At 40.0% G+C, this 144,179-nt stretch overlaps 1 protein-coding gene across 2 annotated transcripts; it reads right to left on the minus strand.

The window, feature by feature from the left end:
• Positions 1-5,729: 5,729 nt before the first annotated feature.
• SEPTIN7 (septin 7) lies at positions 5,730-120,758 on the minus strand. 2 transcript variants are annotated; one of them, XM_054019279.1, is made up of 14 exons: positions 120,743-120,757; positions 116,648-116,750; positions 61,452-61,558; positions 46,027-46,127; positions 44,977-45,111; positions 39,021-39,138; positions 37,233-37,325; positions 31,643-31,739; positions 27,311-27,362; positions 20,287-20,412; positions 14,394-14,414; positions 11,151-11,286; positions 7,511-7,650; positions 5,730-6,944 (listed from the first exon to the last, which is right to left on the minus strand). In XM_054019279.1, the coding sequence occupies exons 2-14, from the start codon at positions 116,655-116,657 to the stop codon at positions 6,905-6,907; spliced, it is 1,176 nt and encodes a 391-aa protein (XP_053875254.1). In that variant the 5' UTR covers positions 116,658-116,750; positions 120,743-120,757; the 3' UTR covers positions 5,730-6,904. The 2 variants fall into 2 exon arrangements, with proteins under 2 accessions (XP_053875254.1, XP_053875255.1); XM_054019280.1 differs by lacking the exon at positions 14,394-14,414 and having other exon boundaries at positions 120,743-120,758.
• Positions 120,759-144,179: the final 23,421 nt, after the last annotated feature.

Here is a 144,179-nt window from a genome sequence, read left to right on the forward strand (position 1 = left end):
CACAGAGCGTGTCAAACACTGGCATATAATCCACACTTCTAAAAAGAACATTTTAATCTGCAACTATTTAAAGCAATAAGAGAAGATGCCAAAAGCAACATTTGAATATTTCATTAGAGGACTGGCGGTGCTGTGTTAGGAGAAAAACAGTAAGAGGCAACATTTCAGAAGCGCTCAACAAGGCTTCATACACACGGGGACCAAAAAAACCCCACCCATGGCTGGCCTTGGGGAGCTGACTCAGGCTTGCGAGACTAGTAAGGCATTTGATACGGTCTTGCATGATATTCTTATCGATAAACTAGGCAAATACAAATTAGATGGGGCTACTATAAGGTGGGTGCATAACTGACTGGATAACCGTACTCAGAGAGTTGTTATTAATGGTTCCCAATCCTGCTGGAAAGGTGTAATGAGTGGGGTACCGCAGGGGTCTGTTTTGGGACCGGCTCTGTTCAATATCTTCATCAACGACTTAGATATTGGCATAGAAAGTACGCTTATTAAGTTTGCGGATGATACCAAACTGGGAGGGATTGCAACTACTTTGGAGGACAGGGTCATAATTCAAAATGATCTGGACAAATTGGAGAAATGGTCTGAGTTCAACAGGATGAAGTTTAACAAAGACAAATGCAAAGTGCTCCACTTAGGAAGGAAAAATCAGTTTCACACATACAGAATGGGAAGAGACTGTCTAGGAAGGAGTACGGCAGAAAGGGATCTAGGGGTTATAGTGGACCACAAGCTAAATATGAGTCAACAGTGTGATGCTGTTGCAAAAAAAGCAAACATGATTCTGGGATGCATTAACAGGTGTGTTGTGAGCAAGACACGAGAAGTCATTCTTCCGCTCTACTCTGCTCTGGTTAGGCCTCAGCTGGAGTATTGTGTCCAGTTCTGGGCGCCGCATTTTAAAAAAGATGTGGAGAAATTGGAAAGGGTCCAAAGAAGAGCAACAAGAATGATTAAAGGTCTTGAGAACATGACCTATGAAGGAAGGCTGAAAGAACTGGGTTTGTTTAGTTTGGAAAAGAGAAGACTGAGAGGGGACATGATAGCAGTTTTCAGGTATCTAAAAGGGTGTCATAAGGAGGAGGGAGAGAACTTGTTCACCTTAGCCTCTAAGGATAGAACCAGAAACAATGGGTTTAAACTGCAGCAAGGGAGGTCTAGGTTGGACATTAGGAAAAAGTTCCTAACTGTCAGGGTGGTTAAACACTGGAACAAATTGCCTAGGGAGGTTGTGGAATCTCCATCTCTGGAGATATTTAAGAGTAGGTTAGATAAATGTCTATCAGGGATGGTCTAGACAGTATTTGGTCCTGCCATGCGGGCAGGGGACTGGACTCGATGACCTCTCGAGGTCCCTTCCAGTCCTATAATCTATGAATCCTATAATCTATGACTTGGCTCTGGGGCTGAAAAAGTGATGTAGCTGTTTGGGCTCAGGTGGAGCCCAAATTCTGGGGCCCTGAGCCCCAACACCTACACAGCAATTTTTAGCTCCACAGTCTGAGCCCAGTGACCCCGAGTCACCTGACCCCAGCCCACTGTGGCTTTGCAGCAGGTCTTTTATCCCTGTGTAGACGGACCCTAAGAGTTTAGTATGTTTGCGAGGAGCCTGAGAGATCGTACGCAGGTAGTCTTCACAGTTGCTCCTGGGACAGGGGAGTGCCCTTATTTGGACACCCACCCGTGGCTACTACAGCCCTTGATGGCTTATGAGAGGGATGGACCATGTGTTGTGAGTTGGGAATATGGAAATTAAAAAATTGGTGGTGGTTGGTTGCCCTGGTTCTGTACTGTTTTCCCCTCAGTTGAAGCAAGATACCTCAGGATTGGGCTGGAAATGTCATCCTTTGGCTTAAAAGCCTTCAGCTGAGACCTAACTAATATGCAAAATAGTTTCAAGCCATTTACAATGAAATTCATAGATTCTCCCCTGTTCCAACGGAAGACAGACTAATTTGCCATGGGAGAATGCTTTTCAAGAAACTCCTCTTGGCAAAAATAATTTTAGGATGAATATGCAGTGACCCAAGGAAAAAGATGGATGACTCGTTACCTAGGACAAGAAAAATAAGAGTACCAAATAAAAAAAACCAACAACCCACCCCCAACCCTAGGAGAATGCAGCCTAAGCATGGTTAACATTCATTTACTGTCAGGTGACCCAGTTTAGTAGGCTTCTTATATGGGTAAGTAAGTATGGCAGCTCCTCCAAACTGTTATTACCTTCAGATGAGTCCAAGTAGATTCTTCTTGAAAAAACAGAAGTAGCTAATTCGGGGGGGGGGGGGGGGCAAACTTTTTGGTCCAAGGGCCACATCGGGGAATAGAAATTGTATGGCAGGCCATGAATGCTGACAAAATTGGGGTTGGTCTGCAGGAGAGGGATCAGGGCTGGAGTGTGGGAAGGGGTGCAGGCTCTGGGGTGGGGCTGGGGATGAGATTTGGGGTGCAGGAGGGTGCTCTGGGTTTGGAGAGCAGGAGGAGATCAGAGCTGGAGTGGGGAGAGGCTCAAGGGGTGCAGGCTCCAAGTGGCACTTACCTCAGGCAGCTCCTGGAAGCAGTGACATGTCCCTTCTTCAGCTCCTACACAGAGGCGCGGCCAGGCGGCTTTGCATGCTGCCCCGTCTGCAGGTACTGCCCCTGCAGCTCTGATTGGATTGCATAGGAGCTGGAGTGGGGCCATGCTGCAGCTTCCAGGAGCTGGGTGGTCTGTCCCCCGACCCAGCGCCCCAGCCAGAGAAGGGCCGAGCCACGTGGTATGGCTTGTGGGCCAGATTTGGCCCGCAGGCTGTAGTTTGCCTACCATTGAGCTAATCAGATTGACACCATCTAGTGGTATGTTATAGGAAAGCCGTGATGCTGATAAAAAAAGGGAAATAACTGTCTAGTTAAGACCACAATATAGAGGAAATGTGGTATTCAGCCTGTGATGCAAGAAGATTTACTGTGATATTTCCAGAGATGAAAATGGGCCAGTACGGCATACCGTTAAGAAGTGGCCATCGGTACAGGCCCTATAGACAGCCGATGTTCCTACCCCTTTCGCCCCTGCCAGGGCCACTGAGGTAAGGGGAGGGGCTAAAAGGGGCAGCTGCCCTGGGCCCCGGCGATTTAAACAGGCCTCGGGATTCCAGCTACCACCACTGCTACTGCAGCAGTGGCCGGAGCCCCGGGCTCTTTAATTTCACCGCTGCAGCCCCGGGCAGCGCGGGCTGGTAGAAGGGTTAGCTGGGAGAGGCTGATGCCCAGCCCCGCCCCTTCTGGAACCCAGAGCCTGGCTTAATTTATCAGTTGAAGGTTTTGGAGAGAACCACAAATTTGTAATCTAGTTATTCCCAGATACAGACCTAGGAAGTTTTTCTAATTAAATTAATTTTATCCAGTTGTATTTAAAGTGTTAACTAACAGTATAGGCCATGTCATATACTGCAATAAAAATTGCAGCAATATATATAAACATCTACCAGCCCTTACAACACAATTCCCCCCCACCTCCCAATTTGATAGATTTATTTAGCTGGATGTTGAGTAAGATTCCCAGACTTAACAGTTTAGGAGAAGGCTGGTTGTAAGTTCAAATTTAAATTTTAAACCAAACGATTTTATAAGTTAAAAAAATTAAAATAAACAATCCGAATAAAAAACAGTTTTTAAAAGCTGTTTTACAATGAAAACAGGTAGCCAAACACTTTAGCCACTGATGGGATCTGCTGACTTCTTATAAAGAATGGGGAAAATATGAAAATCTATTCAGAATTCCTCAATAATACATTATATTGTTTGAGTAAGTGTGGCAAAAGTTAATGGCATGCCAATCAATAAAGCAAGATGCATGTCTAGTGCCACAGCCAAATTATGGTATATCTGTGATCCAAAAAACCTGCTTTGATTTTAAACAAGTTTTCTTGTTCTGAAGTTATTAGTAAATAAAATGGACAGTTTTAATATAAACTAAATAATTCAAAATATTACAATGTATTTAAAGAAAAGCCATTTCTAGTGCTAGATATTGAAGAAATGTGCTCCAGGTAGGCAAACAAGAATATCAGCATCTAGTGTACTAGACTAGAATCTCCAACTTTTGGTCAAACCATACCTCATTTTGGGAAAGTTGCAGGACAAATTTACACACACACACACACACACACACACACACACACACACGTATTAACTCAACATAGTTTTGGAAAGATAGCAATTAAAACTGGTTGAAACTTTTCCATTGGAACAATTTTCTTTTGGAAAATGCTGATTTGACAGATTGAAGAACTTTGTTTCATCTTTATAACGTAGTCAACACAAAACACTTCAATATGATTGTTTTATTATTTCCTAAATGATTTTTTCCCCACACATTTCATTTTTACGGGCAAGGATTTTCCTTCTGATTTGGGACAAAAGGAAATGTTCAAATGTTGGAATTGCCCAGCATTTGACTAGCTTTAAGAGCAACATTGCTACAGAACAACAGTTAAAAGGTGTTGCTAGTCCTCTATAAATCAGATTATTCAATTTTTTTGGCAACACACACGAGGCTCATGTTCTACAAAGTGTGTTTGGGGGGAACAATTGGGACCGCATGAAGAAGCTTTACATGTATTACAATACAAAGGGTCTTGCAATTCAGATTGCTTAAAGGAAAGCTACACCCATTTTGCAGAGATCAGGATTTTGAACGTTAACATTGCAAGAAGTCATGTGTTATGTTCAAAGTGAATGATAAAAATAACTCAAATTCAGATTATTCTTGAGCCTTGTTCTGGGTGTGGCTATCTAAGTGAGTGCCATCGACACCAACAAAAGGGGAATCCTGTGCAAAAACAAACTGGAACAGAAGGCAAAATGACTACCGGATAATACAAGTGACCTTTGTGCAAGCAACTAACATATTTAATAAATTTTTATTTATCCATTAAATCAATACAATAAACTGGAAATTGGTTTACCAGTCTCATTGCTGGCTACACGTGTTCATTTTCAGTAAAATGCATGGAAGCCAAATTGGAGCAAAAGGTCAGTTGTAATTAAACCATTTGCAAATACATTTCAGTGTGTATATCATGAGTTTTCTAATCATTCCGGTTAAGAGGAATGCAGTCGTCAGAATGCCACCTGAAAAAATATTAATAGGAAGGCTCTACAGCTAACAATGGAAAAATTCTTATCACAAATCAGGACTATAATCATTTCAAAGTAACACGTCTGGTTAAGCAAAGTGTCTTTAGGATTCTCTTCCCCCATTAAAGAAGTCCCTTCAGGTAACTATTGTTTCCTGCAATGTAGAACAAATTGGGAAGTATGCTGCCATTTCTATTTTCTGAAAAATGTCAACATGAATCTCAGTTCTTTTGCCTCTATAATGGCAACTAAAGCTTAGTACATTCTCCTGTGTAAGGTTCAAGCATTTTACAAGCTACATGCCACCTTCCCAGCTACCAAGTTCAGTTCAGTTTGACTCGCTTACATTTTTGATAAGCAGTGGAAAAATTCCAGAGGCTACAGCCATCCCCTAGTGCCATTGATAACCATGAATACTTAAAACTTCTGGATGGAGTAATGGAGACTCACCCAGGGAAAATATCAGAAAAGGTGTCTGAACACCTTACTATTTTGGACAATACAAAAAAAAAATGCATGAAAAGTTGATGCCCTCTTCTGGATAAGAAGTTTTTAGTTTGAAGTTTCAGGGCACAATTAATCATGTATAGTACTCAGCCACTTAAACATGTTTTATTAGGTCAATAACCCACAGATTGAATACACTTGTCCACCCCTTAACTGGGAACTTGACATAGACAGACTAAATGCAAAGTTAATCTTTATATCTAAGCGTGGTTACATTGAAATATTTCCCATAGTGAATACTTTGCTATGCAATTCCTTGAAAGCGTATCACACATCAGCAGGTTACATCACAACATTGTTTATTATGTGACTTTTTACAATACAAACAAAAATACAGAAATGCAGTATATGAATACAGCTAAATGCAAAATGGTGACTTTTCCAAGAGGCCATGATTCCCATTTCTAGTAAAATAAAGAAAGACTGCACACAGGTAGAAACAGGTTGGTAGTTAACTCCACAATTTTGCCTAAAAATGACCTATAAATGCATTTTCCTGCTACTTACCATAAAATGTAAAAAGGGAGTTAAAGGAAAGATTTACTCACTGGTTCCTACCATATGAAAGAAGCTATATTCTATTTAGCAGGGCCAATATATGAAAAAATATCTAAATTAAATGTTATTACAAAAATGAAGCAGTAATGAAATTTTTCTGGCTAAAGAAGTTACTAAATGAGGATAGCATATATTTAAAGAATCCAAAACAAAGAAGGGTTGTTATAAAAAGCTTTTAGGTGCACTGTAAGCCTATAAGTTTGTTTTTCCATGTGTATTTTTAAACAATGGAAGTGTCAAAAATAGGGTCAATTGTGTTAGACTAAATTACATTATTGTATATGCTGCACTGAATGGAATTCTTGTATTATAATAGAGAAGCATAGTTTGTATCATATTATGGCAATTTATCCTCACTGAAAACCTTCCAGAGTCCTTGTATTTTGGAATATCCTGTAAACAAAAAAAACCCACCAGAACATGATTGTACAACAGTAAAATGTTTTCTTTTGTGTTAAAATGACATCTGTTTTAAAAAGGAAAAAAAGGAAAAAGTACTTAGAGCTGTTATTTTTCCAAGTACACAACATCCTAGACAATTCAAGGCATCTCAATCTCCATCAAAATTAACAAAAAATTTGTCATGCTGTTAAATCCATTGTTATGGATACAACTGGTGCAAAATTGGTCAAACGGATCCAACGAACACTGATGTCCAGGCTGGCATATTGGCAACTAATACATAACTGGTGGTCAATAGATGTATTTAAAAGATCTTCCCTTTCTTCTTGTTCTTTTCCAAAGTTCTAAGAAAATAAAACATTTTAAAATAAAATTTTATGGATAACAAAATTCAGCACATTATGTATATATTTTCAAAATATGCAATTTTCAGCTGTCCTAGTTTAGACACAGGAAGGAATTTTCCTTGGCATACTATGCACACAGCACTGGCATAGCAATATTTTTGCCATTACACTCCTACTTCCAGGAGATGGAAGATCTGATGCTTTCAGTCAGATGTTTGAGTTCCCAGCCCTCAAATAAAAGCCGAAGAAAAGTAAGTAAGAAAAGTAAGCCTTCAAATTCTAATAAAGTTTTCCTACAGTGATGAATGGTACCTGTTGAGGTTAGTTTTATTTAGCAAGTACTGAACATGTGTGCCTGCTATAGAAGTTAGGGTTCTCCCTGTTTCCAAAATATGCTCAGATATACGAAAGAGCAGTGTGACATTTTGAATGGGCCAAGCAAAAATTTTGATTGTCAAGCTGTGTAGAGATGTATTAAGATGATCAAATTTTCTTTTAATAATAATTATTACAGAACATGTGGAACATTAGAAACAAACAACTTTAGCAAAAATCCTACGTACCTGGAAGAATTCTGTTGTTCCAAAATACGCTGTTGAGTTTCCCAGTTCACTTTCTCATCCTCAAACTGGCGGCGCTTTTCCTCTAATTCTTTATGCTGCGCCTCCAAGTTCTTTTTCATTTGTTCATGGCGTCGTTGGAGCTAAGAAATTGAGGCAAAGTACATAGTCAAAAACTGCACAATCACTGCAACATTAGGAACAAGGTTAGGAGTTGTATTGTACAGTATGCCACATCACCTACGGTAACTAAGTGAGGACCCTGGTTAGAGACCAAAACTGTTGATTCCACTCTTTACCACTTCTAACCTATCTTCTTCACCATCTTCCCTCCAAACTTCTTGAGCATGCGGACTATACCTCCTGCCTTTATAATCTATAATGCTCTAATGCCTCAAAGCCACAATCCCATTATACAATCATAAAAGTGATGGTCCCTGGCCCAGAGAGTTTACAATCCAAGCAGAAGACTAGAAACAAACAGCTGGAGACAGACAGGGGGAGCACAAAGCCACAAGATGATTAGAACAGTATAAACACTGATCATAGCCAACCAGCCACCTAGCCAATCACAATCAATAGAAGAGTCTCTTCAGTTTCATGCTAGATCTACTGCTTTTGAAGCAGACCACCTGTTCTAGAATGTCTCTCTGGGGGTGGAGAGAGCATAGGGTCAAGGTGTTAAAAATCTCTCTCTACTAGCTGCTAAGTGGTGTTTAAAAACATGTTAAAATAGGTTAGCTAACATGTTTTAAAACACCACCTTTCTCCCTAGTCTAGATAGGGCCTAAATGACTGACATCCTCTGGACATGTCACTGGCAATAGCTGTTCATCTTCCCCTTCCCTCCACTCCCCTCTCGATTAAAAAGTCCACCATACTCCCCCTCATGGTGCCAGCATAACCCCATACCGCAGACTGAGCCTACACCAAAAACAGGGGTTTCTCCATCACGGTAGGAACTCCACCTCCTCCAGTAACATTGGCTATGTCAACAAACATTTTTTCATTCACCTACCTGCATTTACACTGGGGACTAGGTTGGCAAAGCTATGGGTCTCAGGGGTGAGGATTTTTCACACCCCTGAGTGCTGTAGCTATGTCAACCTAAATTATAAGTAGACCAGGCCTGACTCCCTTCACTGGCTTCCTCTCCCCTTTGATATCAGATACAAGCTTTTAATTCTTACTTTCAAAGCTGTGCACAACCCAATCTATATTTACATTGCTGGTCTTATTTTCTCCTACCCTTCACCTGTCTGTGCTCCTCTCAAGCCTCCTTCCCAAATGCCCCTTGTATTGTCTCTTGCTCTTGCCTTCACACTTGATTTCAGTTCAGAACTCCTTCCTCTACTTGTTTGCCAATCTCTCAGCATTCAATCTCACTGAAAACAGAGGTGTTTCAGAACTTCATTTAAATAAAGCATTGCAGCCTTGATCTTTAACCTATATTATATCCCACATACAACACTTGGACAAAGTTGTGGTTGCTAATATACTATCAACAGAGCCATCTAGAGTGTACACACCTCTCACAACTCAGTCTGAAAGTTAAGGTATCTTTGCTGACAGAATGTAAAAGCATATCTAAATACTTTACATGAATTCTTCCCAAACTGAAGTAAAAGTTAAGGTTAAGGCTGTGTTTTGAGTATGCCTATTAGGAATTATAGTGTTTGTTGTGGGTAGCTGTATGTAAAATGGAGGCCAGGAACATCTGGATATTATGGTATAGGTAGTAAGATGCAAATTGTGGTTGGTTTAGATATCAATACTGATGTAACTGGTGATTTTCTTGATTCTGTGTGACTGCACTGACAAGCAACCATATAACTTCAACAACCATAACTATGTTAAAAATGTTTTTTTGGGGGGAGGGGGGAGGAGAAATTTCCAGGACTATTAGGAAAAGTTAAAATGCAGCTGTCATATAACAATATATGCTCTGATAAGGCCTTTGAAAGTCCACCATAGTAAAGCAGCCAATCTCTGCAGGGCTCTCTCCTGAAGACTTTGTGATCTGTAGGTGGGTCTGTGCTTTTATCCATGTTGAAAGTGTACTAATGTGTGCAAAGGTTAACATGAATAAATAATACACCCCTTGTCACTCTTATGTTTGTCTCCTTTCACGTAGCCCATGTTCTCTGTAACTCTCCAACCTCTTCCACACACATATCCAGTACAGTTTTCTTCATGCTCCAGGTCTTCTACATCTCTTCCCTCCATGACCTGTGTCCTGAAAGAGGTTTTCGTGCACCAGGCCCATAGTACACTCATCCTAAAGTACTCAGACATACTCCCTGAACTCAATTCAAATCTCCCGGTCTATACCCCCTCTGCTGTCTTTGAACTTGTACAACTTAATTTTGTACATGTTTACAAGTTCAACAGGGAGCAGAAAGCATACAATGGGGAAGGCAGTAAGGGTTGAGAGAGGTTATGGAAGCAGACTTTAGTGGACTGGATATGTAATAGAAGAGAGTTTGGGTAGTGGGGGAGGACAACCGGGCTGGATAGTGAAAAGTAGCAGGGTATCACTGTCCACTTCTCTCCCATTGTTCTGCCTGCCTCCTTGGCTCCTCAAAGAGCGGCTGGCAGGGGTTCTGTAAGTGCTATTACTCCAAGCTTCCTGTAGGCCTGCTAAGATTTTTTTAATTTGCAGGTATGGTTGTTGCACCAGGCTTCTTTGGAGAAGCTGCCTCCTAGCAGAGCTACAAAATCCACTTGTTTGATTTGTTTTACAAATGTGCCCATAGGTCCCAATCAGGATCAGAACCCCACTGTGTTAAGAACTGTTAAACATGTAATGGCCCAGGTCTGCACTACAAAGTTTTGCCAGCGTAGCTATGTCAGTAAGCTGTGTGGTTAAAAAAAAAAAGAAATCATGCCCCTGACAGATAGCTTGTCGGCCAAAACATCTCTATAGACGCAGCTTATATTGGCAAAACAGTCATTATGCCAGTATATGCGGTGTCTTCAGAAGGTGGATTTGCTGGTTTAGCTATATTGGCAAAGCCGTTGTATGACAGACTAGCCCAGTCTCTGCTCTGAAGAGTTTACAATCTAAAACAATTGATGTACAAAGGGACATGAGAGGTGAGTGAGTCAAATTATAGAATTTTTATATAGATTTTCAATTTTAAAAAGTCACAAAAGTTGAAACGGTTGCAAGCAATACCTGTCTACTCCTTAAACTAACCATCATGAACTGGTTGATTTGTTACAGGCATTATGGCAGAGTAGTCAAAGGATTTCAAGAAAGGCCTTTATTATTGATAAAAGATTCATATTATATAGTGCATAAATTAGCTGAAGTCCACAGTAACGTTTTAGGGCACCAAAGACAGACATGACACTACAGGAGAGATTTTTAGTATGCTATGATTATGGAAGTGAAACGAGGGGATGTTTAAATGTCAAAGTTATCTTGAAAATACATGCTTGCCTCCTTTATTTAAATAGTGTAACTTGGGTAATTATTAGTGAATTTCATTTAAATTCTAATTTAAGGTTATATTCTTAACTATGGAGTCATGAGGGAACCTCCAAAACATGTGTATGTTACAGTGTCTTTGAGGAAAGGATTCTCTCCCCATTGTCAGCACTGAGCACGTTATTGTCATTTAATACACATTTTGGTTACCTCAGCTTCAGAGTCCTTCAGTTTCTGAACTTTTTCTTTGACCTTCATTTCAAAGACCTGCTCCATTTCCATCTCCATTTTTTTCATTTTGGCCACATGCTCTCTCCTCTCTTCTTCCATCTGTGCCAGAGGGCTCCTGCCATAAACCCAGAGCAGGTTAACCAATAAGGAAGTGATCTTTTTTGCAATACAAGATGACATTGAAAGGTAAGGCAAACAAAAAACAAGACATTAAATGGAACGATGAGTCTGCATGTGCCTCCATCTTAAGTTAAAAGTTCATAATTTCAGAAGACTGCATATGTTCAATCAAACCAATGTTAAACTATGAAAAGAGACATATGATTTATTTCATAGTTTAAACATCTTACATTTTTTATATTTAAATTTAGGTTAAATATAATGCAATCATATGTTGAGAATTCTTTACTTACTACCTTTAATAGAACCGCTAGGCCAGTGGTTCTAAACCTGTGGCCCGAGGGCTGCTTCTGGCCCAATCAGCACAGAGCTGCGGCCCATGTGACATCTTCAGGGCAAAAGAGGTAGTATTGGATGCGACCCACAGTGGTAAATAGGTTGAGAACCACTGCGTTAGGGGAAAGTCAAATCAGGAAAAATTCAGTAACGAAAACTCAAAAATAAAAGTGGCATCTTCCTAGTGATCTTCCAACGCTACAGCCCCTCCAATCACCAAAATACTTGTGCACACAAAAATGAAAAGATAGCCTTAAACTAGAACAGAGCAAGAGAAAAAGAAAGTGTTGCAGGTAGAGAAACTGATTTTTAAATCTTAATTTCTAAGGGAATTATCAAATAAATGTAAGTTCATAATTTCAGCGTTGTGTTAAATACAGTCTTTTCCTGTGCTTGATTCTTTTGAACGCACAGCAATTTTGAGAGGTTTTGAGCAGTTGGACTTCAGATTTATTTGTGGAAGTGTTATTAGCATGGAATATTTTGCTTTGTAAAATGTTCCTAATTCAAATACATGTTTTTAATTTTTTTCCAGACACTTTCAGGCAACTGATTTACTAATCTTGCTACTCAGTTTAAAATAGCATTTTAGAAATGTTATAGTCTTCTATGTTCTGTAAAATCCAGCATAGACTCATTATATATTTCACTCTTTCTGGCTAATGGTTAGATAATGTATACACTCAGCCCCTTGTAAGAGTAATTTTTTTGGTACTCAAACATTAAGAACAGCCGGAACAAATTAATTTCAGCCTGAACATGTATGTTTTTCAAAAACATTTGAAAAAATGAGCTCTAACTAGCATATGAATGTAATAATATAATATAATATATATATATATATATATATATATATATATATATATATATATATATATACACACACACACACACACACACACACACACACACACACACACACATCTGTTTGCGTTATCACTCTCTTGGATATTTACATACACACACAAAACAAAAATGATAAATGAGCAGGGAATGTTTATCCATCTAAGATGGTCCGACCTTCATCTAAGAAAGCAAACAGTATTTGGAGTTGCTAGGTGTGATTACATCAAAAATAAAGTATTTGCTTTTTGTGCTTGAATGTGTTTTATGCTTTCAGAATTCTCCTAAAAGTATCTGAGGTAGAGTAAAGCATTTCTAATATGCAGTGCGCCCCTTTCATTCAAAACTTGCAACTCATTCTTTTAGGAGAGGGAAATAGGATTCAAAATGTGTAGTCAGTGCAATGGAGGGTGTGTCAAACATGTATGAATTGTTTTGACTATTCATAGCTCATTTTTTACGTATAACTCAGCTATTATTGCCACTAATGAAGTGAAAATGAAATGTATCCTATGAAATCAAGGCCAACTGAACAGTTTTTAAATTCCAGCATTTTCAAATATGTGCTTCAGAAGGTGACAATTTTAGGTATTTTTGAGATGTATCTGAACTGATTTGCAAAATTTAGAGCAGCAGACCAAATGTTAGCAGCATACTAGATTTCAAATGGAAACTGATCCTACTCCAAATTCAGGATTTACTTTTACTGTACAAAGGTTGATTGTTAGCATCTGTACCTTTTGTTGATGAAAATAGCATATAATGGAGTGCTGTTTGATTACAAACCCAGTACCATAATACATAAAACCAATTCATGAGAGGAGCGTGCAACATCAGTTGTAATGTTTTAGTGAATTTGAGTAGTAGTGTTTTTGTGTAAACAAACACATTGTCAAAACATTACAAAATTTAACTTCCTGAAGATATTAACATACCTTTCTTTGAGAGACATTTAAAGTTTTAAAGTTTCTATTCTATGTAAAGAACCATGGACCTAGGGGCCTCAGTCCTACTGCCACTGAAGTCACTGCCAAGACCCCCATTGACTTCAAATGGGAACAGAACTGGCTCCCTAATGACACCAGAACCTAAGAATTGGGTAGGTATGTCTTCCAAGCCATATTTTCAAGAAAATTGTTCAGATTTCCCCCAAAATGTCAAGTCTTAGCCTCCCTGGAGAGTTCAGTAAGCTAGCAGGCCAATATCCACTGTGGAGTTCTTTATGAGTGGATCAGTACACAGTTCTCATTCTGATAAGCAATATCTAGAGAAATCAATGGGGTTTAAGCACAAAGGAAAAGGGAAGTTCAATAAAGCATCAGGAACACTCCCACCCTACCCATAAAAAATAATATACATGTGTAATATTAACTCTAAGGTTTAGAGAAAGCTTATGTTATTCTATGTATACACAAAGTGGAACCTCTGCAAGCCATTGTATGATAAAGCCATAGTCAAATGAATTTGACTAAACTAACAAGTTTGCCAGTTTAACCCCTCCTTAAACAGCTGGAAATTTAGAGATGTGGAATTTTCATTACTTAAATTCTCAGTAAGCACTAATATAACTAGTACTCCAGAACTAATGAGAGACTGCAGAGCCAATCTGGGTGAATTACATAATTTACATACATCTTCAACCACTATAGTGCTCTTCCAGTCTTTGTTATTCTCATGCAATTTGACCGAAATCTTTCAAAAGAAAGATGGAGTGTTCTATGAAGAATATTTGCCACTGAAGATATTTATAACTTTTAATCTAAAATGTTAGAGCAGTTTTAGAACAAAAAGCACTAAAGTAAAAACAGATGCAGAAGCTGAATAACAGGAAAACTTAAATTTTGTAACACTTAACATTAAAGGTCTTATGTGTTTAAAGAGCTTTTGTCTGAAGTCTTTGGAAAAATTTAAATTACCACTTACATGCCTTCAACTGTGTCAAATCTAAAAAACAAAAAATACAGAGGCTTAGCATGCTTAAATAAAACCACAAAAACTAAAAAGCAGGAATTAAAAAAGCAAATTCATTATAGATTCCTAAAGCTAATTAAAATTTGTTTTTTCCCCCAAAAGCAGATTTTCCACAGTAAAATGAAAGATTGTTAGTTAAAGCTGGTTATGTTTATTTCAAAATTCAGTTAATTAATCACTACACCATGTAAATATTAATGCAGATTTGATGTGCAGAGATATTTCAAAGACAGTTTACCTACAGTGGTGTGACTAAAGTACGCATGCTTTTGAAGTGATTTTACATATTTTAGTGACATTAACTTAACTACTTGCTCTAAGTAAGCTTTCTGAAACCAAAGTAATCCATCTCTAGGCTTATTTGCCTTATAAAATTTGTCACCTAATGAAGGTCATTATATTAAAAGTGAATGATGGATGTTATATTTAAAGAGAAAGACTGTTCAGGGGCTATAGAAACAGCACTTAACTTTACTAGCCAGCAGAGGTCTCACAGGAGGCTATACTCAACAGCACTAAAAAGCATACAATGTAATTAAGTTTACATGGAGTATGGTATCTTAATTTGAGCTTGTTGTGTTAGTATCTCACTGACAATAGTAAAATCAGAAGAAAAGATCAGGTTTCAGCCTTCAGGAACTGGTATTTTTACATTAAATAATTTGCAACACAGTATGAAGCCATTCATACTATTAGGACTGCTCCCTAGAATTTCCTGTTCTGTCTATAGGAAGCGTAGAATCTTGGGTTTGTGGCAAGGTTATAAACATCTTAGGAACACAGTCAAAAGGAGTTAGAAGCAGTCTATGCTAAGAAGCAGTTAAAGGATCTACACATTGCGTATTTTGTTACTCTGTGTGACAGTTTATTGAACATATCTGTAGCCAGATAAGGCTTATCTTTATGTCATTTATACAAATATATACCTTTTGATAATAAAAACATGGTTTATTTTTAATCTCACTGAAAATGTCTATTTCACATGAAAAAGTGAATATACGACTTCTCAAATTAAGCAGTTTTGATTTCAAGTGCCAATTTTTGTATATGCCACACAGTGCACGTGTACAATTACACTTATTTGCATAGTGTGAAGAGACAAGTTATCCATATACCTGAAGGTTACCCTTTGACATAATATTTTTTAGAGATGGGATGATGTTGAAAATGTGAAGGAATCAGACACTAAACCTAAAATACAAAAAGGCTACGTAATCATGGAAAAAACATGCTTTGGATTTCTCTTAAGCTAATGTGTTATTTGTAGAACAGCTGATTATAATATCTGCAAAGCAAGGGAGGAATTCAAGGCAGTCATTACAAGGCCAGAAAAATTGTTTTGTTTTGGTGCATTTGGACAATACAGAATATATCTTGTAGCACATATTACTAATTCTGTTTTCATAGTCAATCACTGAGGTTTGTTCAAAGACATGAGCTAACATTTACTCAAGGAACAGAGCTGCAAAGGCTAATATGTTTACATTACCACCACCAGGAGCAGAGTGAGTGAGTGAGTGATACTTTCTCACAAGGAACTGCGTAGCCACAATAAACTCAACATTTAATACAAAATATTACAAAATACAGCTTTCAAATATGACCCATAAGTACTTTTGATAGAGAGAGTGCTCCATTGAGGTCAGTAAATCTCTGATTAATCACTAGCAAGGTGAATGCAAGGTTTCTGAAGTTTTATGAATGGGCTCACCCACTTCACATGCTCCCCTAACAGCCACAAAAATTCTGAAATAAGTTAGAACCACAAACTATCTGCCAGAGGTGTCAGACACTTTGCAGAAAGAAGGGACTGCTTTTGTCTATCACAGCACAAGAAAAATGGCTCAAGCATTGCCTCAGATGGTTTTGTCTGTGTCAGCCCCAGAAATCACATCAGCCACAGAGAGTAGAGGTTTCTTAGTGAGAGCAAAAATAAGCCTAAGACTCCAGAGGGGAGGCACAAATGAAGTGTATTTGTTTTCTTTTCCTTCTTTCTATGAAAGAATACACATGGCAGCCAGATGTGGCTACAGAGATCATCTTCCTATATGTTGCTCTAAATCTGGCAGGAATCAAAACTGGAAAAGCACAGTAAGGCAGCTCTGGAGTGGGAGAATGTGGGTGGTGACCAGTTATTCTGCCTGTTAGAATGAGCAAGGAATCCAATGTCTGCACTGTCAGAGTCAAACAGGAGTTATGCTGTAAAACCCAAGTAGCTCCAGAAAGTTATCGTCTGCATTAAACAGCTGTGTTACATTAATTACATTCTTTTCAAATCAATCCCTTGGAATGTATGGTTACTGTTCTAACCTACAAACTAATTTATACATCTTCTACTCTTACTGATAACTGTACATAATTCTAAAAGTGCCCCAAAATAAAGGAAAATACTCTATTAAAACTGTTATTGAAGTGTACTGTTTCATGAAAACTACATAATTTGACTCCATTCTCTTTGCTCTTTTCCTTTAATAAAGAGTTATTGGATACAAATATAGACCCTTAAAGATGGTCAGTGTTTCAATTTGTGACAATACTTATAAAACAGATGCTGTGGCTCAAAAATTCTTATGGATGAAGCAACTGTTTGGTGAGAACAGTGACAGCCCATTTTTAATTAATATAAAAATCTGAAATGTTTCTATTTTTCAAAAAAGGGCAAGGTAAGAATTTACAATAGGAGCAAACAATCTGAAGCAAAGTAGTGGTGTGTGTGTACTTATAAGATACTGGAGAGGTAGAAGGCAAAATGACAGTAAGCAAACCCAGTTTTCTCTATTTGAAAACGAGGCAGGAATCTGAGTGAGACTAAAAATTAATAAGGAAGGAACTGGGATGCTGAAAGGTTATGGGCCTCTGGTCTAGGATCTGAAGTTCTTTCAAAATCTGCAAGAAAATCTTTTTGCTTCTCTGCAAGGACTAAATCAGGTATTTGTAGATAACAGTAGCTCCACGATGAATGAAACGGAGGGCTCAAGCTGCCAACTAGCATGTAAATTTACTCTTTCTTTACCTCAGCTACACAGTAATGAAGTGCTATGATTCTTAATAGGATCCTAAACTGACTAGATTTGCCACAGAGAAAAAAGTGTTCAGAAGGGCATCTTTGACTTCATTAAATACATCCAGCTCAAAAGGCCAAACCAGGGACTGTAGTAAAGTGACTGGGGTGGTTTTGGAGGCAGGAGGTAAAATAATGAGCCATGCTTCTGAAAGAGAAGCCCACATCAGTACTAATCCAGACACTTATGAGAACTAAAAGCATAGGCAACACCTGCTCTGAATAGAAAGGTCTTAGTGATAAATAAGGCTACGTTTTAGTCATGGGTATTTTTTAGTAGAAGTCATGGACAGGTCATGGGCAGTAAACAAAAATTCACAGCCAGTGACCAGCCCATGACTTGTACTATATACCCCTGACTAAAACTTGGGTGCTATGGAAGGGCGGGGGCACCTGGGACCCCTGCTGCTACTGGGGGTGAGGGGGCGGCTGGCAGGCTCCTTACCTGGCTTTCTGTGGCTCCCAGAAGCAGCTGGCATGTCCCCCCGAGGTAAGTGCTGCCCAGAGCCCTAACCCCATCCCATACTCCCAACACCCTGCCTCAGCCCCCTCCCACACTCAAACTCCTGCTGCTGCTGGGGGAAGGGAGGCGGGGCATGGTGGCCTGAGACTGCCCTAGTAGTGGCAGGTGCCACTGGCCCAGGGGCTGCCCGCGGGCCAGCTGCACCTGCCACTGCAGAAGTTACAGAGGTCCCGGAAAGTCACGGAATCCGCAACAGACTTGCAGCCTTAGTGATAAATGATAAGTGCAGCAAATGTAACATTGGTTTTGGAACCTCTGAATACTGCACACAGAATCTGTAGCAAGCAGCACACAAAAAAGTTTTCAATATTAAGAACAAAGAATACAATTGTATATTGCATTTTAAGGATTTACAGTGTTCAGACTACATAACACATGGAGAGAGTTTGGGTTTGGGGACACAGACAAGTAGAAATCTGCTGACGAGGGACAAAATTGAAGTAAGGGTAAAGGTGTGAGATCAACAAAAAGTAAAACTTTGGAAGTCAAAGCACATGCAGTGTTTTCCCCTTACTTGACCCTTATTGTAAAAGCAATGGTATTAACTCCAAAATTACATCACAAAGTAAGTGTGATCAGTTTCTTTTGTTTTTGTTGCAACTTTACATGTCTTGAAGATTCCGAGTTTACATGACATCCACAATTTAATGAGCTTTATAAAACCCATGGAGAAGGCAGAACTTATCAGTCCAGGATACTATTACCACTTCAAAAAGAAAGCACCCTCAAGTTTTTTACACTTAACTGTATTCTTTTCTCCTCTCACCCCTACATGCCCAATTCAAACATCAAATTAAACTTTTACATTTCTCCCTTCCTCCCCAGTTCTCTTCATAATCACTCTACCCCATGAAGTATTTTCTCAATAAAATTACCAAAGAGTTGATCTGAGGGACGAGAAGGGGTATTATCGCACTCTTGCCCTCTCAATCAACCATGCTATGCTATTGTTGGCAACGCAGAGAAACTTTAAAAATAAATTTTAAATCTCTCTGTGAGCACTCAAGAGCCTCAAAGGATGTGGAGCAGGATGTTGTGCAAGGTGAGAAACTCTGTCATGTGTGTAACAACGTGACTAGTCAAAGAACAGATGCTGTTCTACTTTGGACTTCTCTTCACTCCAAAATTTGACTGTGTTTGAACTTGGTTGTGAAAAGCTGATTTAGTGACATGATTCTATTATGTGGCAGTCAGCGTAGCAGGGGGCACATGTTTAGCATCGTGCCAGCTAACTCATTCCTTCAGAACCATATTCAAACAGTAAAAAAATTTTTGTGTGGACAAGCCCTTAGTGTGAAATAGCCATCAGACTGAGATCTGCCCCTGCAAGAGATCAGGGATACCCCTCGCTGAAAAACAGCTGTACAATTGTGAGGCAGTCACTGTATAGGACCCCTACACTCTGATACTATATTAGAATGATATTCTATATTAGAATGATATTCTCAGTCAAAGAAGTATAGCATTCATGACTAACTTGCCTCAAGAATAATTAAAAAAAAACTTGAAATAATTTGACACTAGCTCCCTTAGACACACATTATATCTTCACTATTACATAGATGAATATACAAAATTTTAAAATGTGTACTGATATCTAACAATTCTTGAAAATAGCTAACTTATTTGTTATATAAACAGAATAGGAAGAATAAATAGAATTTATATTTTATGTTTCCATAATTTAAAATTAACTAGAATGGCATGCAAAGTACTACCATGAAAGGGACCAAAGTTTTTAGTTCTTTGTTCCTGCACCAGTTGGGGTTGAACTACTGCACTAGCAGCTTCCCTCTCACAAAGATATGGAGATGGAAAAACTGCTATGTGTTACTAACAAGTTTTATATCATGAGAGGCTTTGAAAAATACTAAGCAGAATCCACTGAAGATGGGGAAGAGAATGTGTGATTTTATTCTTAGTTATTAAGCACAAAGGTAAGGTGAATCCACTCTTCCTCAAAAACAAAGTATTGAGGACCAACATCAAGAAAAAGCACAGAAGCCAAACACAATTTGTGCCCAGAAATAGAAACCTCGATGTCCAAAAACTCTCAAATGATGAATATGCTTTAAAGATTCACAATGAACATTAAACTTCTTGCTTGTTTACACACAGCAGTTGTATAGGTTAGGTCGACTAAATAATTTTAGTGCTCTATTGTGTTTAGATGAGGCCTTCATAACTTGAGGTAACTGACTGAAATTAAGGAGAAAATATAGAATGGTGACCTCAAATATTGTTACAAACTTAACACTTACTTAGTTAGCTGCCCTTTGTTTTTGTTGTTGTCAACTCCATTGTACGTAACAGCTGCCAGTTTTCTGCTCCTGTAGTTCTCATAGTGTACGTTGTTAGTGACATCCTTCAGGTCCTGCATGTGAGTTCTGTCAACAGAAGTACAGGCTATCAGCAGAGTTCATTCTTCATTAATATCAAACAAGATCTGAAAATCAGATTAGAGGACCTTCATTTTGCAGACTTAATAATCTAATCAAATTTATTCTGTCCTATCGAAACAATGAGGATTTGAGAACCAATTTTTTTTCTTTTAAATATTCTTGTTCATGGGAGCACCAATATATAAGTCTACTGTTAAATTCTACATAACTAACTAATTTAAAGTGCTAATCAGTAAGGACAACAGAAAATGGCAAGAGGGGTCTCCTTTTTTATGAGGCCTCATACTACTTTTCTATTACAAGCATTTATGCCTTCATTTCAAACTTAAAAAAATGATGGTAGGGTCACAGAAAGGGCAGCATATTTTGCACAGAATAGCATTTCAAAATTGAGAGCTTACTCACCTTATAAAGTTACTGGAGTCCTTCGAAATGTGTCACCTGATGGGTGCTCCAGTTCCGGTTTGCCTGTGCCTTTGAATATAGATTTTTGGTAGCAGTGTCCATTTGGCCTGCACATTCTTCGTGCCCTGCACTGAGGCTAAAGTCCCACAACAGAGACTCCGAAGCAGAGGGGAAGGATGATGCGTAGTGGAGCACCAACAGAGACACACATCTCAAAGAACTCCAGTTACTGCACAAGGTGAGTAACCTCTCCTTCTTCGAGTAGTGTCCCTGTGGGTGCTCCACTTCAGATGACTCCCAAGCAGTACCCCACAAAGGGGGCAGGAGGTTCGGCGCTGAGTCCAACACAGAAGAGAGAACTACACTACCCATAGCACATCTGATTTCGTGGCAGGCACCAAGGCATAATTATCATTAGAAAAGGTAGGCACTGAGGATCACTGCTCTACAGATGTCTGCAACTGATAATATCCCTAAACCAAGCTACAGGAGTAGAAAGTACTCTAGTGCAGTGGCTCTCAACCTTGCCAGACTACTGTACCCCTTTCAGGAGTCTGATTTGTCTTGCATACCCCCAACTTACACCTCACTTAAAAAATACTTGCTTACAAAATCAGACACAAATACAAAAAAGTATCACAGCACACTATTACTGAAAAACTGCTTACTTTCTCATTTTTACCATATAATTATAAAATAAATCAATTGGAATATAAATATTGTACTTACATTTTAGTATATAGTATATAGAGCAGTATAAACAAGTCATTGCCTGTATGAAATTTCACTAGTGCTTTTTATGTAGCCTGATGTAAATAAAACTAGGCAAATATCTAGATGAGCAGATATACTCTCTGGAAGACCTCTGTGTACCCCCTGGGGTACGCGTACCCTGGTTGAGAGCCACTGCTCTAGTGGAACATGCTATCGTGCTGAAGCAGAGTTAATTCATAACAGATCTTAAAACAGCCAGAGATCCACATTGATAACCTCGGTTTCAAAATAACCGAACTCTTGTTTCTGTCCACAATGGATACAAATAGTCTAGGAGAGCTTCTAAAAGGTTTGGTCCTATCCAAGTTAAAGGCTAATACTTTCCTGACATCCAGGGTATGGAACATGGCTTCTTGAGTAGTTGAATGTAATTTTGGGAAAAAACAGGAGATGAATGGTTTGATTAATATAGAAGTCTGAGGACACCTTAGGTAAAGATCTGGGATGAGCCCACTCCATTGTAAATGAAGAGGGGGTCCACCAATAAAGCCCCCATTTCTCTAACCCTTGGGACAGAAGTTATAGCTTCCAAGAAGGCTGTCTTCATTAACAGAACTAACAAAGAGGTAGCTAATGACTCAAAGGGATGCTTCATAAGGCAATTAAGGCCTAGGTTCAGTTCCCAGCTAGGAGAAGATTCCCTGATTTGTGGGTAGAGATTCAACAAGGAAACTTGCTGTGGCTGAGTGAGCTATGAGTGAAAAACTCCCTATATGCTATTATTGCTGCAAAGTGTACCCACATGGAGCTCACAGAAAGACTCAATGTTTTCAATTCCAACAGGTAATCCAAACTGAGAGAACAAATAGGTGAAATCGGAAGACTGCTACACGAACGAATACAGCTTCCATATCTAAAGGTAAGTATTTCTTGTAGATTCTTTTCTACTGTTTAATAAAATGTGTTGTACTGCTGATGAACAGGATACCTCTATTCCTGAGAACCATCGAGGTACCATGCTTGGAGCCTCAGAATCTGCAGGCTGGGGTGAAGTGTTTGACCAGCATCTTGAGTCAGGAGATGACACAGAAGGCAAGAGGCAAGTCTGATTAGGTAGGGGCACCAAACTTGTCTTGGCCACATTGGCAAAGGTCCTCGCCCGATCTTGCTGAGAACCTTTAACAATAGCAGTGTTGCTGGATACACATAGAGGAGGCCCTTCTTCCATGAAATGAGAAAGCATCTCCTAGGGACTGGGGATTGAGACACCCTCTGGAACAATACAAGATGCATTTTGTGTTGCCTGCTGTGGCAAACAGATCTACCTACACGAATCCCCAGACTAGGAATATCACATGGAGGACTTGGGAGTTTAGTTCTTATTCATGAGAGAGAGAGAAATATCTTCTGAGGTCATCTGCCATAGTGTTCTGAATACCTGGAACCTATGAAACTTAGATGACTATCTGGTTGGCTATATGCACCAATTCCAGAGTTTTAAACACTTCAGCACAGAAAGATGGGGAACATGCTCCTCTTTGACGGTTGATGTAATGCATGCATGCCATGTTGTCTGTCATTATCTTTATTGACTAGCAGTAGAAAGTGTAAGCAAACATATTTGACTGATCAATTCCAGAAGACCGATATAAAAAAAAGACACTTGTAGAGACCCTTCGTCCTGAACCTTGTGAGGACAGAGATGTGCCCACTCAAAAAGTGAACCGTCTGATGTTATGACTGTGGTAGAGCAATTCTGGAAAAATGTAACACCACCACATGTTTTGGTTGCGTCTTTCCAAAAGTTGGGGAACAGACAGTAATGTGCCTAGACTGTGCTTTCTTGGTTTGTAAACCTTTTGCAGCCATCCTTTTAGACCTCTGAGATGTAGTTTGGCGTATTGCATTACAAAGACACAAGCTGACAGCGGGATCCCGGGGCACCTTCCCCAGAGCACCCACAGCCACCCGCCCAAGTTTTAGTCACAGGTATTTTTAGTAAAAGTCATGGACAGGTCACAGGCCGTGAATTTCTGTTTACTGCCCGTGACCTGTCCATGACTTTTACTAAAAATACCCATGACTAAAACATAGCCTTATTGATTATAAATCACAGAAACCTCTTCTGTGAATGATGAATAGCAATATGGGAAGCATGTGTCTTGTAGGCTGAGAGTTGCAAACCAAACTTCTAAATCTAATGAGGAAATTATAGCTGCAAGGATCACCATCCTGAATTTCTACTGTTTTAAATATCTGTTAATAGACCAGAGGTCTAAAAATTGGTCTCTATTCTTCTTGTGAATCAGGAAGTACTTGGAATAGAATTCTATTGCTCCTATGTGTAGAAGTGAGCCAACCTCTTGTGCCAGCAATTAATTGTGAGAAGTGTCCCTGAAAAAGGACAGGGAGGAGGAATAAGTGGGAGGGATAGATATGAAATGGATAGTGTAATCAGATATCATGGCTTTCAAAACCTACTCATCCGATGTTGTGCTCTCCCAGATCATCTAAAAGTAGAAGAAGTGACATCTAAAAGGAGTGAGGGGGGTAGTATGTTGCACCTGTAAAACCCTTGTCGACTGGGTGGTTGAGACTCTTGACCTACCCTTCAAAACTGTTGTTTGGGGGATGCTGATGGTTGGGAAGACATAGCTGTAATTCAAGACGGTTTCTTTTTAGAGGACCTTGGCCTCTTGGACCAGGGCTTAAATGGGCTACAGTAAGCTGAATACAGGGCTGGGCATGCTTTTTGTGCCATCTGAGACTTACTAAATCTCCTCTTATTTACAGTATAAATCCCTAAGGATCACAGTGTGGTTCGAGTCTTAATGCGTGAAGAGGTGCATCTGTCAAGTCTGCAAAGAGCTTGCAAGCATCAAAGGGAAGGTCTTCAACGGTGCTTTCAACTTCTCTTAGGAAGCCAGATAAATGCAGCCAGGATGTTCTCCAGTTTTGCAGTGATATCTATCATGCTGCTGTATTTGCGGCATCCAAGGAGGCCTAGAGAAACGTTTTTGCCGGAAGTTGCCTCTCTTGTATAACCACTTTAAATTGGTCACAATATTCCTCTGGTTGGTGGTCAAAGGACTTACATTTGTCATAGTTCAGATAATCTTATTTGGCCATGGGCACCTGATGGTTTGCTATTTGAAATTGAAGAGTAAGATTTCAAAAAGATGATGCTTCTTATGGTCCTTACTGTTTGGGGTGGTCTTTGAGGTCTACCCTCTTCATTAATGGCCTCCTCCACCACCAGGGAACTCGGAACTGGGTGAGAAAAACAGAAACTCTGATTCTCTGGCAGGGATGTAATACTTTCTATCCACCTTCTTGCATGTAAGTAGTGTGGTTGCTGGGGATTGCTAAACAGTCTTAGTGGGCTCCATAAGAGCTTCATTGTCTGGAACAGCAACCTTCATCAGTGTCAAAAGTGTGTAATACGTCTAGGAGTTTATGATGGGATTCCTGAACTTCCTCTAAGGCAGGAGTGGGGAACCTTTTTTCTATCAGGGGCTATTGACCCACAGAAAAAAAAATCAGTCAGAGGCCACACACAGCCCCATGGGGGAGTGTGGAGGCTCAGGGCTTCCCCCCCCGCAGTGGGGCAAGCCAGTGCTCGCAGCTCTGGCTGTGGGGGTGGGGGCTTAGGGCTTCCCCTAGGTTCTGGGGTGGGGCCAGAAATAAGGGGTTCAGGGTGCAGGAGGGGGCTCCGGGCTGGGGCAGAAGGTTGGGGATCCAGCTGCAGGTGCGGGCTCTAGGGTGGGGCTGGGGATGAGGGGTTTGGGGTGCAGAAGGGGGCTCCGGACTGGGGATGAGGGGTTTGGGGTGAAGAAGGGGGCTAAGGGCTTGGGCAGGGGATTGGGGTGTGGGACGGGGGGGGTTCCAGCTGGGGCTATGGGCTCTAGGGTGGGGATGGGGATGAGGGGGTTCGGGGGCAGGAGGAGGTTTGGGACGTGGGCTCTGGCCGGGCAGCACTTATACCTCAGGCAGCTCCTGGTTGGCAGTGCAGTGGGGATAAGGCAGGCTCCCTGCCTGCCTGCCCTAGCTCCGCGCTGCTCTGCTACTGGAAGCAGCCGGCATGTCTGTCCCCTAGACGGAGGGGCCAGGCGGCTCTGCATGGTACACGCTGCCTGCAGGTGCCAGCTCTGCAGCTCCCATTGGCCACGGTTCCCGGCCAATGGGAGCTGTGGAGCCGGCACCGGGGGGCAGCACCCAAAGCTTCCCTGATCGCCCCTCCGCCTAGGGGCCACAGAGACAGGCAGCTGAGAAGGAACTTAGCCACACAATCCCATATAGCCTCTCTGGGGAGCACGGGGCACACGTGCGGGCCAAACAGATACTTCTATCAAAAATCTCCAATCAAAGGCACTGGCACACCTGAAGTGGAGCACCCACAGGAACACTACTCCAAGAACTGCAGCATTCCAAACATTAATGTTATAAGTTTTACAAAAATAATATATTTTGTAGGTGAACTTGTAAATGAAGAGGACCCATACGAAATATAGCTCTATAGTCTTGTAATAATGCTACATTAGATCCATCTAAACATTTGTCAGGCAACATGTTAGAGTTCCAAGCACAAATTTCACTTGAGTTTCCACATTTCAGGCTTAGAAGTAGTACTTGTCTCTCCAAGATAAAGGTCAAGCATCAACTATCCACAATATCCATTCAGCAGCTCAAAGAAAATCCTCTGGAGTGAAGCTCAACTGCCAAACAGCCATTGTTATAAGAGATTGGGAAATAAATCTAAAATTGCCCATGATAAAAAAGGCAGAGAGACTCAATCACCTTTTAACATAGGGAATACATCAAATCCAACTGTCAGGAGGAGAAAAAAAAGATATACTTTTTTAAATTATTCCTTGTCATATTGCATGACTAAAGGTTTTACTTTGGAACACAGGACTAATATGTTAAAAAGCAATCAGTTTATTCCATAAGTTCTCTCTGCCGTAAGACAGTATAGAAGTGTTAAGCAATTCTCAAAACTCTTCTTCAAGTCTAACTTACTATGGTTCAAAGTCTGCCCTCACATACATCCACAATTTCTAGTAACTTGAACAGGAGTTGCATATTTTGAGTCACATGTGACAAAACTTAGACATTGTACTTTAATTGGAAAAAAACTGAAAAGCAATAGAAAAGTTCGCTTTTAATCCAAATTTTCCTTATTGCCATTCTTTCCCCACCGTTTTGTTACAGTTTAGCAAACTTTTAAAAAGTTGAAAGGTATTATGTACTAAGAGGGCTTCTATTTTGTCCCTCTGCATTTCTATTTTCATTTCCTGCATATTTCACTGCCACTGATGTTGGGATTGAAACAAGGTTATTGGTCCAGCAAGTTCTAATCCACACTATTTAATGTCAGGAGCACTAGCAGCTCAATCTTGACCTATTCAGATATTTAAGGGACAGACAAAACTTCCATTGCCAATTAGAGAGGAAAAAATATATTCTGGAGGCTATGTCAGATAGCTGCATTTCATTGATTGTGATTGATGAACAAGTCATGACGCGTTATGAGACTATTATTCTTGTATGATGAAGCAAGAGGTCTTGGAATTATAAAGTAAATATTCTGCATTTTTACTTAAGGTAGAAAGCAGATCAATATTCAACATTTGCACAGGAGTGAAAGATGTCCTTAAAAAAGAATATACAATATAAGGAGATAGAGAACATAAGTTTCCTTCTCTTATATTCAACTGAAATCCTTTCACAATAGGTGTGCAATGTTCCACATAAAACTACTTACCTTATCAACATGTTCCTTAGAATTGTGAAGTCACAGTGTTCACCATTTTCAACTGCGGGGAAGAAGGTAAAATGTATGTTAAGACAGTGTAACCAAAACTTATGCCATACATGAGGTAGAGGGAGATATTGAGATTGAATATATTTGAGCATTAATGTTTTCCTATGTATAAATCTCCCATTTCCCTACAATTTCCCATATTTCTTTTCCAGAGAGAATTTTACATTTTTCATTCCAGATTACGTCAAAAAGCTTGACACATCACTCAACCTACCACTGAAATGCAGTAGCTGTTGGACGGTACGTAACATTTCAGAAGTTTGGGGCCGAAAGTGAAGAACAATTTGCAAATGAAACAGGTGAATTTAAAGTGACACCAACTTTAAAAAAATTGTGTTAATTTTTTCATCTATATTGTTACAAATAGCACCTAAGATTACTATAACTGAAAGATGAGAGAGTTCTAAATGTCAATGTGTACTTAATGAAAGTAACTAAATAATGGCTGTTTAATGTACAACTTCCTCTACATGGCGAAGTCTCAGTGCAATAGAGAGAAAAATATTTAAGATATATCATAAGAAAATGTGATTGTAAAATAAATTGGTAGGGGAATTCAGGGGCAAGTGTAGTACTTTAAATTACACTTAAAAAAATTGATTAGATTTCAAGTTGACAGTGCCTCTATGCAAGTAGAAAGCAATTATCCCAACTGCATTTAATCATGATTCTGGAACAGACATCCATATATAGGTTTGCAAAGAGCCACTGAACCCTGTTACTATCTGAGACAAATTCCATATAGGATATGTTACAAATTTTGGATTGCCATATTACCACATAAAAATACAAAATCAATTTTACAAGTGAAGTGACATCAAATTTGATACCAGGTAAGTTCTGCCAATTTAACAGATACAACAGTAAATTTTTCGAAGTTATAATGTCTGAACTTCATAGTACTGGAAGCAGACACAAACCACACTTTTATGCATCACCTTTAAAATATTTACATACGAGTAAAGGTATTTAAACAATCCAGGAACTTTAAGACTATATGTTGACTTCGCCAGAGAGCAAGGGTAAGAAAAATCAGCACATAACTGACTAAACTCATTTTCCTAGTCCCCAGTGTCCTGATTTGCCAACTTCTTCCCCAAATAAGGCTCCCACACACCAAGCCACGTGCCATCATACCCACCATGTGACCTCTGAGAGCAAAGTCTATCAGGATCAGGAAAATCCTGTTTTTAAAACGTTGCATGTATTATGTATATTTACTTCAGAAAGACCAAATCTATCTTTAATTACACCCAATCAAAAGTTCTTAAATTAAAAAGGAACTGTGTAATCTGACAAAGAATCCTACAGTAAAAGAAAAAAGTAGTACAATATACTGACAGCAAATCCCCTTTCAAAAACTTGCCAGTTTACTAAAATCCCAAATATACCAATGCACTCTTGATTTCCAATGAGAAATTAAATCAAAGCACACAAATATCTACTGAATTTCATGCTAGAATTGATGATTCTATCTTAATTGCTAATTTACACAGAGTTTGAAAATCATGAGCCTGTTAACTATGTATAGACATTTATATAGATGAACACTAACCCACAAGATGTAGGTCATTACATCACTTCAAGTGTATGAGACTGATAAGTGACTAAAATGGAAATTACATGTAGTTCTTTGCTTGTGAATCTGAAGTGTGGCTTTATTTACAGAATCCAATATCTGGTGAGTTTGTGTTTATAGATGGAATGGCAATGTAAACCATTGGAGAATTCCAAGAGGACTGGAATTCCAGCAGATCTACATAATGACCTGAGTGTAGGGTGACCAGATGTCCTGATTTTATAGGGACAGTCCCGATTTTGGGGTCTTTTCCTTATATAGGTTCCTATTACCCCCACCCCTTGTCCCGAGTTTTCACATTTGCTGTCTGGTCACCCTACCTCAGTGTCCGCTGTTAATGGTCCCAGAATCCTTAGCAAACACTGGATCAGATCAGAGTTGTTGCTCACTCCCCTGCCTCCCCCCCTCCCCCCACACACACTTGGATCTGCACATTTAATGGATTCAGGTTAATTCTACACTTGCACTGTGGTCAGACCAACTGAGCAGACAATATCAAAAACCATGACCATAAACATAACTTTACTGAGAGCAGTTCACTGCAAAAGAATATTCTGCAAAATTGCAACCCAATGATGATCTTTGTAAGACATCAAGTTCCTCATTTTATCTTTATTTAGTAAGTATTTAAATATTCAGTGGCTGAGCAAATCGAGGCCATGCACTCAACCCAATGTATTTGCTTATAGATCAAAGAACCATGAAAGACTCTGAATGATTTCTCCACCAGACAAAGAAAAGTAGTAAGAATAATAGGAGGAATGGGCGAAGAATGGGAGACAATGCTATGGGGAAGGGGACACAGGAGACAGAGCCCCTGGAATATGGGGAGACAAAGACTCTGGCATATGGGAAAGGGGATCACAGAGTCTTGGCATTAGAGGGTGCTAACATGGAGCTTGTGGAGGGGAATGGAGGAATGCAAGGAGCCCCTGGTGTGTGCTATCTGAGCTCAGCCTATAGAAGCAATAAGGCTTGTGACCCTCTAATACAATTTCATGCAACATCTATACTCAGCAGTTATTTTACTCCAAATAATTTTAATTCCTACTTTGACATTCCATTTATATAACTTGTGAAATCATACTCGCAGTAAAATATTATTTCTCTGATCATTCTATCAATAGGTGGTATATTCTCATGAGATAGATCAAGGAAACATGTCTCAAATGAGAGTTATAAAAGTTTGTTTTTAAAGTAAAGAACGGTGGCACCATTTAGTATTTCAAATGTCTAAGCCAAGAGCATTAACATCCCCCCCCAAAATGTTCTACTGCAGCTGGTTTATACTCTATACCAAAACCCATTTCCTGTCAGACATGCACTTCAAAGAACTACAGCACTTCCTCTAACGTATACGTACATAGTGTGCTGTTTTGTTTAGTACTGCATTAACTTGGTTCACAGTTAAGCCGCTTTAAAAAAAATTGGCTTCATAAAGTGTCTGGATAAGACAATTATTGTGGTAAATACAATGTAAAACAATCTATGGTGGTGACTCCAACGTATGTTGCAGCTGGGTGCATACATATGCAAACCAAAGATACAATAAAACTTCCACTTTCAGAGTAGCTGCTGTGTTAGTCTGTATCCGCAAAAAGAACAGGAGTATTTGTGGCACCTTAGAGAGTAACAAATTTATTTGAGCATAAGCTTTCGTGGGCTACAGCCCACTTCATCGGATGCATGTGATCCGATGAAGTGGGCTGTAGCCCATGAAAGCTTATGCTCAAATAAATTTGTTACTCTCTAAGGTGCCACAAATACTCCTGTTCTTTTTTTTAATAAAACTTCCCTTCGCAAAGGCAGCAGTTGAAGCCTTTGTGTTTGGGTTTTCATATACCACATTTATCATGCATGCAAAGAGGTAATGAATGGTATGCAGCAGGCAAATAATATTAAATAACAACAGTTCTCATAAAAAACAGCTATCTTCAAATCTATACTAAAGCAACAAACTACATATATTTCCACTTACAACAGTTACAAAAAGCAAATATCAAACTTTAATTAGACTTTACATGGGTTGTTAAATGAAAATGCATCTTTGGACTTAATGTAGATAAAAACTTTCGGCATGTTCAACTTTAAGGTCAACAGCTTTAGGGAAAACAACAATTTGTTATAGTCTAGTGAAAATAAGATAATCTGCCAGGAATTTTAAATTGTATTTATTCTAGCCTAGATGATCAAACAAACACCCCTAATGTGAAAGCCCCTGGAAACAAGAGACTAGGAAACTGATAGTTTATGTAATAAACCATATGGACATTTCTGCAACACTGAAGTGGAAATATTATGAACACTAGTAAACAGCTGAACATCAAGCATAATCTTGTTTATGTAATGAAGTATGAACTGAAATTAAAGTAAAATACTGCAGTTTAATTACAGTTCACTGGACTATACCTCCATGGGTCTTGAACAGATGATTCACAAGCAAAAACTTAAGTATATCTTTTATAAAACATTTAACTTTGGCAAGACTGCATTTGTTCTGAGGCTGGAAAAAGATGCTTTACACAAACGGTAGCACTGTTTAACAAAATCTGCTGGTTTTATTAAGTTTTCAGGTACAAATACTTTAAAGTAGGTTAAAGTGTTTGAAGCAAAGACTGCAGTTTCTTTATATCTCAAGTATGCACTTATATTACAATTAATAAAAAAGCGACAAATGCTGCAGAAATGTTTACCTTCCGCAACACCCCAAGGATATTGCCTTCCTCTGACTCTCTTGCCATTGACTTCAATGATGGTATTACTACCTACCACAGCAAGAGGTAAACGGTCCTAAAAGATACAAAAAAGTATGATTTTTCAATACCAATGTGTCTTCTGCCTAAAGATAGTGAAATAAAGCATAAGTATAAACTTGATACAAAACAAGGTGGAGTTTTATTATTCTGTAATCCAGATCACCAAAAGTTCAGGGAAGCTTGTACTATTACTGATATGTACCAGTTACAGGAGATTTATCCAACTCTGAAATTCTCTGTATTCTGATTGGTCTGTAAATCAGATAGTGATTTTATAGATCATATAGCATGCAACCCCATGTACTGATTAACAAGGGTTGTCAGCCAGTCTGAGTACAGGGTTTTGATCACTGGTGATTTCTCAACCTTTACGGTGATTATGTAATTCACTGGTCTTAATGGCTACTATAATGTTTGCTTTGACTGAATCTTGTACTCATGACTTTCGAATTGATTGTGATCAAAAATGGCTGCCTTGGCTGATGCAGAACTCAAATTTACATAAAAGAAAAGCTGTCAATTAGTTGAAAGCAATATTTTACAAAGTTAACCCCATCTCTCTCCTACCTCTATTCTGCTTTTCAGTGTATAGGCTAGCAAGGCTCATCACCAGATCAATTCCTATATCTATTTGCGTTTATCCTGGGAGAATCCTAGGTCTTCCCCATTCCAATTCTTTTCAATACACAATGCAAACAAAAATATTACATCTTTTCTAGGAAGAAGAACCTTGTTAAACCATTGGGAATAAAAAGAAATATAGCTGGGGAAATGGACTGAGGGAAACAAAATATGATGGAATGCAGTATGAGAGAAGGACCAAGGGTTTTTCAATTGTTTAAAAGTTTGAGCTTTTTGCACTTTGAGGGCCCTTTTTGGTTTTCTGCTGCTTTTCTCCTCAATTGCAGTTTTAGAATACCAATCACTAGAGGGTGCTTCTATTTAACTCTGTAATAAGCATACCATGTGCTGTTGCACACCTATGCTTTGGGCCTCCAAGTTTATTCCTTATTTAAAAACAAAAACCCCTACCAATTATTCTACAGAACTGGTTCAAAACACAAGAGTGTTACTGAAGTGTTCTTGACCACTGATTAATATTTTTAAATAAGGGATTTAACACAGGATATTGTTACTACATTCAACAGGAAATGGTTTTAAATAAATTATTTGTATTATGGCAGCACTCAGGAACCCCAAACAAGGTTCAAGGACCCCCTATGCTACACACAATACAGACAAGATAGAATATAGCCATTGTTCCAGAGTTCACAAATGGACATCAAACAAGTAGATGAAACAAACAATGGAGATAGATTGGAAGGATAAGGAGGTAATAAACTCTCATAAAAGAGTTAATTAAATGTATATTGACTATAGTTTTTATTCTAAAATTTACTTTTAAGTAGGGTTGTTAATCGCTGTTAACTCATGTGATTAACTCAAAAAAATTAATCGCGATTAAAAAAATTACTCACAATGAATCAGTTTTAATCACACTGTTAAAGAATAGAATACCAATTGAAATTTATTAAATATTTTGAATGTTTTTCTACATTTTCAAATATATTGATTTCAATTACACCACAGAATACAAAGTGTACAGTGCTCACTTTATATTATTTTTATTAAAATATTTGCACTGTAAAAATTAAACAGTATTTTTCAATTCACCCCATAAAAATATTATAATGCAATCTCTTTATTGTGAAAGGGCAAATGCAGATTTTTGTTACATAACTGCACTTAAAAACAAAACGTAAAACTTTAGAGCCTACACATCCACTTAGTCCTGCTTCTTGTTCAGCCAATCGCTAAGACAAACAAGTTTGTTTACATTTCCATGCTGATGATGCTTGTTAAAAAAAATAATGCATTAATTACATTTGTGACTGAACTCTTTGGGGGTATGTCTCCTGCTCTGTGTTTTACCAGCATTCTGCCACATATTTCATGTTATAGCAGTCTTTGATGATGACCCAGCATGTTGTTCGTTTCAAGAACACTTTCACTGCAGATTAGAAATCTCACATTGGTACCTTCTTTGCATTTTGTCAAAAGATAGCTACAGCACTTCACCCAAGGTTTAAGAATCAGAAGTGCCTTCCAAAATCTGAGAGAGATGAGGTGTGGAGCATGCTTTCAGAAGTCTTAAAAGAGCAACAGTCCTATGTGGAAACTATAGAACCCGAACCACCAAAATAGAAAAATCAACCTTCTGCTGGTGGCATCTGACTCGGACGAAGAAAATGAACATGCGTCAGTCTGCACCACTTTGTATCATGAGCAGGGACGCATGTCCTCTGGAATGGTGGTTGAAGCATGAAGGGCATACGAATCTTTAGCGCATTTGGCATGTCAATTTCTTGCGACACCGGCTACGACAGTGCCATGAGAATGCCTGTTACTTTCAGGTGACATTGTAAACAAGAAGCGGGTAGCATTGTCTCCTGCACATGTAAACTAACTTGTTTGAGCGATTGGCTGAACAAGAAGTAGGACTGAGTGGACATGTAGGCTCTAGAGTTTTACATTGTTTTGTTTTTGAATGCAGTTATTTTTGTGCATAATTCTAAATTTGTAAGTTCAACTTTCATTATAAAGAGATTGCACTACAGTACTTGTATTAAGTCAACTGAAAAATACTATTTTTACAGTGCAATATTTATAATAAAAAATAAAGTGAGCACTGTACACTTTGTATTCTGTGTTGAAATTGAAATCAATATATTTGAAAATGTGGAAAACATCCAAAAAATTTTAAATAGAATATCATTATAGTTTAAAAGCACAATTTTTTTTAAAATCACTTGACAGCCCTACTTTTAAACGAAGATTTAGATTATTCAAAAGCTCATTAAAACGATCTCCAAAAAAGGTAATTAATTCCAACAAAATTGCCATCTGCAGGCTTGAATGAAGTTTCTAGTGTGGTCTAATTGGGGAGGGGGGGAAATGGGATGGGGCCTGAGTTTAGTGGCCTGCTAAGCAAGGATAAGAGCTTCCTAACAAGGCTCCAGCCAGATCATCCTTCGATCCCTACTACCTTTAGCATCCCTTGACAAGGGGGTGGGGCTAATTTAGGGAGAACTGGCGTCTAAAAAGCCAGCTCGCAAGCAGAGGAGCTAGCAAACAGGAGCAGCACACAGGGGAGTTCAGTGAGAGAGTGTTCTCCAGGTGAAGGAGGAGTGATTATGTGACACTTGGGATGAGTTCATTGTGTGCTTGCTTGCCATATGCCCACTTGATTGAAGTTTATAGTTTGGTCTGTGTGCTGAGCCTAGGCTGAGAGCTTCCTAAGAAGTTTCCAGGCTGCCATTCTTTTATACTTAGAATCCCTTGACAAGGGGGCAGGGCTTAATCAGGGAAAATGGGGGTTTAAAAAGCCAGCTTGTAATTGACCAGATGAGCTAGTGAACAGGGGACTTTTGTGAGAGAGTTTAGAGAGGGAGTGCGAGACCAGAGACACCTAATAAATATTCTCTAACTTAGGCCAATAACTAGCCCATGCAAAAAAATTTACACACAGAGAACAAAAAAACACTGCATGATTAAAAATAATGCAGGCAGAAGTCGAGTAATTGAGTCGGGGGCTATCCAGTATATTGCACTGAATGCAGCATGTATGTTTACCTGCCTTCTGGGCAGGTGGCATGTTTGTGCATTTGGTGCAAGCAACTCATGGCCCTCAGAAGCAGAGTATAGGCTCTTGAAACCAGAGTGACTGAACTGAAGGCACAGAGAGACAAAGTGGTACACAGACGAGAATTTCCGGGACACAGTAGAACAGTCCCATCCCAGACTGACAGCCTTTATGCTGTTGAGGAGGATGAAAGTCTTGAGGAAGGAGAACATCAAGTGGAGCGAAATGATCCCATAGTTGGAACCCTTCTTCCAGATGATGTCATGGCATCCTCTTACACTGAGGATACGTGTCCAGGGGAGGGGGACCCCCGTTATTAGGAAGAGACAGGCAATAGTAATGGGGGATTTGATTATTATAAAGATAGTTGGGTTTATGATGACCAGGAGAAGTGCATGGTGAATTGCCTGATGAGTGTGAAGATTATAGATCTTGAGACATTTAGATACACTTATGTGCAGTGCTGGGGAGGAGCTGGTGGTCATGGTACATGTAGGTACCAATGACATAGGGTAGACAGGGAAATTTAAACTACCACTTATGTCAGCAAAATTTATGTGGCTCAGAGGTGTGAATATTCCACTGCTCTGAGCAACATAAATTATGCTGGCATAAGCACTAATGTGCACAGCACTAGGTCAGTGGGAGAGCTGCTCCTGCAGACAGAGCTACTGTCACTCACTGAGGGTGGATTAATTATGTTGACAGGAGGGCTCTCTCCTGTCAGCACAGAGCAGCTACACAAGAAATCTTACAGCAGTGCAGCTGCATCAGTACAGCTGTGACACTGTAAGCTCTCTAGTGTAGACATAGCCTTAGGCTGCTAGACGAGTTATTAAAATCCAGGACTTCCTTGGCAGAAGTCTCTGAAACGCTTTCAGATCTACACACAGTCATTTAGACAGGCTGAACTGCAAGGTCTCAATGAGCAGATGAGATTATGGTGTGCAGAGGAGAGATTTAGGTTTATTAGGACCTGGGGAACCTTTTGCGAAAGGAGGAGCCTACATAGGAAAGATAGGCTACACCTAAACCACCACAGAATCAGATTGCTGGCATGTAAAATGTAAGAGGTCACAGAGGCGTTTTTAAACTAAGGGCAGGGGGAAAGATCACAGGTGCAGAGGAGCACACATTTCAGACAGACACATCCCGTAGTGGAGGATTTATTAAAGGGGATACTCTATATTCTAATAAAGAGGAGAGGATATAACTTGGTAAATACAGGTAGGAACTGAAGAGAAGCAGTCAAACAAAGAAGTCCCATTCCATCCCATCACATAAAGGCAGAAAACTAAATACTGACAAATTTATAAATGCTATGGTTGAAGTCTAAATACTAAGATGAGTGAACTTGAGTGCCTGGTATTAAATGAGAATATTGATGTAACAGCCAACACAGAAACTTGGTGCAATGATGACAACCAATGGGACACAGTAATATCGGGCTACAAAATATACAGGAATGGCAGAGTAGGTTGGGAAGTGGCAATATATGTGAAAGTCAGCAGAGTAAATATCTTAATTGAATCAAACAGTATCACAGAATTTCTATGGATAGAAATTCCATGATTGAATAAGAAGAGTATAGTAGTAGGAATATACTACCAGTCACTATACTGGTGACTGTGAAATGCACAGGGAAATTAGAGAGGCTACAAAAACAGAAAACTTAACAATAATGGTGACTTTCGACTATCCCCATGTTGTCTGAGAACATGTTGGCTCAGGATGGGATGCAGAGATAAAATTCCTAGACACCATTAAATGACAGCTTCTTGGAGCAGCTAGTCTTGGAGCCCTCAAAAAGGCTAAGATCTTCCCTCTCCCCTATGATGAAAGGAAATTATCTATTGGTTAACAGTATGTTGCAAAATGATCTACCTTTATCTTTTTAACCAGCTTATTTTCTTCTTCATCATCTGTTTCTGGAAATTCGTATATTTTAATTTTGTGCTCTTGGATTTCTTTCATAATCTAAAAGTGAAAACATTACGTTATTAACAGTCAAACAATCAGTAAAATTATTACTGAAGCATGCATTATTTACTTGCTGTCACCTGGTCATTCTACTCCCTCCATTTGGCATTGGGGAATTCTCTGCTTTTTATACTGACTTTTGCAATGAAGTTAATGCCTCAGATGATTGCTAGTGTATTTGAAAGATAGGTGAAATATACTCAGAAAATCCACCAATAATCTAATTTTTGGAAACTTGTCTGAAATTTAACCGTGGAATTTTCCATTTATTGCACATAATCTAAATAACCTGTTCTTTCAATAAACCTTTCTTCACAAAAGTTTGAATGATTTTCAAGCATAGTTAAATAATACAAGTTCCTACTGTAGTTACTGTTGTCACTCCTACTTCTGTTCACCTCCAGCTCAGCTGAATTGGCACTGCTTGAAGCAGTGTCACCTGCCTGTCCCTCTCAGCAGAATTTGTGACAGGTGGACTGACTCCAGTGGGAAGCACAGAACAAAAATGAAAATGTTAGTGAAAATTTAAGAGCAGCTGAGTTTCTTAAAAATTAAGACTCTCACTGTCCTAATTTCTAAATTACCTATTTGAAAGTTATTTTTAATAAATCTGATTTCAGTTGTCCAGAATTTTGGAATAGGAAAGCGCTATATCATTTAAAAACAGACACTGCTGTGGCTAGAGGATGTAGTGTTTTGTATATAATTTTGCAGCTTGACAGAGGTTTCTAGTATGCAACTCTAGCGCAAGGTTTTATTTTCAAGAGACTGATTTAGGAAAAATTGAAGAATGGCAACAAAAAATACAACATATTAAACAAGCTGCATACTTATTAACAATAAACAACAACATTCTGCCACCTTCCTCCTATCTTTGTACATGAAGTTCTACATGATAGAAATATCTCGAAATGGAATTCATGTCCGCTTCCCCATGGAGAGCGGGAATGGCATTCCGTTTATAATCCCAAACCCAATTTTTTACCATGCGGTCTACCTATTTTATTAAAATTGTCTTTTCAGAAGCTGGATCCTCTAGAAACTTGCACTAGAAACCGTACAAAAAAAATGAATTTGCCTCTTCACTTTCCCACTCCCCTCAAAAGAACAAATTATGCCACTGCGATGATTCACTCTGTAGCCACCGAGATGAATCTTAAGCCTATTCTACAAATCTAATACACGAGAACAATTTTGCAGCCACACCTATATTACAACAATATCATTATCTTTAAAATTTAAATCCTGGAGTTCTGATAAGCAGCTTCAGATTAAGTGTCACATAGAACGTCCTTTAGCTAGCTACTTGCTCCTCTTTATTCTTGATGGTTTCATGCACTTAATTTGTTAACATTTCCATATAACCAATGAGACTGGTAAAACAGGCATTATTTCACACTTTGTTCTATAACTATCTCAACTCTGAAAGCTCCCTTTCATGCTTTCACTGTTAAAGACACAAATTCAGTACACATATTTCACTCATCAAGAATCCCACAGCACTTTTAATATTTCTCCCCCAAGGATAAGATCGTTCCACCAATATATTCAAAACTAGTGATATGTGTTACTCAGTTTTGCAGCTTTGAGGTTTAATCTTAACTGTATGAAAAATTAAAATTAATTAATTGCATGGAAACCAAAGCACTAAATCAGGATATGTTGTAAATATATATTAATCTTTCAACTCACCTGTTTTTTAAATTGTTGGCATTCCTCAGGTGTAAGTGTGTCTGCTTTGGCAATAAGTGGAATGATATTGACTTTTTCATGCAGGCGCTTCATAAACTCAATATCCAAAGGCTTAAGTCTGAAAAACAGCATTAGGGTCTTGTAATTTAATTCTTTAAGCACTGAACATTAGATCCCCTAAAAAATATGCTCTGTTTTCAACAGCATTTATCAAACTTAAGAACATAAGAACAGCTGTACTGGGTCAGACTTAAGGTCCAGCTAGCCCAGTATCCTGTCTTCCAACAGTGGCCAATGCCAGGTGCTGCAGAGGGAATGAACAGAACAGGTGATCATCAAATGATCCATCCCCCATTCTTTTGGGAACTCCCCTCCTTGAGGAAAATGCAATCAATTATATCCACTTCAACTCTCATGTCATGTTTAAGGCTAACCTCTTTAAATGTACAGCTCATATACACCTGACAGGCAGTCCTGCCTGCACTTTGGAAATGCTGACTTACTGGAAGTAAAATGGATGAGTGCACTTGTTACTGCAGAAGTCTCTAACAGTAGCAATAGCATATTGTTCACTTTAATGATTTGATGCTTGAAAGTAAGTTCTGGAGACAAGGTGGTGGAATACCACTGCACATTCATATAAATGAGTAATGTGGGCTATAAGTTTCTTGATAATGCTACAGAAGAGTGATTAACTGGAGCATAAACTCCAGGTCTCTCAGTTTTAAAGTGTTGAAAATTATTTTGTAAAGAATAAAATTGAAGTTATTTCTTCTGACAGACTGAGAAGCCACAGCACTAAATAAAAAGCAAGCTTCTTGACATAGCACTACCAAAGATCTTCACATGTGACCTTCAGAAATATCTTTGTTTATCCAAGCCTGGGCCCCTCAAATAGGGAGACCACCAACTAGGATTATGTAATGTGGACCAGTATCGACCAGGATGATATCAAATTCATTTTCATTTGTTTCTCCATGCCTGATGGTAAGATCACTATCGAGATTACAATCATAGAAAGATGATCTTGTTTGTGATGGAGATGTGAACCATGTCTGAAGTGTCCTGTCTAGCATTTCTGTCTGTTCAGGGTAAAGCAGTTCAGTTGTACGAAAGCTCCAAGTTTTTCCCCAGAGCCCTAAAAATTGGCAGTCTCCCTACACTTTATTCTCATGCATTCTTTCCTATTTTAATTATGGCATGAATTTATTAATACCACCCACTATTCTTTAAACCAAGAGACCTAAATACTCTGAAACTTCTTAAATGTTGCCTACCATCGGGATGCACAATTAGATAATTTGTTGGATAGTCCTAAACCTTCCATCAATCCTGTGAAACAACCCAACGTTCCCAATACAGTTTGTTGTGAAAGCACTTAAGAAGTGTTTTGAACCACCATAATGTGAGAAAAATTCAGATGCAGCTGACCCGTGAAGCAGCTAACCTTGTTAAGCACACTTTTTCAACTTCCTAACCCTGAGATTATGATTCTCCATGCAGTAAATCAGCCTTTGTGGTTGCTACATCTCAAAAAAGATATATTGGAATTGGGAAAGGTTCAGAAAAAGCAACAAAAATGATTAGGGGTATGGAACAGCTTCCATATTAGGAGAGATTAATAAGTCTAGGACTTTTCAGCTTGGAAAAGAGATGATTAAGGGGGGATATGATAGAGGTCTATAAAATCACGACGGGTGTGGATAAAGTAAATAAGGAACTGTTATTTATTCCTTCTCATATCACAAGAACTAGGAGTCACCAAATGAAATTAATAGGCAACAGGTTTAAAACAAACAAAGGGAAGTATTTCTTCACACAATGCGCAGTCAACCTGTGGAACTCTTTGCCAGAGAATGTTGTGAAGGCCAAGCCCATAAAAGGGTTCAAAAAAGAACTAGATAAATTCATGAAGGATAGGTTCATCAACGGCTATTAGCCAGGATGGGCAGGGATGGTGTCCCTAGCCTCTGTTTGCTAGAAGCTAAGAATGGGCGACGGGATAGATCACTTGATGATTACCTGTTCATTCCCTCTGGTGTTGGCCACTGTCAGAAGACAGGATATTGAGCTAGATGGACCTTTGGTCCGACCCAGTATGGCCGTTCTTATGTTATGTTTGATATGACCTATCAAGAACATGGTCTGAAAAGAAAGCCAATTTCTTATCTCTATACAGATGCCCCCTGACTTATGCAATCACACTGTTCCGGAAAGCCTTGCGTAACTCGAATTTTGTGTAAGTTGGAAACGTATACCCATATGTTATGCAAAAATTTCCGCAACTCCAAAATCCTATTTCTGGTTTATGGAATTTTTTCCGTAAATGCGAAAAATTTGCGTAAGTCAGGTCTTGCATAACCTGGGGAGGTCTGTACAAATAAACTTCATGGTGCAGCAGTTTCTCATGGACCTGACCTCCATTCAAACCTTGTCAAAACCACCCCTATAGTCTAAAGCAGTGGTTCCCAAACTTTTCAGGGTCACGCCCTCCCTCCCCCCCCCTTGTCCGACCCTCTGCCACCGAAGCTGGAGTCAAGGGCAGGGGACATGGCTGTCCTGGAGGATAGGTGGAAGAACATGGAGAGGGTTAAGGGAGGAGAGGCTGGGGCCAGAGCTGGGGTCGGGTCTGGAGCCAGGGGCAGGAACAGAACTGTGGCCAGGGGCTGGGAGTGGGGGCAGAGCCTCAACCGGGCCACAATCAGGGGCCGGGTTCAGAGCTGGGGCCACGGCCAGAGCAGAAAGGGGCTGGGTTGTGCTCCCTCCCTGCCCCCCACGGGGGCTAGCCCAGGCCCCACCACCCCACCGAAATGTTCCTCCACACTGCCCATAGTTTGGGGACCTCTGGTGTAAGGGCTAAATTTGATAAGAGAGCAACGGAAGTGAATCTATCTCCCTTTCCCCAAGAGATACCTAGCAGTGCTGTCAACCCCCTTTAGGCTAAAGAAAAATAGCTCAAATTCAGAGTCTGCTCTCTTGTCTGCCAATAATGACAACACTAGGCCACCTGAATAGTTCTCTCCTCTTATTTATTTGGAACAGAGTACAAATTGCAAGGTTAAATTAAAATGTACTCTACAGTTACAATGTTTCCCAATTTAAACTGAAACTGACCTACATTTAATTCAATACTCTGAAAAGAACCAAGAACTTTGAGTGTCAAATGTCAACAGTACAGTGGCACATTCTTCACCTAAATGATTGTTCGATAAAGTAGAATACCAATTTGGGTATCAATAGGGAATAAAGTTTGTTACTTTCATTTATTTCTTACATTCTGTGCTTGATATTCTAATATTTTAAATGTAAGATGTATCTGACAAATACAGAGGTGAGGCATTATGACAAAACACCTAGACCTCCAAGACTAATACACTAAGATTGTATCATGGAAACATGCTACTCTGATTTATAATATGTACAGATATGACTTCAATAAAAAGCTACATTATAAAAAAACTTTATACTGGGATTAGATCAAGCCATTGTCAACAGATTTGACTTTGTTTATATTTATACTAACCTCTCATTTAAAATTTCTCCCCCACACTTGAATTTAGTACAGGACTGTTCGGGACAGATTATCAGAACTGGAAAATTAGTGTTATACACTGAATGGATACTACATTAGCAAGGGCAACACAAGCTTCCACTTCCACCAAAATAACCCAATCCTGGTCTAGAGGACAAACCCTAGGGCTCAGAATTCTGTTCAGCTTCCATGCTGATTAAGTTATCTGAAGGGCCAAGACAATTAACAAGACTGGCAATTGCATGAAGAGTCCACCGTGAGTGGATTTATTCAGTTTATTTCATTTAAGCAGCTGGGAAACTGGATTCAAATCAGTAAAAGGCTGTGTACATTTCAACTCATCTTGTACTTTTAAAATCTATGAGAAATAGAAATTGTTTGTTCCCATGGACAAATACTGGAATCTCATTTGGCTGGCAAAGGCTAAAAATTTTTAAAATACTACATGCACCTGAATTTCTTTAAATAATATTTATAAGGATTTAAAGATGTAATCCAATAAACTCTCGTGGAAAGGTACTTAGCACTAGCTACTGTATATGTGGAATTAAGTGTTAGCTTTTCAACTATAGTTAAAAAAATCAAAACTTCCATTAAGCATCAAAAACAATGCATATTAGTTTGTTAAGAAAAAATCTATTTGGCGATGTGAGCCCATTTTAGCATGTCCAGGCCAAAAGCTTCAAAAATTAACACAAAACTGAGGGGAAAATATACTGAAGCAGAGAGGTATTTCACGATGTCATCGGCTGTTGTAAACAGAAATACTGGAGCTAACAGCCTCAAATAAAAAGGGAGTGGATAATTCCAGGGAGTTTTCCATGAGAGATCCAATCCTGGAACTCAATCCCAATTCTGGGTGACTACTACACCCCAGTTTGTTAATCTACTGCGCATGCCATCGGGTTCACTTAATTTCTCAAGCTTTTGTTGAGGGTGTGCATTGTCTTCAGGTGAAAGGAGCTTGCTGTCCCTGTGTTTATTTTTCAGCAGTTGGGGCAGTCTTTCTGGATTTAATGTGATTATTTTTCATGTACATACAAGTGCTAACATTTCAATTCAATTTTTATTTAATGAAAATACTTAAGAATTTTAAAACCAAGAGAGCAAAGAAAAGATACCTGCTCTACACATATTTTTACCCATTGTAAATGGAGTTTTGTTTTATTCAGAATAGACAGACAGATTTGTTTCACTTGACAATGACAATTATATAGGCCACAGTGAGCCCAGGAAACAAGATCAGACCATGTAACACCACAAAAAAACAGGTAGGAAGTGAGTAATATTCTTTACAGACAAAGCAATATCCTTAAAATAAATAAAAAAAGGGGAAAAATGGTAAATAGGCCTCAGTCACATTATATTCCCTGAGTACACTTAAGTCTTCTTGATTCAGTTGGTATTTTGGGGCAGTGTCACATTCTGGGGTGCAATCCAGACCAGTGAGGGGCTGTGTCACTCCCTGCCCCGTAACCATGGGTACCTCGCAATGCTTTGCTATTGGAGCTTCCAATCTAAGCTACTCACAACCAGCCTGCCAGTATGCAGGTCACACCCTGAGTATCTGTGTGCTAGACAGCACTGGTTCAGAAGCTCTGATCCCAGCAGCCTATCTACAGCTCTACCCTGGCTTCCACCAGCCTTGGTTTACTACTTTGCAGGGTGACCCTTGCTTTCCATTTCTAGTTTAAAGTACAAATGTAACAAGCAGAGAAAGTCACTCACAAATTAATCAAAGTTGTAATACCACAATAAATTGTGGTACATCTCCAATTTCAGATTAACATGGCCCAAGATCAAGTACTTCAAAAGTGCAATTTTCTCTCTCCCCCAGTAGAGAGAAGTCTGACCAACTTAAAAGTGAGATGGAGTGGATGAAAGTTTGCATAATAGTGAAATCTGTGAATTAAAGTAGATCATCAGTATCAGGAGTTTTCAACTCACTGAACAAAAGCCATGCTGAGTCCCAGTATGAATTTATGGCAAATATGAACCACTTGAATATATAGGTACATTTCCCCTCCCTTTTGAGTTATCATTTGAGTTCAAAGAAAGTTGAAAATTTGTTGGATGAGTTCTGGGAGCATCTTTTACAGTTAAAATTTTTAATAAATTGTGTGATAATTAATACAGAAATGGCATTAGGGGAATGAAAAACATACAAATATTCACAAAATGGGATAAACTGAATTTTTTTCTTGGTAACTAATCTTATTTCTTGGTATTCTGATTTATTACAAGTCTGGTTTGTTAGTGTTTGACAAGCCAAATTAAATTACCCCATGAAATTAAACAGCCTGCAGTCTATAAATTGAATAATCCTGACTTGGAATTTTGCATATTTTAGGAATGCCAAAGTTTGAAAGTGCATTTGAGATAGAATTGGGGGGGAAAGGCACATTAAAATATTAAGATACTAACCCATGTCCTGAAGGAGCAATGAAGTATAAACAACACTGCACCCTATTATCTGGCATCTGACGTCGATTCACACGAGATTCTGCATTCAGGTAGTCTTCAAACTTACTATCAATGTAGTCAATAACAGGCTGCCAACTACAGAGTGTACATAAATAAAAACCTGTAAGACCAGTTATACATATCGCATATGCATTAAACATCAATTTCTGAGATACACATACTGTTTATCTGTTTTCAGCAAAGTTAGTGGATGTACAGTATTGCTAGCGTACCTAGTTTAAAAATACTGAGCTATTTAAATGTAGGAGGAAAGATGGTCAAATTATATTCTAAACCACTTCAAAATAACAGAACTCTACTTTTAACTTGAATGTTAGCCAATGCATTCCTAAATCCTAGAAAACTTAGATTAACTTATAGTCAACAGAATTTCAAACTGTAATGACGTGCATTGCAAGTAAATATAAATTGTTAGTTCAATATAAACTAAAATATTCTAAGGAGTGCACAAAGTAAAAGGGAAAGAATAAAGGATTAAATATTTTAAAGGACCATTCAACTCTTAAAAAAAGACAAATCGCATCATAGCTTTAAGACAACAGTCCACATGTCCACTGAAAAGCCCTTTAAACACATCTATCCACTGTAATAGTATTAAACTGAACACTTACAAACAGTAACTAAAGGAATACTCTCTATAGTATGTCAAAGGATTCTAATCCTGTGACATCATAGAAATAATTAGTTTCAGCTTCTTGGGAGCATTGATAACACACAAAAGGCTGAAGATTCTGTTCACATTCGAGCTAGTTAGAGAGAAGCTGAAAGCATTTTAATCAAATTAAAATGGCAATAGGCAACCCAGCTTTTAAAATAAAATTTCTGGCTAATCGAGAAATTGCCAATACAAATGTATAAAAGTTTAAAGAAGTAAACCTTATGATTTAAAAGAAAAACTGACATCTTTAAAATGAGTTTTGATACTAAATGATCACAAGGACAATATTATTCAAATTTACTGTGGGAGATCATAAGAAAGTAATTTCTTACCAATTGCTATTATCCACTGCATCTCCAAATCCTGGTGTGTCAACTATTGTGAGTAGTAACTGAACACCACCTTCTTTGATTAAAACTTTTGACTGTTCAACCTATAAGATTAAAACGATTTAAATTCTCATATAGTAGTTATAATATAACAATGATTTTAAGTCACTTATTTCAATGCAAAAAACCCACAGACTCATTGTGTCTAGATAACCATTAGAATACAAAGTATATATCAACAATTATAGACTTGAGGAATTTTACAGTTCAAAATGGAAGCTGCAAAGACTCATTCTGTCTGTCATCTGACTTTTTATTTAAGCTTTAAGACAAAGTGAGGAAAATTGGATACTATCAATGTTAGAAAATCTATTTGTAAAGTATGTGAAGACGAGCTTAATATTTTCACTAGCCAACAGCATTATCCAATATTTTTATTGGTTGGCAGCATTATTTTAATTAGTTCCAATTTTATGCAGTTTTAGAACTCACTTAATTAGAAAAGCAAAGTGACCAATACTGATAGAAATTTAGCAAAAAGATCCCAAGGCTTGCACAGTCCATACTAAATCTTGTTGCAACTCAGTATACGTATTCTTACATATATACATGTGGAAGATCATACTAAGAGAAATTACTCCACTTTACTCCCTTTCAAGGAAGTGACCATCCTTTTTTAAAAAGTGAATAAAGCCTGAAATCTACTATTTCTATACATTTTGTTTAAAAATATAATTGTTTTAGAAAATTCAGTGTTTGGTAAAAATCAGTCCCAGAACAGAGTCTTCCACTATAAATGATTTTATTTTTCAGTTTTAAAAGCAAATAAGCGCCTTCTCTCTCTTTTCCTTAAAAAACATATATTGATTCTTCTGAACAGTTAGCAAGATTGCCAACATTAAGTGTTGGTTTCTTGAGCAGAGACAACATATATAGCTTTTTAAAAACCCAGCTGGAGCTAGTTTTGCCAATATCTGTTCTACAATATCATCCAATCAGGTTTGGTTTATGTATGCAAAGTCCCTCATCCCACCATGAGGTTATCTGTACAAGCCACCAACTTTGCATTAAATTTGAAGCTAAAATGTAGACTCCCTTTTTCATGAAGGCTTATCGGGGTTAGACAAAACCAGAGGAAACAACATTATTAATTTTGGTCTTTGTTTTTCTACGCTATGGTAGAAAGGAGGAGATGAGAGGCTCAAGGCCTCACAACCACCTTACCTTAGGGCACCAATCATATTTCAAGAATGTAGCAGCACTGTTCAATCCTCTGTCACCTTAAGGTGGCAACTGAAGGAATGCACATAATATGCACAGCACTTTCCAAAGTGTAATGTTCCGTACCTCTTGGAGTAGAATGGCTAGCAGGACTCTGCTCCAGGACTTATTTAGCTATGTAAACATCAATGACTAACTCTAGGAATGAAAGCTTTTCCATGCATATTAACTCTTTAGCCTCTCAAACTGCCAAAAAGTTTGGTGGTGGTTTTCCTGCTGTTGACTAAGACAACCAATTAAGATCTAGCAAGTTAAATGACCATTTCCTAGACCTAGACGCAAAGAGATGTCCTAACGTTAAGAAGCTCTGGACCTTATTACCAATCTTGTAAACCATGCAGCCCTGCAGTCATGTTCATTTGAGTGAGCACACACAGGCTACAGTTTTAGAATACTATTCCTATATATCCGTTTTCTGTATAAAATACTCCTCAGTCTGGGGCCCTTTCAATTTTTGTTCTTATGACAACTTTCCAGTGAAGTACCACTTTCACAAAAGCCTCAACGACAGACATGACTAAAAGCCCCAACTTTTACGAACAATTTCTATTATTTGGATGGGTTTCCTCACCAATCATATGATGTAATACAATGTTGCTATTTTAAGGTACAGAGCACGTCAGTGATGCAAAGTATTTCTTACACATACATAGCTAACTGCAGAACACAGTGAAATCACCACACTTGAAGTCAGCTGCAAGACACATTGCAACCATTTGCCACATGATCCAACTTAAAGTGAGTCACTAACAAATGGATAAACACCTTTAATAAAATAATAAATCTAGAATATAAGCTTTGTAGAAAATGAGAAAATGAAACAATAGTCTTGCAGAGACAAGACACTGAATATTATTCAAATAAGAGCAAAGAAAGCCAAGTTGCTGAGGAACATTCAATGTTTAATCCTAAGAATGATTTTTAGCCTCCTCTACATCTTCAAAACTATGAAATATCAGAAAAAGTGTGAATTAATGTATGCAATAAATAGAAGCATCTCCACGGCTGAATCATATTGGCTACTAAAAGGATACATTTTACATTTTGGACACCCTCACTTGTGCCTAAACAGAAAAAAAAATATCACTGGCATGGCTAGCCTGAAGTGCAAGCAACAAACACTATTGCTTGGAACCCTACACAGATTCCACAATGTGTAGTCGGATACCCTGACAAATGGATCAAGAGAGGAGGTACACAAGCCTGGATTCTCCCACCCCACCCTCCAAAGGTGGAACCAGACAAGGCCCAATCACCGAGTGAACTAAGTGAATTTGTGTCCATACATGGCCAAAATCTCAGAACACAGCAACATCTGGAATAGATCCAGACAACTGTAAACTAGTGTCATTCACATTTAGAATCCAACTGTATCCTATCATCTGGTTTTACAAGTATTCCCGAGAGATTCATGAAAAACAAATTAGGTCAAGTCCTGGAATTTAAAACTTTTCTTAACAAATCCATTCCAAATAACCATTTTCCCATGCACTTTAGTTAAGCAGGTCAGATTGGTCTATTACACTGGATCCTATCAAACTAAATACAAGTCTCAGTCTCACTACAGTAGACGCTTGTTTGCAGCAACACTTTGTAAGAGCAACCACTGCTTACTGAGAAACATTTCCCCTGGGAACACTTCCCCTACTGTGAATAGCTGACACTCCCCATGATAGCAATAGCCACTTAGGAGCAACATAGCAAAAGGGCACCGACATGTTGGTTACTAATGAGCGTCTACTGTATTACTATTGGATCAAGCATTTCTATATCACACACCATTTAAAATATTTAATTGATGATCAAACGAAGTGTATTTTACATAAGACCGCTTACTTTATAGCTTCTGAATTCACCTACCTGAAATCAACCCTGCATAATTTTTGTAAAACATTGCCAAAGTCCTGACTGATGTAAGTTGCAAAGTGGAAACTGAAAATATTTTGTGTTTGTTTAAAAGAATCCTTAGAATGAAACTTATTTTTCATTTTTGTTAAATAAAACTATTACCAATAACCTGCCTCGTGATTGTCAGGCACTGCCAAAATTACAGTTCATACTTATGCAGTTAAACTTCTTTATTCTAATCACCTTAACTCCTACTCAATAAATGGTTTTTACATGATCCAGACGAGCAGGAAAAATAATGTGTAATTTCTAATAAGACTGTTTCAATCCATATGAACAAGGAACAGCTCAGGTATAGGTATTAACTGGGAATGATAAACCTTAGAGCCCCTGAACATGCTGAATTTCAATTCACTATTTAAATCTGCCCCAAGATCACCCAACATGAGCATGAATATGGACACATGCTGATGCCATGTGAAACATTATATTAATAGATCAAGAACCTTCTCTATCTAGATATAATAGCTGAATTGGAATCACAATTAAATATCAGCCAGAGGAGTCTCTAATACATATAACATTCAAGGTCACAATTCTAATATTTTCCACTATTTACCTAAATGACATTTGAATTAAGAGACAATACTTCTTGATTTTTCAGCCATCACAAGATACAGTTGTACATGAAAAAGCAGACTGCCAGATAAGGGTAGCAACGGATCCTAAATGGATGAATGCCCTTCATACCATTACAATATAAATTTGTCATCCTTATGGGAACTCCTAATTTAAGCATATGAACAGAGACTGAACAAAGTTAAACAAGTGTGGTGGAGTAGTGAGGAGGACTAATTACTTCCAAACCATATGGATGTCCAGTTTCCATTTGTGTTTCAATTTGTATGAACATAAATCAAGTTAGAATCCTCTTCAACCACAAGACACTTGATTTCACTGAATTCTTACTGGTGGAGTAAAAAAGAGGCAGAGTTTTCAGGGTATACGGTTAGCAGATTTTAAGGCCAAAAGGGACCATTTTGATAATCTAGTCTGATCTCCTGCATAATAGGACAAAAAAAACCTCATCCAGTAATTTCTGCATCAAGCCCATAAATTCTGTTTTGCACTACAGCACATTTTAGAAAGATATCCAATCTTGATTTAAAGACTTGAAGTGATTGAGAATCCACCCTGCCTTGTTCCAATAGTTAATTACCCTCACTGTTAAAAAAATTGCACCTTATTTTTAGTCTGAATTTATCTAGCTTCAGCTTCCAACCACAGGATTGCATTATAATTTGTTAAGCTAGATTAAAAGAGCCATGTACTAAAATCTGTACTCTATGTATGTACTTGTAGACAGTGACACAGGCTAGGTCTACACTACCCATCTGAATCGGCGGGTAGAAATTGACCTCTCTGATTGATCGGGACGCGACAATCGATCCCTGAATCGACGCTCTTACTCCACCAGCTGAGGTGGGAGTAAGCGTCGTCGACGGGAAGCCGCAGAGGTCGATTTTGCCGCCGTCCCTACAGTGGGGTAAGTCGGCTGCGATACGTCAAATTCAGCTACGCGAATAGCGTAGCTGAATTTGCGTATCTTAAATCGACCCCGCCCGTAGTGAAGACTTGCCCTAAGTCATCTTAGCCGTCTCTTGAAAAAAATAAAATTGGACTATCGTCTCTCATCATAAATATGTTTTCCAGATCCTGAATCATATTTAGATTTTTTTTTTTAACCCTTTCCAATGTGTCAACATCCTTTTTGAAGCATGAACACCAGATCTGGCCATTGTAGTCCAATACTGTCTCACTAATGCTGTATCTAGAGGTAATACCACCTCCCTACTTATATTTCATATTCCTCTGCTTATACATTCAAGGATTACGTTTGCCCTCTTAGGTACAGCTTTGCAATGGGAGCTCATGTTCAGCTGACTATCCATGATTAACTCCAAGTCTTTTTTATTGCCACTGCATTCCAATATTCTGTTTCCCATCTTGTAAACATAACTTATATTTGGTCCTAAATGCATGATATTGCATTTGGTTGTATTAACATGTACACTGTTCAAGTGAGAAAACTGTTACCTACCTTCTCGTAACTACTGTTCTTCGAGATGTGTTGTTCACATCCATTCCACATTAGGTGTGCGCGTGCCACGTGCACGAATGTCAGAAACTTTCCACTTAGTGGCTCCCGGCGGGGGGCCCCCTGAGTGGCACCACTGCGCCATGCATATATATCCCCGCTGGCCTGACCCCCTCCAGTTCCTTCTTGCTGGTGACTCCGACAGAGGGGTAGGAGGGCAGGTGGTGGAAAGGACATGAACACCACATCTCTAAGAACAACAGTTACAAGAAGGTAGGTAACCGTTTTTCCATCTTCGAGTGCTTGTTCACGTCCATTCCACATTAGGTGAATCACAAGCTTACCTTTGGAGGAGGGTAGGAGTCATGGAACAATCGATTGGAGGACTGCCCTGCTAACCGCCGCGCCCTCCAGAGCCTGCTGGTTGACCGCATAGTGGGTCATGAAGGTATGCACTGATGACAAGGTGGCTGCCCTGCAGATCTCCTGGATTGGGACCTGTGCCAGGAAAGCCGTGGAAGCTGCTTGCGCCCTGGTCTAGTGGGCCGTGACCACCGGGGCCGGAACACCTGTGAGGTCACAACATGCCCGAATACAGTCTGTAATCCACGACGAGATTCGCTGCGCCGTCACCGTGAGACCTCTCATCCTCTCAGCTATGGCCACAAACAGCTGCATAGATTACTAAAGGGCTTGGTGCGCTCCAAGTAGAACGCCAACGCTCTACGGAAATCCAGGGTGTACAGGCTGCGGTGACTCGGGTCCGCATGGGGTTTGGGAAAAAACGGCAGACAAATGTTCTGGCCCAGATAGAATTGTGAGACCATCTTAGGGAGGAACTTGGGGTGTGGGCGGATCTGCACCTTGTCTTTATGAAACACTGTATATGGTGGCTCCGAGGTGAGTGCCCTCAGCTCAGATACCCTTCTCACCAAGGTGATGGCCACCAGGAATGCCACCTTCCAGGAAAGGTGGAGGAGGGAGCAGGTAGCGAGGGGCTCAAACGGGGGCCCCATGAGCTTAGAGAGGACTAGGTTGAGATTCCATGGAGGGACTGGGGGGGCCGTGAGTAAGAGAACACCCTTTCCAGTCCTTTAAGGAACTGCCCCACCATTGGGTGGGAGAACACCGAGGTCCCTGAAAACCCCGGGTGGAAGGCGGAAATGGCCGCCAAGTGCATTCTGATAGAGGACGGGGCCAGCCGTTGCTGCTTGAGATGCAGTAAATACTCTAGAATAGCCAGCACTGGGGCCTGGCCTGGCTGCATCTGTTGGGGCCCATATCAGCATGAGACCCTCTTCCACTTGGCCAGGTAAGTCCCCCTGGTAGAGGGCTTCCTACCACCAAGTAGAACCTGCTGCACAGGAAGGGAGCACTGTCTCTCCAAAGCATTTTGCCACAGAGCTTCCATTCTGTGAGATGCAGCGATTGCTGGTCGGGGTGGAGAAGCTGCCCTCTGTCCTGCGTGACGAGGTCCCGATGTAGGGGCAGAGTTACTGGGGCTTCCACCAACAGCTCCAGGAGTGTAGTGAACCAGTGTTGGCGGGGCCAGGCCGGGGCGATGAGGATGACCGTTGCCCTGTCCCTGCACACCTTGAGCAAGACCTTGTGCACTAGAGAGAGCGTGGAAAAGGTGTATTTCAATCCCCCTCCCCACGGGATCGTGAACGCATCGGCTATTGAGCCCGGACTGCGACCCTGGAATGAGCAAAACTGCAGGCACTGTGAGTTGCCCCTGGTGGCGAACAGGCCTACCCGGGGAAATCCTCACTTGCGGAAAAGCAAAAACACGACGTCCACTCTGAGCATCCACTTGTGCATGTGGTACGACCTGCTGAGGTACTCCGCCAGTTTGTTCCGCTCCTCCTGGAGATACGATGCCTCAAGGTGAATGGTGTGGGCTCTGCAAAAGTTCCAGAGGAGGAGAGCCTTGTGGCAGAGCGGCGAGGAACTGGCTCTGCCCTGCTTGTTTATATAAAACATGGCAGTCGTGTTGTCTGTCAGAACTGTCACGTTGTGACCAGAGTGGCGTGAAAGGTCTGGAAGGCTAACCGAACTGCCCTGAGCTCCTTCACGTTGATATGGAGCGACCGTTCTGCTTCCGACCACAAGCCCAGAGTCCTGAGGCCCCGCAGCTGAGCACCCCATCCGAGGTCTGACGTGTCTGTCAAGTGTCAGGTCCAGCTGATGTGCAGCAAAGGGGATGCCTTCGCAAACCACGATCTGGGATTGCCACCACAGCAAGGATTCCAGCATGTCTCCTAGGGCTGTCAGTACCAAGTCCAGGGGGTCTCTGCCTGGGCAGTATACCCGGGCTAGCCAAGCCTGCAGAGTCCTGAGTCTCAGTCTGGCATGCTTGACCAGATGTGTGCATGCTGCCATGTGACCCAGCAGCCGCAGGCAGCATCTGGTGGTTGTAGTGGGAAACTGGCACACGGAGTTCACTGCCTGCTGGATGGTCCGGAATCGTGATTCTGGAAGGCTCACCCTTGCCTGCACCACGTCTAGAACCACCCCTATGAATTTCACTCTCTGCATTGGAATGAGAGTGGACTTGGGGACGTTGACCAGGAGCCCCTGCACGTGGGACCAAACCTTCTCTTTGGACTGGCCCGCCAGGAGCCAGTCGTCGAAGAACGGGTAAACCTGAATCCTCTGCCCCCGTAAGAAGGCTGCCACTACTGCCATGCATTTTGTGAACACCTGTGGGGCTGCAGCTAGGCCAAATGGGAGAACCATGAACTGGTAGCGTTCCTGGTTCATGGTGAAACTCAGGAATCAGCGATGTGCTAGGTGGATGGCGATATGAAAGTACACATCCTTCATGTCGAGGGCAGCGTACGCGTCCCCCGGATCCAGGGAAGGGATGATGGTGCCCAGAGAGACCATGCGGAACCAGGCCTTGCCAGAAACTTGTTGAGACCGCGCAGGTCTAGAATGGGGCGAAGGCCCCTTTTGGTCTTGGGAATGAGGAAATAACAGGAGTAGAACCCTTTCCCCTTTAGGTCTTTCGGTACTACCTCTACCGCCCCCGCCTCTAGGAGCGAGAGAACCTCCTTTTCCAGGAGATGCTCGTGAGAAAGGTCCCTGAAGAGGGATGGAGAAGGGGGTTGGGGGGATGGTAGGGAGGAAAACTGTAGCATGTATCCCCTTCATACCGTGTGTAACACCCAACAGTTCGACATAATGCTGGACCACGCACGGGAGAAATGGGACAGGCAGTTCAGGAAACAAGGGGACGGATCCGGTGAACGATCTGGTACGTTGTCCTTGAGCGCATCTTCAAAAGCCTGGCTTGGGGCCTGGCCGGGACTTGTGCTGGTCTTGGCTCTGGCCCGGCCTATTGGAGTTATTATTGCACCGCCTCCTGTTATCTCCGCCTCGCCTGCAGTAAGGTTCATGCCTAGGACGAGGCTGGTATTGACGCTGAGGAGGCAGCTGTGGCTTGAAGGACTTCCTCTGAGTCGCCGGGGTGTGCATACCCAGCGACTTGAGTGCAGCCCTCGAGTCCTTGAGGCTATGCAGTTTTGTGTCCGTTTGGTCCGAAAAGAGTCCGGACCCTTTGAAGGGGAGGTCCTGGAGCGAATTCTAGACCTTGGTTGGTAGACCCGACTCCTGAAGCCACACCAAGCACCACATGACTATGCCCGATGCGATTGTCCTGGCTGCTGCGTCTGCCAAATCCCAAGGATGCCTGGAGAGAGGTTTTCGCTACTGCCTTGCCTTCATCCACCAGGGCGATGAACTCCTGTTGGGAACTCTGCGGGAGGTTGTCCTTAAACTTCCTTACTGCCGCCAGGAGTTGAAGTTATGCCTGTTGAGGATAGCTTGTTGGTTAGAGATCCTCAACTGGAGGCCCCATGACGAATACACCTTCCTGACAACAGGTCCAGATGTTTCGCTTCCTTGGCCTTAGGGGCTGGGGCTTGCTGCCCATGGCGTGCTCTCTCATTCACCACCGAGACTGCCAGAGAACATGGGCTTGGGTGGCAGAACAAGAAGTCATAACTCTTTGACGGGGTGAAGTACTTGCACTCCACACCCTTGGCTGTTGGCGCGCTGGAGACCGGGGTCTACCATATAGTCTTATAGTTCGACTGAATGGTCTTAATGAGTGGGAGAGCTATTCTGGATGGACCCTCCATGCTCAGCAGATCCACCATGGGGTCCTCCTGCTCAACCATCTCCTCGGCCTGCAACCCCAAGTTATGGGCAACTTTACGCAGCAGCTCATGGTGGGCTCTGCGATCTATTGGCGGAGGCCCTGATACTGCTGTGCCAGCCACCGCTTCAACTGGGGATGAGGAGATCAGCAGCTGCTCAGTTTCCTTCTGCTGGTCTCCCTGGTCCCCCTCCCCCAAAGGAGGGGCTCCTGGCTAGGGCCAGGGCAGATGACCTTGGGGCAGCACCGGACTCTGTGCTGGTCTCTCCTGTCTCTCGCCCGGCGAAGATGCAGGTGATCTGGACACCGTAGCTTCCCGCACAGAAAAGCGTCGGTGTGGGGACCGGGACCACTGCACCGAGTAACTGGCCCTGGAGGGAGCCCCTTGCTGCTGGTGGTAGGCCCAAAGGGTGCAGAAGGGCCAGTGTCCTGGCGGTCCCCATTGGGGGTGCCAGCCAGCCGGGTGTTCCCTGCTGTCCGGTGTGGGTAACTGTGTCTGCCCGAGTCAGTGCCGGACTCCGGCGACGCTAAACGAGAGGGCCACAGCGGTGCCGTCGATCTGTGCCATTGGGAGGTCGACAAGCGGCTTCTTGCCGATTGGGAGTGGGACCGGTGTCTTCTGGGAGCCTTCAGCAATGACCAGCTCCTCTCCTTCTGGTGCCGGCCTCTGGGGGGCGCCGGAGAGCATCGTGTCCCTTCCGCTAATCCCGTGCGCTGACTCGTCTCCAGTACCTCTGAGCTCGATCGGGACCAACGCCGGGAGCGATGTCGGGACAGTGTCCTTGAACAGCCCACCATTGCCGAATTTTCCGTCAACGGCACCCTGGGCTCGGGTGCTGGAGGCTTCTCTCTGGTCAGGAGGGGGCTCGCCGCCAAGAACATGATGAGGTCCTTCGCCACCTCAAATTTGTCAGGCGTGGAGGGTTGATCTATTACTCCCTCGAGCCCGTCGTCCGCACTTAGAGCCAGACTCGGAGGGACTTGTGGTATTGGTGCCACCGTTGACAGCACCGGTACAGCGTCCATCCCGCTTTTCCCGGTGCCTTAGATGGTGCCAGTCTTCCTTGCAGGGAACATCCGCACCCTTCTTTCGGCTTTGCCTTGGGCTGCACCAGGGAGGACGAATGGTGCCAGGGCCTACTTTGGCGCTCCGAGGCTGATGGCTTGCGGTGCTTGGCCGGTACCAGGTCTCTTGACGACTCCGGGGCACTCCACACCGAGGAAGCTGGAGCAGACGTTGGGCGCTCCGGGCCCGGTGGTTCCAGTGTAGTCTCCATCAACAACTGCTTCAAACGAAAGTCTCTCTTTGTTCTTGGCTTAAACGCCTTGCAAATCTTACACTGCTCTGTTTGGTGTGCTTCCCCCAGGCAACATAAACAGGAGTTGTGGGGGTCACTAACCGGCACAGGCTTGCAGCATGTGGGGCAAGCCTTAAACCTGTGGGCCTGCGGCATGCTCCGCAGCCGGGGCAGGTGCTGGAAGCCTCCAAGCACCTAATCTACTAAGTGTCTACAACAAGGGAATGCTAACTAACTGATAACAGCTACTCTAAGGCTAAGGGATTGCTTCTCGTACGAGAGCAAGAGGTTGTTCCAAAGCCACCAAGGACGGTAAGAAGGAACTGGAGGGGTTGGGCTAGCGGGGGTATATATGCATGGTGCAGTGGCACCACTCAGGGGGGCCCCGCTGGGAGCTGCTAAGGGAAAAAAGTTTCCGACGCTCATGCAAGTGGCGCGCGCACACCTAATGTGGAATGGATGTGAACAAGCACTCGAAGAACAACCCACTTTACCAGCTGATCAAGATGTATTTCGATAACTGACCTGTCCTCATTTACCACTGTGCCAATTTGTGTGTTAATTACTGGTAAAATTTGCAACTTTTTCATACTATTTTCCACATTTTTTATACATATATATACACATACACACACACACCCCGAATAACCTTGGGCCAAAAAACATTTCCATTTACGATCACCGTAAGGTGAGTTAACCAGTATTTAAATCCATGCTTTTTACTCAGATTATTATAGGGACTAAGGGCTTGTCTACATGGTGGGGTAACATGCCATACGAAGATATGGTTTTAGAAGCGCATTAACATGTTTCACATTAATTGGTCCACGTAGACCCTGCTGGTGCACACTAAAGGTTCACTAGTGCACTTTAACATAGTGCTGTTTCAAACATGGACATGTTTAAAAATTACATGCTTGTAGGCTGCACTGCTACTCTGTGTAGACAAGTCTGAAGTCTTGACAGAATTCTAGATATATTATGTCAACAGTACCTTTACCAACCAAATTGGTGATCTCAAAAAAGTTGTATCTAATTTGTTTGACAGGATCTATTTTCCAAGGTCACCTTGACTAGCATAAATTATACTACCCTCTAATAATTGCATTGTAAGAACGGCCCTACTGGGTCAGACCAAAGGTCCATCTAACCCAGTATCCTGTCTTCCGACTGGCCAGTACCACATGCCCCAGAGGGAATGAACAGAACAGGTAATCATCAAGTGTTCCATCCCCCCATCGCTCATTCCCAGCTTCTGGTAAACAGAGGCTTGGTACACCAATCCTGCCCATCCTGGCTGATAGCCATTGATCGACCTATCCTTCATGAATTTATCTAGTTCTTTTTTGAACTCTGTTATGGTCTTGGACTTCACGACACCCTCTGGCAAGGAGTTCCACTGGTTGACTGTGCGTTGTGTGAAGAAATACTTCCTTTTATTTGTTTTAAACCTGCTGCCTATTAATTTCATTTGGTGACCCCTAGTTCTTGTGTTATGAGAAGTAGTAAACACTTCCTTATCTACTTTCTCCACACCAGTCATGATTTTATAGACCTCAATCATATCTCTCCTTAGCCGTCTCTTTTCCAAGCTGAAAAGTCCCAGTCTTATTAATCTCTCCTCATACGGAAACCGTTCCATACCCCTATTCATTTTTGTTGGCCTTCTCTAAACCTTTTCCAATTCCCATACATCTTTTTTGAGAGGGGGCAACCACATCTGCACACAGTATTCAAGATGTGGGCAGGGGGAGCTCCAGGCACCAGTGCAGCAAGCGCATGCCTGGGACGGTAAGCCGCTGGGGGCGGCCTGCCGGTCGCTGTGAGGGCGGCAGTCAGGCTGCCTTCGGCGGCATGCCTGCAGGAGGTCCAATGGTGCCGCGGTTTCGGCGGCAATTCGGCAGCAGGGACGCCGAAGGTGCGGCACCGGTGGACCTCCCGCAGGCATGCCGCCGAATCAACGTGACCAGCAGACTGCCCGCAGGCGCACCACTGATAGCCGCCTGACTACCGTGCTTGGGGCGGCAAAAAACAGAGCCACCCCTGGATGTGGGCATACTATGGATTTATATAGCGGCAACATGATATTTTCTGTCCTATTATCTATCCCTTTCTTAATTATTCCCAGCATTCTGTTCACTTTTTTGACAGCCGCTGCACATTGAGTGGACGTTTTCAGAGAACTATCCACAATGACTCAAAGATCTTTCTTGAGTGGTAATAGCTAATGTAGACCCCCATCATTTTACATGTGTAGTTTGGATTATGCTTTCCAATGTACATTACTTTGCATTTATCAACATTAAATTTCATCTACATTTTGTTGCCCTGTCACCCAGTTTTGAGAGATCTTTTTGTAGCTCTTCACAGTCTGCCTGGGTCTTAACTATCTTTAGTAATATTGTATCATCTGCAAATTTTGCCATCTCACTGTTTACCCGTTTCCAGATCATTTATGAATATGCCGAATAGGACTGGTCCCAGAACAGACCCCTGGGGAACACCACTATATCTCTCTCCATTCTGAAAACTGACCATTTATACCTACCCTTTGTTTCCTATCTTTTAACCAGTTACCAATCCATGAGAGCACCTTCCCTCTTATCCCGTGGCAGCTTACTTTGCATGAGAGCCTTTGGTGAGGGACCTTGTCAAAGGCTTTCTGAAAATCTAAGTACACTATATCCATTGAATCCCCTTGTTCCACATGCTTGTTGACCCCCTCAAAAAATTCTAGTAGATTGGCGAGGCATGATTTCCCTTTACTAAAACCATGTTGACTCTTCCTCTACAAATTATGTTCAACTATATGTCTGACAAACCACTGATGACATACTTTCTCTAAGGGAGGAGGAACTAGCTGCACTGCTCTCTTTACAGTAACTGCTGGTTGATTTACAAAGCCATTCTAGAAAAATTTCAGAGTAAAAGATTCTTGAAGTATCCTAGAAGTAATACTGCAAGTAAAAAACTTACCAATAACCTGTCTCATGATTGTCAAGCACTATTAGCTTTTCCAAGATATTTTCCTAAGATTGATGCCATGTTAACTGGCCTACAATTACTGGGTCATCTACACCCCCTTTTAAATATTGGCATAATGAACTTTTTTCCCAATCCTCTGGAACTTCCCCAGTGTTCCAAGATTTGTTAAACCTAAATTAGCAGATCAGAGAGCTACTCTTGGTTTAAGTTATCCAGTGCTGTTGATTTTAAAAAGATTACAAGTCGTCGTTTAACTTCCTCCCTAGTTATTGAGGGAATAGAAAGTTTTGAATGATCACTATAAGATATGAATACATCATCCTGCTTCTTTTCAAGATTACTACTATTAGCCAATCATGGTTTTAAGCATAGTCTTATATTGCACACATTACATAATTTAAATTCATGTTACATCATTATGATTTGATTATTGGTGTAAACACACTAGATGACATTTGCCTTGCATTAGTCTTTCAGATCTAGTAAACCTAAATGTTATTTTTAAGAATAGATAAAATTCAAAGACAAATGTTATTTAAATTATGGTATCACTTTAAAGCATGATTAATCACTGGCAATATAATACAAAGAAAATAGCATACAAAAAATTAGGAATTTTTGATCATCATCTTTGGTCTGAAATATTTAAATGTAATTACCTACTGGTAACATTCCTCTGCCTGAATATAACTTTCCAGTTTTTAAATTTGCTAACTGCACTTAGTTATCTGGAATTCTACTACAGCATGACAAGCCTGTAAATAAAACAATATGAAACCCTACACAATGTATATGGCCAAAACTATTACGAGAAAGGATATAAATTGAAGAACTGCACTGTATAACTTAATTTAGTACAATGCATTTGAGGAAGTGTTCCGTTCCCCTCAATAAAGCTCTGAATATCCTGCCTTGGTCAGTTAGACCTTTTGGCATATATTTAACTTTTTCCACAACAATGCAAATTCTTTTCGTTACGGTTAAAAAGGGGTCTCGATTTTTAAAGTGTATGCCTATCATGTTTTGTACACTGAACCTGAATTCTGCAACAAGTGTCTCACCCTAGCTCCCACATTTCATCAACACTAAATTCTACAGCATTGTAACATTTTGGTGTAATTATAAGATACAAAACTATTCAAGAGGCTATGTTCCTCTATAAGAATGACTGCAATTTCAGTTTGTCTGAGATCATCATCTTAACAAGACAACTGCACTTGGGTGGCACAAAGAGGAGAAAAGGACTGGGCTGGATGGTTTGGAATCTGGAATGGGGAGAGGTCAGAAGATAGACAGGGCTTCTTTTTAAAAAGGCAACTGGAAAACAGGAAAGGCATTTAGGACATTAAACTTTGGAGAGTAATAAAAACATGAACCTAACGCGTTTATTGAATCTATATTGAAAAAGCCATGCATTTACACAGCAATAGCTTCACTTCTACAGAGAGTTTCCTGCCTCTGAACAGGAACAACTGGAATGACTGAAGGATCAGGGACCTTCAGTGAGATTTGTGGCCACCTGTCAGATAGCTGAGGATTTGATCACATCACTGGCAATAGTGGCAACCACACAATAGAAAAATAGCTTATTTATACATGCAAGTTATTGATTTATTGTAAAGAAAAACTACAGATAGAAAAATGAACAAGCTTACAGTACAAGCTAGGTTTTTCTTTGGGACCCTAACTTCAAAACACTATCTTAAACTATTGTCAGTTTGCAAATTACAAGACAAAAAACAAGTTATACACATACCTGTACAGTCTTTTTAATTCTATGTGAAGGACCTGGATAGTCTGGGGAATATAAGTCTGTTAAGAATAATGAGTTGATTAATGTTGATTTTCCCAATCCAGATTCACCTAGAAGAAAGGGGAAATATTAGTCCATACAATTAGAATCACCACACATAGTACGCACTTTTTATAATCTCACATTTTAAAATTTGGTATGTAAAAAAAAACCCAAACCTTTCCTAGCTTCAATCATATGCTCAGAGGAAACAGGCCACGGCTATTTTACATTGCAAAATGAGACTTTCACTGCTAAGTTTACAAGCATCTACTTTTCACATTGAATCCCATAACAGTCCTAAGTGCTGAATGCACTTTGCTACTTTTCCTCCCCCCTCTCTGCCCCTGTCATAAAATACACACACAAGACATTGCTATGTGAAGTTCTAAGCAGGCTACCTATTTGGAACTGGAAGTATAGTGTACCAGCGGAACTACCTTATTTAAAATTTTATGCAATCGTTTTATTATAACTAAAGATTGTTACTTCGGTTTAGCTCTTGTGGTTCTAAGTAATTAGAATGCAGTTCCAAATGTACATGGTTTGCATGGGAATTATTTTTGCAATTTGCTCGTAAGTGACAATAAAGCAGGCACTGCTAACCTATTTGTAGAAGTAATTGCCAATTCAAAATGAAGGTTACAAACCCCATAAAAATTCTGCCTATTTACAGATCCACAGAAGCAGGGTATGAGGTACATCAACCACTAAAACAATTTATAAACTAAGTCCTTGTCTTTACAACAGCAAAAAAATTAAAACCAACCACTTAAGAACTATTACAACATTCATTCACTGATATGTGAACCGGAAAAAAAAAAAAAGTGTGTTAGTCAGGTTTGCGGCTTGCTTCAAGCCTTGGTACACTGTGCTACTCAAGGGGGGACTGAAACAAAGGCAATGACAGAGAAATTTGCTCCTAAGCCAATAAAGGCTGATTCAAACCACTGATGACAATTTCTCTAAGGGAGGAGTAACCAGCTGCACTGCTCTCTTTACAGTAACTGCTGGTTGATTTACAAAGCCATTCTAGAAACATTTCAGAGTAAAAGATTCTTGGCAAAAAATCCTAGAAGTAATTCTGCAAGTAAATGAATATGAAAATTGTCAAAACAAAAGCTCACGTTATTGCTTATTACTATTATGAACTGCAGCAAAGGGCTTGTCTTCACAGCAAGTTAGGCTCGGGTGAGTGGAGTAGCCAGAGCTCCAGGGCCAGATAATGACATTCTGAGGCCTTAAGCTATGTCAAGTGTAAGAGGGCCCCATACCATAAAAAAATAATTCATTATTTTCACAAAAAGGACATTGAATATATGAACACGAAAGATTTATATTTGCATATATACAAAGGCAAAGTTGTAATAGACTAGAATAATAATCTAACTAAAACACATCTTGCAATATGCCTGTTTGCATTATAGAATAGTTTCAAATTAACATTTTCATCTATGATTTCTTTAGTAGATATGAAAACTTTAGATCTACAACACAAAAGCAGTTACAGTTACGCAGATCAGCTTACTTAAGGAAGCAGTACAACCTGCAGTATGTCTGTTTGCACATCACATTAATTTTAACACTGAAATTTAAAACATTTTCTTTTGTGATTTTTGGAAAGCCAAGTCACTGATGAGATCCTCAAATGATAAGCTATGGAGTGTGTCATTTTGATGCACAGAATGCTCAGGGTAGATAGCTTTTCTTGCAGAATTTTTTAGGCAGACATCTCTCTTCGCATTTGCTTCTCTATCCTGTCTCCCCTAGGACCACTAATTTATCTTGAGTAAACACCTCGGACACACAGAGTGACAACAAGCTATGTGCACGAAAGAGAAAGAATTTACCAGAAAAAAAACTGGTAATCTCTAGACAGGAATTGAGAAAATGAGAAAAACTAGCCTATATTAAAGCAAACATAATGACTATTATAGGCTTTAAATAGCCTATAAATCATATGTACACATAGTCTGAAATAACTCACCAAGTACTCAGAATATTTTTGTGTGTGTGTGTGTGTGTGTGTGTGTGTGTCTTCCTTCCCTTCTCTCAAAACCCTCTATTTCTTTTCGTCAGCACTCTCCGATATTTACTGTGAAGGTTCACGAAACAGAGGGAAGCCAACACAAATTTATCCTCATCAAGATCCACTCGACCTAAGCCCATAAGTTGATCACTTGCAAACTCAATCATGTGAAGCCTGGATAGTGCATGAAGCAGAAAGCGGAATGCACACTAAAATACACAATTGTACATATGTACAGATCAAAAGAAAGAACCCACTAACACTTAAGAAAACGAAGAAAATCAGTAGTGAAGGCACTATACGACTTAGCATGCTGGCCCATAAACAAAAGATGGCTGCCTTCTGGCTACTACCAGCCAACGGGGATGCTATACATGATGTCACTCCTAGGACGAGTTCCATACGAGTATGAGCTTGGCAAGACTGCTTCACGACACTGCTGTCTCCAACTTCACATTTTCCCCGATGTTATCAGCAGTGAGATTTTATTTAAATAAGTTACGAAGGCACGGTCAGAATTTTACCAGTAGGAACTGGCCAACAAAACATTGCCTTAGAAGACGGATAGCAGATTTACTTGTAGAAATACTAATTTTACAACTGCAATTATATTTTTTTCCTCAGCCCTGGTGTCCTGCCTATCAATAACGAACAATTAGTGAAGAGTACAGATAGGGTAAGGGTATGTGTGTAGCCAGATGTGTATATTTGTCATATTTGAACGAAAATGTCTCTATTTAGAGAGAATCTTCTTTCCCATATTTCCTTTATTTTTATCAACCGATTTTGATAAAATTTGAAATGGAGTCAGTTTTTTCTTTTTTAGAGGCCCCTCATATTGCGAGGCCCTAAGCTGTAGTTTAGTTACTTTATGCCTTAATCCAGCCCTGCAGAGCTCACTATCTAAAACTAACTTGAGTGAGCGCTTGCCTTCACAGAGCAGCAATGTTGTGCATTAGTTGATCCGTATAGACCTGGGGTAGTCAACAGGCAGACCGTGGGCCAAATCCAGACTGCCAATTTTGAATGAACTCTGACATTTTTTTATTTAATTATCTTTTTTTTCCCCGCACCCCTCAGGACTCTGGACCTTGACAACAAGAATTGATTATCCCTGGTATAGACCCTATTGGTGTGCATTACAGGTTCCCTAGTGTGCATTAAAGTACTACTATTTGAAATAGCACTGAGTTAAGAGCACACTAGGGAACTGTTAGTGTGCACCAGCAGGATCTATACAGACCAATTAATGTCCAACACTTTAGTGCCCTTTAGAAATCACAACTCGTATTGGTCACATTATCCCACCACGTAGACAAGCCACACAAATTACAGATCAGCCACACTGAACCTACAGTTGTGCTACACAGCATCTGAGGAGCTGTAACTTGAGCTTTAACCCACAGCCCCTGACGGATCAACTAGCTCAAGTTTTATTAAAGCACCACTTAATTTGAGCTATAGATCTGTGTGTGGAGACGGGAGTTGGGTTAGGGGCAACACTCATGTTCTACTTAGAGCTAACACTGCAATGAAGTTTGTAAACGATCCATAACAGTTGAAGTCTCGCAGGCAAAGCAAGTCTTAATGATAGGCTAAAGCATTGAAGATAGCGATGAGATGGGTTTTTTGGGGGGGTGGTCAAGTTGTTGTGCATACAGCACTGTTCTGGTAATTACTGTGCTTGCAAATATCTATTTTCGAATAGACACATACTTGTACCCTTCCGCTTACAAGGTTTTTAGTACAAGGATAAGTTGCTCAAATTCTTCCTTACTCATTTTGCAACAAACAGGTGGGCTCTGATCACCAAATCTGAAGCTGTGATCAAAATTTGAGCTGAAGTCATAATGTTGCTCATTGTGTAAGATACAACCTTGTGTATACAAGGAAAGTTGAGGAGTTCTGTTGTGCCTTTTGGCTTCTCTCTACACAAGAACGCTGCCTCATTTTCTAATGTGGCAACTACCGTATATACGCATTCATAAGCTGAATATTTTTGATAAAAAAGTGACACAGAGAGAGGGTTGGCTTATAAATGGATCTATACCACAATGTGATGATTTTAAAACTATGGAATCATTGAATTGAATATCTAATACAGTGATTGGCAATCTTTGGCCCGCAGCCCGCCAGGGTAAGCACCCTGGAGGGTCAGGCCGGTTTGTTTACCTGCCACGTCTGCAGGTTCGGCTGATCGTGGCTCCCACTGGCCGCGGTTTGCCGCTCCAGGCCAATGGGGGCAGCAGGAAGCGGCGGCCAGCACATCCCTGAGCTGAGGGGCTCCATGCCTGCAGACGCTCCAGGTAAACAAAATGCCCCGCCCTGCCAGCGGCTCACCCTGATGGGCCGGGAGCCAACGTTTTCCAACCCCTGAAATATAGGGTCGGCTTATGAAAGGGTCATACAGTTTTTGCTATTACTACCTATACATTTTGGGGGGTGGGGAGGTCGGCTTATAAACGAACGGGCTAATGAACGAGTATATATGATACTATGAATGTTACACCTTTAGGTCACTGGAAGAATCTCAAAACGCTTTGTTATTTAACAAATATCAGCAATTGCATGGGTTGCAGAAAGATGTTGGTATGTTATATTCTGGGCTCCTTTCAGAGTCAATGATGTATTTTTTTTTTTAAGGTTAGTCAAAATGTACTGCTGTTCTAAATGCCTCAGCTTTTTTTAAATGGGAACGTAAAACACAGAAATCTTTGCTAAACTATTTGCCTTGGCTTGCCAGGTCAACATCGAGACGGAACATGTGGAAATAAGATTCTGAAGTTTTAAGGGATCTGATGGGATACCACAAGCTCATCCTATATAAGGTAACGTTCTCTGAACTTCCGCTCCTCAGTTACTACACCTTTAGGCCCCTGCAGGTCTGGTCTTTCCATTACTGTAGCGGGGCTGAGGAAAAGGTTTCTTGAGTTGAAGCTGCTAGAAAAATAAGTAGATTAACATCATTTGTGCACCACCCAGTTTTTCTATATACCTCTTTGTTCTTCACTAGATGGTAGACTTGGGTAGAGAGAGGAGCCAGGGAAAAGCATGAATGAGAGTTAGCTAGCCCTGGCCACAAAGCAGAATGGATCAGGAAGGGATTACAAGAATATATGACAAAATAAGACCATTAACATCTGACAATTTTGTCACAGGCTTGGAATCACTGACAACTGTATTTCTGACGGCTTACTCCCTTGTACCACCCTTTTCATTTGCAGATTCTGATTACATCACCAGCCCCTCTCTGGGATGAGAAAAAGTACAGCAGACCACCCTGCTTCCCCAGCAATTAAAGAGAATCAATACATGAGTTAGAAGCATGTTTAGTCTGCAAGCTACCAACTAGCCCACCCCATAATGTATATTCTCCTGCTCACCACTCAACACCTCCTGCCTTCTTCAATACTGCTCATTGGGAAGTCCATCCATGAAAGGGAAGCAAAGTTGGTTTGTTGTTGTTTTTTTTTAATCAAAAACAAAGGATCCAAGAACATGAAAGTGTAGTAAAAAGTGAAACTACATCACATCCACTGGTAAGTAGTTCCAATGACTATGTTGTGTGTGTATATAAATTCATATTTGAATGTCAGCTTCAACTTCCAACCTTTGAATTTTTGTTTTGCCTTAGTCTGCTATATTACAGATCTCTCCTACTATATCTTCAGGGAACATATGTTTAGTTGGCTATTCCCCATCACTCCTAAACCCTTCATATGAGTCACTTCTTTCTATAGTTTCCCTGTCCTGTAAGCATGGCCTACATTCTTTATGCTCAGATACATGACCTTGCATTTGACCATATTAAAACACATTTGATTGCATCCACCTTATAAAGTGAACCAGATCACTAAGTGATGTATCATTAACCCCACTCCAATGTGTCTTCTGCAAACTATTAGCAAATATAATTTTTTTAACCAGATCAATAGTATTAAATAGTGTTGGGTCAAAGAACTGAATCCCGCAAATCCCACTAGAAATTAATTTAATGATTCTCCACTAACAGTTATGTTTTGAAATCTATCAGGTAATCAGTTTAATTCATTGACTATATGCTACACTGATTTTGTATGACATTACCTGCTGCACAGTTGAGAATCTGGTCTTAAAATTCTAATATATGAACGACATTAAAAGTACTTTTCCAGTTCCAAATAGTTCTAGAAGATTGGCTAGGAGCTACTCATCCCCATGAAAAGGGTGTTTTGTTTTGTTTTTGCAAGCATTGGCGTCTAAGCTTCTATAATCAAAATATAAAATAAATTAGGATTTGTTGTTTTTTTAAAAAGGTATAAATTAGTCCCACTAAAAACAGTAACTAATTTGAACCACACTATCCAACCTAGAATGATATGAAATACAGGTTCACAAACATTTAAATTCCTCCTGCTCATTGCAGTATTTAACATTTACCTTATTAGCTTTTATTTCACAGTGGCCAACATTTTGTAATGCTAACCCACTGGAGATAAATGCTACAGAGCAAAGTTATACTCATTTTCCACAATATGTGCAATTTTATCATAGCACACCACTACATTTTGAGCAGAGAACTGTATTTAGACCTATTTGAATTTTAGTTAGATTTCCCCCCCCATAAAATGCTTTAAAATTATAGGGATGGTAGGAGCAGCTCACTTTCATAAATCTCTTTTCTCAATCTTGTAAAGCAGATAATTTTGCTTAGTGCATTTAATAGTTTCGGTATGGTGTGTATTTGGTGCTATTACAAAGCAATATAAAATATATAAAATATATAAAATATAAAATAAATCCACCAAATATGCTTTCCACTAACGCTTATTTAAAATCAGATGTATGTATTCTGTTTTTGGCAGGTGTCACTATATTTTCTCAGGGGGGATTTTTTGGATGATTTTTCCATTAGACAATGTTTTTACATGAGAGATTCTCCATCAATATAAAACTGGTACTTATAAGCCACAGGAAAAAATAATTATATCAGACTGTCAGACAGTATAAAAAATAATGTATTTCATGTCTTTTCATCCTTACACAACTCACTGTACATGTATGCACACAGTGCCTGCAGCTGTATGGAAATGCCTGATGTCCTGAATAATGGCTCTGACGCAGCTGCAGCACACATCAGATAGTTTTGCACAGGAATGAAGCTGCATGCATAGGTAAAAGTTCAGTAGGAGATGCTATATTAATTTTTTGGTGTAGGTTCCAAAGTAGATGAGAAGCAGAAGAGACTGAAAAGGTACTGAAAGATAGGATAGAACAAGCCACTTCACACAGGTGGTAAATGATGCTATGGTAAGTAAACCAAGCCACTATAGGGGACGTCAGGGTAAGACTGCAAGACCCTTTCCATTCCAAGATTTATTCTGGAACCTCTCCACCGAGATTCATTCCTGTTCACAAATACATTTTAAAAGATACATGAATACATATGTTAATGTCACTGTATTGGTATATTTGAGTAAGATAATTTGGACTTAAATAATGTGGCTACAAACGACAAAGGATCATGCAGTGCCACATTTTAGAGATGTTTCAGAGTAGCAGCCGTGTTAGTCTGTATCCGCAAAAAGAACAGGAGTACTTGTGGCACCTTAGAGACTAACACATTTATTAGAGCATAAGCTTTCGTGGACTACAGCCCACTTCTTCGGATGCATACAAGTGGGCTGTAGTCCACGAAAGCTTATGCTCTAATAAATTCGTTAGTCTCTAAGGTGCCACAAGTACTCCTGTTCTTTTTACATTTTAGAGTTTCTCCCATAAATATAGGTCTATAGTTCCATACAGAACACATGGCCTTGTAAAAAGTCTTGCAGCATTTTAGATTAACATTCTATAAAAATATATAAAAAAGCAAGAACAATCTAAACCTCCATTTAGTGATCTTTGTTCTTAAATTAACAGTTTCAGAGAAATCACATTGGCTGGAGCCATGAACAACTTTTTGGTACAACACAACAGCAGGGAAGCCTATGGCAGATGAACTTTGCTTTTGCCTCTGGGCAGTCACATTGCCAACATGAAGGTTCTGACATTCAGTGCACACTGAACAGTTCTATCAACCTATTCAAGAGCACAAAACTTAACTTCAAATTCAAAGCCAGGCTCCTGTTAGACACTTGGAAGTCACTGTAACCATAAATACCATTTAAATAATTCAGAGAATCCATGAAGCGGTGAAGGTTGGTTAGCAAAATCTCTTTAGCAGCCATTAGAACAGCGTTTTAAAAACAGATATTGCTCTCTCCATATTAAAGACTGAAACAGGACCTCCACAGACCTATTTTGACATATACCTTTGCCAAACTAACCAATCTGTCTGAAGTTTTGCAGATGTAATCTTATGCTGGAATAGAGTATTTTATGTAACAGCTGAGGCGAGCCAGACAAGGCTTTTGCATACAGAAGCTTCAGTCTTCCAAAGAAGAAGGGAAACTGAAGTCTTAGGTGATTTCTCTTTCCTTTACTCTACTCTTGCTCAAGTGCCATGTTTCAAAGGCACATGTACACTATCTGTCTAGTGCACAAAAAAGGTGTCAATGCTAACCTGTAAGCATGAAAAAACTAAAAGAAACCCAAAACTTACCTATGAAGCATCTTAGGTTTTAAACTGGATATGGGATAATGCAGAACGCTAGGGTAGTGATTATCTATATAGAAAAATCCCATAGTAAGCATTGTCCCTACGATCCTACTCTTAGCTTTTCACCAGCAGTAATGCTGCAAGGATAAATTCACTAAAAGCTTTTTTATGGGAACTGGAAAAGAGAAGGGAATGGGCCAAATGGAAAGAGGAAATCAAGACAAAAAAGGCTAAAATACAGAAGGACGGGCCCTTCCCAGAGGCTTCAGAGCTCATCTTATTTGGGACAACTGCTACCTGAGCTGAAGGAATTAGAAACCTAAAAAGAGTAAGCAGCAGAGTTCAAACTTCCTTTTCCCTGTGCGAATGGTAGTACTGAATGCAGACACTAATTGTCTGCACAGAGTGAATTAGACAGAACAAAAGTGAGAAGAGATGTGGTCATGAAGTCTTCCTCAATTCTAGGGCACCCTTCCTAGGTTTCCTGGTTACAGGGATGTAAAAATATAAAAAAAAACCACTAGAATTTACAACAGCTTTACACAGTCTTTCCTGTATAGTCATTCCTAAAGAATGCAGAAAGATTCAAGATAGCTGTATTTGAATTTACAATTTGTAAATTAAATGAAATTATAAGTCACAGATGAAGTTCCATATTATCCACTAAACACTACTGCTGCCTGACTTCTGTGAAAATCTGAAGCAATACACTGTTCCATGAATACTATGTTCTTGAGGTTATTTGTGAAAAACTGATAAAGATATAGGATTGATTCTGCTGATATGTATGGCTCATGTATTACTCTGCATTGTGCTTTTAGAAAAGTTGTTCTATGGAGATTCAAATGAGATGAGAAGATCATCACTAACAGTAGCATGCTGAATATACTACTGCTGGAGGAATTCTGCGCCACTGCGCGCACACATAATTTATGTCCCCTGCAGATTTCTTTGCTTCCCCACAGAAAAATGACTTTCTGACAGGGAAGCAAAGGGAAGCCACAAGAGCGATCATACGACCCTCCCCAGCAGTATGTTTCAGGTGCCCAAGGCAGCCGGCAGAGAGATAAATCACTGTGGGGCAGGAAGCGGGACTGGGAAAGACTCGGTTGGTGGCTCCTACCCTGCACCAGGCTCAGCTGCTAGTCCCAGCTATGCTGGGGCGGACGGGACTTCCTCTTCCCCTGTACAGCAGCCAGGGCTGGGTCAGACCAACCCCCAGAATTCTTCCCTGGCTGCGGGAAGCTCTGCCAACCCCACACCTCCCGCTTCCTGCGCCTATCACTTCTCAGTTGCAGGGGGAAGTGATTCCTGTGCAGGGAGCTGTTCCCCCCACTTGCTCAACCCCCATGCATCCAGACCCCCTCATACCCAAACCCTCCCACCGAGCCTCACCCCCTGCCGCACTCAGAACCTCCCCAACGAGCCCCACTCCTCTCAAACCTGGATCACCCTGATGAACCACCAACATTCCCCCCACGGAGCCCCAACCAGCTGCACCTGGATCCCCACCCCACTGACCCCCCTGCCGAGCTCTATCCTCCCCCACACCCAGACCTCCCCCCCCCCGCTGAGCCCTATCCACCTTCCCCTAGACCCGCCTGCAGAGTCCAATTACCATTGCACCCAGAATCCCCCCAAAAGCCCCTGTGCATCCACATCCCCCTGAGCTGCCCGCACTCAGATTTTCCCCACACAGAACCCTCTCAATGCATACCTGGATCCCCCCACATTAAGCCCCTCCACACTTGAACCCTGCCTTGCTGAGCCTGCCTGCCCACACAGATAGGGCGTTTCTGGGGCAGGCCGGGTCCTTGCACTGTGTCAGGGTTGAATGCAGCCTCACTGCTGAGTCTGTGTCCTGGGAGGGAACTGCACAGTGATCTCCCACCTCTGTGCAGCCAATGGCCTGTGCTCCCCAATGCCATGCTGTAGCCTCCACATTTATTTGACAAATAAAATGTGCAGAACTTTAAAATATCGTTTGCAGAATTTTAAAAAAAATTTGGAGCAGAATGCCCTCAGGAGTAATATACCATTGGTTACACCTAAAAGGTAAGAATTGGCCAAAATATTGCCCAGAACTTTAGCAGCGAGAATAAAAGTGGGGATATTAAAGAAGCAGCAGCAGTAAAACCTAGACTTTGTACACATGGGAAAGTTAGACAGTCTCTCGCTATAATTATACTTTGATCTTAGCTCCAAGGAGCCGAAGATATAACAGAATGTATCCAGGCTGCTTTGTCTAATGCTTTGTCTACTTCCCTTGTGAATCACAGCATTCACACAACACTGGACTCTTTCAAAATAAGTGCATAGCATTCTGGGCAAGTATCCCAAGATACAATATTCTGGTGCTAGGCTCAATGCATGAGTTGTTTATTGTGGTGGATTATGGGATACCTACAGGAAGCTACTGGAATTCTGGGACTTGGGGGTCGGAATCCCATGGATTCCTTTCGATGATATCCCATATTATTATTTTATATATAGATAGATAATGGATGGACACACACACACACACACACACACACACACACACACACACACATTTAGCCAGCACCATTTTCAAGGGAGTGCTGCCAATCCAAGGTGACCAGCAGCAACTGCAGAAATTCAGGATGTGGAAGGCCACTTTCCTGGAAAGCTGCAGAGCTCACCCCGGAGCTGCAGCATGGACCATCATGAGACACCCCCTCAAAGAAGCATGTAGATGCTGCCATCTGGTAGCTTGCCACCTTGCATGGCTACCATCAGTAGCTGTTTAGTTTGGTGTTGGTAGATCAACTCTTGGGGCTATTACCCCAGAGCCTCAAACTCAGTTAGGGTATGTCTACACTACGAAATTAGGTCGATTGTATAGAAGTCAATTTTTAGAAATCTATTTTATGCAGTTGATTGCATATGTCCACACTAAGCGCATTAAGTCAGTGGAGTGCATCCTCACTGCCATGGCTAGTATCGACTTACAGAGCGGTGCGCTGTGGGTAGCTATCCCACAGTTCCCGCAGTCTCCGCCACCCATTGGAATTCTGGGTTAAGCTTCCAGTGCCTGATGGGGCAAAAACATTGTCACGGGTGGTTTTAGGTACATGTCGCCAGTCGCCCCTCCCTCCGTGAAAGCAATGGCAGACAATCGTTTCGCACCTTTTTTCCTGGGTTACCCGTGCAGACGCCATACCACGGCAAGCATGGAGCCTGCTCATCTCACCGTCACTGCTGCTGCTGAAAACCAGTTTAATGACTGGCCAGGCTTCAGTGTGACAATTGTGTATGTTTCTCTGCCCCCTTCGTTGATTTTAATTCCCTGTAAGCCAACCACCCTCCCCCGTTCAAAATAAAGTAACTATTGTTTTGAAACCAGGCATTCTTTCTTTATTAATTAAAAAAAATGAGATAACGGACAAGGTAGCCCAGGTGGAGTGGGGGAGGAGGGAAGGACAAAGCCACATGGCTTATTGTAGCCACACTAAAAATCAAACTGTTTGAATGACAGCCTTCTGTTGCTTGGGCCATCCTCTGGAGTGGAGTGGCTTGGTGCGCAGAGCCTCCCCTCTTCTCTCCCCCCTCGTTCTTGGGCGTCTGGATGAGGAGGATATGGAACATGAGGTGGAGGGTAGGCAGTTATACAGTGGATGCAGCGGGTGTCTGTGCTCTTGTTGGCTTTCCTGCAGCTCTTCAACAGACGCTTCATCATGTCCATTTGCTCCATTAGCCTCAGCGTCGCGTCCTGCCTCCGCTCTTCGCGCTCACTTAATTCTTTCCTGGCCTCTGCCACTGAATTAAGCTGTGCCCTATCAGTGCAGGAGGACTGCATGAGCTCGGAAAACATGTCATCGAGAGCGCGTTTTTTCCGCCTTCTAATCTGCGATAACCTCAGAGACAGAGATGATACGGGGAACGTAGAAACATTCTACGCTCTACGATTCTGGGGAAACGATTCTGGGGACTGCATGGTCACCTGTGCTGCTGAGTTCACCATGCTGACCAAACAGGAAATGAAATTCAAAAGTTCCCGGGGCTTTTCCTGTGTACCTGGCTAGTGCATTGGAGTTCAAAGTGCTGTCCAGAGTGGTCACAATGGAGCACTCTGGGATAGCTCCCGGAGGCCAATACCGTCGATTTGTGTCGGCACTATCCCAAATTCAACCCAGCAAAATAAATTTTAGCACTATTCCCCTCGCCAGGGAGGAGTACAGAAGTCGATTTTAAGAGCCCTTTAGGCTGGTTATGTGGACGTATTCATTTTTTAATCGACCTAACCCCGTAGTGTAGACCAGGCCTTACTGACGACTTCGAACACTTGTTTTTCCCAAATTGCATAGGCGCCATTGTTTGTCACCATCCCCTGCAGGTCTAAGCCAGCCAAAAGAAACAAGCATTTCTCCATTGTCATGCAAGTCCTGGTTGATAAGGTTCACTAAAACTAATGTGCGCTGGTTTGGTAAGGTGACAGGATCATTCCATTTTGTGCAACAAAAAAATGGAACTTTTGTTCACAGAACTAACCATAGACAATAGTGTGGTTCCAGCTGTTATTCTGGAAGGCCCAGGTTACCATCTGCTTCCCTAGCATATTAAACCTTACTTGATGCTTGGATAGAAGATGGGAGCTGTTTAACTATACCTCGTGTAGTTGTAGAATGACTACGGCAGGTATATTTGCAAAACAAAGAAAAGTGAAATTGTCTCCTGACAAGACTGGAGGCTTTTCTGAGAGATCTTCCTGTTGCTACTGGCACTTGCTGTGTTTTGCAAGACATCAGAACGCAAAGGAGAGAACCTCAGCACTGGGTGGGAACCAGAGGTGGAGAGATTCTGGAGCACGGACAGCCAGAAATAAGGACATTTAATAGAGGCACCATGGGCCAGGAAACCAGAGTTAGGAAAGCATTTTGCTTGTACTAAGAGCAAGACACAGGAAAGGAAAATGAATAGAATGTAACAAATGAAATGAATTTAAATAAATACAACATAATGCACATGGTTGGTGCGTTTTTTTTTTTTTAGGAATGTGTTAGAGCTGTAACAATGAAATTTTTCAACCATGTGCAGGTGTAAACAACATATTTGACAAGCTAGTGCAAATTTAAAAACTAAGATGGTGAAGAAATACCCAAAGTATAGAATGAACAAACCTGTGAAAATGAGGGGCACAAAAACATGCAGATGGGATTGCAGCTGTTCTTGTCTTGGGGGTGAAATGGCATGGGAATGGTCTGTCCCTTGCAGTTAGGGGAGAGAAAGGGGGTTCCCAGTATCCTATGGACTCAAGAGGTTGCAGGACAGAGTTAGGTTGGGGTGTTAAGACATAAGCACTACTGTTTCTGCATTACATCGAATATCCTTTCCTGCATATGCCATTCTCTGGCCAATCAGTCCTTACACTCCTTTAACTTCTCAGCATGCTCCCGGTCTTCTCTCATTCTTGCCTAGAGGGCCCCAAATCACGATTGGGCCTTGTTGTGCTAGACACTCCACAAACTTAGACATGAAAACTCATCCCTTCAAAAAAAGAAGTGTGGAGTCCTAGCACTGTCTACTCCAAGGGTTAGGTTGACTTAACTACATTGCTTAGGGGTATGGATTTTTCACCCCCCTCAGCAACGAAGCTGTATCGACCTAACTTTAGTGTAGGCCTGGTCTAAGACATGCAACAGGGAAAACAGGAACGGACAACTGACAGTGCTCTAAGTTGGTTGTTACACACACAGAGCAGCACTACTTATCTTGGTATACAATTATGCTAAAGTTAAATGGTCCCATAAAAAAAAATCAATTGGAATACTGTGGAAAAAGGTTTTAGGCAAGATTTAGATTTCAGCAAAATGTTTTCCTCTCAGCTACATTAAATTGACATTATAAAATACATCAATAAGCCTTTTGACGTCTCTAGAATAACCCTTCCAAAAATATACTCTCCTTAAATCTGAATCCTAATGCTATGTGGCCTCCTTTAAACGTACATTTTAAGTCAACGTAAGCTACCTTTTACATGCGACTCTGAATTGAGAGTTTTATAAGCACCTATAGTATTGACTTTAGTTACACTCTAAACTTGATTTTCTCTGTTACTTTAGAAAATATTTCTACTGGACAGAAAGAAGAGAAAATGGTTCCTCTATTTGAAACTAAACAAGTTGCATCTAAATTGCTTCATATGTGGTTCAGGTAATTAAGTAAGAATGACTTACAGATATAAAAAAATAAATTCGTCATTTTTTAAAATCCTGCTGAATGACACCTATTAGCCAGAGACAGATTAAGTAGAAGAGGGGTCTTCCACTAACAAGGTCACGGGGCAACACTCATATTGGGGATAGGCTTCTCATCAAACATTAATCTGCTAGGGAGAGTTGCAGTTTCTACCACAGTGCTACATTAATATCTTGCTTGGGAGTGCTGTGTTTCAAACAGCTGATTATTAGGTGTGATACATTTGAGACATACCTAGCCACACCTACACTCCCAATTCTTTTAACTACTGGAAGAGAAAGAGGAGCTCTTTCCTCTTGCCTTCAGAGTCACCTGACTGCTACAATCTCCTCCCCAGCCTTTATTTTAGAGTGTAACACCCTATCACTACCATTGCCTGCCTCTATGTATAAAAGCTTTCCTAAATAGCAGTATGTAATTAACATGCTTATTGACCAGTCTTCCTCAATGCTCACTATTTAAAAGAGTGAGCTATCAGAAATTGTGAAGAGTAGTCAAGTTAAGATTTAAATTCAGTGTCCCTTTAAACCCAATCTTTCCATTACCATTAGCGCTGAAGTTCAGCTCCTGTAGGACATTCCTTCTATTGTCCCAGTCAAAATACAGAGCTGACTGCATTTCCAGAAAATACATGGGGAGAGAGACTTTGGAGTTTTTGTTTAAGAAAAAACATCCAAAAGCTAACCACAAAAAATCAAAGCAATGTTAGTTACAGAGAAGGTGTCTATTTTGCTGCTGCAAGAAGCTTTACCAAAGTAGGGTAACATCATGCCAAATTTGCCCTCAGTCATACAAATGCTACCATACTGAAGTAAATGAATTTGTACAAGTAAAAACGAGGACACCGTTTGGCTTTTTCTTCAAGTCACTAATCTATTTTGTACTGGTTAGATTTAAAAAACTATGAATTTCACATACACTGCTTATTCTTGTGGGGACCAATTTATTTGTCTTGCATACCATTGGGTTCTGTTCCCATACTGGCCTGTAATGAGTGAACATTTGGAACAGTTGCAGATTCGATTATGGATTTTCCGTATTTCCCAGTAGAACTCACTGTGCTGCAATGGCCATCTTTCATGTCAGAACAGGAACAAATAGGGAAGATTAAAAACCCACAACCAACAATAAAGGAAAAAAAGCAGAAGTACTACTGGTTTCGCATAAGGAAAAAGCGAACAAAAGACCTATATACACTACATGCCTAAATACTATTGTGCAGCAAGTGTTTCCATACGAAAACTATAATCACATTACCAATTTATTAAGAGCCAAAAGAGCTGCTGCCTGTTAAAAATTCCACCTTTGGTTTCAAAAGATTATTGTAGCTAACCATCTTGATTTCCTGTGTAGTGCTGCACATTACTATTGAAATGGTATTTTACTCCACAGATAGCTAAATGACTGCGTGCAATTAATTACATTGGTAAGGCACTTTGGGATTTTAAGAATTAGAGTCACTCTACAAATGGAAGATTATGAAGTCTGTTTACCAGAACTCACATTCTTTTTAACTTTTCAAGGAGTTGAACATTGACAAACATGGTCTTGCGACAAGCTACAGACTACTTCCTATATGCAAAACAAGACAGAAACTGCAAAACTTTGCTCTTACACTACAATTTCCCATTTAAGAAAAAAGTTGACAACAATCTCTAAGGTCCCATCTACACTTGAACTAGAACCTTGGCTTGTTTAGACTATTGTTCTTGCCAGCAGGATGCTAACATGGGCTCCATGGTAAGTACAAACAGGTATAAAAAGGCTAACAGTTTTATAATAACTACACGTGACAAAGTGGAAGATTGAGCTCTCGGTTCCTAATGGAAAGGGGGCAGGAGGGAGAGTTGAATCTTGAGAGACATCTTTTATCCTGTTTCAGTTACTCGTGTTCAACGGGTATTAACTAGAAAAGCCCACATTTTAAAGAGCTAACAAAATAATTTTTCACCCCTAATGGGGTCTACTTGCATGATCACAAATGCAATATTCCTACAGTTCTCCAATCATCTGAAGAGTCTTTCAAGGTAGATAGAGTAGAAAGGACCTGAATTTTTAATGTTAATAGGGAGACCTTTAAGTCTCCAATAGATCACAAAGAGGCAAAAATCATGAACAAACGCATCTCATTAGAAAGCTTTAATGCCCCTTTTTGACCAAGCGAGAGTGGATTTCTGTACAACCCTCACCCACCAACTCCCCAAAGTTTGCTCTGTCCATCTTTTCCCCAGCCCACATTAACTGTTTGGGGCTCCTATTCCCTTGTACCTGTCTCCTATTGCTTGTCTTTGTATTTCTGCTCTCTTTGATCTGCTGCAGCATCTTTGTTTCAGCAGCAGCGTAGGGCTTCCAAGCCAGTACTTTTCCCTCAGACTGCCTGAAGCTGCTCTCACTAGCCAGAGCCAAGGCAAGGGCAGTCGGCAGACTCTCCTCTCCACTAAAAATTATGTTGCTGTACATCAATGAAGAAGGCAGGCTTTGAAACCTTGGACTCCCACCACAGGGATCAGATCATATCAGTTAAAAAGTTCTACTTAAATTGAAAAACACATAAGCGTTAAACTGATAACATTCTTAATTCTCAAACAAAAGCGTCAAGAAAAATATTTATGCCATAAGAAACTGATTGTATTCCACATACTATGCACAGTAAGCACAGCTGGAATTTATAAAATACTGAAAAGCAGACATTTTATGACATTGTTTTACCTCCTGATAAACTCTGAGAAAAAGATGTGCTGGGAATTCTATTCTGAAACGTGAACCAAAATTGTTAGAGACAGTTTCTCTAGCTGAATCAGTTAGACAAGTCACAGCTACATTCTATAAATACAAACATACAGTACTCACACAGGCAGTTTTAAGCTCAGTGTAGAAAATGGAAAAAACTTATTTTAAATAGCTTATTGTAACAACCTAGTCATTGTAAATAAAATTCCATTCCTTTGTGATGTAGTGTACCTTGTACTTCATTTCTATTAATAATCAAACTATCAAATTTAGCCAGCAAAGTAGAGTTTCTGACTTACCCAGGAGAAGTCAAAGCATATGCTCACAAGGTTTTTATATGTCAAGCCAAGTTTTGTTTACATAAGAGGCCTGGGTCAAATTTTTGTATGGTTATGTGGATCACTGGATACAATAAGAGAATACACAAATTTAAACTAACTGCCAGGAACGTATGGGTTTAGAAACTGCCCGATTACTGTAGCAACATACACGGTATTCTTTCCAGTGGTTCTCAGCTTGGATTGAGTTGAGAAGGAGGAGGAGGGCGACAACATTATGTTCTGCTCTTTCAGAGGATGGATAACTTAATAAGTCTTCCCCATCTAATATGATAATTTGATATGAACTGAAAGTTTGACCATCTTTTATTCAGATGGCAAGTATGAGAAAAGTCTTTAGAATTATTGTGCTCAGATACATTTATAATTCCTCCACGGCGTATCAATATTATGGCTCTGCATAACTGAATTTTGTACTTATTCCTTATGAAATCCTCCTTTGGATGATTTGAGTCTCAGAAAACAAGTTTGACAAAATTACCAATTGGATGGCAGAATCTACTTATATAGTAAATCTGTGACCAAGGTTAGGGTGGGACAAGGAATTGCACTTAAGCCTTCAAGATCATAGACTCAATAACCAAAGGTGTAATCCACAGAAGGGAGAAAACCATTAATCTAAAAGTTCTAAAGAATATGTTTTTAAAGGCAGAACATCCACCATGCAGGATTTTGCCTATTTTCAAAAGACCAAGCAGGATATAGACAACTGAATAGAAGTCACAAGGGAAACAACTTCTATTTACAAAAACTTCTCCTGCACAAGACTTAACAGATTTGTTTTATGAGAGATGAAGACATCCATCCTCCCCAAGGCAGGATACCCAGACAAGGAGAGAATACTTAGGAGCTAACTACAAATAAAAAGTTGCTTTGCCTTTTAGATATTTTATTTTCCACTCCCATGTTTATGTTTCTGCCTTTTAACATTAGCAGATCCTCACTTTCCAAAGACAAATTAAGAATCATAACCAAATTTAAGAAATGAGCAATTGTATACATTAGGAACAAAGCTTTTAATATATACATTAACATATGTGTTGCCTTACACCATTTAGTGAAAATATTTAAGAAAGTTACTAGACAATGTTTACAAGTACATGACAAATTTCCAAGTATCCTTCAATATGAACTAGACAGCTAGCTCCTGGGAGTTTAAGTGGCAATGCTAACATGAAATACAATCTGATAATATTTATTAAGACAGCAATATCAGAGGTGCAGCCAGAAACAAGAGAAACAAGAGCTCTCCCTATACCACTTATTAGGTATGAAACAGCATGAGATGTACATGCACCTGAAAGTTAAGTTGATAAATTCATCTCCTCTCCCTCGAGCACAATAGTTAAGCTGACTGAACTCCCAGGGCAGATGCGGCTATGTTAACAGAAGAATTTTTCTGTCAACCTAGCGATCACTGTTTGAGAGATGGATTACTGTTATTGATGGAAACCCCCCATCCATTGCTGCAGAAATCATAAGTATTGCCACTGTTAAAGGTCCATCAAACAAAACAACTGAATTAGAAGGAATATGCCTGAAGTTTCAGTTTAAGAAAGGTAAACGGGTGTATAAAAAAAAAAGTAAAAACGTATGGTAAGTCTGCACTTAAAACTCTCCAGCTGTGCTGCTGCAGTTTTTCAGTGTAAACACTCACTACAGAGATGGGAGAGGTTCTCCTATTGCTGTACTTAATCCATCTCAGAGATGCAGTACCTAGTACAGTCTACACTGGGAGTTAGGTCAGCATAGCTGTGTGTCTCAGACTTATGGATTTTTCACATCCTGAAAGATGTAGTTATGCTAATGTAAGTTTTCAGTATACATCAAACCTTATTTTATTATAGGTAGAACTAGTGAAGTATTCAGTGTAATATGTGAGTTTACTGGGAAATTAATTTTATATAGCAGGTATGCCATAAATAAATACTGCGCATGAAAGAAGGCTAGCATTATTCCCAAAATATTCTAGAAACTTTAAAAATTGCAGGAGAGGAAAAAAAGAATGAAAAACATCAATTCTAGTGTGCCAACTTAAATTTAGAGTGCAGTATTTCCACCTTTTTGTTGGAGTTACGATTTCATAACTTTCCTTTTCTGTGATATTGGCGGTCTCAAGCTCATGACTGGGGGAGTGCTAAGAGCTCAAACTTTTCCAATCACATGCCAATTAGAGGATCTCTACAGTAATTTCAGTTTACTGAGTTGAGAGCTCTGCAGATTTTTTTTTTTTTTTTTTTTTAAATCTCCTTTCTAGAAACAGTAGGAAGTGGCCCAATTTTATAGTATAGCTGCAAAAATTCTGGTTGCCTACCGCTACCAACCAAATCAACAGACAGCCTTATTCTTCTGAAAATAAAAGGTATTTTACACACAAAAAAATAGAGGTTGCTGTCTTAATTTCTCACTGCATATTTGTTAAGGTACCGTCACAGAACTGAAGTTCTATAGCTAAGGATATGTATTATAATATCCTAGTTTTTAAGTATAATGAGATCTGCAAGTTAAAGTATTTAATCATTCAGGGGAAAACAAAGTTCTAAAAAGATAAATGAAATTTTATGCACAATACTAAAGAGGAACTTCACATTCACTAAACTTGTTCTGTAGATTCCCTTCCAAAAGAACAAGACTAACAGTAGAGGATAACTTGGAAAGAGACCAAGGAAGGGATAGAAGGAAAGGAAATGATTCTGCACTCGCCTGAGACACTAGTGCAGGGGTCAGCAACCTTTCAGAAGTGGTGTGCCGAGTCTTCACTTATTCATTTATTCACTCTGATTTCACATGCCAGTAATACATTTTATCGTTTTTAGAAGGTCTCTTTCTACAAGTCTAAAATATAACTAAACAATTGTTGTATGTAAAGTAAATAAGGTTTTTAAAATGTTTAAGAAGCTTCATTTAAAATTAAATTAAAATGCAGAGCGCCCGGACCGGTGGTCAGGACCCGGGCAGTATGAGCTCTGAAAATCAGCTCGCGTGCCATAGGTTGCCTACCCCTGCACTAGTGCATCTATTGTTTTGGTTCAGTGAGTTAGTTTATAAAGATTTCAAGGCTGGAAAATTTAAGCAGTTCTTTACTAGCCTAAGGACTAACTCCAGCTAGCAAGGAATAAAAACACCAGTGCTATCAGAGCTGCTACACCTCCTTTTTACCCCACCCCCAAGCCACGACCCCTTGCTGTACTACCTCATTTCTTTAAATTGCAACTATTTATTGCACATCAGCTTTTTATTTAACACTTTTTTTAAAACGCTACTTCATAAGGCTGGTCAAATTACAGAAAAGTACTGGTTGACTATATTTGACAAATTCTGCTATTAATGTAATATATTTGCTGATTGCTTTGTGGTGTTCAACCAATATTAGTCATGAGTAAAGTTTATAAATATCTATAAAATATATTTGTGATGTATTTGACCAAGATACTTTATCCTTTGCCTTTGTAACTTTCTCTGTCTTCACTCCTTTCCCCAGTAAGATCATTATTTTTCTCCCAGAGCTTTCAGCTGAGAGTCTCCTCTCCCCATGCTCCCTCTTCCATTAGGGTCCACCCTTATTTTCTCTTCTATTTCCTCCTCCCAAAAAAAAAAACTTTTCTAGAGCATACCTCTAACTTGTCCCTTCAATAGTTTCCTTCCTACCACTGGACCCAACCAAAGGCTTGGGAGTTGCAGCAGATTTCTAATCACCAGAAGGTTAAGAATTAACTACAGACTATGGAAGACAAAGCCGCTACTGCCAAATGTAAAGTCAAGCCGTTCCAGCTGCAAATATGCTTATTAGGAACCTATTCAGTGGCTCCAGTGTCCATGTCTTTCCTGGCCAGGGTGGATAAACAGAATTAAAAAAATAAATCTGGATTTATTTAAATCAGTTACTACATCTTGCTTTAAAATAAAGCTATTTAAAATTAAATTTGAAAGTATGACAATTCATTTTAAGACTTAAGTTTACTATAATTTATTAAAATCAGTTAAATTACATAATATTCAAGCAGTACATGTTTGCTGCCAAAGTTTTAAAGAAAATCAAACCACTGAACTAGTGGGAAGTCATTAACCACAAACCATGTGAAACCAGGAGTTTGCTGAAGGGTTAAACCAGCTTTTGGACAGCAGTAGCCTCTTCTGCAGGTACAGAAGAAAATATTTTCTTCATATGTTTATTCAACTGGTTCAGTTCAATGATTTTCACTCAAAGTTAAGAAACCAACTAGGAGTTGGAAAAGGAAGAGCTTTCCTGCTTCTATCTGTCAATAAAAATGAGGTGCAAAGATGAGATCTACTTCTTGTAAAATCTTGAAGATTATAGTGACCAGAAACAATCAGTTCAATTCACTAACTACAGATAATACTTCAATTATTTTTAAATGCAAAACATATTGCTACTTACACAAGAAAAAAAAAGTATCCAGAACATTTAAGGTAGCTTTATTTAATTTTTTATTTGTTGTTTGTGCATTAATTGAACTCCAATTTTCATCCAAATGCTGTTTCACACAATCATGGGTAAAAAATTAATTTAGTGAAGAAAAGCATCATTCATCATTTTCTAAATGTAAAAATTAAGAATCTGACTAGTGTATGATAGGCTACAAACCTTTTTCTTTCTGAGGCCCCCCCGACATGCTATAGAAACTCCACAGCCCACCTGTGCCACAACAACTGTTTTTCTGCATATAAAAACCAGGGCCAGTGTTAGGGGGTAGCAAGCAGGGCAATTGCCCAGGACCCCTCACACCATAGGGAGCCCTGCAAAGCTAAGTTGCTCAGACCCTGGGTGGTGGGGTTTGGGACCCCGGGCTGCAGTCCCATGTGGTGGGACTTCTACTTTCTGCCCTGGACCCTAGCAAGTCTAATGCCAGCCATGCTTGGCGGACCCCCAGAAACGTGCTCGCAGCCCCCATGGGAGGCCCGGGACCCCTGGTTGAGAACCACTGCTTTAGGGAAATAACTAAAAAGTACAAATGCAAAAGAAAGTTAAAGTAGACCATTTAAACCAAAGTTTTCTGCTTGCTCATTTAAAACATGATTAAAATGACTGTTTTAATTCAATCCACCCATGTACCTGGCTAGATTTCTGATTTACTTGGAGCCCTTGAGACTAGTTGTCCAAAAAAAAAAAAAAAAAGTCCCAAGCCCCCCAAAACCCTCAAACACATTGATATTTTCCAGCTGGTTGGTTCAGGAATATTTTAGCATTCTTTACAAACAATTAGAGTTGGAACATGTCTTGTGCTATTTGAAAGTTTTGAGTCCAAGTTTATACCTCTAGAATTTCTTGAGAGGAAAACTGACATGTCAGAAATTCCACATAGTCAAGAGAAAGCTACATAATAATGAAATTACTGAAGTCCAACATCTCAAACAGCTAATGAAGTCCCAGTTTTCATATGGTGTAAATTATTTCTAGTCCAGGTAATTCATGAGATATTTAGATTACAAAAGTCAAAATACCCTTTTGCTGGTACCTCAGTCTAGCTGTGCTTTTTTGGCACAAGTTCAGGATTCAAACAAGTACCAGACTACAGCAAACAACATTTTTTCCTCTTGAAATAAATAGGTACACTGGACAAAAATCGTGTGTGTCCATGAGCAATAAAGAAATGGTGTAAATGTAATACAAAGTATGTGTCAAGTAAGCTTCAAGAAAACAAAATTAAATGAGCTAGCCTGGAGATTTTCAAACTGATCTATGGCACAGTTACTGAGGACCCATGGAGAGCTGTTTGGTCATGTAATGACAGCTTCTTATTTACAGCTACCAAATCATTAAAAAAAAATTATAATTTTACTACTCTTCCACAGAAATGCTGATGTAATTACAAAACAGATGTTATATTATGAGGAAAACAGGGGTCCATGAAATAGCCAACATAAAATGTGGTCTGTACTAGAAAAAGTATCAATTTGGTTGAACACACCTACTATGTGAACAGTACAAAACGTTAGAGTACTCAAGTTAGTACCATTCATGTGAAAACGTTCCTTTACAATGTACTTACGAAAAAAAAAGATCCAATTTCAACGCATTTAGTACCAGTTTATTTACACTGTACCAAGTTTTAGGCAAGCACTGGTCAAAACTATTTAAAATCAGTTTATTTAAATTAAAAATAGGTTTAATTTTTAAATATTAATTCTATTTAAAATTAAAACTGAAATTATGACAATTATGTTAAGCCCTAAACTTACTCATCTTTTAGACACTTTTAAATTAAAGAATAAAATATTTAACAGTGTATATTTGTTGCAAAGTTTTAAAGTCAAACCACTGAACTGGTGGATGTCACTGGCTAAGCACCTGGAACCAGAATTCGTTGAAGTGCTGAACCTGATTTTGATAGCAGTAGCCTCTTCTGCATATATATAGAGAATATTTTCTTCATTTCAGTTTATTCAACTATTAGTTTAATGACTAATTCATTCAAAGTTAAGAAGCCAATGGGGAGCTGAACAAGCAGAAAATCTATGAATAAAAGCTAGGTGTGAGGATGAGATCTACTAGTTTTAAAATCTTGAGGACCACTGTGGCCAGAAATAATCCATTCACTATTACAGATAAGGCTGCGAATCTTTCAAGGAGGTCACGAATTCCATGACTTTCCAGGACCTCTGTGACTTCTGTAGCTACAGCGGCTAACCCCAGGGCTGCCCCAGCAGCTAGGGTGGCCCCAAGCAACTGGTCCCGGGCACTGCCCCAGAGCAGTGGTCCAGGAATGGTGGCGGGGCCCCGGACCCCCCCGGGAGCAGCAGTGGTGGCAGGACCTAGGGACGGGCACACGAGTTGCAGTGTCCACTGGAGCACCGTTCCTCCCCTTCCCCCTCCGGTAAGATTTAGTTAGGGGTATTTTTAATAAAAGTGATGGACAGGTCACTTCCTTAGACTTTCTGGTTACTGCCCGTGACCTGTCTGTGACTTTTACTAAAAATACCCGTAACTAAACTGTAGCCTTAATTACAGATGTTTCCATAATTTAAAATAAGATTTAAATGTAAAATATTGATAAACATATTTGTGTTCAAAAAATTGCCAGTTATTTAATAACTAAAATGCTTTTTATGATTGTTTTAACTGTCTGACTATCCACCCAATTATAACTTTACACAAATAAAAAAAATCAGTAATTTAAGAAATGCATCATTCACTATCACTAACAAAGTAAAAAAACTGAATAAATGTAAGTTAAATAAATTGCTTAAATGTGCATAAATGTATTCTTTTAGTTAGCAAAAAAGCACCAGATTTAGTGCAAAGGCTATATTTGGTTGCAAATCATCATGCATTAATGGTTACCAACCAGTGAAAATCAACCTTTGTTTAGAAAAATAATTAGACCAGCTGAATGCAAAACATGATTAAAATAGATGTAAATCAAAGTTTACTGCTTGTTGAGTTATCCAGAAAAGCCACTAACGGTAGTACATCATCTCTGGAGCACAGGGATACACAATGGAAGCTGCCTAGGAGCACACTGCCCTAATTAGTTCAGCTATTCACAAGTTTATATTACTGTTTTATAACCTTAAAGTTGGTCCTCCCCTGGATTTCTGGATTTTCCTTATTTATATTTTCTATTTTTAATGCCACTTCCCTTTCCATAGCATTCTCTTTTTCTAGGTTTCAATCTCTTCAATTCCGCTAGATGTCTCACTCATTTACCCTGCCTACCTCTCTACTTGGATTTTCCTTTTGATTCCTGTATTCAACATATGAAAGTTCAAAATAAAGGCTCTTGAACTGGTATAAAAACACTGTACAGGAAACATACTATTAATTCCAATTTTTTTGCTAGAGTTCTTAGGCACATCTGACACACCCTGTACCTTCTGTTAAAGTAGTAATAATGCGTATGAAAATGTCACACCTCTGCAGATTGGCACCAATATGCAAAGATGCATTGACGCTACAAGATGAGCATCAGGAGTGCTGCTGTTTTTCTAGCATTCCTCCCTCTCTTCAATGTTACTTTAGCTATTAATCAGTTAAGTGGATATAGCTAAAAAATAGGATTTCATTTTTTTCCCCAGATACAGTATGCAGGATAGTCACATCTACCCCATCTCAAAACACACTGATAAAGCACATATGCTTTTCAAGAGTACTTGCAATAACATTTTTAAACAGGCTCTAAGACTATCTTACTTCTAACAAACTCCGCAGATAACTTAAGTATCTTTCTAGCAAAAAGTCGTATAAATACAGATCTTTAAAAAGATGCATCAACACTTTGTCTAGCCAGTATATGCAAAGCTGTTGTGGCAGAGTTGGCTTACTGTTAGAAGCAAATTGGTTACATGGTTTTCTGTGTTTTAGATTTCTTCATCTTCTCTAATTTACAGTGGTATAAGATGCATTATAATTACTCTAAACAACTATGATTATGCAGACACTTTACAACTTTCTATTACATGTACTTCTAAAATTAGTTTTCTAGTAAGTTACAATTTAAGCCTTAAGAATCCTGTGTTTTTTAAAGTATGCTTATCAACAGTTGCAAAATGCCCACTTGAGCCAACTCTCCTCAATTATCTTAACATTTGAATTTAATTGCTTCTGAGGGCTTATGTCAGATGACAGAGTTGAGGATAAAAACCTTACCAGACACCATCCTTAATTCACACGACAATGCAATAGCACATATGGTACACAGGATCACATACACAGATCCCCGTACTAAGTAGGAAGAACTGTGACAATTTAAGACTGGATTATCAGACCAGATTTTAGCCTCAACTCCAAATTTCTTTGCTTTTGTGGGTTCACCATATGCACAGCTATTTTTAACTTCATTAAAGATACACAACTGTTGACATTGTGAATACATACAGTGAGCAGTAAAAAGAGAAATTAAATTAAACTACATAAAAGTTACGCATTACAGAAGCACAGCCTAATGAACTATATTCATGATTTATTTTCAACCAGTTCACCCCACTTGGTCCATCTTTAATCAAATGAATCAGTTAATCTAATAATGAAGGAAAATTTAATAATGGATGTAATGTGCATGGTAAGTAGTAAATTAAATTTTGAATTCTAGTCAAATGTATTGATGAAATCCATCAACTGGCTGCTAGAACACTGATATTTTTGTTCAACTTCAGCTAATTAGAACATTTCTCTACCCTGGGGAGGGAGAAAAGAGAAAGAACATATCCTTGAAATAATTCTGTTTCAGTCCAGAAGTTTAACAGTCTTGGACATTCCCAAGACGTGAGTCCCTTTATCATAGTGTTTCCTTGAGCATTTTGCAATTATTATTTTGAGACTGCCACGTGACAATAGTTTTCCATTTGTATTCTATCCATCTGCAAGAGGCAGGAGGAGAATAGAGATGAGACAGACTATAGTAAGCATCTCTGTCTACGATAGGTTTACTTTAGTTGACCGTCAGTTACTTTAAGTTAGCTAACGTTTGTATGTGCTGGTCTGGACACCCCACAAATCACTGTGGCAGGACACAAGTTGTGTTTCTAGACTGAGTTCTGCATTTACTAAATTGTGTTAGATGGCAACGTTTTATACTCCGTGGTTAGCATTTTGTTTCAAGCTGTATTTCTTTCAATATAGAGAATATCATACTACGTGAATTGTCCTTGGGACTTTCAGAATGATGAATAATCACCAAATTTGATGTGTCAATAGACAAACTTCATAATTCAGAGCTGTGAGCTCTGGAAAGGGAAGAAAAGTTAGTCACAAGATAAAACAATTTACAGAAAAATGGAATACAATGGAAATTCTTAACACTTTAGGTCAGGGCTAGTCAATAGGTGGACCACAGGCCAAATCTGGACTGCCAGATGCTTTTGAATAGACCAGGAAATTTTTTTATTTACTTACAATTATTGATATTGCAGTATGAAAAATGAGTCTGGACCTTGACTATACATTGACCAAGAAATTTGGACCTTAACAAAAAACAATTGACTATCCCCGTTTTAGGTAAATCTGGAGATGTTCTGAGATTATGTTTTGCCACTATGATTCTAAGGGCTTGTCTACACTTACACCGCTGCAGCAGTGCCATTGTAGCACTTAGTGAAGACCCTACCCATGCTAATGGGAGCACTTCCCCAGGGGGCAGGGGAGCTATGTCAATGGGAGAAGCCCTCCCGCTGACATAACCCTGTCTACAGAGATGGTAGGTCGATATACCTGTATCACTCAGGAGTATGGATTTTCCACACCCGAGCGACAGTTATATCAACATAAATTGGAAGTGTAAACCAAGCCTTAGAAGCTTAACAATGAAGTCTCCTTAAAAAGAGTTTCATTACAGTGTATCATAAGTTGATGAGCTGAGGAGAGGACGAAAATATACACTAAGATAAAGGATAGGTGGCATTAAAAAAAATAAAACAAACTAAAGTGACCGTCTCAGTGAAGATTTTAAAAAGCAAACTCAACTTAAAGTTCCTCTTCAAATCCTTATTTGTAGGATCTATCATAATGGCCAATGAAAACTTTTGACTTTCAAGTCTGCTGTTTATACTTCATGATAATAGCTGAAGTGGTCAAAGGGCATTGGGAGTAGGCTGCTTAATGTCTTCTGGAAAAACAGGTCTACAGCTACAAACATCAAATGCAACTGCTGAATCAGGAATATACTGACATAGATAAGAGATGTGAGTAACAGGAAACGTGCTTCAACTGACTGGTTCAGTTCTGTAAAACTAGTAGAAGGGTGAAAAAGCATTGACTTTCGAGTCATATTCAGGATTTTAAAAATCTCATAATAAATAATCCTGTGCTGAAGAGTGTGATCAGTTCTAACAGCAACTCAGAATGGGAAAAACCTGTAAATAAGAGTACATGTGGCACCTTAGAGACTAACAAATTGATTGTAGCATAAGTGGGTTACAGCTCACTTCATTGGATGAATGTAGTGGAAAATACAGAAGGAAGATTTTTTTATATTATATAAAACAATTTACAGAAAAATGGAATACAATAGAAATTCTTAACATTTTGGGTCAGGGCTAGTCAATAGGTGGACCACAGGCCAAATCTGGACTGCCTACTGACCGCTATACTTACCTACATGCCTCCAGCTTTCATCCAGACCACACCACTCGATCCATTGTCTACAGTCAAGCTCTACGATACAATCGCATTTGCTCCAACCCCTCAGACAGAGACAAACACCTACAAGATCTCTATCAAGCGTTCTTACAACTACAATATCCACCTGCTGAAGTGAAAAAACAGACTGACATAGCCAGAAGAGTATCCAGAAGTCACCTACTACGGGACAGGCCCAACAAAGAAAGTAACAGAATGCCACTAGCCATCACCTACAGCCCGCAACTAAAACCTCTCCAGTGCATCATCAAGGATCTACAACCTATCCTGAAGGACGATCCATCACTCTCACAGATCTTGGGAGACAGGCCAGTCCTTGCTTACAGACAGCCCCCAAACCTGAAGCAAATACTCACCAGCAACCACACACCAAAAACACTAACCCAGGAACCTATCCTTGCAACAAAGCCCATTGCCAACTCTGTCCACATATCTATTCAGGGCACACCATCATAGGACCTAATCACGTCAGCCACACTATCAGAGGCTTATTCACTTGCACATCTACCAATGTGATATGTGCCAGCAATGCCCTCTGCCAGGTACATTGGCCAAACCGGACAGTCTCTACGTAAAAGAATAAATGGACACAAATCAGACATCAAGAATTATAACATTCAAAAACCAGTTGGAGAACACTTCAACCTCCCTGGCCACTCAATTACAGACCTAAAAGTCGCAATATTACAACAAAAACTTAAAAAACAGACTCCAATGAGGGACTGCTGAATTGGAATTAATTTGCAAATTGGACACCATTAAATTAAGTTTGAATAAAGACTGGGAGTGGATGGCCATTACACAAAGTAAAACTTTCACCATGCTTATCTCTCCCCCCCCACCCCCCACACACTCACGCACATAGTTCCTTATCTCCTTGTCAAGTGCTGGAAATGGGCCATTTTCATTACCACTACAAACAGTTATTTTTCTCTCCCGCTGACAACAGCTCACCTTAACTGATCACTCTCCTTATAATGTGTATGGTAACACCCATTGTTTCATGTTGTGTATGTCTGTGTGTGTCTATCTTCCATCTGTATTTTCCACTACATGCATCCGATGAAGTGAGCTGTAATCCACGAAAGCTTATGCTACAATAAATTTGTTAGTCTCTAAGGTGCCACAAGTACTCCTATTCTTTTTGCGGATACAGTCTAACAAGGCTACTATTCTGAAACCTGTAAATAAGGTTAGAAGTTATTTTCAATTCATTACTCTTATCCTCTCCAGGCCTCAGATTTACATATGAACGAAGCTGACTGACCAAACCTTAAATCAGAATCCCTTAAATCTTTCTGGAGAAGACCCCAGAATATTCCTGTGATCACCCTATTCATCCCAGGATTATAGACTGTTCTGAGAATTTAAAAGTCTGGTCACATACTCAGGACCAGTGAAATGATGACACCTAATAATGACAAATTTGACTGGGGGAAAAAATAAGTCAAAACCTGTATGTGGGTTGTCCAAGCTTAGAGCAACAAACTATTTTGCTATTCCAGGCCTGTTGAAGACCGTTGTAAATTTCAGTCCTGAATATCTTGTGCCTTTATTACTTTTCTGAAAATTAGAACAAACCAGGTTACTGAAAGGTCAACTACACTTTTCTAATACACATTGTTCGCTATCAAGTTTATCATTACAACAAAAGCCACTTGACCTGAACACTGCTTGACCTGAACACTTGGCTAGTTTGATGCAAGTCACCATTGATACTCTGAGTCCAAACCAACTCCCTTCTTATTTCAGGTAGTTTTTCATTGCGCCTTACAAACTTCATTCTTATCTCTCTTCTCTAGAGAGGTGAAGTGTCTGTACTGCAGCTGAAATACTTTGAACACTGGTTATTTGACAGTTTACCACTTGAAAGTGGTATTTGGTAGTGTCTTATTCAGCTTTCAAGTCTTGTTCTATAAGCGTGTCTGTGAATGTTTTCAAAATAGTCTTTTAAAAAAAAAAAAAGAACTGTGGTGAAGTTCATGTTGTCAGGACTAGAAAGTCTGAACTCCAGTGTTGGTACACAAAAAATTTAAAACATTCCTGTCTACCCATGTATTCATTTAATGATTGGAGATTGCAACTATTTTTTAAAAGCATTTCAGTTCACAATTAGAGAGTGGATATCTGGGAATGCTTCAGATTCTTTTCAAATAAGCAGGTTGTCACCTGACATGAAACACAGCCCTGTTACATGTGCACACGGAAGTAAAAACCACAAGCGTGCAAGTGAACCTGCTATGACTAGCACATGATCTTAAAATGACTTACCACACTTTGTGTTTTACTAGTTTAATTCTATCCTATAATTTTTGTGTCATTTCTTTTTCTGAAAAGTTCTGATGGTTTAATAAATCGTCCCAGGTCCTACACTTTTTTCCCCACTCTTCACAAGGACAGACTCTTCAGAAGTCTGCAGTGTTGCTGCAGCTGTGTTGGTCCCATGATGATAGAGAGAAGGTGGGTGAGGTAACATCTTTTACTGGGCCAACTTCTGTTGTTGAAAGAGACATGCTTTTAAGCTACACCTCGGAAGGTACCTTTCCTTTCCTCAGACCTGAAGACGACCTCTGTATAACTCGAAAGCTTGTCTTTCGTCACCAGAAGTGGGTCCAATACCAGATATTCCCGCACCAATATTGTCTCTCTAATATCCTTGCAAAGAACATTCGGTCATGTGCTTCACAGCACAATTTTAATCAAAATCACAGATGGATATTTAGGGTCAGATCCTTAATTATATAAATGGGAATAGTGTTAGTGACTCCTTTGGAGCTATGCTGACATACAGCAACTGAATTTGGCCCATAAAATAGTGTCAAAGTAAGGCGGAAGGCTAAACTTTAAACTCATCAAAAGAACCCAAACTGACTTGTTACATTCAAGCTCACAAATTACTACAAGTCTTGTTTCCAGCAATCTAAAATTAAGACACTATTACACGTGGAGTAACTTCACCCAATAAAATGTATATACACACACTCCTATTTATCAAGGGATGAGTCAGGAGATATTTGCAAGAATTCTTTTTAAAAAGAACTGTCAAGGATACAAGTGTAGCAGAATTATCTGCCGCAAAGAAGATGGGCTAAGGGGTAAGTCAGCAAGAGATGAACATGGAAAAATGTGGAGAAAGGAGGTGTGGAGAAAACCAAGGAAGCAGCCAGCAGCTTTAGCAAGACTGGAGCAAGGACTCTTCCCAATTGCTGGGAAATTTGCATGTTCTGAGAGAATGCTTTCTCCCTCTGCAGAATGTAAGCAAAGAGACTGAGGGGGTCATGAAGGGAAATGGAAAAATTACTAAACAAATTAAAGGTGACATGCATATTCTTCTAAAAAATTATTTAAGACTAAAAACTTATATAATTTCCAAGGACCTATCTGGGATATTTCTTAATGTAGATATTAGATTACAGTAGGAAGCCTGAGGTGCCAATATTTATGCTCAAACTCCCATATATTGAGCAGACTATCCAGAAGCACTGAAATGAGAAAAATTCACATTCCTGCAGCATATTGAAGGGACACCAAGATAACGATATTAGTTTCGTTCTAATTGAGTTAGGCTATGTAGGGGAGAAGAGAAAGCAGGGCAGATGAGTGATATTCAACAAGGGCATTGAATGGATTCACAATTTAGATCAATGTGCATTGCCAACATTACACAGGGGAGAAGCTTCTGTTTACTGAATCAGAGGCACAGGTCATATTTAAGAGGTCAACGTGGCTTTACTACAATGGAAAGGTTGGACCACAAACAGTCCCTCCATGAATATCAAACCAGGATACAGAATAATCTATTCTAAGTATGCAATTTTGTTTATTAACATTCCTTGACACTGCAAGGGGATATAAAGTTTCTATCAAATCTGCAACAAGCTTGTTTCCTAGCCCTTTAACAAATGTGACTCTACAAAATATGATTTCAGACCCATGAATGTTTGTGGGTAAAATGTGAAAGCAAAAATCAGACTGGAGTTTGGCAAAATAGGAACAAGCAGCACAAGAATGCTTCTGGTGTGCAACCAGCCAGCAAATGGCACCAACTGAAAATAAACCAATAAAAGATACCTACTGGTTAAGCATATGCTTTAAGATGTATGTTGTTTATAGACTAGTGGTTCTCACACTTTCCAGACTACTGTACCCCTTTCAGGAATCTGAAGCCCAAGCCCCACGGCTGAAGCTTGTAACTTAGCTTTGTGGGGCCCTGGGCAACTGCCCTACTTGCCACCCCCTAATGCCAGCCCTGCACTTGCAACCCTCTTGGGGGGGGTCACAACACCCAGGTTAATTGATCTAGAGGAGTTGACGTACCCCCCTGGAAGACCTCTGCGTACCCCCAGGGGTACACATATCCTGGTGGTTCTCAAGCAGGGATACTGCATTAAGAACATAAGAATGGCCCTACTGGGTCAGACCAAAGATCCATCTAGCCCAGTATTCCTGTCTTCTGACAGTGGCCAGTGCCAGGTGCCCCAGAGGGAATGAACAGAACAGGTAATCAAGTGATCCATCCCCTGTTGCTCATTCCCAGCTTCTGGCAAACAGAGGCTAGGGACGCCATTCCTGCCCATCCTGGCTAATAGCCATTGATGGACCTATCCTCCATGAACATATCTAGCTCTTTTTTGGTCTAGTTCTGTTATGGTCTTGGCCTTCACAACATCCTCTGGCAAGACGTTCCGCAGGTTGACTGTGCATTGTGTGAAGAAATAACTCCTTTTATTTGTTTTAAACCTGCTGCCTATTAATTTCATTTGGTGACCCCTAGTTCTTGTGTTATGAGAAATAGTAAACACTTCCTTATCTACTTTCTCTACACCAGTCATGATTTTATAGACCTCAATCATATCTCCCCTTAGCAATCTCTTTTGCAAGCTGAAAAGTCCCAGTCTTATTATTCTCTCCTCATAAGGAAGCCATTTCATACCTCTAATAATTTTTGTTGGCCTTTTCTGAATCTTTCCCAATTCCAATATATCTTTTTTTGAGATGGGGCGACCACATCTGCACACAGTATTCAAGATTAATCAATTTGGTATCTGAGTACCTCCCACTGATGCTTGAAACAATGTGATTAGTCTGTCACATATGGGGAATGGGTTTCCATTATAGCACAGACAGACAACAGTTACTGGTAAGTTGTTCAGTTTTGAAAAAGAAAGGTGAAAAAAATCTTTAAAAAACAGTTTGGAAAGAATGCCTGGCCTTTAGTCATGGAGCTGTACAGTATGAAATGCATCAACTATTCATTAGCCAAATATGGATCAAAAAGACATTGTGGCTGTTGACATTTTTAACTGACACTGAAATAAAGCATCTGTAACCATGTATCCAAAAGGAACTGATGCCAGATTCAAATAGTTTTATCATAGCAACTAAAAGCACATTGTGTGTTCAGTAGCAACCAGTACAGACAACACATCCTCATCTAAGAGTTCACTGAACGATTCATTAGTGAGCTAGCTCAGGAGGACCATGTAGAAAAGCATATACTTACATATGGGAAAGTGGTACAGTATAAACTACTGCACTGAAGACAGCAGGTACTGTAAAGTAACTTTGCTGATGTTCAAACTACAATTTTATAGATAAAAGCATAAAACTAGTTGTGTTAAATATTGGTGCGTCTGGAGAAGAATGATAAATAACACCTAACCACATTATGTAGGGCTTTAATATTTTACGAATATTTTCACTCCCTGAATCAGTTCTCCAATTCAAAATCTGCAAAGGGGTGAGGCAATTTATGCTGCTTCTCATGAGGCCACTGAGAATGAATGTAGTCAGAGTTGACAAGTCAAGTGGACAATGAAACAAAAACAGGTTTTTTAAAAAAAGAGAAGCATTTTCACTTGTTTTCTACCTGTACTGAAAACCAAGTGAATTACAAGTAGCTTGCTGCCAACATTTCAGTTAACTACCATTAGTTTGCACCCATTAAGTTTAGTGTCAATTTATATATATTGCAAACCCATTGCTAAGAAGCCTGACAAAAAGGTATATTTGAAATATAGAAAATTGGAAATACTCTATGATCTCAAAAGTAGTAGTTATATTAAAAAAGTAGTAGTTGTATCAGTTGGGGGGAGTTTAATATCACACCCAAACTTTTAAAACCCCTTTTTCACCTTTCCCCTTAAGTCATCTATAGAATATTTATATACAATACTTGCACACAGCTATAGACTTCAAGTTCACTGTAGTTATCTAGAATTAGAACACAGGATACATAAATTTGTGTCCAGATGATAGGGAGTTTACCACAGATTTTTGCCTCCTTATTCTGATGAAGTGTTAGCAAGAAGAGATACTGTAGTTCACTCTTTATATACACTTCCTTACAAGTCTGATATCCGTATAAAAAAAGTTAAAAATGCAAGTCTATTAAAGAAAGTTTTGAGAAAGCACTAAAGCCCAACTATAACATTTACAGAAAGTTACCTGCAAAGAAACACCAAGAATTGAAATCAAATCTATTTCAAGCCACACTAAAGCCAATTTTAAAAACTTTCTAAAACCAATTTTTTTAAACTCTCCATTTTCAGATGGAACTAAAGAAAAATGTCTCTTTCCCTCGAAACTACAAAATCTAAATGAATATAGTTTTCTCCTATGCTGGCTAAATACTTTCCCTTTAGGCACAGCTGTTATAGTAGATTCACTTCACTTCATTTATTTGATTTTTTTGCCTACATCTGGATGACTGAAAATGCAGGAAGTTTCCACCCACACCAGAGAAGCCTAAGAAGATAAGAGCCAAGAAAAACTAGTAACTATTGAATGAATGTGAATTAACAGTTTTTACCTAAAGGAATCTCAATCAAGGCAAGGGGACGAAAGTATACAAATTAAGTCTGACATGAAGATGCAGAAAGTCTTGGCTTTTCTGTGTAAGTAGTAAACATAAGTTAAAGGACCAAATATACATGCACAGATGCCAATGAGGTCCAGGAGATATAACCGTGGGCAGAATTAGGCTGTTTAATTATTTTGATAATTAGGCGGTATACCTAATCCTTTACTGCAGCACATACAGAAAGCTAACATGTATTCTAGTGATGCTATGAAATATAAAACCTCAGTTTAGAAAACAGTAAAAGATTACTTATTTCTTCTTAGGAAAATATTTTATGAATGTGTTTTTAAATGCCTGTGTTATATTGTTAACTTATACCTTTTGTTTTCAGTCTTTAAATATTTCTGAACTTGAGACTGAAAGTTTGCATTAGGGTATGTCTGAGCTTTCACAGATGTAGAGACAGAGCTGCAGTGTAGGTGGTGACAGGGAAGTGAGATGGAATTTTAAAATAGAACGTGGTGGAACAAAGTGAAAAGGGAAGTCCATTCTTTCAAGTGGCACATTCGCTTTTTAAAATGGAGTCAGCATGGCAAGAAGAAATGGAAACAATCTTGAGTTTCTCTGGATTACTAATCCAATTAACTATGACATTTGACTGACATCTGAAAACTCAAACACCCATCCTAAAATTCTCTTCTTGCACCATCCTTTGGATTTTGCACAATTCTCTTTTCCCCAGAACTCCCAAACAGAGTGACAGAGGACTTAAGGAAAGATTCACAGTAGCAGAAAGGAGGAAAAGTCCCTTACTGCTTCCTTTTTCAGATGGGGACATCTTCCAAGTTCATCTGTTCTGCCCTCTCAGAGAGAACCTATACCACAGCACTCCCTCCTGTAAAAAGGCAATGGTGCTCCTTTAGTCAGATGTAACTAAAGCAAAACAGGGTCCCTTCCAAGGTATGTGGTACCTCCACAGGACTCCCAAGCATTGGGAGAATAAGACTAAACTGTGTGTCTACTATTCAATACCTCTACGTCACTACTATAAGTCTATTTTGGACTCTACCTTTCTCCTGTCTCCTTTCCCTTCGCTTGTCTTGACCAACATACTTGTGCTTACAAACAATGTCCTTATACTGAGATGCTAACAGTGGCCAGAGGCTATCTATTTTAATGTGCTACTGAGGTCATTGCTGGAAAAGTGTGCTGCATCCACAAGACGTAAGTGTAATATCCTTTGGAGGTTTTGCTTGCTGGGGAATTTCAATGATACAGGAAGTTTTTATACTAAAACCAGGGATGTCAGGAAATAGTCTGGCAACGGAAATATAATCTTTTTTTTTTGCTGAGGTGCTGGACAGGATTGTGAGCAATTACATCACTACAGAACCTAGGGAGGTTGTGGACCCTGCAACCCCCTACCCTCCTCCCTTGGGGATGAGTAGAAGCAGCAAGAGTCAGAGGTGGATTAAGAGGAGAGTAATGAACATCTCTCCCTGGACAGCCAGGATCTCTTCGGAATTAAGGACACTGAGGCCTGCTGTGCAGGAATGAAGCCCAATTCCCAGCTAGAAACCCAGCCCAGGACTTAGGAGGCAGATCCTATCAAGGGAAGCTCAGTATGCAAATATCTATCTTTACAATTTATTATATTATACTGCTGTGCTAACTTCTGTTCCAGGTGCCCCACTACTGCAGCCATCTTTGGCAGATATGAGCTAGGAGACTAAGTCTTCAATTCCTGCCTCCCTTGGGTCTATGCTGTCCCACCTTCATTCATTCCCGCCCCCAGCAGACATTTTCACAATGGTGTCTTAAACAGCTGGGCAATCAGCTTCTGTCTCATGCTAAAGCCCCAACCATCAATTGTTTATAAGCCCCTGCCATGGAGGAGACACACCCATCTACATACCTATTTCCTTTTCACCTCCCTGCACCTCTCCTGTTTGCCAAATGTCATCCCCATGTCCCAAAAAACTATTCACCTGATCCAGATGGTATATGGCACCAAGGCACAGCTGCAACCTCTACCTCACCTGCCCTCTGGCAGCATATTTGAATAATGAAAAAACATTCAGTTGCGCTAAATTCAACTGTTTGAGTCACTAGTTACAGGAAAAGTTTGGTTAGTATTCTCAGTTTACATGAGGTAGACATGGACATTGCTTGCCCATAAAGGTACTAAGGCTACAGCTGAAGTATACATACTCTGTAGCACACATTTATACATGAAAAGATGTTTACTCTAAGGATAGAACAGCCATACTGCTCATAATGGCTTTTCAGAGACTTGCATAGAAAGACTGGGTGCAGTTAAGGCTTCAAATAACCAGTGCAGAACCCTATCTTTCTCTGTGCTTCCAGCACATCTGCAGGGAAGATAAAGAACCTAAGATTGAGAAATTGCTTGATTTTGGTATAGACATCATGTGGGATAGCGGCACAGTCACTGCCTTGGTATAGCTCACAATTCACTCCTGCTGCATTTCGGGGAGTACCAACTTGATGAATAACTTCACAGCATCTCTGATCTGCCCTTTGCCTTTTTAAATAAGGCCATTCTCTGCTCCTCGTCACGACAGCGCAAAGTGGATGTAGAGGGGATTACTTTACAGCTCACCCCAGATGCCCTTCACTAACCCCTCCGACCCATATAAGAACATCCCAAGGCACATCAAAACTGCAAAGACAGACCAGTAACACAATTCCCAACACCAGTCTGCCACACACCACTGCACACCCAAACAGCATACAGTGCACATTGAAAAAATCCCAATCTAGCAATCTTCAAACACATACACATATCATCTACCATCTTTGAGGTCCCAGACCTCACTACAGATTCCTCAAAACCACCTGAAAAAATAGACAGCTGGAGGTTGTATTTGAAGTTTGAGAGGAAATGACAGGGAGCTACCCAAAGAGAGCATTCGCGTGGCCAGACAGCGTTGCCATGACCAAAGACGCTGTAAAGCAGTGGTTTTCAATTTATTTTCATTTGCAGACCCCTAACAATTTTCAAATGGAGGTGTGGACACCTATGGAAACATCCTAGCATTGAGAACCTTTCCAAACCACCCTGAAAAGTAGTCAACTGTGCTTTGGAGCATCATAGAAAAATACACTTTTCCATTTATAAAACTAGAACTCTGATACATGAGGCAAATGATAGGCAGATTAGTCTCACTGATTGTCCTAATACAATTTAAGACCTCCCTGCATGTAAAAATCAATAGCAATCTTTAAAACTCGGTGCAACAGTACTTAATGCAGGGGTTCTAAAGACAAATTTTTTGATGGCCGCAAAGTGTTAGTGGCGGCACTCACACTTTTTTCTAAAATACGTAATTAGCTTTAGGAAAAAACAAATAAATATATACACACACACACGTCCAAATCATTGTAATTCACTTATTGCTAACTAGTAAGTTTGCTGTGAAAAGTGATATTAACAAACATACAAGTATCACTTTTCACAGCAGACTCTCTCAGCCCTGCCAAGCCAGGGGACAAATTAAGCTCTGGATGATGGTTTTGGGGAGGCAACAGGGGGCACTTGAGCCCCATGGCCAGAGCCCGAAGCCCGCATCCAGAGCCTGGGACCTGACGCCACGCAGCTGGAGCCTGGGGATGAAGCCTGAAGCCTCTCAGCCAGAGCTTGCCACCCCGCCACCTCAGGGCTGAAGCCCAAAGCCTGAGCTCAGCTGCCCCTGGGAATGTGAGGAACTCACCAGCTGCCTGGTCCTCCTGCACTGTGCCCCAGTTGTCTCCAGAGGTGGGCAGGACCCAACCCTTGCTGGTGGCCCCAACAATCAACACCAAGGCAGTGCATCCAGGAACAACAGGGAGTGGGAAGGGCTGCTACTTTGTCCCCTTCCCCCAAATCACATCCCAGGAGGCTGTAGCTGCAAGGAAAGCCTTTGGTGGCCTCAGGCAGCCACGGTAGTGATAATTGAGAAATGCTGAGTCCTATGCATGGCATCACACCTGGGCATGACTATGGACCAGTAACATTCGGGAGCAGCCAGCTTCCAGATGGCGATGATGACCCACTTCTCCGCAGATATGGGGCACTGCATGTTGGCATGCTACCATTACAGCTCCAGGGCTAGTTCAGCACACATCTCAAGATAGGTTGCCTTCGCCTTCCTGAAGTTCTCTCGCAACAGCTGATCACCCCAGGTCTGCAGAATGATCCTTTCCCACCAATCAAAGCTCATTTTCTGAGCCAAGAAACAGTGCTGCACTGTATGAAGCTGCTCCATTAATAGCTCCTGTAGTAGCAGTTGCATGGTGTTATCCTTGTTTTCCTCCCTCCGCTGCTGCTACTGCCTCATCTGCTTGGTGGTGCAATGGGTGAAGTTCAAAACCAAAGCCACTTGGCTCCAAGAGCTCAAATAAAGCCCAAACAGACTCTGCGTATTTACAGTTGCAAACACAGTAACACAGAGCATTGCTGGGTCCATGCTGGCTGACAGCAATTCAAAAATGGCACTAGTTCCAGTCTCCCTCCCCCGCAAAAAGAGAAGGATAAGCATTGTCACACTGGATCAGACCAATGGTGCATCTAGCCCACTCTCCTGTTTCTGACAGTGGTCGTGCCTCATGCTTCAAAGATCATGAACAGAATAGAGCAGTTATCAAACAATCCACTCCTTATCATTCAGTCCCAGCTTCTGGCAGTCAGAGGTTTAGGGACACCTGGAGCATAGGGTTGTGTCCCTGACCAACACGGGATGGAGAGAGCAAAGTCATGGGATTTTTAAAATTTGACCCCAAGACCTAGAATTCCACTAGCTTCCATCTGACTTCCACTATATATGCCACAGCATGCAGTGAGGAAAAAAATCCAGAATTCACACTGTTCAGCATCAAAGCAAAGGCCCATAGGATACTGTCCCAAAATGCCATGTGCTTAGTGTGCCCCAAGCTCTACTGTGTACACACAATGGGGCAAACTGAGTCATGTGCATGCAATTACTACGACTTATGTACTGTACACCAATTAGTGGGTGTCACAATGAAACTTAATCCCCTATGTAGGCAAGGCCCAAGGCAACGACACAGTGGCACAGGGCCTAATGTAACTAAAATTAAGTGTTCTCAAGCAAGAGAATTTGGAATCAGTTCTGATATCTTCCTTATAAATTCAATAAAACTTGTATGTAAATATTTTTAAAATTTTTGCTTTTATTTTTATTGCAGTAGGGTCCAGAGGGCTCCAAACAAGAGTCCCATTGTGTTAGGCATGTACATATACACCTCTACCTCGATATAACGCTGTCCTCGGGAGCCAAAAAAATCTTACTGCATTATAGGTGAAACCGCATTATATTGAACTTGCTTTGATCCACCGGAGCGCGCAGCCCCACTCCCCCCGGAGCGCTGCTTTACTACGTTGTATCCGAATTCATGTTATATCGGGTCATGTTATATCGGGGTAGAGGTGTAGTAAGAATCCCTGCCCTAAAGAGTCCAAACTAGTCGAGACCAAAAAGTCTAAACTTTACAGTCTAAACCAAAAAGACAGAAAAAGGATGGGAGGGGAGAAAAGTATGGAGAGATGCTCAGATACTATACTGATGGGTGGTGATACAAACCCTAAGGAAGACAGAAGTGGAGTGACTTGCCCAAAGTCACAGCAGGTCAGAAGCAGAGGTGGGAACAGAACCCCCAGTCCAGTGCCCTATCCACTACTATCCTCTTCATAGACTATTTTCCCACATGATTATCCCCCTTCACCATCCCCAGAAAGATTTAATGGTTTTGCTTCTAGATTTAGAATTATTCTATGTGGGCATCAGCAACACAACAGTAGCAGAAAACCAGCACAAGCATCTCAATCCTCCGTTTCTTCCAGCTCTGATGCATCAAGCAAATGTCCTGATCACATGAGCCTAGACGTAGGCTGTGGCAATGACTGTCTTTGTTGTGTGTGTGTTTGTAAAGCACCTAGCACAACAGGATCCTGCCCCAGGACTAGAGCTGCTACAACAGCACAAATAGGAAGAGTAAAAACTTTCAGTCCTAGATAACTATTTCCCATCCACTTATTCCCAAATAAGCTCAATCATGCTCTTCACACTAGGCCTTTAACACAGTTAGCAGAACCATTTTAAAACCTGGTTTTAAAAGTATTTTAAAGTGGTCAAGTGTTAGAGGTTTGGTGTAGACAGGCATGGAAAGTGAATTAATTTCAATGTAAATTTTTTAAATACTATGAAATGAATAATCAACAGCTAATTTTCAAAGAATATTTCAGCAATTTAAAGATGTTTTGTTTAAAACACCCTGAAGGTGACTGGCCAAGCTAAAGCCTGATCAGTGTTGAAATGACAAGTTGAACCAAATTTAAATAGACAAGTTATAATTTAAAATTCCTATTAATTGGGCTTAGCTTGAGACCTTTGTTACACTCATCTCTTGGTAGAATAGCTCCTTTGATACACTTGCTGGCTTCCATTAAGGAAGCTACATATCAAAGTGAACAACTTAAGAGGGCAATTCTAACCAAAATATGGACAAGTACCAGAAGAACCTAACAACTTACAGCAACTATGCATCTTCCATTAAAAAGACACTTTAAATTACAAATGTGCTGTTTTAAAAACTAAAGACTGTACTTTGGCTCTTTTCAAGTCTGTATGTGTTCTTTTGTATATGAGTTCAAGCCCAAAATAGTCAAATTTAAGTTTGTGACTTTGAACTTCTTTTAATTTTTAAGTATATTCAATACCCACAGTATGGGATACATCATCTTTCCCACAAGTTGGAACCCAAAAATTATCTACAGAGCTAGGATAAGCACAAATTCAAAGTAATACAAGAGGCAGATACATAGGTTGAGATTTGAAGTGAGCGTTTAGAGTCAGACAAGAGCTACAGAAAACCTATTCAGGCAACAGGAACTGCAGAGAAAGCACTTGCAGCAAGTCACATGACTGTGTGCAGACAGCAATTTACAACACATATGCTTGTAGCTGCAAAGATATGTAAGAGCCCAAGCCACAAACCATCCAAACTCACCAAGTCTGAACATCTAACATTTACAATTGTACATGCAGCTAAACCAGAGGACAAGACAAAAGTCATAATGAAACTCTAAGCAAGAGGTGTTTCTAACACTGGAAAGAACTATGAAGCCAAGATTTTGTTTCTCTTCATAGCTACAACTAACAGGAAAATATACTGCAAATAGGGCTGTCGATTAATCACAGTTAACTCTCACAATTAATCGGAATTAATTTTTGAGTTAAAAAAATTAATCGCAATTAATCACACTGTTAAACAATAGAATACCAATTGAAATTTATTAAATAGTAATGTTTTCTACATTTTCAAATATATTGATTTCTATTACAACACAGAATACAAAGTGTACAGTGCTCACTATATTATTTTTATTACAAATATTTGCACTGTAAAAATGATTAGAAAAATGCTATTTCTTTTTTCACCTCATAGAAGTACTGTTGTGCAATCTCTATCGTGAAAGTGTAACATACAAATATAGATTATTTTTGTTACATAACTGCACTCAAAAACAAAACAAAGTAAAACTTTAGAGACTACAAGTCCACTCAGGCCTACTTCTTGTTCAGCCAATCGCTAAGACAAACAAGTTTGTTTACATTTATGGGAGATACTGCTGCCTGCTTCTTATTTACCTCACCTGAAAGTGAGAACAGGAGTTCGCATGGCACTTTTGTAGCCAGCATTGCGAAGTATTTATGTGCTAGATATGCTAACCATTCATATGCCCCTTCATGCTTCAGCCACCATTCCAGAGGACATGCTGATGACGCTCATTAAAAAAAATGCGTTAATTAAATTTGTGACTGAACTCCTTGGAGAAGAATTGTATGTCTCCTGTTTTGTTTTACGCACATTCTGCCATTTATTTCATGTTATAGCAGTCTCGGATGATGACCCAACCAGCACATGTTCATTTTAAGAACATTTTCACTGCCGATTTCACAAAACACAAATGTGAGATTTCTAAAAATAGCTACAGCTCTCGACCCAAGGTTTAAGAATCTGAAGTGCCATCCAAAATCCGAGAGGGATGAGGCGCAGAGCATGCTTTCAGAAATCTTAAGAGAGCAACACTCAGACGTGGAAACACAACCTGAACCACCAAAAAAGAAAATCAACTTTCTGCTGGTGGCATCTGACTCAGCTGATAAAAATGAACATGCGTCAGTCCACTCTGCTTTGGATTGTCATCGAGCAGAATCCGTCATCAGCATGGACGCATGTCCTCTGGAATGATGGTTGAAGCATGAAGGGACATATGACTCTTTAGCGCATCTGGCATGTAAATATCTTGCGACACCGGCTACAACAGTGCCATGCGAACGCATGTTCTCACTTTCAGGTCACAAACAAGAAGCAGGCAGCATTATCTCCTGCAAATTGTAACCAAACTTGTTTATCTGAGCCATTGGCTGAAGTAGGTCTGAGTGGACATGTAGGCTCTAAAGTTTTACAGTTATTTCTGAATGCAGTATTTTTTGTACATAATTCTACATTTGTAAATGCAATTTCCATGATCAAGAGATTGCACTACAGTACTTGTATTAGGTGAATTGAAAAATACAATTTGTTTTTACAGTGCAAATATTTGTAATCAAAAATAAATATAACGTGAACACTGTACACTTTGTATTCTGTGTTGTAATTGAAATCAATATATTTGAAAATGTAGAAAACATCCCAAAATATTTAAATAAATGCTATTCTATTACTGTTTAACAGCGCGATTAATTGTGATTAACTTTTTTAACCACTTGGCAGCCCTGATTGCAATCTAGCCTAGTAACATCTTAAAGGAGGTGCAGAAGTCATTCTGGGCATAGGAGAGCAAGCCCCACTGAAAGTCTAGGGGACTTGCACTCAAGTCATAGGCACTTATGAAAATCCCAACCAAAATAACTACTCACAGTAATACAATAGTTTAAAGAAGAGAGATACAATTAATACTCAATCAGATTTTATGTAAGATAACTTGAACACAAGTGTCAGGCGTGGTCAAGGTGATATTTTAGTCAATGTAAACTACCATTTTAATTAGGCTGGATGAGGTCCATCTTACTAACAACTCAGGTTAAACTGATGTGCTTTACTGTGAGCTACCAACATGACTGCAGAATGCAATGGGTTCAGAAAATGTTGTCAGAAGTGGAACTTTTACCTTGCACCTTACTCTAAACAAGATGCAGTGAGAAATGAGATTCAGCTTTTGGTTTTAACAAGAAACGCATTTAAACTAGGTTCTCAACTACTTCAACCATCTTCAGGTCCTCTATATCTCATACTTGTTATCCATGAGCCAGACGGACAACTTTTGGTACCCGTCTGTGTTGGCAAATTCCCATCTAGTTTTGAAAGGTCCATGCATAGACACTGCAAAAATACTGGTGGTCCTTTCTGCATGGTAGCAGAAAGGTGGAGTTAGGCCTGTTTCCATGGAAAATGTACATGTAAGTGTAGGCATGGAGTGAAAAATGGGTATGCCCATATTTTGACTAAAAATGAATACATCTTCACCTAATTTTGGGTAATTACATTTCATTAAAAAAATGAAAACTATACTAATTTGTCTAATTTGCATGGGAGTTGCCATGGTAACTGCCAACAACCTATCAACAAGGGGGAGGTCACGCTTCACATGAAAAACTATTGTGTTCCCACAGGCATTATTGTTTTTTCAAGTTAAAATTAATATTTAGGTAGTTGTGTACAATAAGGTATTGTGACCGAAGATTTATGTATTTCTTCCTCTGTTTGCTTCAGATTTGACTGTGATGCACCTGTGATTCCTGAATAAGTCATGGAATCCAATTCAGAAGTTCCCTAAAAGCATACACAAACAGCAAAGGCCTAAACATGCATGATATGAGATGTGGAGGCTCCTTTCACAGACCACAAATCTAACAAATCAAAAGGGAAATGGATCATCATCCTCTGGACTATGAAAAAGTCAGTATATTTTGTGACAAAGTATCCAAGCATGTGAAAAAGACTGTGACCCACTGCATCAAGCAATCGATCAAGTCAAGTAGTGATGTGCAGAAAAGAGCAGAAGAGTAGATGAACAGAAAGAGATTAGCTATTACATCAAGGGAGCTGGTAGCAGCTGATACACAGTATCAGATCTTGTTATACAGCGGTGGTTCTCAACCTGCGGCCCAATGAGTACACCAAGATGGCATTAACAGGGAACACAAAAGAGCACACCATGTTCATAAATTCAAAGACTCATACTGTCCTTTCCCCTAAGATCATATATATGCTGTTAGTGGAGGTGTGCAGAAACCTGCCAAGCAAATCCTGTTACCATGGTAAGTGAAATACCTCACAGACAATGAGATACTCAACCAACTAGGTTATGGGATATCCTATAGTTGGCTGGAGGAAATGGACATTGCCTTCTGTCTACAGAAACTGGCTAACGAGGACAAGGCAGGCGTGGCAATACCATCCAATGTTCTGTCCTGCATCCCCACCTTTCGCATATAACATCCACCGACTTTGAGACTCTCAGTGGTGCAGGGACATCACACAGAATAAATGGTATTGCAGTGCAGCCTCAGATACCAACTCCTGGACAATCCAATAAGCTTACACATGCAGAGAAAGTATAAAATAAAACAAAAACAAATCACAGCATCACTCCCTCCACCACTAATGCTTCCTCCTGATAACGTCTGTAACCAAGCTGGCCCTCCTGAGATGGAACCAGTGGGGACAGACTATGAAGAGCCCATTCACAATGCTCAAATTAAGAACCAAGTGTGGTCTCTGGTCAGGCAAACAAATGTAAATGACCAGATGGTCAGCTCCTGGACTGGCTTAACGTCCATGCATGCGCAGTGAGACTCAGGTCAGTGTTGGGTTTTTGGGAAACCAGAAATGTGCCAGCAATGGAGGTGTCTATGGTGTATGAAATCCTGAAGACCGAAAACACTGGAAAAACTTGACTTGAAAGATTGAACATGTGCCTCACCAGGCACTGTATGCCAAGGCTGCAGAAATACTGTGGAAGGATGACAAACTCAAGTCCATAATCAGAATGGGAACATTTCACACATATGCAATATGTCTCTGATCATTGGGAAAAGATTCCAGGATGTTGGTCCCACAGTTGAGTTCAGTATTATTGCTGAAGGTTCCATCGGCAGCATACTGGAGGGACAAAACTACAATTGAGCTGTCAGACTACATAAATCAGTGTATGAGGCCCTGCTTTTATATCTGAATGACCACCACCTGGTTCACTTAAAGCCTCAATGACAATAATCCAGATGGAAAAGATGTGCAGCAACACTACACAGGAACAGCTGAATGATGTCCAAACACAGGACAGATGTTTGATGATCTTTCAGCTTTCAACACACACCTGAACTTCTTGAAGCATGAAAATGGCAGGCTATCAGCATTCTGGATTAACTACACTGATGTGGTTGAGGTGGCTCTTGGGCCTATTTGCGTATCCAGAGAAGGTGACTGGCTTCTTCACCTAGCAATGGTAAGAGCAATGATACCCTGGTACTTTGCTTAAGATAAGCAGAATTATGCAAGATGTCTGTTCGTATACTACACACAAATGACATGGCTGAAATAGAACATCCTGAGGTGTATGATAATTTTAAAAAAAGAGGAGGCTTCTTTATACAGATGAGGTTATCAAACCACTGGGGATCAAGCCAGCGAAGAGACTGTCAATAAGGGCACACAGACAGCAGGCGAAACCAAAGGATTCGGTCTTACAGCTGGGGCAGGGTGCAGAAGTACTTGTCTGAAGAAACTAAGACAAATGATCAAGGTCTAAACACCTGGCATATCTCATGCAGAACCATCAGGCATACAGAGAGATGAAGAAGAAGTCACAGATGGATACACTGGAGAAGACGGCGTAAATCCCTTTTCAGAGACAAATGAGTTAGGCTGTCTCCACTGATTCTGTAGCTCCTGCAGGCATTTGAGAGGATCTGTTACATGCAAACGAGAAAGGAGAAGGTGCATACACAGCATCGACATGTAACTGGCTAGAAACTGTGCACCCAACCCAGAACATCTATGACAGTCTGCCAAAGCAAAAACTGAAGACATGCAACGACACAGAAATCCAGTAAAACAAAAGCCTCAAAGAAGATTATATAAAGGCAGATCACAAGGTTTTTTGGCCATATGTTTTTGGTAGCAGCAAGGAGGAATTTGGACATGAGGGAAGTGTTGCAACACCCCTTAGGACAACTGCCCTGGGCTCTCTCCAACTTTGACAGCACTATGAGGAAGACAAAGCAGCCCTGGCAAGGAATCTTGAGAGAAGAGGGGGAAAAAAAAAAAAAAAAAAAAAAAAAGAGTAACAACAGCTTACAATACCTAGTCATTCTGCCTGCATCAGAAATGGAATGGCTATTGTACAGAAAATAAATGTTGAGAACAAAACATAGTGATCTGTCAGAGCATGTCTGTCAGTCTTGAAGACTGGAACTGACAACAACAGCATAGATATGATCTTTGAAGTGTAAAATAATATCTCTATTAAAAATTCAGGGAGGGGAAACAGAAGGTCTGGCCCTGGAGGACTACTGAACAACATTATATCTAGTTACAAGATCCAACAATGGAGACACAGCGTTCTTGGATGTTATACCAGCAAGACTGCTCTCATCAAGTTCTTACGTGATGAATTGAAAAAGCCCCATTTCCTGGAGAAACTAAGTGAGAAAACAGTGTGACATGCCAGAAAGATTGTAACAAGTTTAACCAGAGAAGGGGCATCAAACTTTCTGAACTTAGTCTTCACAAGAAGAGACAGACACTCTGATTATGTTACATGTAAAGCATGCATCAAAGAACCATGAATTAGTTATTGCATCTGTGGACACTGATGTGGTAATTCTTACTCTTCCTCTTTTCAGGGACATCAGCAAAATCTACATAAGATGTGGTATCAAAAAAAGTGCATGAAGTATATAGAAGCAAGCAACCTTGGCACACTAGAATGTTAGGAATGCATGCATTCACTGGATGTGATTCTGTTAACACATTTTGCAGAATGTCGGGAGGTGATTGGCCTAAAGCTGATCACCAGAGAAAAGACTCTCTCAGAGAGCACTGGCAGAGCTAGGGCAACACTGGGTCTTGTCTGCAGATCTCTCTCTTCAAAAATTCACCTATAGAACGTATGCAGCTTGGTCAAATATCACAGAGGGGAATGAGCTAAGATACCAGCTGTTCCATGCTAAGAAGGGAGATGCTGAATCTGGCTAGCTGCCTCCATGGAAAGACTTCCACTAACTTCATGTTTTGTGTGCCAATTACCAGACTGCTGTCTGGTGAAGGAGCCTGGAGAAGTATCCTGTCATACCCAGCCCTGAAACATGGCATGGCTGGGTCATGGAGGAGGGTGAACTGACAACAGAATGGATGAAAGGCCCACCCACCCCTGAAGCAGTGTTGCAGCTGATAGCTTGTAAATGTAATACAGAATATAAACTCCCTGTTTTCTAGTGCCTTGCAAATGGACTCAAATGCTCTCCAGCATGTAGGCTGCAAATAAATGAGAACACAAATGAGGAGGATGTGAAAGTTAGTATGGATGACAGTTCAGATGATGACATTCCAGTTAGATGTGGAACACTGGATTGTTAATAAGTTACCCATTTTATATTATTGTAGGCTTGATATGTCACTCAATGTTATGGCAGAACATACAACATTAGTAGCATCGAAAAAGCTTCAAAAAAACATTATGTGGTATTTAGATGGCAGAAGTGGTTTAATTATATATTTTGTAGATTTAGATTTGAAATTAATGTTTAACATGATACCAAAATACTCTTTTTTGCTTATTAATGAACAATGTGCTAAATAAAATAATCAAAGTGTGTTAACTTTCATTTAAATTATATAACAAAAGTTTGCATATAAGGAATTTAAAAAAAAAAAAATAGGTTCAGTTCTACCACTAATCTATTCTGCAGGAAGGTCCACCATAACTTTTTATCATCCAAAACTCAGGAAGAGATTTTGCCCACCTAATGATACCAATGGACTATATTTTAGGGTGTAGCTTATGGACTATTGAAAACATATGGGACTTCTGAAGACTGGGGTCTGCAGAGAATGGATATTGTTCAGATTTTTACACCTGTGTGCCTCAGTTTGTGGAATGCTTTTATTCCTGACCTTAGACGTAACCCTTCTGAAACCGTATTTATAAAACTTAATTTCAAAGACATCCAGCACAGAACATTAATTTGATTATGAGGTTATATTTCTGTTTTTAATATGCTTTATGTCTTATGCCTAAGGGATGTCTAATTACTTTTGTTGTTCTGCAGTGAAATGTAATGAAACACCATTTCAGTTACATAACCTTGCAGGATTGGAACAGGATAGCATAGATATCACCTCAATTTTTTCCCCCTAGTTTTCCACACAGATGCTTTAATTTCAGAACAAATTTCAAATGCAAGTGGTCAATTAAGGAGAACAATTTGGGTTACTTTGGTGTAGCTTATAATTAAATGCTTTTAGAGCTACTCTAAAAGGAAACAATGCAATTGTACTTATTGGGAAAATACAGATAAGTTTCAAATAATTTGTCAACCTATTAATGTTAACCGAGGCTAAATACAATTTAAAAAAATAATGACTTCTTGTAAGTATATAATAATTCTATTTAATTTTAAAATGTCACTAAAAGAGTAGAATGTGAAAAGCTTACACAGACCCTGCTTTCTAATCATATATACACTTTATAGTAAAAGTTACCATTTATGGGATGAAGTTATTCTCAGTTACCGCACAGTTACATATTTTAATGCAATATGTTCTGTAACCTCAAAGAAATTGATTCCACACTTACAGAATTTAAAAATGTTTTAACACCAAGATGCCCAATAATTAAACCCACTCTCCTAGCTGAAATACACCAGTGTCCTAAGCCATGTCCCTCCCAATTTACACCTACCCAGTCAAGTATGTCCTGCTCATTGGGCCTAAAGACCTCACTCTCCTGCTGGCCAAACTCTCTGTAGGGTCAGGCATCGAATTGGAGATGCAAGCACTAATGTCAATTAATTTTTCCACCAACATGTACACAAGAAATTAATACTATCTCCAATAAACCGAACAGTGGTGGGCCACTTTTCTGCACTCTTCCCCCCCCCTCGTCCCCCAAACAATGTATGCTACCTCTCCCACAAATAAATTAATGCTGAAAGTTCTCCCAAAACACTTAAGTGTAGACTGTCTCACCTTAAACAAGTGATTACAGACCCCTTTGATGGGAAGAGTGGGGAGCCTGCAGGCATCCTGTTTTAGGAGATGCAAGAGAGCAGGGGACCCTAAACCTAACAGTCAGTGCCTCTGCACGCCCCATGTGTACAACCATTCCAACAGCAGCCAGCAACTAAGAGCTCCCACACAGGAGTGACAGCTCCATCATCCTGACAACAGAGTTAACTTTGCAGGTTTATGATGACATCACTTCACAGTTTAAACTCAGTTCATATTTGGAAGGTTTTCTTTGCAACTGTAAGCATGCCAAATTTTAGATGAAAGGTGAGATTCTGCAGAAGTTGATAGCACTCACTTAGCAAAAGATTCCTACCCATGCTGGGCAAATGGAGTTTAAGATCGTTCGTATATAGTGATTTAATTTATTTTTAAATGTCCTGCATTTTGGATGTATGACAACTTGACATATCACATGCACTTAAACTGAGCCGTGGATCTTTTCTACCACACAATCAATCAGAAACTAACCTAACTACCAAACACCTGAAACATTTGCTCTTCTTCCTCAAAATAATGTAGTTAATATTGAAAAATGATTAGCTTTAAACTACCGTGGTGAGGAGATAAGATTTAAAAGATTAACAGTTCATTCCAGACTATCTGAACAATTGGAAAATAATTTTAACAGGAAATTGCAATCCATGATTTAAAATCTATAGAACATATGAAAATAGTCATTAGACACTCAAGGTTTGCAAGCCCCAAACATGACCTACTTTATGTCCCTGTATCTGTTTGGCAATTCCACATTGCATTTTTCACTCCAGAACAAATGAATAATACACGGACCATAAATAAAATATAGCCAGCAGGCCAGCACTTATGTGGAACCCCACGGTAACAAATCAACATGCATCCATGAGGGAGGAAAAAATTAGGAAATATTTTAGTTAAGCTTCCAAAGGGCCATTCTAAACAATAAGACAACAATATGCAGCATATATAATATCTTTTCCAAATGCATCAGCTAACACTTGGCCACAAACAAATATAAATATATGCTAGTAACGTGAGTTGCTCAAGTTTCAGAATCTTATATTAGTCCAACATATTCCATTGATAGAGTTTCTTCTTTATTATTAATCATTTACATTGTGGTAATGACTAGATGCTTCAAATCAAGTCAGTGCTCCCCTGTACTAGACAGTGTACAAAAATAAGTGACAATCCATATTTCAAGATTATTGGAGTCTGTCATAGTTGAGTTATAAAACAAAATGAGATGTTGCAATAGATTCATAATCATCTTTATGTTTAAAACAGATACTTGGAATCCTTCATATCTGGAAGATCCAGGGGAATTTCTCTCTTAAATCAAAAGCTTTCCAAATGCATTGCCTGGAAATCTCAGAATGAATTCCTCTCCACCTCATATTCTATTTAAAAGGCTTAATACATTTCACAATTGTTACAATACTTCTTAAAGTAGTTAAGTATTCCTAATTTTATCTGTGACTAGAACTGTTGAAAAAAAATTAAGCTTTACCTTTCTACTACCACTTGTCTAAAAAACCTCCTATTCTATTGTTAAAAAAAATGTAAAACATTCTGTTTCAGCAGTCTCTCTTTTAAAAGGCTCTAATTGTTTTCCACTACACTGAGTCAAACATGGCAGGAAATAAAGTGAAAAATTATGCTGTCGCTGTACCATATGGGTTTGTGTATTATTCCACATTAAATACTGACCTAGTGTTATAGGGAATATGTTCATCCAATCAAAGATCAACTTCTGACATTCAGACTAAGTTAAGTCTATGAAACACCTGGTAATTTTTTTTAATGACCCCTCATCAAGGAAATCATTCAAATTTTCAGAGAGCACTTATGGTCTGTGCACAATAATGTATTAACTTCCTGCCAATGGAAGTTCTGATCGTTTGCCAGAATGGAATGTGAATCCATACTAGGAAGTAAAAAGATTTGATACTAAAAACAAAGTCAGTAATTGCAAGGCTTCACTTCTTAGTTTTCAGGTCAAGCTCCTATTGCAAATCTAATTTTTAGATTAAAGTTTCCTAACTAACCACCAATATTTTTTTTTAGCACTCCTCTGAATGCATCTGCACTGAAAACTGCTTTAGATGCTGAAGATTTCGAGTCATGAGGAACAGAGATAGATACTAACAAAATACAGCTTGCTGGTTCTTAGAGATTTGTTTTCCCATGAGATTTAAAAGTTATGGTTTTAAAATAGTGACTATAGAATAAGCATATCCCATTTTATTAAATGAATTTGCCAATTTTCACCTCTCAGCAACTACAAACTTATGAAGACAGTCTCTGTATAGTGTGATTATTTTCTGAACTCATCCTTGTTTAAGGACAGCATGATTCCTAACTTTTACTTGTTGAAAAATGAATACATTTTTGGTTGGTAGAGGGCTAAGACCAAATGGGGTTTTGTGCTTCATGACAAGTTATGCAGCTGAATGCATGTTTATAATGGAATTTTTAAATAATAAACTCAAATTGTTTTATTCCAACTCACATTCTTCATTTCCCTGAACAGTGATTTGTAATGAGTTAGATCTAATTTGACCTAGATTTGGTAACTCAACCAATGGGTACTATACTTGTGACCATTCTCTTATAGGGACACAATGATTACACAAGCTATCAGTTCAATTGATTACATAATACTGAGATACTTATTGGTTAATCAAGCTACAAGTTAGATGGATGTATTGATGAACAAGGACAGTTGGCTATTACAGGATGCGCCCATTTTAAAATTTCTACTCATTAACATTTTTGTAACTTTGTGATGAACAATGTGAGCAAAATCCAAACAAGCTAAGTAGTTTTTGATCCACTTCAGGATTTCAAGTTCAAGGAATGAGGGCAGGACTGAACAGCTACCTGTCAATAAAGCATACTTTTTTTTTTTTTTAAATGTACCTGCCCTGTTAACTCAGTTACACATCCAACAGTTAAGACAGCAATTTGGTTCAAATCTAAACAGCAGAAAAGTAACACTATCTTTCATCAAATTAACAAAGCAGTGGGGCATGGTCAATGGTTTCTGTAGCAAACTACCTGTTGTGAGACAGCGTCATTTAAATTCACAAGCTGGGATTTTTATATAAACATTAAAATAGAATCAGTACAGCACTCGTTTTTTTTTTTTAAAGATCAAAAAAAAAAATAAAACAGCTTTACACTAGCCTCATATTTAGTTTCCAAGGTACTGCAGATATTTCAACTTTGATCACACAGCTACATCATACATCTAGTCAGGGGGAAAATGAAAGTTTGACACCCAAACAGCATGGATGGTAATTTAGCATTATGGGATAAACTCATTAGCAGAAACATCCATCTAAAGTGACCAACAAAGTTAACTCGTATGCCAAAGACCAACCATTAATTTTACCATCCCACTGTAATGAGCAGGATTAGTCAAGTATCTGTGGTTGTTTCAAGATCTCTGAAGTCACTGGAAAAAACACTATCAGCTTATACAGTATTTGTTTTTCTTTGCCATCATGCAAACTATAAATGTTTCTTTACATGAAGGCTTGGATTCTGTAGCAAAATTTTGGTGCCACAAACACAGGATACATAGGGTCCTGATTACTGGATGTGCAAGGAAGGAAGGAATCCAGCTAGACTTTCAGATCCCCAGCTGAAACTGTTCCATTGACAACTAAAACACATTTTTACTTGTAGACTGAACATACATGATGCTGAGCTCTAGACCTCAATGACTTCCACTACATCATGTTTGCAGACACTTTTCAGTAGATCTACGTTAAAGTTTCTACATAGGCTAGCACAACACCCCATCTCTGCTGAAGGCTCTTTATCTTCCCATTTTCTATCCCTATTCATCTATATAACAGAAGACAAAAAATGAATGTTCAACTGGACTGTATGCCCTAAAAAAACACTTTAGAATTTAACATTTTAAAAAACAAAAATGGTAAGTATAATATACATTCTAATTAACTTTCACAAATGAGGTAAACACATGAGTAGCTGAAACTTCAGTTACTCCAAATTCTTTTGGGGAAGGTGAATCACCAATTAGATGCATAAAGAAAACAACTCACCTACTACCATGAGCGTGAATTCAAACCCTCTCTTCACAGACTTTCTGTAAACTTGATTTGGGAGATTTGCAAACCCCACATATCCTTCAAGGTTCTTCTGTTGCTAATACAAAAACAAAGACATTTAAATAGTCAAAAGAAATGCTTGTAATTTTCTAATACACTTCAGACTAATCTTCGTTAGCTTTTAACATCTGTACAACTGTTATGCCAATGCTGATTTAAGTCAAGATGTTTATTCATTAAATTGTAGACAATTTAGTAAACTGCAGCACCAGGCAGAAGACTGGAGTGGGGGGGATAGCCAGCCATTGTCTACAATGGTATTTTGCATAATTATAGCTATACCATTGTGGTGGTACTGGTGCAAACTCCCAGTATACATGGCACTGCAACAATATAAAAAGTGACTTAGGCCATGTCAGCACTATAAACTTCTGCCATCATGTTATGTTGATCGAGTGTGAAGAGGTGTGATCCCTGACTGAAATAACTGTCAACAGAAGTCCCTACTGTGGATGCAGTTATACCAGAAAAGATGCACTTTTAATGGTACAAAATATTTTGCTTGTGGGGGTGGTATGAGACTGGCAAAACTGCACTTTGTATCAGTATATCTGCATCCACACTACCAGCACTTTGCTGATCTACTTTACCTGTATCCCTATATCAGTAAAGCACTCCTAGTATAGATATACCTTTGCATTGGCACAATTTAGCCCAATCTGAAACTGAGGCAAGTCACACCAGTGCACCACTTCTACATGGGATCATCACTAGTGCAGCTAGTTCAGTGTGATTGTACTGGTACAAAAAAAACCTACTGTAGATGTGTCTCCATTTCCTCACAGTAGTTCAGAAGGATGCCTTTTGTAGGGATGGTTGGGAAGGATGTGGGTGTTGTCAGTGCCTATTTTGCCACCTATTAATGAAGGCTTTTGCAGGTGCTTAATCCTACTCCTTCTTCAAACTAGATCAGTGGTTTTCAACCCACTTGCCACTTGCAGCCCAATCGGCACACAGCTGTGGCCCATGTGACATCCTAAGGGCCATACAGGTAGTATATATATTGTGTGGATGCAGTCCATGTAACACAGAGAGCTGAATATGAGGCCCACAATGGTAAATAGGTTGAGAACCACTGATCGAGAACCAGTGATCCCCACATGGCTGGTATCTCCTGCTGTTGCTTTAAGGGAACCTTAGGACTGTACATTTCAGATGTGGGAGGGGTGGGGCTTGTTTTTAAAGGAACAGAAAGTTTAGTTTCATCCTTTATGTCAAGTTTTTAAATGGTTTTAAACTGTTTCTCTCACGGGGAGGGCGGGGAGGAAGAGCACGCCTGAAAGCCTGTTCCATCACACTGTGCTGGGGGTGGGGGTGTTACACTTTGATGGTAAGCTGCTGCGTTCACCCCATGCTATACTGTAGAGGAGAAGTTGCTTGATCCCAACCCCACTCCCACTAGGACCAGGACAAAAAGTTTCTACATACCACACAGTGAAAAAGTCTTCGACAGCCCTGCTGCTATGAAGCAACCCCAAGTGGAACAGTAATTTCCCATAGAGAGTGGAGGAATCTTGTGTCCCCAGAAAAATTAAAAACAAGCTATATTGGTCTATTACTGACTACCACTTTTCTGAATCACCAGTGGATTAGAGAGTAATATTGTCTTCAATACTTGAGAACAAAAACAACTAGAAAAGTGAATATGCGCAGCATAGAGCTTCCCGATTTAAATGGGAAGAAGCTCAATGGATTTTTCAGTGACAGGTCCTCAATACTAGAACCCACTTCCTCATTTGCTCCAACAGAGCCCAGATCTGTTGATTTCAGGTCATGCTGCAAGGGTTATTTTTTCAGTTTCCCTTTCCCCTTTTGAGCTATAAATCCACAATTAAATTGTGTGAAAGAACAGGATTGAGCCCCTAATCTACATTATCTTGCAAGTACATTGTGCACAATATTTTTACCAACAGTTGCAAATTAATGCAGTTCAGAGCAGTTCTATGTTGTTAGCCTTGCCATGCTTTTGCACTAAGACCCTAGGCTAAAAATCTTTAGCCTCAGTGCATGTGCAGCAGACATTTTGTAAAATAATAATATGCGTGTGGTTTGGTTTTTTTAAACTGAAGTGGTTAAAGTCAGTGGCCATTACTATGTACTATGACCCATCAGTTTTCATTTTAGGAAAATGCTTTTTCAAATATATATTTTAAAGAGAACACAAGTTAAAAGCTTTGCTATAGTACATTTCACACTTGTGTCTTCATTAGTACTGTCTGTACTCAGTAAAAGTGTTGCTGTGATATCATTACTGTAACAAGAAAAAAAAAAAACACCTTACCTCATACACATCCTGAACCTCAGGAGGAATAAATAACTTTAAAAAGCCAGTTACTCTACAAGCTTTGCTTTGATTAGATGCAGTGTTGTCTTTTTAAGCAGTGTGGTTAAAGAGTTATTTAACCTATATACATTTCTTTTTAAAAATAAACCTATCCATAATCTATTACAATCATTTAAAGATATGCTGCGTCAATGAGACCTCTTTTTAATGAATTAAACAGTGCTGCTTTTTTCATTACACAAAGAATGGAGGGAAGGGAATATCTAACTTTTGAGGTTATCTCAAGCTTTCTAGGTATAGCACACCATGACTGGCTGTATTAAATATTATTTTCAGCCTTTAAAATGGAGTGAATTTTGGTATTTATATTTTTCCAAATGTAAATACTTTCAGTTAGTTGTGAAAGCTTTTGCATTCATTATTTTTTGTTTCAATTTAGTTGGAGATGCAAAGAATATTTCCTTCACCTCAACTAGTTCAAAGCTGAGAAGTTTTCCTCTTGCAACTATGAATTAAAAATTAGGTGAGAGGATGAGATCTACTAGTTCTAAAAACCTAAGTGACACAGGACCAGATTTGCAAAGGATATATAGATATCTAATGGGATTTCCAAAAATGCCCAAGCAGATTAGGCACCTAAATAGGGCACCTAAACACCTTTGGAAAGTCTGGTCACATAGTGACCAGAAATATCTGTAAATTTAGTGAGTTTTAAATGCAAAACATGTCTTGGTAGTTTTTTCCTAACTTTCTTATGTATCCAGTACATTAAGGTAGTTTTTTTTGTTTGTTTTTTGTTAAATAACTTTAAAATGCTGGTTTTGTGCATTTTTATTGAATTCCAATTTCAATCCAAATGCATCTTGACAAATGCTGAGTAAAAATTACTAAAGAAATACTTCATTCACCATTTTCTAGCATAATAAAACAAAAATAATTATCTGAATAAACGCATGTTAAACTATATAACTGACTGAGGTGCAATGACTGAGTGGTTAAGGTGCTCAACTACAATCCTCAACTTCATGGGTTCGCATCTTGCTCGTTCTCACACTAGAAGGTCACCTCCAGTTCACCCAGTTGTAAAACGGGTACCTGACCCGTCAGGTTAGGGCAGTCAAAGACAGCGAGGCATAATGCTGGCCACATCACTATCTTGTGTACCACTGGCTATGAAACTGACATGCCTTAAAACTACATCAGCCTGATGAGCCATTGCTTTGGAGAAACATTTACTTCACTATATAGTTGCTTAAATAAGTGTACAGATGCAGCATATACTCCTGGTTAGCAAAAAGTAGTACCAAATTTAGTACACGTTCATTATAAATCAACAGAATATGGTTACACACATTAATGAGAATGAACTTCTCTTCAGGAAAATAACCAAATGTAAAATGATAAAAATCAAGTTTAAATCATAGTTTCCTGCTTGCTGATTTAAATCATGATTAATCCCATTCCATTTTTTATTTTCCAGCAATTTACTAAATTCTTAGCTTTTAAATTCCTCAAATGGTTTTTTAAAGCTGTTTTTGCTACTATTTCATTGATTCACTTCCACACTGTGAATCATTATACCAGGTCAGAACATCAAGTTTTAAATACCTACAGTAGCTTAATGTTTTTATTCTTAGCTTGAGTTTCATCCAACTGTATTCTGTAAAGTTTTAGTTCAACAGTTACTCTAAACAAACCAACACTTTTTTTAGTCTAAGTGTAATTGTAAAAGTAATAATACTCACAGCTACTTTGTAAACAACATATTTCCATCATTCCAGTGTTCCAGATATTGAGAGAGTAGATCCAAGGGTAACAGTAAAAAGTGATGAATTCCAAGCATTGCAATGACAGGTCCAGCAGCACGCAGCAGAACACAAAGCAAGGGGAGGAAAAATGTAAAGTTACTTACATTTGATCAATCATTTTAATAGTCTACAGAATTGCTTATAATTTGATTTAAAAAAAACAAAATGTTTATTCCTTCATAGTACAGACTACACTAAACCCGTACAACCATAATTTGGCTTCTTGGAGCCTATGATTACAATGCAGTCTTAGTTCATGATCACAATTTTTTTTCCAACATGACCACCACCTCTTTTTGTGAACAGGATAGATGGGCTCTTTAAATTTGTTTCTCATTCAATGTGTGACCCAGGCCTTTTTAGCAGACACCATCCAAACCCCACACTGAATACAAAATTATGAATTTCCCCATGATCTTTTCTGTGGTACTCTGACTAGTATCCAAGTGCTATACAAACAATATCTTCACAAAATCCCTGAAAGATGAACTGATACCGCTGCATTTTACAGTGGGAGAACAGAGGCATACCAAGTAAGGCCAAAATCAGCAAAAGTGCCCATTACTTTTGAGTTCCCAATTTAAGATACCTATGGTTTGATTTTTCAGAATACTTAGCATTTTTATTATTTCTTATGTTCAATGAATAGCTCCAATTAACTCCACCTGCAGTTTAAGCACTCGGCACTTCTGTAAATCTGGCCCCAGGTGTCTTGAATTAGGTGCCCAGAAAATGAAGAACACAATTAGTGGCCACAAGTGAAAATTCTGGCAAGTGACCTAATTAGCATAACATAACAACTCTGTGGCAGAGGCACAAATAGAATCCATTTCTCCAGGGTGGCATTTAAGTACCTTGACCACAAAAGCATCCTCTCTCTTCCTGCCTTTCCTTGCCCTGTCCACAGAACACCTCTGCAACAAATGAGGTAGGGGTCCTACAGACACCTTTATTCACTACACAAGCCTAAATTAAACCATGCTCAGTGCACCAGCCAGGCCGTGCACTGTATGAGGGAAAAAACAGTATTTAATCATATAATTAAAGATTATCATAATACACATTCACATGGGGGCCAAACTGAAGCTGCATGAGCAACCACAATACTGGTATTTCCTAACCTTTAAGGACTTAGCTTGGCAACTGTACTTTTTTTTTAATATAGTTTTTATATTTCTTCATTTTTAAAAAATAAGTAGGGAAAAAACACCTATCATGCAGAACCATACAGACGCCCACATGAATTAAGCAGCAGGTTTGGAACTACTTGAACTAAATGAGTAACTGGTAGCACCCTCCAAGTGAGCCAGTGACTAGAGGGGGATGAGAGACTCTTTGCTTGTGGCTTTCCCAGACACCTGCTGACATGATGAACCTGGATTCAATTGCACTTTCTGGAGGGGAGTGTTCTTTACTGGCCATAAACTCTTTTGTACCATCCCTCAAGCCTGTCTGTACCTCTCTGCTCCTATCCACCCACTGCCAGTTGTGTCTTAGCCACCTCACCCCCAATTCATTCATGGTCAGCTGCTTCCTCTTCCACATTGCCTGGGCACCAGCAGCAGGAGCAAAGGAGAAAGTCTCCCTGCTCTCAGTTCTGCTGCCTGGTGACTGTGGGGCCTATTTCCGATCCTCCATCCGTTCACGCATCCAGGCAGAATTCCTCTGGGCGGCATCCACTGACTCCCTTGACGTCTTCGAGGAGCAGTGGGCGCTGTCCGGGGTTCTCTGCTCGGTGTCCCGTCAGGTTCCCTTTATTTGACCTCACTCCTGTCCCGGTTATCTCATTAGTTGTCCCCCAGAATCACTTGGTTTCCAGGTCCTATGGATCCTCCCCTTAGGCTGGGGGGAGGTCCTTTAGAAGTGGGTGGGCTTCTGCCCACCCACTTCCGGGATCCCAATAGGATCAGAATGGTCCCCATACCTCCAAGCTTCTAGAAGGAGCAAGTGCAGATAAATTCCTCCTCAGCACCTGCAGCCCAAGACAGCATACTCAGTCGCTTTGTGGGTGTTAGTAAATGCACAGTCTAACTGACACACAGCAGCTGTTTGGAGAGGTAGCATGCTCAGTGCTGAGAATCTTTTTGGAATTTAGCTTCCAGTCTCTAACACACCTCCAGTGAGCATAGTGAACTTTAGATTTTCAGCGGCTTGCAACTTGGTGAGTAGGCCTTCATGGGATTAGCAAAAGGAACATCCCTAGCACCTGGGTGACCTCCAATGTCCTTGCCAAAATGTGGTAGAACTTTTTTTAAAAAGGTCTTATACTGTCACAAAACAAAAATTTTCCTTGGCTTTCATCTAAGAAATGGCTGTACTGTACCATTTTAACAAACTTTCCCAAAAAGTTCAGCCTGAGTCAGACACCTATCATGGAAAATTCAGCCCAAACAGCTGACTTTTGGCATAGTTACAAGCAGCTGAAAGCAGGATTTGAAAACAGAAAGCATTAGGCAACCTTATGCACATTTGGGAACATTTTATAGAATGTAATGTGCCACATTGGTAACTTACTCTTGTAAGAAATCCAGATAAATGGAATGCAGGCTTTTCTTTGTACAAAAGTTGTTTCGGAAAAAAACTTGGGAGTTTGGCACCTTAAGAAACTGCACTTGCTGTATCTATTTTTTCCCCAGTAAAGATGTTTAAACAGCTCCCCCTCAGAACTCTACCCCACATTCAGTTTATTTGCCTCTATGTTTTTACTCAGCTGCCTACAGGCCCAAGATGCTGTGAATAGAGTTAATTAGTAGAATTTCTAGTTTTAGGATAAAAGTGACTTAGGCTATGTCAGTACTACAGACTTCTGCCACCATGCTATGTTAGGTTAAATCAATAAACCACAATTGAAACAAGCAGTTTGTTAACCTATGGTATATTTAAAGAGTTACAATTTTTACAGTGTAAAAGATTTTGATGGACCCTTGAAGTCTCCCACACTTGCTGGAATCTCATTGCGGATTAAGTTTTTGACATATGTCAAAACACCACTGAAGACTACTGATAAAGAGGTTTTACTCTAAAGCTGGTCATAATTTACCTAAATATTAAAAACTAGAAATACTCCTGTTAATAGGGTGTATAACACTGTTTCTTCCTCTCACTATCATCCTACTCTCCTGAGACATCCCAGAAGCAAATGACCAGGTAAATACCTGCACACATACTCTGCAACTGGCAATTTCTGTTACAGTGATACTAGGGATGGAGTACTAGAGTGGGGTCATTTAATACCACGGTGTATAACAGGACAGTGCAAGGCCCTAGCATCTGCTTTTAGGCAGCACTATCAATCCTGTTTTTATGAGCACTACTAAAACTGGCCAAATTCACATAAAACTCACCCTGAACAAGTGTATAGTAGAAATGGCATAAAAGGGAAAACAATTTATTCTATCTTATCCCAAAACTTCTGCAAACGGGAAGAATTTTGCCTTCCAGTATTCAGTTGAATGTAGAAACATCTGCTAAGTCAATATAATGAATAACTGTTATGAACAGGGTACCAAGGGTTTAGCACTGACAGAAAGGAAGCCAGTAGAGCTGCTCTCACCAGTGCGAGTCAGCTGCAGTCAGCAGAAATTATAAGGCTTTTAAGAAAGTAGGATTATTTGGCCTTGAAGGAAAATGTAAGGCTTTGCCCACGCAAGAAAAGTAAGCTAACTTTTCCACCTGAACTGATTGAAAAGCACCTCACAAGAGAACAATAACTGCAGCTTTCTACTGAAATATCTACGGAATGCCCCGAGTCCAGTTGACTGAGTCTCAAACTGGCACATCTGATGCACTGTCAACTCAAGTGTCATCTATGCCCAGTTAGATTTGGAAGAAGAGCTGGAAGCCAAGAAGCTGTGAGGAGCATAGCGACTCATGCTGCTCCTCTTGCTGCAATGCCAGACAGCAATCATCCATGGGTATTGCTCACCAACACTGATAAACCAGCTGTCATTTGTCAAAACAAGAGACTCAACCAGGAAATCAGCTAGTCACTAACTAAGGTCTGGTCTATACTACCCGCCTGAATCGGCGGGTAGAAATCGACCTCTCGGGGATCGATTTATCGCGTCCCGTCGGGACGCGACAATCGATCCCCGAATCGGCGCTCTAACTCCACCAGCAGAGGTGGTAGTAAGCGCCGCCGACAAAAAGCGGCAGAAGTCGATTTTGCCGCCGTCCTCACAACGGGGTAAGTCGGCTGCAATACGTCGAATTCAGCTACGCTATTCACGTAGCTGAATTTGCGTATCTTAAATCGACTCCCCGCTGTAGTGTAGATGTACCCTAAGGCACAGCAGCGCTAGAACAGAGGACAGCCAGAAGTAGCAGGACATTGGGAGGTTATGGAGAGGAGTCAGAATGAAGCCTCCTCTGGTGAGTCACAGATGAATCATCTACACCTCTATCCCAATATATAATGCGACCCAATATAACACTGGTTCGCATATAGCGCGGTAACCCTGGGGCTCCGGCAGCAAGGCTCGGGTGGCGATTTAAAGGGCCCGAGTTCCCCACGGCCGGAGCCCCGGGCTCTTTAAATCATTGCTGGAGCCCTGCCGCCGCTACCCCGATATAAGAGGGTTTCACCTACAACGCGGTAGGGATTTTTGGCTCCCGGAGGACCATGTTATACCGGGGTAGAGGTGTAGTGGGGAAAATGAAGACCAGAAGCAGTGGGCATTTCAGAGGTAACATGGGTTATGCTGCTGACTGAGGGTTAGTGCAAGGAGCAGAGAAGACTCAGGTAGCAAACCAGAGAGGTTCACCAGTTGAGGGACCGGTCAGCTTTAACAGCCCTCATATTTTAATCATAGGAACATATGGGCAAACCTTAAACCAGTGGTCCCCTAACTTTTTACCTCTCCCCGGGAGCCGGCTCTGGGTGGGTGGGGAACCCAGACAGGAGCAAGGAGGCCGGCAGCCGGGACCTGAGCCAGAAGCAGAGCTGGGTGACGCTCCCTCCCCTCCCTGCCCCTCCGGGGTGGCTGACCCTGACCCCAGTCGCACCCTCCCCCCCAACGTTCCTCCGTGCCTCCCTAGGGGGCATGCCCCACAGTTTAGGGACCTCTGACTTAAACCGATAAAGAGTGGCTAGAGCGGACACAATCAGCACTCCGGACTGAAACAACCAATGAGTGCCTTAGCACAAGCAAATCAGGCTGCTACCTAGAAAAACAGAACTAACTGGCAAAACTCCGTTACTTCTAAACCCAGACACTTGCATGCCTCTCGTATTAATTTTTTTCTGTCAAAGTTTAAAACCTTTACAATAGCATGATGCAATTTTACAATGTAAAACTTCTACATGGCTTCATTCCCACATGTCACTCAAGTCAAACATGCACTGTAGATAATCAAGCAGTTCTCATTTAATGCCACACCATTCCTTTTCATTATATGCACAGAGCTATTCCATTCACTATTATGAGAGCAATGTTTACCATATTTCTTTGCATATTCTCAAGAGTTCTTTGCCATTATCAATACTACTGTATTTCTTCTATTTAATATCATCAAAATCTGAAAGTTTATATAAATCAAGAAACTACACAAATGACCTCTTGTTAATTTTAACTTATTGGCAGAAGGTGATTTTTTTTTTTTTTTTTTTTTTTTAAGTGTATGCTACCATCAGTAATGAATGTTTCAGCTCTTCCACTGTTCAAGAGTTGTATGTGTTGTGATAGCTCACAACTGGGGGCTTGGGAGGCTTTTGGTTCTTGCTTCCCCCCCCCCAATTTAGTGACTCCATTAATAAAGGAAACTAAGTTGGAACAGAAGTTTCTCTCACTTTATTAGAAGTGGACAAATTGAGTTTGGTATAAAACTGCTCATTGAAGCAATATTTAACAGCTTTTTTTTTTTTTTTTTTAAATCAAACCCGTCCAAATATTTCATGCAAGCCTTAGAGATTCCTGTTCTCATGTTGTGTCTTCCACCCTTGTACACATGCAGACAAGTGGATGTTACAAGAACACCTCTCTCTGGAGAGCCAGAAGAATAATTTAAAGATTAAGATTCTAGAGTAAGTCATTTTACTTTCTTCTCTGTAAAAAGAGTGAAAATGTTGAGGTCACAAAAGCAGACCAACAAGAGAACAGAAAAGAAGCAGGATATTGGGAGACAGCTCAGTACAGAAATGGGGAAGAATATAAGGAGAGTAAGGCAAAGTAGTATGTTTGTCAACATTAGAAACAGCAGCAAGTCCGTAAATATCAATTGTATTTTAGATAGTTTATCCAATAGACACTTGCATTTTATTCCTTCTTCCCACCTCTTCACCTACACCAGACATTCTGGCAGAAGGTCAGGCAACTGCCAGCATTAAGCTGAAGTTGCAAAAGCTAGCTAAGTATTTTACCCATAAAATTAACAAAAAAGAATCAACTTTAAAAAAAAGTCTTACCATTTTTACAAGTGACATCTCACATTACTATAACTGAAAGATATGTTTCTCATGGGTTCAGTTGGTGCATACCCACAAGTATGCCAAATTCAGTTTCTTCAAGTTGTGTGGGACGTGATTAGAACAAAAACAGATGTGGGGATTTGGGAGCAAACAGTATATGCAAATGCTTTCAACTCCTTTTATGACAGCAACTGAATTACAAGATGACAGAGTCCCTTCAAAAAGGAAAGGTGATTTTTCCAAAGTAAAATAGTTTGTCCCAAATTTCACCTAGGCTGCTTTTAAATATATTCTCCATATCTACCCAAGGTGAGTAGAAAAATATTTTCCCCTTAGAATATGCAGTTTGATTAATTCATCCATTATAGCAGGTGTCACCAGATGGTGTTAGTACCTTACAATTTCTTAAGAGTGCAAGCAAGTTTTAGTCTTGGAAGAAAATGTGACTTTCTTGCAAATTTCTAGGAAATGCTGAGGCAAACAGTCAGTGTTTTCCACCTTAAACTCTCTAATTAGAGAGAATTCTTGAGGAAGAGAAGCTCGCTGGAAGCCAGGCAATGGTGTTTGAGTTGATGTCCCTGAAAGGGAGGCATTGCATGCATGCTGCTTGTGACCACTGTTGTTCCAAGACTGTATACAAGTATAAAAAAACCAAACTTCACTGACAATATACTCAGACTCCATGTTGTGTATTTCTCTTCCGACTGGAAGCCACCATACACATCTACTACAGAGGAGCAATATCTTTCTTTAAAATATTCCTGTACTCCGTAGCCTCTCAAGCTTTTATCCACTAAAATAAAGACCAAATGTTTTAAACATAGGCACAACTGACATATTGTCAGACCTTCAAATTCCTTCTGCAAACAGTAGCTTCTCCCAGGGCTAAATGTTAGAGAGTTTAGCCCACTTACTCTTGAACATTATTTTGCTTTTGATATATAAAGTAGTCCTAATTTTCTTTTCTATAATTAGAAGAATGGGTCATTTTTATACTTGCTGTTGATGAATTCTCATTTTAGATCACTGAAGATGGAAGAGTTCTTTAAAGAAGTCTTTTTATTCTGACCCTATTCCCCATGTTTTGGGAACCAATAGTCCCCAAAGTTGAAACCACCTATTTCTTTATCTTTCCTCTTATTTTCCCCATACCAGTTCTTGGTGCTTTTAACACTGTGGCTTATACAAACCACTGCTACCTGAGTTTAGCTAAGAAACAATCCGTTTGAAGCAGGTTGTGTTTTCAACAACTCCTGTTCTTCACTATGTACAACACATTTTAGATACTAAAGCTAAAACCAAAAATCACAACCTTCTGAACATTTAGTTTTTACTTTTACATATTGCTTTAAAAAACTGTTTCCGTTAGCATCTCTGTTTGTCAGGATCTACTAGTAAAAAAATGCTTTGTTACAGGTCAATTGGATTAGCAGCATTTAGAAAGTTTCTACATTTTCCTGGAAAGAACTCAGAATTAAGTCGAAATTACGATTTTGGAAGCTATCCCCTGAACATCTGAAGATTTCCAGTTTTATCAAAATATTTGGTGGATGGTTATTAGAAGAAAGGAGGGATTGTGAATTTGTAGTCATTTTAAGAGTGACGTCAATTCAAAACATCAAAGTTAGGCAATAAATTGGAAATGCACTCAAACTATGGTCTGTGGACCACTAATGGTCTCGAGCACAGAGCTGGCTGGTCACATCATGTTGGTACTTCTTGTTTTCAACTGGAGAATTACAACAAGACAGCTAAATAAGAAATTTTAGCGAACATAACCTTTTCAACCTAAACAACTGCTGTAGATGCCAAAGATGTTTGCCAGTATAAATGGGAGGGAAGTAGTCTACAAGATTCAACAGATGTATAATCCACACTTACACCCCAAACTAGACTAAACTAAATGATAAAATGTACTGTTAGACAATGATTGCAAGTGTAGTGATCATACAACTACATAATTTATGTACTGAAAGCTGCAAACGACTAAAATTTAGCCCATTTCTGATGCTGTTCATTCTGGGGATAAAAATTGACTTAAGTTGCAATTGTTACTTCTCCAGATGGTGAGAAAAAAAGAAAAGAATTCATCCAACAGTGTACCGATTACTAGCAGCTCAATTGCTCCAGATGGAAAAGCTGAACAGAGTGAGAATACTAAAGCTGTAATACTACAAAAAGAATCATTCAGGTGAACCAAAGCATCAGCCTGCCAACTGAGATTCTCTCTACAGGATCATCACTGTAGTCATTTTCAAAGCTTGCCCAAGACGATTCATTCGAATAATAAAAATTTAAGAACTCTGTAATGACCAAAAACACCCAAACATTTGAATAGTCTACTTTAAAGTTAAATAACCAAATAGTCTGTATAGATCACTTACTGAACATTTCAGATGTGTAAAAATTCGTTGCTTTTAGAATTCTAGCAGAACATCTCAAAAGAACTGTTTCATGTGAATACAAAATAAAATCACCAGATACCTAACCCACTACCTGTAGATAAATACAAAGACAAGAAAAGGAGGCAGTACACAAGCGAAGTTCTGGGGCAACTCCCAGATGAATAGCCCAGCTCCCTTGCCAGTAGCTACTAGGAAGTGGGAGAATGCTGGGATTTCTGTTGCTTACTCCCACTTGGGAGTCGCCATCTATTAGTTGGGGTTGTATGATGGCTGGAAAGTTTGAAGATGACTCTTCTTGAGCTGCATGAAAGAAGACAACTTCCTGTCTTTTCTGAGAAGAGACTGAAGGAGAGATTTCTACTATACTCCCTCCCCCAGTGATAAAATGTATTGCCTGTTTCTGTTTTACATATCAGTAACAGTCGTTTGAAACTTACAAATTCTTGACACTTTTGCAGATGCCAGAAGATTCTGAATAGCAATAGTGAAACCCAGTACTTGGTACAACTAAAAACAGCAGCCATCACTAGAACTATCTGCCGGCAACCTAGGAAGACATTCCTTCATTAACGTACAAACTGTTCTTCTCTAAGGTTTTCCTCAACCATAAATGTAAGCTTATATCCTGCAGAGGTTAATTGTGTAGTTTCTCTCATTTGCCAAGGAATAATTCTCACTTTCCTAGGGACAGTAGATTTTTCAAATCCTGATTTCACATTACTTGGCAAAACCTCCAAAAGGCAACAAATATAAGTCTTAGTGGTTTTTTCCCCCCTTTGCTTTATTAAAGAGTATCTGAGTTTAGCTCCTAAATTAATAAGTACTGTTTGCATTTTCAGAGACAAAAATCAAGATGGGTTTCCTGGCCTCTTTCCACTTTGGAAATTTCCGGTGTTCCAATTAAAAATTAGTTCTATTTAAGCCTGCATTTGGAGCCCAAATGTTTGAGCCTTAATTCAGAAGTCTACCATACCCTAATACTTTAAAATAAAAAATTAAATATACATTTACAGAATCTTTCATTCCAGAGGCTATCCAAATGATTTAAGCTTTATCCATCACTGAAATGCACCCACTTCTGTAGCAGCTATTTAACAGTAGACAACAAAACTACACAAAAATTTAGGACTGGTCAACTACAACTGCAAGGTGAATTTACCTAGGCAGAATGTTATCAAACTGCCCAGGATTAACACTCCACTTATGAAAAATGCAAGGGATCTTTAATAGATGCCAGTTTGTCACAATCTCAGTTTTACATCTTATTCAAAAAACAGCAGCATACTGCCATGTCATGCTAGGCCACTGGTTCAGTATTGACAGACTGAAGAGTGTTACCTGCTTAACCACCAGTAGTACTGACTGAAGCTTGTGAGAGTATATTTTATCTTTCAAAAGTCTTAGACTATGTATACACTACATAGCTTACAGTGGTATACCTGTACTGCTTCACTACTGTAAGGACTCCCAGATAGCCACTCTATGCTGACAGGAAAAAGCTCTCCTAATCAGCATAATTAAACTACCCCCAACAAGTGACAGTAGCTATATCAGTGGGAGAGCATCTCCCGCTGACAGCACTGTCCACATCAGTGAAGCTTATGTCGGTCGGGCAGGGAGTTGGGTTTTTTTGTTTGTTTGTTTGTTTTAACATCTCAGCCAACAAAAGTTTTACCAACAAAAGTGTGAGTAGACATAGCCTTAATATTTAACATTAGAGAGACAAGATGGGCGAAGTAATATCTTTTATTGAACCAACTACTGTTGGTGAGAGACAAGCTTTTGTGCTTACACAGAGCTCTTCTTCAGGTCTGGGAAACATACTCAGCGTCACAGCTACATCAAGGTGGAAAAGATTATTTAGCATAAGTAGTTAATGCATATTTAAAGGGACCACTCAAAGTGAAGTTAACACCCCGCCAGTCATGGGGAGAAAGGAAGGCAGGGGAAGACAGATGGGGGGATAGTTAGTGGCTTATAGATTGTTGTAATAAGCCATAAATCCAGTGTCTATTAATCCATGACTCAGTGTCCAGCGAAGTTATGAATTTAAGCTCCCAAGTTTATCTTTTGAAAATGTTGTGCATGTTCCTTTGAGGATGAGGACTGATGTCAAATATAGAGTGACCGTTTTGTGAAAAGCGTTCACCCACATATTTAACGTGTCTGAATGAAAGTGAAGTTTTGTGACTATACCAACAGCAAAAACCTCTTTTGTCCAGAGCCTTCTGCCAAGGCAATTCATCTCTCTGCCCCTGGGGGACTATGGGTCAAAGACACTCACTCCTGAAATCCCTAGACTGCTACCAATTTTCAGGCTTATTAATGTATAAAAAAGCGTATATATTCAGCAGTGGGGCAGCCCAAAATAGGACTTTATTTCATTGTTGCTTATTATATCACACTCATTTGGCTTAAGAGGACCAACTGAACTTGAATCTTTGGTTTTATAATGCCTCCCAAAAAAAGACAAAAAGATAAGACCTGAAAACTCCAGGGACACCTAAGTACTTAAAAAGAACAGGAGTACTTGTAGCACCTTAGAGACTAACAAATTTATTAGAGCATAAGTACTCCTGTTCTTTTTGCGGATACAGACTAACACGGCTGCTACTCTGAAACCTAAGTACTTAACTCATTTGTTGCACTCAAAGTAACAACCTCTCTTAGTAGCTGCAGTTTGTGAGATCACTTTGAAGATAGACCACAAACTCCTAAAGCTGTTTGTTGCAACCCCCAAGTTTCTTCGGATTCCATTTTTCCACTCTGGAATCCATTTCTGTAGTTATTCAGGATTAGAACTAATATTAGGTACTTAGGGTGGAATCTCCTAGAGGTAAAGAGCGGAAAAAATGGAAAACAAATATATCTGATTTGAAAATACAGGAAGAGAATACTAAAACTTTCTGAAAGTCCTTGTAGAAGGACAGAAAGATAGATGCTAGAAGGTCACTAAATCAAACACTGGTATATTAGGTTTTCCTCTGATGCCCTACACGGATTTTAGTGTTGTTCTATTCTTGTAATGAGAGGGTCACAATTATCAAGAGCATTCATCAGATATGTTTAATTATTAAAAATGTCTACTTCTGTGTCTGTATCTATTACTTTGTTTTTAAAAAGCTATAAATAAGGAATGACTAGCAAAAGTAGTATGGGGAAAAGGTAATTTTTCATACATTTTAAGGTCAGAGGTGACTATTAGATCATCTAGTCTGACCTTCTGTATAACAAGCCATAAAATTTCATCATGACTAAAATATCTTCCAGAAAGGCATCCAGTCTTGATTTGACAACTTCAAAATGAAGAATCCACTCTTCTACTGGGAATTTGTTCCAATCACGCTCAAAACTTTGTGGCTTATTTCTAGTTTGTCTCTTTTCCGTGTACTGGTTCTCACTATGCCTTGCTCCACCAGACTGAAGAGCACTTTAAGTACCTTGATGGAGAGAAAATACTGGATACTAAACACTTATCAAAGAGGTCAAGATCACTTGTTTTGCTGCTTGGAACACTTCAGCAAATTTATAAAGATTCCAACTTGCTGGCTCTTCCCGTTCGTGGTCGTCATCTTCTGTAGATGATTTTATCAGTTCCTCTAACTCTTCGTTAGTCAATGTTTCTCTATGGCTCTCAACTAATTCTTCAATTTCTTCCTCAAGGATGTCGATGAAGCCGCCACCACCCACTTGCCTAGTCACCTGAACAATGAGTTTCACTTCTTTGTCAATGGTCGGGAAACCCTTAAAATCATTCACACATTCTTTCCATAGGTTTCGCCAACATGCATTGACTGTTTCAGGCTTGATTGCATCCATTGCCTGTTTAATATAAGTGATCCAATCGGCAATGTTGAAGGACTTCCAACACTCCATCACATTAAGATTGGGATCAGCATCCATAGCACTACCTATCTGTGAGAACGTAAGCCTCATGTACGTGGACTTGAAACAATGAATCACGCCTTGGTCGAGAGGTGGTATGGGGTGGAGGGAGGCGTGGGAGAAAGACAACTTCAAAGCCGTTATGCGCAAACTGGAGTGCCTCAGGGTAGCCAGGAGCATTGTCTATGATCAGCAACACTTTAAAGTCAAGTCCTTTCTCTTCGAGGTACCACTTGACCTCCGGAATTAAACACTTGTGGAACCAATCCAGAAATAATACTTCCGTCACCCAAGCCTTTTTATTTGATTGCCAGAACACAGGCAGGAGATTTTTGTTCTTGCCTTCTGGGGCACAGGGATTTGCAGCCCTGTAGAGCAAACCTGGCTTTATTAAATGCCCAGCCACGTTGCCACAAAACAAACAGTCACATGGTCTTTAGCTGCTTTGAAGCCAGGGGCTTGTCTTTCTGATTTCGAAACATAAGTGTGATTGGGCATTTTTTTCCAGAAGAGCCCAGTCTTGACTGCATTAAAAACTTGTTCCAGAAGATAGAAGAAAATGGCTATGATTTTCTTTAATTGTTCGGGGTAGGCTTTTGCTGCCTCTTCATCGGCAGATGCAGCTTCACCAGTAGTCAGCACGTTTCTGAGGTTGAAGCGGTTCCTAAAACTGTTAAGCCAACCTTGGCTGGCTTTGAATTCCTTCTCATCAGAAGGCTGTCCCTCTTCAGGGGGGAGGTTTGAACAGCACGTAGAAACTAAGAGCCTTTTCTCACAACGTGTTGCCATTAATAGGCACACGTTTACGGTTCATGCCTTCCAGCCATAAGTTTAATGCCTTTTAAGTCTTCACTCAAGTCTTATCACGCACCTGGCTCGTCACCTTAGCAGTTACTGGAGCACTTTATGCCATGGCTTGACAAATTTCTCTCTTGAATCTTGATAGCATGGATGCTAGATTCATTTTGGCCATATTTACGTGCCACGTTGGAGACTGACATACCATCTCTCCATAAGTCCAACACAACCAGTTTTTCCTCCAGCGTTGGAACAGATCCCTGTTTCTTCGGTTGAGTACCAGATGAAGTAGTTGGCTTGCGTTTAGGGACCATGTTGTAAGAAAAATATGCATATTTAAACACTAGAATCACACTCAGTGAGGTGAGATGCTCACACTACGAGAGGCACATAGGAACTGAGACTGACTGAGGGAACAGCAGATTCACGTCTCCCATCTCATACTCACTCGGGGGCATATGCTCATCGCATGCATATAGTTGAATTCACGTAAGTTAAATGCGTGTATGATGCGACTCCACTGTACAATAAACTTTTGCCCTTAACATTTTGTCACTTTAAGAAATAACAGTGGCATTTTCCTTAGGAGAAAATTTAGAAGAGGAAACTTAAAATGAGTCAAAGCCAAACCACTAGGTAAAACTCAAGTCTGTATTCTCTTTCCCCTCCTCCTCCCATGTGAATCAAGGGATTGAAAGAGACTAAAACATGCAGAGTACTGGTCTTTCCAACAGCACCAACGTGTTCTGTCAAGCATGTGATCTGAATGTTAGTCTTCCAGTATCCAGGGATCTCAAGCTGATTGTATCAGACTTTCAAATGGAATAGTAGTGACGGCCAAGAAGAAAATGTGTCAGTATGAAAAAAATGGGCGATAGTGGCACAATAAAAACTACATTGTATGCAGGGTAATCTGGTTCTAGAATGAAGTCAACGTGGTAGCATGTGTGTCAAAACAAGGTTCATTTTTTTATATACTACAGACAAATTGGCCACTTTCCTCTTGAGAAGTGCTATTTTCTAAGATGCTTAGCAGCATGGTATCTACATGCTCTATTATTAGGGATAACTAAGAGTACACTAAACAGCTATTTTTCCTCACATCCACACTTGATCAATGCAGTAAAATAGGTTTTGCAAAGCAGCTGCACTTAACTCTGAAAGCGAAGCTACAAAAAATTTGATTAGTAATGCAAAAAATCCCCTACCTAAAAAAAAGCTGCCCCCATCCTGGTACAAGACATTAAAAACAGTACTCTTAAAAGTGATTAAAATAGGGGTTAAAAAATTCACTGATCAACTCACCATTGGCAAATGGGAAGTTCTCTGAGAATTGAAAGAAGAGGAGAGATTATCAAAACTATCAGATTCTACAGAATTTAAGCGGTCATTAAAATTCAGTTTTAGCCCTTGCAGTTGTGAAAAAGCTTCACATCACCTATGCTAGGTTTCACTCCTCCTCACCCACCACACCTTTTTGTAGCCACCTCTGGCTAGGTATCTGCAGACCACTAGGTAAGTACAATTTATACACTAGCCCACAGTTGAACACTACTCGAAATTCAATTACTAATTTAAATACTGCTCAGACAAGCTACTCAAGTCATGACTAAAATACCACTACTTACAGAGAAAACACCTGCAGATAGCTTGTGTTAGTCATGGGTGAATAAAGCAAATTTCAGAAGCGAGGAACATCTGTAACATGCACATGCCTATGTAGTCTCAATGGGTTAAGTGGACATAAGCCCTATCATAAATTTAAGTAAAAAAAAAAAAGTATACCAAAATAACTACAATCCCAATCCCATCAAGCTACAGGCCTCATCCTATAGTTAGTTCTGTGAGTAGGCACTTGCAGGAGTGGGCCTTATGATTACAACAAAACTTACTAAAAAAAATGTCTATCACCCCATTCAGACCTCACAGGTACAGTAACCAAGGATCTGCTGCTCCTTTTGAACTAAAACGTCCAATTATTTCTCTAACATTATGAGCATATGGTTTATGTAATCTCAGTTACTCTATTAATAACCTGCCCATGTGACAAAGAACAAGTCTGACCCCAACCAGAGCAGGGTAATAGAAACTATCAACTCAACAGCTGTATGCCAGTTTTAAAGATAACTTTGTTCGGATCATGTATTGTAGGATATAAGTTTTCAGATGTATACAATTAAAATCCAAATTTGTGACTACCAGGAAAACACTTGTTTTATTATCCTTTATTTAGGAATTTAATGTCTGATGGATGTTTTTGTATATTCTTTGAAGATGTTCCATTAAAATAATTTAAAGAACACATCTAAAGCACCATTTTAAGTGAGACAAGTTATAAAACAAGACAAGTTATTTGGTTTTGTGGGTAAACTGAAGGAAATGCTGTGGTGTTTTATAAGAACATAGTTTAGAGTTCTGCTGTATCTGTCTCAGTCCCAAGAGGATGAATTACTAGTCTTCTTTTTACACTAACAGATATAAAACAAAAGTGTTCGACTTATATTAACAAGCAATATTATGGGCAATGCATATTACATGCTTGAACCTTATAGAATACCTATATGTGTATAGTAGCAGTGCATAAATTGTGTAAAGGGGGGAGGGAAGTTGGTTTGCGAATTGGCCTGCTAAACCCAGGGTTAAGAGTTCAATCCTTAAGGGAGCCCCTTAGGGATCTGGGGCAAAATCACTACTTGGTCCTGCTAGTGAAGGCAGGGGGCTGGACTTGACCTTTCAGGGTCCCTTCCAGCTCTATGAGATAAGTATATCTCCATTTATTTATTTACATTCATCCAAAAAATGAAGTTACCTTTGCGGACATCTATATGGGGTGATCATTTTAAAGTGACCAACCTAAAAATTACTGATCTATTTCAATTTGACCAGAAGGAGACAAGGTGATCCATGCAATACCTATAGTTACCCCAATAACAGGATGAGCTAAAAGGTACTCAATTTTTCAGTTTCAGGAATTATAAAAAGATTCCCTCAGGCAGAAGCAATAGATTCTGACATGGTTTAAGTGGATACTGATATTTTCAAAGTGAGTCCTAAAATATCCTATCAGCCCCTAAATGCAACATCTGGATGATTCTGTAACCGTTATTTTTTAGCCACTTTTCAAAGCCTGTATTCACACACAACTTCCATTTATCGGTGCTGGTTGTTAAAATGTCTGCTACTAAAATGCAGATAATATTGTTTTGAGCTAGAAAACAAATGTTGCTCTGCTTTGGATTTCAATGCTATCAGCCCCAATCTGCTTGTCAATTTTATACTAAAGCGTGATGCAAACGTGTTACAGGATAAGGAGACATGAAAAAGTTACTACAAAAATGCTTTACATAGTACTTCACAGATGCACACAAAAAAAAAAAGCGCAAAACACAAGTATCCCATTCATTCACTAATATTTTCAGCAAGAAAATCCCACCTACATATGTTTTAAGGGACAGGGAGAAGTTACAGGGAAGTGTTTCCCTTCTTCCCTAGAATAAAGTATATGTCTGCACTTTAAAAAAAAAAAAAAACACACCACCACCTTACTACCACAATAGTTAATCTAATATATGGTCTCATCTGACAATTTACTGATTTTCTTTAACTTAAATAAACATTATATTCCAGATAAAGACTAATTCAGGCTTAACTGGGAAGAGAGAGGAAATGTAGGGAGAAAAGGGCTGAATATCAAACAGGCTATGTTAAAATAAATTTAGATTACTTGAACAAGTACTGTCATCTAGGAATAACCAGAGTGATCCAATTGGTATTTGTTATTTTTATGATAATCCTAGCTTCATAGCCCCCAGTGAAAAAAAAATCAGTTTATATAACTCAGCAAACATTCTGGTATTCTAGGACCAATAAGGCATTGTTACAGAGATTAAAGAGGTATTAACTACCTCAGTGAAATGAAGAGGTGTACCCAATTCTCAAAGGTGCTGAGTACACATATATACACAAACAATGCTGATATTTTAGGCTTGTTTTTTTGTTTTAATTGGACAGGGTTTTCACTAAACACATTAATACAGAGCTTAGACCAGGGGTAGGCAACCTATGGCATATGAGCAGATTTTCAGTGGCACTCACACAGCAGCCAGGTCCTGGCCACCAGTCCAGTGCGCTCTGCATTTTAATTTAATTTTAAATGAAGCTTCTTAAATATTTTAATAACTTTACATACAACAATAGTTTAGTTATATACTATAGACTTATAGAAAGAGACCTTCTAAAAACGTTAAAATGTATTACTGGCACTCAAAATCTTAAATTAGAGTGAATAAATGAAGACTCGGCACACCACTTCTGAAAGGTTGCCGACCCCTGGCTTAAGACTTTTCAATGTACAAAAGATTATATATCTCCTCCACGAACTTAACCTTTCAGGTATAAAGCATTACACAATTGAAAACCTATATATCACACTGCCTCTAAGATGGAGATTATAAAGGACAGTAATAAAGAACAAATTATAAACAAGTATTCTCAGATAAGATATTACTCCCCTGAGCCTCTGCTGTGTTATTGTGTCTTCACAAGGAAACATGCCCAAAGCTGCATCCAAAGATATTTAAATGTTACACTTTACATATTTATACCTAACTTTCCTAGGGACTGAAGTCCTACTGCAACAAAGTCACAGTATCTTAAAGTAACTAATACTTCTCCCAAAGTTGCCTATTAAGTTTTGCATATCCCGTCACAACATTTATTTGGTCTGTCTTAAAATGTTAGTTAAGGCTTTGTCCCAACCTCTTTTGTAGGTTTCTTTAAAAAAAAAAAAAAATAGAAGTTGTGTATCTTACGTTTATTTTAAAAAAGCTTTCAAGGGACAAAAAATACATAGGTGGACTAATTTTAAATGAATACTGAGCAACTCATTTACTATCACTTCAATTACAACAAAGAATCATATACACCATGAAACCCAGAAGTCTAACAATACAGCAAGCTCTTATGGGGTGTGACTGGATAACTCCAGTGAAAATGAGCTCTCCTTCACAATACAGGAGTGGGGCTTTGGGGGCGGGGTCAGATGAAAGAGGTTAAAAACGGGTGTATGCATCGACTATGAAAAAGCTTTACCGAATAAAACACCCACAGCTCACAGTAACTAGGATAGAAACATGCTGCAATTTCTCTCCTATCTCACGTTACCAAACACACATTAATCCCCCCCCTTCTGTGATTTCAGTCCCACCCGCTTCTCTCTTGCATATTTCTCCTGCCTTAATTCCTGCTGCAAATTCCTCCTTCCCAAATTTGGGCGCAAACTAGAGGGAAGGGAGTACCAAAAAAAAAAAAAAAAAAAAAACAAAAAAACCACACACACACACACACACCTCTCGAGCATTTCCGATTTTGCACCGGTTAAAAAAAAAAATTACAAAGCAGGAAGTGGGGGGGGGGGTGTGCTGGAGCCAGTCGGGGGGGGGGCAGGACCACGTTGGGAGGGGGGGCTGGAGCCAGTCGGGGGGGGGGGCAGGCCCAGGATGGGGAGGGACGGGCTGGAGCCCTCAACTCTGAGGATGCAGCGGGGCGGGGTCCCGCGGCGGGCTGCGCCTGGCGCTCCGGCTGCGAGCGAGCTCTCTGGGGCGGGGTGGCCCCGGCGCCTCAGACTGGAAGGGGGCGGCGGCTGGGCCATACCCGGCGTTACAGCCTCGCGGGCGGCGGAGAGACCCACCCTCCTCCCTGCCCGTCATGGAGACCCCGAGCCGCCGCCGCCCACAGGAAACGCCGCCGCCCCCCCGCTCCAACTGTCACAGTCCCGGCTCCGGGCGCAGGGCGGCCCCGCGGGCCCCGGGCTGGACACTCACCCATGGCGCTGGCGGCGGATCTGCTGCTGCTGTTGACGTTCCTCCACCTCAGCCGCGGCGGCACTGACCGAGCTTCCCCCTCCCCCCACCAGCCAACCCCAGCTACTGCTACTGCCGCTGCCTCCGCCCCGCCGATTCGCTAACGTCCCCTACGCCGATTCCGCAGCGTAGCCGCCCTGCACCACGCCACCCCTACGCACACGAACTAGCGAACAGGGGGACTTCACTTCCCCACGCCTCTCCTAGTACGCAGCAGCTTCCGGCCTTGCGGCCTCGGACACTCTCGAGAGATTTCTCCTCCTTCCCGCCCCCTGAACGAGATTTGACTATTACCCCGCCCCGTGGAATTGCCCGGCGGCCATTTTGAATCCGGGCAAATCCGGACGATGAAACGCTGTATTGTATCTGCGGCGTTCGGTTGGCTTAGCGTCAGGAGGAAATCACCCCCCCCCCGGACTGAGCCACGGTCATAACGAAACGGGGGGGGGGGCTTGCCCGAATCAAAGATGGCTGACAAACGGGGCTACGCAAGGCGGCTACTCCAACCCTTTCCAGGGCTATTCTGGTAGAGTCGTTACTCTCTACGCCGAGTAAAAGCTAACGAACGCCGTGCTGCGTTACGTGTTCTAGTCGTCCCCCCCGCCCCCATCATAAGCACCGTAAACTTGTGTCACTGATTTACGCAATTAGCGTAAAAGCGGCCGAGGCTGCGCGAAAGAGCGCGGGCAGCGAGGAGAAGGCGGGAGGTGAAGCAGGCGGCCCCGCTGGTACGATGTTCCCGGGACCGGCTCCTCGCGCAGCAGACACACCCGCCTTCGCACCTGCGCTTGCCCTGCCCAGCGCGGGCTGGCTCAGTCTGCTGCTGCGGGGGGAGCGTCTCCCTCTCTGTGCTGTGTGTGATTTCCGTCAAGGGATGTTTGGGCCCAATCATAATCTCTTGCTCACCCATGCCCGTCCACAGGCTTGGAGAGAGGCACCGCCGCCTCTCGGGACAGTCTCCCTGAGGGAGACCTTCGCTTTAGTACCAAAGTGCAAACACGCCTGCCTGACCCCAACCACGTGGCCTAACAACACGCCGTCTGCTCCTGCACGCCTTGCCCTAGACTGTGTATTTTACATTTATTTTATATCCACTCTACAAACTGAACATACTGCCATCCTGGAAAGCAGCTCCTTCTGGGGTGGAGAGCTGCAATCAAATACACACCTAGCGCGCCTCGCACTATGAGGCGTAGGAAGTGGGAATTTTGCCCGAGAACATTTGGCCAAACCCATCATCTTATGAAAATTGTCATGAGAAACTAAAAGTTTCTGGCTATTTTATTTTTTGTAGAAATGGCTTTCGTAAGTCAGTCCACATGAGCTTCTTCAACTATAACTATAAATACAAACAAAAGAGATTGGAAAAAACTAGGAAGCTGTCTAAAAATTGGAGGTTTTGCATATTTAATTATCAATCTCCCTCTGTCAAATTCCTGAAGTGTAAATAATGGCCAACCTTTCCTGCTGTCAGCAAGTATTAATTTGAATCATGTGTCCCAGCAGTTAATGAAATCTTTAAAAAACAAACAAAACCATCAGAGAGTCCCGTGGCACCAGTAAAACCATGTTTGTATGCAGCGATTTGCAGAAAGAAGATAAAACCTTTGTAGGAGACCCAAGGTGTATTCCCTCTGTTCTTTTGCAATTGTTCTGATACTACATGCTGTTTGGTTCCATCTGGCGCATTCCAAAGACAGTAAATTGTCTCTTCAGAAATATCTTTAGGAGTCAGGGGTAAATGCCATCACTTGCAAGGATGGAGTAGCAGTATCTGAGAAGAATGAACACCAGTAAAGGCAGACAAACTAATTACATCTTTCACTCAAACACTGATCTCAGAGTTTAGAATATTGCATTTTTTATATTTCAGCCAAAAAGCCTTGGAATCTTTCAAAATCGTGTCTTTCAGTGCCAGTGCTGAAGGCTCGAAGGCCCAGATCCTCAAAGGTATTTAGACTTGTAACTTCCATTGATTTCATGGAATTTAGGAGCATACATACCTTTGAAAATCTGGGCCTAGATGTCTATATGTGCGGGGTGTTATATATATGTGTTTGCAATTGCAAACTATTATGTTATTATTTATTTGTATTATAATAAATAATAGCACCTAGTGTCATGGACATATGGTTGTGCCAGTGTACAAACATGGACTAAAAAGATGGTCTCTGCCCTAAGAAGTTTACAATCTTAAGTTCTTTCTTTGTGCTAGGGATGTTACAGAGGTCTGTGCTTTCCAGTTCTTGTCACGTTAATGACCAGTACTCTACTGTAGGGGGGAAAGTGCTAGCAGAAAAGAGGGAATATTCATAGTCTTAACAAGTCTTACAGTGTTATGTCTGAATGCAATTGATTTCCTGCCATTTTGAGAATGAACTTTTAACTAAGTGCAGAACTGTTACTGTTGGTACAGAAGAGCTAGTTTCCTTACAACTGCAAGAGTGATGTCTCAGTATCATACATGGTTATAGGAGGTGTAGAGATACTTATGGGAATTCTCTGATTAGTAGTGTTGTAAGAAGGTATAAATGAGCAATGAGAGAGAGAGAGAGAGACATAGATGAAACATAATCTCTACCCAATTTTATTTTTTTCCTAAACTGTATAAAAATACATCTAGTTGGTAGTTAGTTACTTTTATTTTATTATGATAACATAGTGAGCAAACACTTTTTGTGAAAACACTGAAGGCACATACTCTTTAAACTTATATTAGAGAAGATATGCATCACCATTCTTTGTGGTTCTATCCTGCTTCAAGAGCTGGAACATTTACAATATAACATGGTTCTGAGATGCCAAAGAGAGAGAGAGACTCTTATTATCTTTGGCCACAAGGCTGCCCGATATTGTCTACCATAAGTTTGTATCTTTCATAACAGATGAGAAGAAACAATCCTTTTCACTGTAGTTGTTTTGGATGGCAATGTCCATGACATTAAATTATAGGTACATGGCTTTTGTGGTCAATTGAATGCTAAATAAAAACAAGCATTTGATAGCCAGAATAGTTGTTTATTGCACACACAGTATACTCCAACAACTAGTCCATAAAAAGTACAACACAGTGGAACAAGCAATTAGACAGAGCAAGAAATATAAAATTATTTTTCTCTTGTAAGGGTTTCAAGCTGTTCTTCATATTTTCATGGTCTTTTCATTGATACCACATTGCATACCATAGCTAAAATAGGTGATTTATTGGGAGATGTTCTAAAAAGGGAATAAATTGTTTCAGAGTAGGTCTTTTAAGTGAGAAATTGCTTGATAGATTAACTGGTGAAAAAAAATTAGTGGAATGGATACACCATCCTGCTCTCTCTGAAATCAAAGGCAAAATTGCCACTGACTTAATCTGAAGCAAGACTGAACCCAGTCTCATTAAATCTCATTTGGTTTTTGTGAGAGGTTAATTTCAGGTTCTTCTGGGCTGCAAATAACAATTTTTTTCTCTTTTCATACAATAATTAGGAGCACTAAGAAGATTGGTAAAAAATTAGTACATTTTGAGAAAAAAGAACAAAATGCTGATGTCTGAGGCATTCTGTGTACAGTATAATAAATGCTGTAATTTTAATTTTTAGGCAATTTACTCTTTTTCTCTCAGGATAAGGACTTTGGCCTGGATCCACAAAGGGACTTAGGCATTGCAACACTAAGTGTTGCAATGACTAACTTTTAGGCACTTAGAAAATCTCAGAAACAACTCTGTGATCCACAAAGCTTGAGTTAGGCTCCATAAACATTGAATGAGAAGAGACAGGCTACTAAGAATGTGATCAACAAAGCCAGTACGCTGGGGGGGGGGGGGGGGGGGGGAGCCACATAAGCATGGGCAGCAGGTGAAGCTTCCCCTGGGGGAGGCTAGCTCTCAGCCCCGCCTCTTCTGCCTGCGGCCCCACCCACACTCCATTCCCACTCTGCCACAGGCCCCGCCCTCACTCCAGCTTGGCCCCCCCTCCTCTCTGAGCCCCCACCCCCACCCCACACGCAGTTCAACCTGTTCCTCCTCTACT

This window comes from Malaclemys terrapin, chromosome 2, assembly GCF_027887155.1.
Source record: "Malaclemys terrapin pileata isolate rMalTer1 chromosome 2, rMalTer1.hap1, whole genome shotgun sequence".
NCBI lineage: Eukaryota > Metazoa > Chordata > Testudines > Emydidae > Malaclemys > Malaclemys terrapin.

Coding starts and splice junctions, on each gene's coding strand:
- SEPTIN7 (XM_054019279.1), bottom strand. Junction 37,326..39,020: donor GCCAACAATTTAAAAAACAG/GTGAGTTGAAAG, acceptor TTTCACTTTTAG/ATTATGAAAGAAATCCAAGA. Junction 31,740..37,232: donor AGCTGGTTAAAAAGATAAAG/GTAGATCATTTT, acceptor TGTATCTTTTAG/GACCGTTTACCTCTTGCTGT.